Here is a 144,179-nt window from a genome sequence, read left to right on the forward strand (position 1 = left end):
GTCGTGTCCGACTCTTTGCGACCCCATGGACTACAGTCCGTGGAATTCTCCAGGCCAGAACACTGGAGTGGGTAGCCTTTCCCTTCTCCAGGGGATCCTCCCAACCGAGGGACTGAACCCAGGTCTCCCGCATTGCAGGCGGATTCTTTACCAGCTGAGCCACAAAGGAAGCAAATAAGGGGAAATGAAGCTAAACCTGGAACAGGAAAGGTTTAAAAATGCGAAGGATGTCCAGTTAGCAAACTTATAAATGCTTTGGCAACAGTTTAAATCATAACCTTATTTTGTTGCTGTTGCATTCATATTTATTCCCAATACCTGACACATTTAAGGCACTCGGTGATATGGGCCTTGATTTCTACTCTACTAAAAGAGTGCTCTAAATTTCACAAGACTTGTATTCTGCACCCCCAAACCAAACTTCCTCAGAGATTGCTGCAAATTTACTCCTTGATTCTCTTTCAGCTTACAATACAAATAACTCATTTTTTGCAACCTATGTCTTATAATAAAGCAGTGCTGAAAAATTGAAGAATGTTCAGTTGCCATACAGGCTATAAAAATGATTTGCTGGTGGTGATTTTTAAGCTTGATTCTAAATTTATGAAGAATGGCACTTGGAAGACGTTCAAATTTTGCTACTTAAGATGGACATGAGTCTGAGTGAACTCCGGGAGCTGGTGATGGACAGGGAGGCCTGGCGTGCTGCAGTTCATGCGGTTGCAAAGAGTCGTACATGACTGAGCAACTGAACTGAAGGTATCTTGAAATTGTAGGCTCACTCTCCCTAAAATTTCAAAAAGCATAGATCTTAGGCTCTTAAGGGTATAGCAATGATAGACACTTTCATAGTCATTTCTAAAAAGCAACACTTCATAGTTTTCTGTCTCCAGTGACTCTCTAGTATACATGTAGAAGGAAGGTTCCAAATAGGAAAAGGAATATGTCAAGGCTGTATATTGTCACCCTGCTTATTTAACCTATAGGCAGAGTATATCATGAGAAATGCTGGGCTGGAAGAAGCACAAGCTGGAATCAAGATTGCCAGGAGAAATATCAATAACTTCAGATATGCAGATGACACCACCCTTATGGCAGAAAGTGAAGAGGAACTAAAAAGCCTCCTGATGAAAGTGAAAGTGGAGATTGAAAAAGTTGGCCTAAAATGAAGATCATGGCATCTGGTCCCATCACGTCATGGCAAATAGATGGGAAAACAGTGGAAAGAAACAGTGTCAGACTTTTTGGGGGGCTCCAAAATCACTGCAGATGGTGATTGCAGCCATGAAATTAAAAGATGCTTACTCCTTGGAAGGAAAGTTATGACCAACCTAGATAGCATATTCAGAAGCAGAGACATTACTTTGCCAACAAAGGTTCATCTAGTCAAGGCTATGGTTTTTCCAGTGGTCATGTATGGATGTGAGAGTTGGACTGTGAAGAAAGCTGAGCGCTGAAGAATTGATGCTTTTGAACTGTGGTGTTGGAGAAGACTCTTGAGAGTCCCTTGGACTGCAAGGAGATCAGTGTTCTTTGGAAGGAATGATGCTAAAGCGGAAGCTCCAGTACTTTGGCCACCTCATGCAAAGAGTTGACTCACTGGAAAAGACTAATGCTGGGAGGGATTGGGGGCAGGAGGAAAAGGGGATGACAGAGGATGAAATGGCTGGATGGCATCACTGACTCGATGGACGTGAGTCTGAGTGAACTCTGGGAGTTGGTGATGGACAGGGAGGCCTGGCGTGCTGCAGTTCATGGGGTCGCAAAGAGTCGGACATGACTGAGCAACTGAAATGAACTGAGAAGACAGGCAACAGAAAACCAAGAATAAAAATAGCTGAGCTCTCCACAATTGGGCTTCCTGCTTACTTTCACTGTTCAAAGCAAAGAGGAGACACCATCTTGCACTAGAGGCTTCATAGACAACTGGGCCTCTCCAGTGACAGTTGGCATTTGATGCCCCGTATCTCTTAGTTCTTCTTGTTGCCAATGGTCGGCCTGGTGATGGTGGTGAAACGGGAACAATTAATCTGTAGATTAATCTGTAAAAACAGCTTACTGCTCTGTATTTTCTTGAACACTGCTAACTGCTTTCTGGATGTTTTTATACTTTTCCTCCCAATCACAGAATCTCTCCTCCCAAAGACTGATTAACTGGTAAAGTTCCTGTAAATATATTTTCTTTGCTTTCTTCACGTCTTCAGTTAAGTTTTCACACAGCTTCTGTGATTCAGCCAAGGAAGAAACTGTATTTTCTTTTAGTTCGTGTAGATTGTTACACAGTGTACTAAGAAAGCCATCCATTTCCTCCTCCTGATCTTCTATCAGCCACAATAGATGAAGTCTTGAAAATATTGTTCAGTTGACTACTGATTTCCAGGATAGATGCCTCAGTGGGGGATAAAGATTGTTCCCAGCGAACTGAGGAGGTCAGTAATCAATTCCTGAAGTACAGTTTTACTTTCTGCTGCTAACGGCTGTTCTTTCAATATCATATTAGACGTCTGAGAAACAAGTGTAGACATATCTTCTGGAATCGATGTGAGAGACCCAAGTGCTGCAGTAATGGTGTCTGATGCAGACACACTGGACATCAGCAGGGTACCACGCGAGGCCTCGTGAACTTCCAGCATGGCCTTTGTTTTGTGCTGCCATCCTTAATTCTTCCATATTATTAAACAGACTGTTCAAGTTTTTGCCAAAAACATCCTGAACTTCTGCATTATGCTGATCAACTGCCTTTCCTTCAACTGTGTTAAGCATCCTGCTGACAGCACCATGAAGTCTCTCCTCCATAGTTTCCGAAGCCGAGGTGATATATTCTTGAACAAGCTGTCATTTCGTTTCCTGTCTTTGAGTGTTTCAAGTTCCTGTGTCTTACTTTGCAGGTCAGATTTGCACTGGTTAAGTTCATTTTTACTGTCCTTAAACAATTCTGTAACCCTATTTAGCTTTTCCTCAACAGCAGCAATTTTTTCAACCAATTCTACCACTTCTTCCTCTTGAACAGTTAGCTCATAGCTCTAAAAGTTTCTTCAGAAACGTTCACTCCATTTTTTTCACGAGTCGCAGCAGGATCCCGTTTCAGATGCTCTGCCTCTTCTGTATATTCCTTCATCAAGGCTCTCTTGGTGAGTTTCTGGTTAACCTAAGGCTTATTGAGTATGTTCTCTGCTCTATGAGCATATTCCAATGTCCTCAGTTTCCTCCAGGTTGAGAGATGCAGGAGAAACTGTTGCAATGATAGATGTCCTTATACTTCCCCCAAGAATGTGCTGGAGGATTCTAGTCAGTTCACATTCTCGATAAGAAACATGAGGTGTTCTTTCTACAAGAATAGTAATAACCCTTCCCAGAGTCAACAGGGGCTGATTGATATTTCCAGCTTCCCAACTGCTCCAGAATGGCCAATGTTCTCACTGCCTGCAAGATCAACCTTAATCAGAGCTTTCTTGGTGAGTTTCTGGTTAACCTTAGGCTTATTGAGTATGTTCTTTGCTCTAGCCCAATTCTGCCACCACCTTTTCCCATCATGTTGCCAAGACTCAGTTCTTATAACTTGGGGATACTAATGACACATTTGGCCAATGGACTGCTGTGACATTCAAATGAGAGGTATTGGTAAAGTGAAATTCATTCACTTGAGTAATTATTGATGGGTTGTTCTAGATCCTTAGGAAGTTGGAACTCTGAACACCCCCCCACCCCCTTCCCCACCCCCCCCCACACACACCTGTAGACCAAATCCTGGCTTCCTTACCCACGAACTCTGGGAGGATTAATAATACTTGAAGAGTTATTGCCAAATTTGTGCTCCGTTGTGTCTGACTCTTTGCGACCCCATAGACTGTAGCCAGCCAGGCTCCTCTGTCCGGATTTTTCAGGCAAGAATACTAGAGTGGGTTGCCATTTCCTCATCCAGGGCATCTTCCCAACTCAGGGACCAAATCCATGACTCTCTTGTCTCCTGCATTAGTAGGCAGATTTTTACCAATGCTCCGTATTTACAAAGCATTTACCACATAGAAAAAGTTGCTATAAAAGCCTTTGAAAACAAAAGATTTCTTTGACATAAACTAGGTCGAGTCACTCTTTAAGGAGACAACTGAATATCTTAAATTATATCAGAAGAGGTAAAAGAGAGCAGTACACATCAGCATAACAAAATTCTTTAAATATAAAATGAAGCTTTAATTATTGATCATTAGCCATTGGGCACACAGATGTCCAGGATGCCTTATTTTACTTGGGTTACAAACTCAAGATTAATTCTGCCGTTAGAGCATCCTAGGTTTCTTTTTATTAACTAATTACCCAAGTGATATGTGAATATGTTCCTTTAATAAGTAATGAAAACATTTAGATGAGGCTAAAGTTCTCTGTGATATCTGATGTAATCCATGTGAGGAAAAAGAAACGATCTCAGTAGCTTGAAGCGACAGCATTTATTACCTACTCAGATTTATGTCCATGGCTGGGCAGTGGGCATCTGACTCCACAAGACCCTAACGTACAGACCTGAAATTGGCAGTTCCTCACCATCTAGAAAGTGTCACCGCAGCAGGAAAGCAAGATACATCATGGATCACAGTGACATCCTCTCCAGAGTGACACACACTTCCCGTCACATTCCACTGGCCCTTGTCAGGCACCTGGCCACTCCCAGTTCACAGGTGACAAGGGTCAATCCTATCATGCACTTGACCCCATCCCTGACCTTGGGAAAGTTGCTTAATTTCCCTGCGTCTCAGTTTCCTCATTTGTAAAATGAGAACAGATACAATACTAATTTCAGGGCGTTGATAAGTAAAATAAGTGTAAAGTGCTTACAGTGGCGTTCAAAGTCTAGCCATGATGCTGATGACGATGCTTTACGTCTGTACAGCACTGTGTAGTCTAAGTGTGTCTTGTGCTAGTCTGTAATTTATAAGCAGCTGCATTTTCAACCCACAGAATCTTCCACTGTGTTCCATCACTTTGGTGTGTGCACACATAGATGACTGTAACGCCTATAAAACATACCTATTTCTGTTTCCATGCAAACGTTGAGACCCAATTTTAACGCTTTCCGTCTGAGGCTACAGGATAATTTATAGAGTCAACCAGTGGGTGGATGCTGGATATTTCCTCATGTGAGCAAGAGAAGACGGGCTGCTTTCAACAGGCAGTTCTGGCCCGTGTGCCCATTGGCCTTTGGCAGTCTGATGTCAGAGGCGACGTGAATCAGGGCGCTCAGATGCTTGAACGGTGACACTGTTGGAAACCCAGAGTCTTTCTTGGCCCATTTAGAACAAGCACTGTTGGCTTCTCAAAAATTAGTTTATTTTGTTTCCTTCTGGGAAACTGAGTATTAATTCATCCTCATAAAGCACATGTCTCTGGAATAGCCAACCAGGCACTAATATTCACTTCCCTTTAGCTAATTTGTCTGTGTTATTAATACCATGCAGCTCCATGCTCTTCCACATCCCCATGACAGTCAATCATCTGGTCAATTTTATTTTTTTAAGCCTTAATTGAACCCCTAAAATGTGTTTACTCTGAATGCATTAAGGTTATACTTATCAAATCAGAACTATATTCCCTCCTTAAATTACCTTGAAAACAAAATCAATAGTTTATTTAACCAGAGTCAAGAAAAGAAAAGGGAAAAAAATACCCGGGGGAATTTTTGTAATAAGTTTTACTTGGAAAGAAACAATGTGGATAAACAGGGGGAAGGAATTTCAGTGTGAAGCAAAGAATATGGGGTAGCTTGGAGGAATAGACAGGTACCTAATTTAATATTGTTCCTTTCTGTGCAGTTTCTTACAAAATAGGTCACCAGCTTTTGTTGCTTTCTGAGCAAACCATAGGAATAAACAACCAGCTGACGTTTTTTAATATGACAACAGCTGGATTTAATGCAGAAATTTATAGCATTTCTTTAACCAAATATTTGAGATCATTAAAAAACTGGGCTGCCTATTAATGCCTCCAAATTGGACTCCAGGGGGGAAAATTTGATCCAATTCAGATGCCTCTACCTACGGTCCCAGTGTGTTTTACATTTGCAGGTTCTCAGTTTTTCTGCTCCAGGTCATAGCTCCTCTGTATTGAGAAATGATCTCCATGGAGTGACAGGTACAGCCCAATATTCTCTAAAACCGGGGTCCCGAACCTCTGGGATCTGATGCCTGATAATCTAAGGTGGAGCTGATGTAATAATAATGAAGTGCACAGTAAATGTAATGCACTTGAATCACGCCAAAACCAACCCCCCAACTGGGTCTGTGGGAAAATTGTCTTCCATGAAACCGATCCCTCGTGCCGAAACACTAGGGAACAGCTGCACTTAGATCCGAGTCTTCTCATCGACTAATCTTCTCCTGGCACTTTGAGGATATCCGACAGTAAGCAGAAGGCAGCTTCTTCCAGAAAAGCTGATGAATGTCTCCTGGGGGATGAATGGTTGGATTGAAGTCTAAACATAAGAGGAAACAAGAGGGTTGGTTATTTTGTTCAGCTTCCAAATCTTTCCAAGTTGCTTCCCTTTTGGATCTACACGTCCTGGTCCTGCAAGTCTTAGAATTCTCATCGAGTCAGATGAGAATTGGGAATCCTGGAGCTCAGCTCATCATCTTCATTAGCTCTTCTGTGTCCCTTTTCATCAAATATTTCCTGAGCATTTCCCCTGGAAGCTGGCCTTAATCCAGGCTCTGTGTTGACGGTGGAGACCATGGAACAGAATAGCTGTGATCTCTGCCCAATCTGAGAGAACAGAAAATAAAGGATCTACAGACAAACAAGATAGTTTCAGGTACTGAGAAGTACCATGAAGCAAGGGTAGGACCAAATATGTCACGGTCTCTAATATCTAGAATTCCGAAGCTTCCATGTTCTACTCTTTTCAAAAACTTGATTCACAAATTTGTTTCACCTGGTGACCTTCCCATAGCTTTCCAACATAGCTTCTTTTTTTTTTTTTTTTTGGCTTAAGTTAACTAGAGCCAGTCTCTCCTGTTTGTGACCAAAGAGCCCAGTGGATACAGAAATAGTGAAAAATAATCAAGTATTCTTTCTAACAAGATTGTCCTCAGAACTTCAAATACAATTGGAAGAGAAGGGTAAGACCTGCCCTGTTCGGAGGAGACACTTGGCAGGGTTTTGGCTGCCCTGCATGTCAACTGGGGGAAAAAAAAGCACAACTTGAGAGTTGAGTTGTTTTCTGGGGGCAAAATGAGGACTAGACCCCAGAAGACAGCGTCTCAGAAAGCTCTGATGAACTGCCCTGAGGGAGGTCAGTGATCTGAATGAGGGGGGTGCTTGCAGTCAAGCTCGTATTTTGGCAGAGGCTTGTTGCCAGTCACAAGGAGCAGGTGTTTATGTTAGTGATTTTAGAGCTTTGCTAGATACGGAGAGATGCAAGAATCTGGGCTCATAAGATCTTCTCCTGAAAATATCTAACATGTGACGTGTTCTGCCAGTTTTGCCCAGAGCCCAGAGTGCCTCCCTCCTGATCTCTGGCCTGAGCTCCTTTCAGGATGTGTTGAAGGTCAGTGACTGCAGTGGCTTGTGACTTAATCCTTGTAGGGGCAGATGGCGCTTGACACTCGTATCTAAACACTGCCAGTGTCTGCGGGGGACTTCCTGTCTTAGCTGCCATTCCATCCCCTGCTTCCACGACCTCTCCTGTAGGTAGAGCTCTCACCTGACCAGGGCTTGGCCAGTTGGCACATGGAGGCTTCCCTGAAAGCTGGTGATGCAGAGAAGCAGAGTTAGTGATGACTCTGCGCTCGTGATGGGGGCATCGTGCCTTGTCTCTAGAGACAGCTGGGACCAAACAGCTGGAATCCAGTGTTCAGGTTAACACTGCAGAGCTCCACGGTGTAACTGAGACAGGAGTCCCGGCTGCAGAAACTCCCAGAAACCTGATTTGATGTCCCTCCCAGAGAGCTGGGGAGCTTCCTGTTGCTGTTTATTAAATTCCTTTTCTGCTTGAGCCGAGTGGACACAGGCGACCGAGCCCCCTGACAGAGGCGTGGTCAGGACCTTCTGCTCCGTGTGCCTATCCTTTCTGAGTCTGAGCAGCTGGTGATCCTCAGAGTCACCGAACTGTCTGATTGGGGAGTGGGGGAACCTTTCCTTGTCGCCTGCCTGCAGCAGCTGACAGACTAACAGAGCAGAAAACGTTTTTTTGCTTCACAATATGAAAATTGGATGGTAAATCAATGGTGGGCCATCTGTGAACACGTTCCCACAAATACCAAGTGTTCTGAGTTGGTGGACAACAAGTCCCTGGAGAGTTCTTCTCAGCATCGATATTCATAACAATGAAGATGGATTCTCCTGAGGGGTGGGGTAGGGAAGAGGGCTGGTCACAAAGTGGGAGAGAAGCCGCCCTGGCCCCTGAACCCCGTGAGGAGTGAGACACAGAGGGTTGGAGGTTGAGGGGAAGGAGAAGAGTCAGGATCAAGTGAAAAGAATACGTTGGCTGCTGGGTCTGACCTTCCTGGCGGTCCCCCAGTATCCATGATCTCTTCTGGAGTCGTGGAATCCCAGAGCCTTATCTGATCACTCGGAGCCTGTTAGGAACTCGTGCAGGGGCTCATGGCCAGTTCAATCAGTGGGAACGTGAGTGTAAGCTCCGTGTTCAAATTCTGGGAAGTATCACAAGGACCGCAAGCTGCTTTCCAGTTTCCTGCGGCTGGAATGCAGACGCAGGCTGCCCATCCAGGGCAGGCACCTTAAGGCAAGAGTGAGAAGCCTTATATGAGCCCGGCCGAGCAGCAATGTGGAGGGGGCCTGGGCTGTCAGTGTCTCGAGAGCCACAGAGCGAGCGCTGCAGTACCCACCTTTAATGGACACAGATACACTTATCTTTAAGGCACTATCAGTCTTGGAAATTCACAGCAGGCTGCAATCTCACTAACACACAGTCCGTGTTGCTCAGCACTGGGCTAGGACCTGGGCTGAGGAGGAGGTCGTTGAGAAGAAATTGTGTAGTTCCAGTAAAATGTCTGGTAGAAAGAGAACACAAAACTCCATGGGGGTGGAGGCTGGGTGGTGAGAAGCAGCAGGTAAGAGTTATGGAAATGAGTGCAGCAGACACTTGGGGCTTGGTCAGGGTAGGTGGGTGGGGAACCGGGCCCCGAGGCTGGAGGATGAGGGGAGAATGGCAGAGAATATGGCTTACCTTCCAAGGCTCAGAAGGTGAGTTTGTCCCTCCTTACCAAGTCATCAGGAGGTGATTAAACCTCACTGGAGTGGGTTTCTAGAGGGTCTTTTAACCCACAGTTAAGATGCACAGGGCCTAGCACCAGCCAGGGCTCAATTATTTGCCTCATGAAATAAAGATGAGATATCTGTATAGTAATCCACCAACCAAATGAAAGAGGCGGTAATGCGGTTTGGTGGTTAAAGGAAGGATGCCAGAACCTGAAGACTGGGGTTTAAATGCTTAAAAGTCTAGTTTTACCATTTAGCAGGTGATGAGTAATCTGGGCAAGGTAATTAACAAGCTCATTCTCCTGTAAATGGGTGATGATGATGATGATAAAGCCTCTCCTTATAGGGACCAGCTTTCCTGGGTGGTGCTCTGGTAAAGAATCCGCCCGCCAGTGCCAGAGACAGAAGAGACTCCGTTTCGATTCCTAAATAGGGAAGATCCTCTGGAGTAGGAAATGGCAACCCACGCCAATATTCTTGGCTGGCAAATCCCATGGTCAGAGGATGGCAGGCTACTGTCCTTGGGGTCACAGAGTCAGATATGACTGTGCACACAAGCCTATAGGGATTGTTGAGTGGGGTATATACATAAAGATGGAGGAGTAAATATTTAGCTCAGTGTCTAGAAAATATATGTGCTGGATATATAACTGTAGCATTATCATTTTGTAGTTGTTGATTGCTAAAAGAGGACCCCTAGGTTATGACCAACCTAGATAGTATATTCAAAAGCAGAGACATTACTTTGCCGACTAAGGTCCATCTAGTCAAGGCTATGGTTTTTCCTGTGGTCATGTATGGATGTGAGAGTTGGACTGTGAAGAAGGCTGAGCGCCGAAGAATTGATGCTTTTGAACTGTGGTGTTGGAGAAGACTCTCGAGAGTCCCTTGGATTGCAAGGAGGTCCAACCAGTCCATTCTGAAGGAGACCAGCCCTGGGATTTCTTTGGAAGGAATGATGCTGAAGCTTCAGTACTTTGGCCACCTCATGCGAAGAGTTGACTCCGTTGGAAACGACTCTGATGTTGGGAGGGACTGGGGGCAGGAGGAGAAGGGGACGACAGAGGATGAGATGGCTGGATGGCCCCACCGACTCGATGGACGTGAGTTTGGGTGAACTCCAGGAGATGGTGATGGACAGGGAGGCCTGGCGTGCTGCGATTCATGGGGTCGAAAAGAGTCGGACACGACTGAGCAACTGAACTGAGGGTCTTTAAGCCAATTTCCTCTTTCTAAAATGTCCTGGCAGCGTTTCCCCTGATGTGTTCAAACCCCCACCCTGGTCTTGAGCCCTGGGTAAGCCTTGGGTCCTCTCTATGAAATCTATTCTGACCCCAGAGATCTTCTGACATCATATTATTTCTTATTGGGGTCTAGATGAGGTCTGTCCTGGTCATCTTCTAGATTCTTATTTTATTTCATCCCCTGATCTCCAGTCACATGAAGCACCCACATCACCCTTGGACCCCTGCTGAATTCTCCAAATTCATCCCTTCTATTTCCTTCTGCATTTAAAAATCCATGTAACCACCCCACACACACTTTTAACACCTAATTTTTAAAACATACATGTAAATCACTGCACCAGAAATATTTAACATTCATATTCTAAAAGAAAACTTTTAGATCACTTTTCAAGTATGTCTGGTGGAAGCTCAGGACCACAGAAATTTGATATACATCATCAATGATTTGGAAAATGTATGAGAAACTCAGCTCTAATTGATGGAAGTTTCTCATTATTCCATTTTCTTTCAAACTTGTCCTTTTCTGGCAGAATTTGATGGGGACGTGCTCTATTTTTATGCTTGGAAATCTTTCGTTGATCTTCAATGCCACAAAAACATGGGTGAGTTAACATAGAAAATTTACAAATGTCTGTGACCACACACTCCCAATGTTTAATATATGATTCTAATTGTGAGTAGTGCATGAATGATCAAAACAATATAAATATTGTGAGCAGGGCTGTTTGTTCACATAGTCACAAATGAATATTGTTGATATAAAGAGACAAGATTCAGCTATTCCCTCCTCTAAAAAATAACTTTAGTTTGATTTGATATAAGCATGGTGAATCTTGGGCTTCACAAGTGACTCAGTTGGCAAAGAACCCGCCTGCCAGTGCAGGAGACGCAAGAAACAGAGGCTCGATCCCTGGCTTGGGAAGTTCCCTTAGAGAAGGAAATGGCAACCCGATCTAGTATTCTTGCCTGAGAGATCCTATGGACAGAGGAGCCTGGTGGGCTACAGTCCATGGGGGTTGCAAAGCGTTGGACACGACTGAGCGCGAGGCACAGGAAGGATAGTGGACCTTGATCCATGTAAATAGATGGGAATTGAAGAGCTTCAGTTATGTCACTCGATGCTTTGTGTGCTTTCCACAGAAATGGGCTGCCTTGCTTTCTGGCTTTTGAATGAGTTTGCCGATGTGTGGGGAGAATGGGTGGGAGACGAAGTATGAGGGCGGGTCTTCATTCTACTGGATCGCACAGGGAGTGGCCTCAGCTGCGTGCATCCCCTCCAGGTCACAGCTCCTGTCTGCCTTTAAGTCCCAGAAACCTTCCCCAACTTCACCCAACCCAGGGTCCCGCTGGTACAGCCAGGGCCCCGCAATACCCTTTGTAATTCCCCTCCACTCTGCTCACAAGTTTTAAATAGTACCTATGTGAAGCTCTCCTCCAATTAGCCAATATGAGTGCCATCTGCTTTCTGCTGGAATCCCAACCGATCAATCTTCCTTTTATAAAGGGGGAGAAGGGCGTTTGTAAAAGAGAATGTGCAAAAGAACCCACAGAGAGCATACGGCAGTTGCGAGAGGTCTAAATATTGATTCTCTTAAAACGGTCTGTGCCTGTGAACCCTTACAAAGTCACCGAGTGCCCCCAGGGGTCTGAGTACTCCAATTTGATGATCGCTGATCTAATATCCGACCATCTGCCCCTCTTTCCTCGGCCCTGTAATTGCAAGAACCATGTTGGGAACCAAAAAGTCGTTAAAGCTGGTGAGTGTGTTAGCATCCAGACTAAAGGATGCCAAGGGATGCCAGGTAGCCACGGTGTATGTGCTTCCATCAGTCTCATAGCAGGGAAGCCACTTCCCTCCTTGAGATGTTGGGGAGTGGCTGATCTCAGGAGGCAAGGACCCCAGGGTCACCTGCTTGAGTCGAGCACTTATCACCCTTGGCAGGGAGCCTGCCTGGTTTATCCACCAGCCTCTCTGCAGCACTGACTTAGAAATTCTAGACAACCCAGTGAGAGTTCTTTATTGCAGCGGTGGGCAACTGATCTACAATAACATGTAAAAAGATAGGGGTCCCCAGGCAACCACAGCAGCTGCTGATTAAGCTGAAATTGGAGTTAAAACGTGCGCTGGATCCTCCTGCTAGGAGGAGTTGGAGGGCAGTGGGGAAAGGGGTTGGGGTGGTGATTCCATGCTCCCCATCCCAGAAGCTGCCTAGAAACTCCAGGGTCATTGCTGAATAATCTATAGGTGTCTTCATCCCCAGGTGAAGTGGTTAAGAGCCCACCTGCCAATGCAGGAGAGACGCGAGAGACACGGGTTCAATCCCTGGGTCAGGAAGATCCCCTGGAGAAGGGCATGGCAACCCAGTCCAGTATTCATGCCTGGAAAATTCCATGGACAGAGGAACCTAGCGGGCTAGTGAGTCCATGGGGTCACAAAGAGTGTTGGACGTGACTGAAGTGACTTAGCCCTTCATCCCCAGAAGGCAATGGCTGTGGACGTGCTTGCATAGCGGCACTAGTGGGTCTTATTTCCCAGGCTCATTCAGGTAAACCAACCTTCCTTCCTTCCTGTCCTCGGTTTTAGTGCCCACTTCGTTACTTACACAAAGGGAGAGGCTCAGCTCTCCCTCCATCTGGTTGTTACCTGGTCTTTTTAAGGGAAGTGAGGAAATGGATGTACACATTCCCATAGCACTTGGCTGGGAAGGCAGGCAATAATTCCAGCCTGTTTCCCATCCCGTTTCTCCTTATCTTTGGGGCCAGGCTGGGGTGGAGTGAGTCGAAAGGAATCCTGAGCCTGTCCAGGCAGGAGCTGATGATCCTCCTGAATTAAATCAGGGGCTGTGGGTAGAAAGGGAGAGAGGGAGAGAGGGATGCCTGCCATCTCCCTTGAAGGGAACAGGTATTCTCCTCTCTTGTGGGTTATTTGGCTCACTCACCTTGGGGTTGGCCTTGTTTCTGTATTCAGAAAAAGAAACTGAGGCTCAGAGGAGGTGGTAACTCATCCAAATTTACACAGCTGGCAACAAGGCAAGAGCAGAGTTTGTACACAGGGACCCTCTTCAGATCCATTCAATGATGGTTGCACTTTTCTAAGGGACAGTCATTGGAGAAACAGCAATGAATATTATAAAATTGGCAACTATTATTATAAAATAAGCTGTGTTAAGGAAGATGGAGGAGGACTTCCCTGGTGGCACAGTGGATGAGGATCCACCTGTCAATGCAGGGGACATGGGTTCGATCCCTGGTCCAGGAAGATCCCATGGGACAGCAAAGCACTGTGCGCCACAACTACTGAGCCCTTGCTCTAGAGCCTGTGAGCTACAATGATGAGCTAGTGCGCTGCCAGCTATTTGAGCCCCTGCTCTGGAGCCCGTGCTCCACAACAAGAGACCCCCACCACAGTGAGAAGCCCTCGCATTACAACAAAGAGCAGCCTCTGCTGCCCACAACTCGAGAAAAGCCCACCCCAACAATAAAGAGCCAGAACTCACACTCACGTGCATCGAGTCGGTGATGCCGTCCAACCTTCTCACCCTCTGTCGTCCCTTCTCCTCCCACCTCCAGTCTTTCCCAGCATCGGGCTCTTTCCAAATGAGTCAATTCCTTGCATCAGGGGGCCAAGGTATGGGAGTTTCAGCTTCAACATTTAAGTACATTAAAAAATGCTCACCATCGTTAAGTCTAGGAACCCTCTGTCACCACGCAGCCTTGCAGTCTTACTGACTATATTCCTTATTTGGTATATGGCATCCCCGTGGCTTATTTATGCTATGATTGGAAGTTTGTACCTCTTAATCCCCTTCATCCAGTTCACTCATCCCCCCACTCCCCACCCTTCGGGCAATCACCAGTTTGCTCTCCGGGTCTATGAGGCTGTTTGTTTTGCTTGTTCATTTGTTTTGGTTTTTAGCTTTCACATATAAGTGAAGTCATAAGATATTTGTCTTTCTGACTTAATTCATGTAGCATAATTCCCTCAAGGGAATTATGTCATAGCAATGGCACTGATATGGTAGCAATGCCAAGATTTTATACTCTTATGGTTCAGTAATATTCCATTGTGTGTATATAATATTGTGTATATATATATATAAAATGTGTGTATATATATGTATACTCACAACCTGGAATCAAGATTGCTGGAAGAAATACCAACAACTTTGGATATGCAGATGATACTACTCTAACGGCAGTAAGGGAAAAGGAACTAATGAGCCTCTTGATGAGGGTGAAAGAGGAGAGTGAAAAAGCTGGCTTAAAATTCAACATTCTAAAAATGAAGATCGTAGCATCCGGTCCCAACACTTCATGGCAAATACACAGGGAAAATGTGGAAACGGTGACAGATTTTATTTTCTTGGGCTTCAAAATCATTGTAGACAGTGTGTAAAGTTATGACATTAAAAGTCTCTTGCTCCTTGGAAGGAAAGCTAGGACAAAGCTAGACAGCATATTAAAAAGCAGAGATACCACTTTGCCGACAAAGGTCCACGTAATCAAGCTATGGTTTTTTCAGTAGTCATGTATGGATGTGAGAGTTGGACCATAAAGAAAGCTGAGCGCCAAAATATTGATGCTTTCGAATTGTGTTGGAGAAAACTCTTGAGTCCCTTGGACTGCAAGGAGATCCAACTAGTCCACCCTAAAGGTAATCAACCTTGAATATTCATTGGAAGGACTGATGCTGAAGCTGAAACTTCAATACTTTGGCCACCTGATGCAAGGAGTTGACTCATTGGAAAAGCCCCTGATGCTCAGAAAGATTCTGAGGGCAAGAGGAGAAGGGGGCGGCAGAGGTTGAAATGGTTGGATGCACCACCAACTCAATGGACATGAATCTGAGCAAACTCTGGAAGACACTGAAGGACAGGGAAGCCTGGCATTCTGCAGTTCATGGGGTCACAAAGGGTGGGGTACAACTTTGTGACTGAACAACAGTATAATCTTAGAGCCTGTAGAGTAGTCTCAGGAGGAATCATATTTACTCCAACGATGGAGTCATTGCCAAGATGATCATGGTTTCCTCCAGGATCCTCAGGGGGTGAGAACCATGGGGAAATCTGTCCCTTTATGCCAGTCACGTGCTACCTGCGCACCTCCTGAGCTGGAGCATATTTGCATATCCTTTTCACTAACCTTGAACCTGACCCCAGACATTTATAAATGCCGAGCTCATCCTCCAGGGCCAGCTGGATGGGCATACTATCTGCACAGCTGCACGGAGTCCCACACGCAGAGGGGCCCTTCAGTTCAGTTCAGTCACTCAGTCGTGTCCGACTCTTTGCGACCCTGTGAATTGCAGCACGCCAGGCCTCCCTGTCCATCACCATCTCCTGGAGTTCACCCAAACTCGTGTTCATCAAGTTGGTGGGGCCATCCAGCCATCTCATCCTCTGTCGTCCCCTTCTCCTCCTGCCCCCAATCCCTCCCAGGATCAGGGTCTTTTCCAATGAGTCAACTCTTTGCATAAGGTGGCCAAAGTATTGGAGTTTCAGCTTTAGCATCAGTCCTTCCAATGAACACCCAGGACTGATCTCCTTTAGGATGGACTGGTTGAACCTCCTTGCAGTCCAAGGGACTCTCAAGAGTCTTCTCTAACACCACAGTTCAAAAGCATCAATTCTTTGGCCCTTACTTAGTTTAATACTCTACTATTACTATCTTGAAAGTCTTAGAATGTTTGGACACAGGACTCTGCATTTTTATCTGGCATTGGGCCCCAAACATAGCTGAACCTGCCACCTTCCAAGGAACAAGGTCTGCCCCATCTCAGGTTTTAAGAAACACAAGCTCCCCAAGTGTTTGATCACTGGGTGTGCCACTCAGTGGAATCCACAAGCCACCATTGTCTTGGCTAAACCACACAAGTCTTACCAGTGCTCAGGTTATGTCCTGGGAACCAAGTCATGATTTCAGGATCTGAGCCTGACTAAAGATGGAACATCATTAGAGTCTGGCCTAGATACTCCTCATTCATTTCTTCCTCTCTTATCCATTTCTTCTGCTTCAGGATGGGTTTGATCAGGGTCTCACTGGGCCCTGGCTGCTCTGTTGATAAGTTTGGGACTGAAGCAGTTTCTGTTCAGTGCCCCCAATTTTGTCTATACTTGAGTAAAATAATGCCTCCCTCCTGTGGGGATGGACCTCCAAGGTTGGCTTACCCTACAGTCTCATTCTGCTGAGGCCTCACTCATGACCCCAGGGCCATCATCCTCAACCATCCAGGAGCTGCCGTGAGAACCCAAAACCCTTCCATACCATAGTCCCAGGAATGTCCCCCAGGTCACCCTTCCCCTCTGAAAGTTTTTTGAGAGAAGGGTTTGAGCAACTGCAATAAAAATGAGAAAGACTGTTTCCCAGCACAAAATGAAATGGGGACCCTTGTTCAATGAATGTTAGGAATTTTAAAACCGAATTAAGCCAAACAGGGACCCTTCCAAATGCGGGTTGCATGCCCTTGATGCCAGTGCTGTTTCCAAGGTCTAGCAACTTAATCACAAGGCAAACCCAGGCTGCGTGTCTTTTGAAAGTAATTACAAGCCTCATTTTTCATTCATCTCTATTGCGTGAGTCCCAGGCAGTCAGACCCTGCGCAGCTAAACAAAGTCAGAGCCCCAAGGCTGCCTGGTGCGGTCTCGGAGTGCATGGAAGGAGGAGGCAGAGACTCGTCCGTGAACTTCAGGGCTGTGTGTGCTCCCTAGGATGCTGGCAAAGCACAAAATTACCCCCCAAGCCCTCAATTTCGGAGCAGTATTTTTCACACATCCTATGCTGAAGACATCCTTTCTGTGTTACTATTAATATTATTTCAAATTCCAGCAAAATGGTTCTACATCTGCTAGGTGTCCTTTTTTCTTCCCTTTCTCTCTTTCGATTATGGATAAATCGAGTTTTTATCCATCATTGTGTATGTCTGCATCAGTGTGGCAAGGGCTGTGGAGAACCGAGGGGGGGACTGATCAGGAGGTATTTGCAAAGGCATGTGGATTAATTCTTTTTTTTTTTTTTTTACTCCAGCTGCCTTTAGTTGGAGGATTATGAGGCATCTTGGAGGAGAGATGAAGTTTTCCAAAACCACTGCTTCTGTTAGCTAGAAGAGAATCCAAAAATCTTTAATATCATCAGAAAATTCTGCTTGTCTTTTTTTTTTCAATCATTTAAAGCTATCCAGACGCTGGCAGCTTCTCATGACCTCCAGTGCCACCATCCTGCTCCAAGTCACTATGATCCGTGACCGTAGCCTTCTCACTTCATCCTTGTTTTGTGGCACACAGAAGCCCGTCATCTTAAAAAAAAAAAAAAAAAAAAAATCATTAGATATGTTTACACCCCTGCTCAAAATGTTCCAGTGAGTTTCACTGGCACATGAAATACAACCCAAACACATTTCTACTGTCCGCAAAGCTCTCTTTGATCTGGAACTCACTGTCTCTCTGACCTCCTCATCCGCCCCTCTTCTCCAAGTTCACCTGCCTGGCTATGATAGTCCCTTAAAGCTCCTGAACAAATTAAGTTCGTTAGTGTTTCACAGCCTTTGCCTCTACTGTTCCCTGTCTGAAATGCACTTTCTACAGGCATTTGTTGTTTAGTTGCTGTCTCCGGCTCTTTGGCGATCCCATGGACTGAAGCCTGCCAGACTTATCTGTCCATGGGATTTCCCAGGCAAGAATATTGGACTGGGTTGCCATTTCTTTCTCCAGAAGATCTTCCCAACTCAGGGATCGAACCCACGTCTCCTGCATTGGCGGGCAGATTCTTTACCACTGAGCCACCTGGGAAACCCTTCCATATGCATCCACGTGTGGAAATAAGCAAAATAATTGCCCCCCCAAGGACGCTCATGCTGTAACCCCTGGAACCTGGGAATATAATGAGATTTGCCCGGGCTATTCAGGTGGAACCAATATAGTCACGTGAGCCTTTGAAAGGCGAAGAGGAAGACAGAGACTCCGAGTTCCAGAAGGATTCAAGGAAACTGAGGCCTGGGGATGGGATGGTGGTTTGCAGAGTCAGGTTAATTAGAATTTCAGCCCTGGGGCTGCTCTGCTCTGCTTTTATTAAATCAGCAATCACATTAATCAGCTCATTCAGTGAATTTTCTGGAAAGTGATTGTGAAACAAGACATGCCGTCACAGAGGGAGACCCAAATCGAATTGCACTTATCGTCCAATGGAACCTGCTTTTCAAACCCTTCAGAAACCTATTATCCACCAGGCCCCCAAGCTGTACTTTGCCCATAGAGATCTGTAGCTGAGAAGCCCAGGGTATGACTCATTATGGTGGTGGTGGTTTAGTCGCTAACTTGTGTCTGACTCTTGCAACCGCATGGACTGCAGCCCGCCAGGCTTTTCTATCCATGGGATTCTCCAGGCAAGAATACTGGAGTAGGTTGCCATTTCCTTCTCCAGGGGATCTTCCAGACCCGGGTCGAACCCGGGTCTCCTGCACTGCAGGCAGATTCTTTACCAGCTGAGCTACAGGAAGCCCGAAATGACTTGTTATAATACACAATACTTTGCCACTGTTGTTGTTTAGTCACTAAGTTGTGTCTGGCTATTTTGAGACCCTATGGACTGTAGCCTGCCAGGCTTCTCTGCCCACTGAATTTTCCAGGCAAGAATACTGGAATGGGTTGCAATTTCCCTTTCCAGAAGATCTTCCCAACCCAGGGATCAAACCCAGGTCTCCTGCATTGGCAGGCGGCTTCTTTACCCCAGAGCCACCAGCGAAGTCCAATAACACAATTACCTGTGCACTGATGCTTGTGGGTCTGCTTCATCACACAGCAAAGTCCACATGTTTAATCTTCCTCATCTGCTTATCCAAAAGAGAATTATTGGTAGATAAAGGTGGCTGTTTGCTTGCTTTATTATCTATGATCTCAGAGTAGTGTCTTAACTCGTGATGGTGAGAATTTAGAGTAATCACCGTCACTCTCTGAGGTCATACATAAAATAGTACATGGATGACTAGCGGAGCCAGTTTATAATTCTTCCATCTCCCAATCTAATCCTCCCTTCATGAAGATGCACTGTTAGGCATTGGGTATTAGTATAAATCAGACTATTCAGTTAGGTGTAATTAAGGGGGAAAATGGGTACCTCTTTGCAAAGAGGAGCCCTATTTTGCCAAAATAATTCCATCTCTATGTCAACGCACAGCTCAGGGAGGCAGCATGAAATACAATTATCTTTCTTCTGACTTAATGGGGGGTTATGCTGTTATTTTTCATTATCATAATTTCTCAAGACATAAACAGATTTTTTTCCCTAATGTAATTACAGTCCTACATACGAGACAGTTTATGTCTAAATGAAAACTCGGGCAGAATTAACATGAGTTTGTTGTAGATGATACTGGCATTTCTATTTTAAAACACGTGCCCAGTCCCCACTCCCGGAACTGAGGAGTTTGAATCCAGCTCTGAAGGTGACTCCTGTAGCATCTTTTCTTCTTGAAAAGCAACTGTTACAGCCCCCTTGTGCCAGCTCTATGCCTGCCCTCCCCTGAGCTACCGTGCCAGGCTGCAACCATTTTTCCTACTTTTAACCTTTCTGTTGCATATGCCAATTTGTTTGACTTGATGAAAGACTGACTTTTACAACCTTCATAAAATCCCTTCGCTGCAACCTAAACTCAACAGAAAAGTGCTCAAGCTAAAATGGCCCAGGGATCTTTCAGCTCTTGATAGAAATAAAAAAAAAAATTTTTTTTATTGTTGCATAGGAATCCAGGAAATAGAAGAACATTAAGGGTCAGCCAGATAGATACAGATGGGCATTTTGCACAAAGGGAATTGGTCTGAGGAGGAAAACAGGTTTGCGGGTGTCGAGAGAAAGGTCCCCTCGAGGTTAAACCAATGAGGGAGTGGGGAGTGGTGTGAGGAGTCTGAAAAGCCTGATTATCCAGCCAGGACCAGGAGGATCACAGAGATGACGTCAGGGTGAGGAGGGACACAGAGGACAAAGGCTGTCCTGGATGGTGGGGTTAGAGGTGGGAGAGGCTACAGAATCTGGAGGTGGGAGTTTCTGAGAATTATCCTGAGTCCCAGCCCAGCAGTGGCTGAGCAACTCCCCAGGCTAGGGGGCATCTGAACCCCTGAGCCCCCTCATGTTTCCCAGGAGGAACCTGCGCTCCCGAATGGGGCCAGGAATCCCCACCTGCCTGCAGGGAACCTGGGAAACTTAGGCCGAGGCCTTGGACCGAGAGAACTGGGAAGTGAGCTGCGGGGAAGAACGTGACCAGAGGGCACTCTGCAGACTCTCTGATCCTGCGAGTGTCTGAGCTGGTGAGCTAAGTCCTGACCTGAGGCCTGATCCACAGCATCTGCCTGCAGCAGACACACACGTGTGCTTTCACGTGCACATGTGCATGCTTGCTCGTGCACACTCACTGCCATTCACTCTGCAAATGTTTATAGAGCGCGCTCTCTTGCCAAGTACTGCGTTACGTTTCAGGAACATTCAGAGAAACAACTCAATTCCTGGGGGCCCAAAACTCCTAGTATACTTGGAGGGCAACTGGGAAAAAAGATGTTATCTAAAAGTAAGCAGATAGCCACAAATCCTAGTTTTGCCCAATGACCTCTGTCTGCAATTTCCTATTTACCAGGAGGCTGAAGACCACACCCCCTGCATACAGTAAGCGTGTGTTAAGTTGCTTCAGTCGTGTTCGACTCTTTGCGACTCCATGGACTGCAGCCCACCAGGCTCCTCTGTCCATGGGATTCTCCAGGCAAGAATACTGGAGTGGGTTGCCACGCCCTCCTGGGATCCTCCCAGCTCAGGGACTGGACCTTTGTCTTTTGCATCTCCTGCACTGGCAAGCATTCTTTACCACCAGCGCCACCTGGGAAGCACACAGTAGGACAAGCCCATTTTGACAATCCCCTTTCTCCTCCTCCACCTTCCTGAGAGTTCTGAATATTCCCTGCCCCTCTCCTCTCTCGGCAGCCTTTCCTGCAACTTGTTTTAATCACTTTTTGAGTTAAAAGTCAATATTTAATTAAGCAAGTCATTATATTTAGCTTCCGCTTGAATCTGGGTATTTGCACGTCTGTGCGTGTCCGGGCGCCTGCCCGTGCGCCTCTCCATCTATCTGCTGCCTCTTTCCCGCTGGGTCGCTCTCGCTTCCTTTGGGGCAGAGAAGGAAGGATGCTCTCAAGCGGGTTCTCTGGGCGCCAGCGAAGCAGGGAGGATGGGCTTCCCCTGGAGGACTCCCCGCGCCTCTCCCTGGAGCAGGAGTTGCCTCTCCCTGGAGCAGGAGTTGCTCTCTTCTTGTAGTTAGTAGCGATGGGGATTTCTCGCTGCATTCCCCCTCCCCATTACAGAGCCTGTGTGTGTGCGCGCTTAGTCACTCAGTCGTGTCCGACTCTTCGCAACTCCATGGACTGTAGCCTGCCAGGCTCCTCTGTCCATGGGGATTCTCCAGGCAAGAAGACTGGGGTGGGTTGCCATGCCCTCCTTCAGGGGATCTTCCCAACCCAGGAATCGAACCCCGGTCTCCCACATTGCAGGTGGATTCTTTACCACCTGAGCCACCAGGGAAGCCCACAAATACTGCAGTGGGTAACCTGTCCCTTCTCCAGGGGATCTTCCCAGCCCAGGAAATCCAAATGGGATCTCCTGCATTTCTGGAGGATTCTTTACGCTGAGCTAACAGGGAAGACAGAAAGCCACTGGAGGGTTTTAATTAAATTGAAACCATTCATTCTACATAGAAATGGGGTGGGGAGGAGACTGAAGACCACTCATCTGGTGAGAGAGAGAGTTTCTCCCAGCTTTGCTTGTCCCACATGTGGAGGATAGAGCTCATTGCAACAGTCTGTCCAGGTGTATAATTTAGCATCCTCATTAGCAGCGCAAGGTGAGATGGAAGGAGAAAGGCTTGGCTGGAGGCATGTTGGAAATTTGCACGTGAAGGAGTTTTTAATGATGTTCTTTGTGAGAAAGTTACCCCCTTTTCCTGGGTTCTGGGTACTTTTATCATGAAACAGATGCTTTTTCTTCAACTAAAATGATTTTGGGGGGATGATATTTTTTTTCTTGACCGTTGAACCAGTCTTGCATATCTGAGGAAAAAAAATCCCATTTGCTCATATTATAAAATTCTCTTTACACACTGTTGTATTTAATTTGCTAATATATTTGAGAAGTCTGTTTAAATTCATGAAAGATATTGGCCTGTAGTTTTCTATTTCTGTATTGTTTCTGTCTGACTTGGGCATCAAGGTAATAAAATGAGCTGATAAGTGTTCTTCCATTTTCTGGAAGAGATTACGTAAAGTTGGTGTTACATTTTTTTTTTAATGTTAGATAAAATTCTTTAGTGAAACAATCTGGAGATTTCTTTTTCAGTAGCTTTTTAATTACAAAAGCAATTTCATAAATAGTTTTAGGACTATTCAATTTACCTATTGCATCTTGAGTCTGGTCGTTTGCGGTTTTTGATTAATTGGTCCATTTCTCTAAGTATAAAATTCATGAGCATTAAGTTGTTTATTGCTTCCCCTTATTTTATCCCATTGATGGCTCGATGATCTGTAGTGATACTGTTTTATTCCTGGTGTTAGCTGTTTCTTCTCTCTTTTGTCAGTCTTGCTAGTTTATCAATTTTATTGATATTTTCAAAGACGCTGTTCTTTTTTCATTGCCTTTTTCCCCCTATTGTCTTTATCTTCCACTTCATTGAATCCTGCTCTTTACTGTTTTCTTCCTTCTGCTTACTTTGGGTTTACTTTGTTCATCTTTATCAGTTTCTTGAAGTAATAACTTAGATTACTAATTTGAGCTCTTTCCTTAATGTAAGCATTTAGTACTCTAAATTCCTCTCAGTATGATTTTAGCCACCTCTCACAAATTTTGGTATGTTGTATTTTCATCTTCATTCAATTCTATGTGTTTTTAAAATTTTCTTTTGAGACCTCCACTTTGACTCATGGCTATATAGAAGTGCACTGTCTAATATTCATATGTTTGAAGATTTTCCTGTTGTCTTTGTTATTGATTTCCATTTCTAGTTTGACTGCATTATGATGAGAAAATATACTATTAGTGATTTGAATTCTTTTAAATGTGTTAAGATTTGCTTTATGAATCAGGATATGGCCTCCCTTGGTAAATGTTCCATGTGGGCTTGGGAAGATGTATATTCTGTTGTTGGATAAAGTAGTCTATAAATGTCAATTAGGTCCAGCTGATTGATGGTGCTGTTCAGTTTAACTATATCTTCACTGATTTTCTGTCTGCTGGATATGGAAATTACTGATAGAGGGTGTCAAATACTGATGTGTTAGACGTTGAGGTCTCCAGCTATGCTTATGTATTTATCCGTTTCTCTCGGTATCATCGGTTTTGGCTTCCTGTAATTTGAAGCTCTGTTGTTTGGTACACACACATTTAGGATTACTACGTCTTCTAGGTGGCTTGATCTTATTATACAATGCCCCTTGTCATCTCTAGTAATTTTCTTTGCCTGATGTCTACTTAATCGATTACCAATATAACCACTCCTGCTTTTATTAGAGTAATGTTTACATCACACTGTATTCATTCTTTTACTTGTAGCCTACCTATATTAGTTTCAAAGTGAGTTTCTTGCACACTGCATGCAATTTGAGTAGTATTTTTTAATCCACTCTAGTCCTCTTTTGATATATTTAGGCCATTGGCACTTTAATTATTGATGGGTTAGGACTAAAGTCTGCCATTTAAATTTTTATTTTCAATTTGTTCCCTCTGTTTCTCTTTTCTTAGCTTCCCGAGGCTTTTTAAAATGTTTTTTAAATTTCATTTTGATGTATTTATAATACTTTAGGGTATTTTGTTGTATATTTTTCTCAGTGATGGCTTAGGTATTATAGTATGCATGTACACAACTTAACATGCTGCTATCAACGTTTTAACACTGCAAGTTAAGTAAGAAGCCTTCCCTTTATCTTTCACACTTTAAAAGTACAATTGCTGGGACTTCCCTGGCGGTCCAGAGGTTAAGACTATGCACTCCCACGGCTGGGGCCTCAGGCTTGATCCCTGGTCAGGGAGCTAAGATCCCACATCCGCACTGTGTGGCCAAGAAATAAATACAAATAAACCTGTGTTCACATACTACTTCAATAAAAAGACTGTATTGTCTGAAGTGTTTTTTATGAGCAGTACATCACATGATGTGATTATTTTTGTTTCAGCCATCACATATGATTTAAGAAACTCATGAAGTGAAGAATAATAGTCTAATAACACCCATTTTTAACCTGAGCAGGCAAGTGACAGGGCTGGACTAAGGTGAGCTTGAGTGCCTTATACCTGTCCTCCTGGAGTGGGTTGCCCCTTCAAACCTGTGCCCTGGGTGTGTCTCTGGTCTCAGCTCGTCCAGGCCCTACTCAATTATATGCTTGGATTTGAGTTTTAGAAAGAGCCTGCAGGCTGCCCTGGGGAGGATGGAGGGTTGGGGCAGGGGTTGGGTTTGGGGAGGAAGAGGGAAACCCTTAGGTGGCTGTTGCTGTCCCTGGAATTTAAAACTAGCAAGAATTTTTGTTATGGGACCTGTTGACAGGAGGCCTTCATACACATCCCCATTGGCTTCAGTTCTTATAAGAGCCATGTCTCCCTGTTTTATACTTGTAGAAACTGAGGTCCCTCACTGGCTTGTTAATGGGGGACAGAACTGGTGAACGACAGAGCAAGGACTAAGAGTCATCCAGTCTAAAGCCGATGCTTTTCCTGGCTGCGCTCTCCCAGAATCCTCCCGCCCTGAATTACCTGCTACCTGAAAGCTGGGGCTGCATCTGATCACTTCTGCATCCTCCATGGTACCTGTGAAAGGAGATGACGAGAAAAGTCTGCTCCTGCAGATCGGGTGTCCTCCTTTTTTCTCTGGGAAATGATTTATCTGTTGCATTGATTGGATGGTTTGGAGACAGCCTGATGATCTGACTTGGGTCTTGGGCTACCACCAATATTGCCAGCAGGGCCCGGGAGGAGAAATTCTGTCTACAGAAGTGGCCTCCAAAGACTTTTCTGTCAGTCTATCGACCAAGAAAATTGCAAATATTTTTCTTTTGATTTTAGCAGAGTAAAATCTTTGCTCCACTATAGCTTCAACTGTTCAAAGAAACTGTCATTGTTCATGCCACAAGGTTTTAATATAAATCATTATCTGAGGGCTGGCATTGGGCTGCCTTTGTGTAAATATCCACCTGTTTTTTTTTTTTTTTTTAAGATCTGTAACTATGGTGGCAAGGGGAAACAGTTCAAACAACAAAACACAGTATCCTGAGAAGCAAGAGATCGCGACCCCCTCTATCTCCTATCTGTCTGCTCTCCACAGTTGAAGATACTGGATTAGGAGTTCAGTGATTCTTGCAGGTACTGTCTTTGCATGTGCAAAGGGCCTGAGGCAGAACTAAGAACGCAGGTGTGGCTAGAGCGTAATGAATCTAGGAAGGGAGTTGAACGTAAGATTGGAGACGATAGCTCCTGGAGGCTCTTGTGTGTGGTAAGAAGTTCCAGCCACTGATCAGGTGAGGGTGAGGCTGGGGCCTCTGTCCACTGTCAAAGGATAACTGAGTTTGGAATATTGTTGCTGGCAGAAAATATAAAGATTTTCTAGGTAAGACTTGGCAATGAATTCTTAAATTGTGGTGGTGATACAACTGCAAATCTGTGGCCTTTTAAGATTCAGTATTAAAACCATGAGTCAGCCTTCCAGCTGCCAAGAGTGGGTGATTTGTATGAAACCAAGGTGCTCCTCATATAACAATATGTATTAATGATCATGCATATAGATGTTTCCCAGGCAGTTTTCAAAAAGAATTTGCAGCTAGGAAGCAGTCAAATTCCAGGGCTTACGTCAACAACTTGGCATTTAACAATGTGGTGCATTTAGTATGGGCCACATGGGGTCATGGATGGGGGCTGTTTCCCTAAACAGTGTGGTGGGAGCTTTGTTTCCAGGCTGAACTTTGCGGAGTGCACACGAGAGAAACGGCAGCAGGGCCGTGGTACTTGGGGTTCCGTGTGCTGCGGTGAGGTTCGCATTTCACTCTAGGCAAAGAGGGGTGGGTTAGAGGGGTTTAAACAGAGGACGGACATGCCTGTCTTAGGTTCCAGTAAGACCCCTCTGTCCTCACACGGGGGAAAAACAGTCAGCGGTGAGGACTGAAGCAGGGAAACTACAGAGGAAGACAGGTTCTCAGAGAGGTGACGATGGGCTGCAGAGCCCAGATGATGAGAGGGAGCCAGGCTGGCTGTGGGTTTGGGGGATCAAGGTGCAGAGAAAGAGAGCATCTCCTAGAATTTTTACCTGAAGCACAAGGATGGCGATTGAACACAAGAATTTCTCTCTTGGGATCCATAAATGCTTGTTGGAGAATCTGTGGTCAAAATAGGCTAAATCATAGGTCTGGGTTATCATTTTGCATCGGGGACTCTTAATGGAAACCAACAAAATATGCTAGTCTAAGAACAAGAGCTATGGGTATGATATGGACACAGCAGAATAAGAGAAATTGTGGATGGCTGGAAAAATCTGTGTGTGTATGTCTGTGTATTTGTACATAAGTATGAAAGTGAAAGTGTTAGTCACTCAGTCATGTGTGACTCTTTGAGACATGGACTGCAGCTCGCCAGGCAACTCTGTCCTTGGAATTCTCCAGGCAAGAATATTGGAGTGGATAGCCATTCCCTTCTCCCTTGCTCTCTTCTCGACCCAGGGTTCAAACCCAGGTCTCCCACATTGCAGGCAGATTCTTTGCTGTCTGAGCCACCAGAGATAGTCCAATATAGGTATATGAATGTACATAAATATTTACTGGAGTGGCAGAGCCAAGATTTGAACCCAGAGCCCATGTTCCTAATCACTGTACTGTTTCAATAGTCTCCTGGTTTCATTGATACTGAGCTGTTTCCGTATGAAAGGCAGGTAAGGCTGGCATGTGGAGGTGGAGGTCTGGAGAAAATGTCATTACTGCTTTCTGCTCATCCAAGCTGCAGTTCTGGTGGCCCTCTGAGCTGAAGACTTCTAGACCAAGGTCACCCCAGGCTTCCTTCCAATCCCAGGGATGGTGTACAGCCATCCCCCAGCCTTCTAACTTGGGGCTGGTTGGGGCACAGCAGGAAAAAGTTCTCCTCCTGCTTCCTAACTGTGAGGGAGGTATGGATGGGAGGGAGGAATGGATGAAGTCATCTTATCCTGATGAGAGAGAAACTTGGGGAGGATCCAGACCTTCCATCCTATGGCAGGGAAGCTGTGACAACAGTGGGCTCTTCCAGGGACACCTGTGGAACAGGCATTACTGGCTTAATCCAATCCAGCCAAATCTTTGGGGGCCAGACTCTAGGACACAGAATTATTCATAGCTCTTGCCTTGAGGAACAACCAGTGTGGCTCCGGGTTCCCCACCATCAGCCAGGCACACACAATTACACTCAGTTCAGTTCAGTTGCTCAGTCGGGTCTGACTCTTTGTGACCCCATGGACTGCAGCACGCCAGGCCTCCCTGTCCATCACCAACTCCTGGAGCTTGCTCAAACTTACATCCATAGAGTTGGATATACCATCCAACCATCTCATCCTCTGTTGTCCCCTTCTCCTCCTGCCTTCAATCTTTCCCAGCACCAGGGTGCCTTCCAGTGAGTCAGTTCTTCGCATCAGGCAGCAAAAGTATAGGAGCTTCACAATTGCACTGGTTTTGGAATAACCAGGTGTCACCTCTATTATTCAGACTTTTCTGGACTTGTATTTTTATGCTCAAGGAATTTTGTTTTAAAATGAATTTCATATCCAGACTGTGAAGAGGAAGCCAATATTCACCGAAATAAGGAGAAGTTTGTTATAAAACCAAGTACAATGAAAACAGTTATTAATCTTCAGCAAGTTCCTGCCTCCCATGATAGCTGATAGGGCTTTATTTATGAGAGTGAGAAAAAGAGAGGCATCACTGGAGATGAAGGTGCTCCTCACTGACACCTTCTCCTTGACCTAATCAGCAGGATGGAGATGGGGCAAAAAAGAAATTTCTCAAGTGTGAGTCACAGGCTATTAACGTCGAGGCCACGCTTATGGGCACCATACGGTGGTGGCTCTGGTGTCCGAGGTTAAGGAGACAGTCAGACCCCAAGCCCTAGTATATTCTGCATTGTTTCATCATGATTCACTTTCCCAAGTGTTCACACGAGGTAGAGATGTTTCCGTTTAGAGATCCACTTAGATTGCCAACTTCAAGTGCCCCCCTCCAAAAACAGATTAAAAACCTGCACCCCTCCAAACTGTTTGCTTTTGAGAATGTCCTTAAATGACAGCACTCCATTATACGGGGAAAAAGCATGTACTAACTGTGACTCAGGCCTGGCCAATCCCTCTTCCCCACATTCACACCCCTGGAGGCAGGGGAGTGAGGGCTGAGACGAGGGCAGGCCCATTGGCAAAGGAGGCTTCGGGCAAGGCCTGCTGGGCCATGCAAGAGGGTTCAGATTCCATCCCAAGAGTGTTTAAAAGCCACTGACATTTTCTCAGCAGGTGAATAATATCTCCTTTGTGTTTTCGAAGGCTCACTCTGGCTGCAGTTGGAGAGGGACCCAGAGACAAGATTGGAATGAGATAGAACAGCTGCCCCGGTGGGGGGTGATGGGGGTGCTGCAGGGGGAGTTGGGGGGATGGAGCAGGTTCTGTTCTGACGGCTGGACCAGAAGGGCTTGCTGACGGACTGCAAGGGGGAGGGGCAGGAAGGAGAGTCAAGGATGACTGAGGTTTTTGGCTCTTGGGCAGATGGTGGTGCCATTTACAGAGATGGGAGACCGGGGGAGGAGGGATAAGGATGGGCAGTAAGAGGCTTTGTTTGCATGGTCCACCAGGCCGGTGACTGGTCAACTTTCCCCGGACTTGGAAACACTTCTTATAGGCTATGTTTGATTGAACAGAAATCCTGCTGCTGAGGATAGAGCCTCACTGAGTCACAAGTGAGGGAGTCAGAGGACAAGTTCTGGGCAGAGTCTCTCTCAGAGAGGAAATGAAAATGACCGGTGATCGCTGAGCACCATTGTGATACCCGTGACCTACTCGCCCTCCCCCAGGGCACCTCTCCTCCATGGAGAATGACTGGAGCAGAATGTTCTGGAAGCTTCTGCAGCCAGAGCCAGCAGAAGGCAGAGGAAAAGAAGAAATTTCTGCGTGATTTTTCTGGTTTTTCAGTCCAGCGTTCATTTAATGAAATCCCAGTACTGCCTCTTCAACATCTGCTTAACTGGTTCCAAAACCCGAAGTTAATTCTGAGTCTTGGCTTTTTGTAGCTAAAACTAGCAGTAATTTTAAACTTTATTTTGTAATCTCCCAGGGTCAGGAATTGTTCCTCCTCTGCTACCACCATGAGGAAACCTCATCTAAGAAGCGGGTCCCAGGAATCCAGTGGATCTTTCTGGACTGAGTTGCAGGCGCGGCAGTTGTTGCCAACTGACAGCAGTGAGAACACTCCAACAGGAGGAGGGGGATCAAATGTAACTGCTCGGGAGACAATGGGGTCCCTGGGCCGGAGGTGGCCTCTGATTGCTGCTGTTAGTTTCCCAGGCCTTCTCCTCGCCCTGCTGCTGGGGACAGAGCACTTCTGGGGCCCAGTCTGATGTGGCTGTTCAGCAGGTGTTGCCACGAGCTGGCAGCTCACAATCTGAGCCAGTGACATTGTGGGGATTCCAGGGACACTCAAGGGCTAGCTGAGGGCCAGTCGAGGGCTGTTGCTTAAATTCCAGCCTGGCAGGTGGCCACCAGCAACTGGAGGCTGGTACAGGACATACGTGCTTCCCCACCTGTGGCCTGAGTTCATGACCCCCCCCCACCCTGCCCCCGACCCAGAGCCTTTCCAGGGCAAGGTCTGGCCTTAGTTTGTATCTGAAACTGCCCCAGCCCCAGCCCCAGCCCTGCAGCCTCTCTGCCTCCTGTGAACACACACAGGATTAATTATCTCTTCAGCTAGAGCCAGAGGTTGCAAACTCAGTGTCTTTAACAGGCTGGGGGTAGAAGTAACGTGAATTAGAGAACTGGAAACAGGCCTGGGTGGGCTGCTGAGGACGTGTCCAATCTCAAGCAGTCCTGCTACACCTCCCCCAGCTGTCCCCCTGGGGAGAGGGGGACGCAGAGATAGGCCTCCAACTTTTCAGGCAGAGCTGGAAGTTGCTGCAAAATCATGCAGTTAAAAAAAATATTGACAGCTAATCTATAAATGTGCATGTGCTTGATAAAGACATATGTTAGCTCCTCTATTGGAAGAAACGTAGCAACCCGAATCATGATAACGGTCACTAGCCTCAGAATTGAGGAGGCAGTAACAGAGACGGGGACTATGGAGAACGGAAGAGTCCACATCCCAAGAAAGAGCCGGACTGTTCCTCACCGGACTGTGACCACACATCCCTGCAAGAGAAGGTAGAGAGCCAGACCTTTATGCAACATCTCCTAACTTTTAAAATATGGGCAATTAATTCCACTTTGAAAGCATCATAAAAGCCTAACAAAATACTTCTGGAATCTCTGGGCTGTCCCATCTTGTTCAGTGTTCGCAGTTGCCTGTGGGCCCAGCACTGAGAGTGGGCCCCTCCCGGCACATCCCAGGCTCCATCCGGAGCACACTGACCCTCAGCTCTGAGACAGGTCTACAGAGTCCTCATCATCTTAGTTCTTACCCAGGTTTACTTGATTCCAGGCAGTTTTGTTTTTTTTTTTTCCTCACCGACCCCTCTCTCCATATTCTTAGTTACGAGAATAACACAATCATACTTAAAGTATTTATATAACACGAAACCCTTCACTTGCCTCCCACTCTTCACTCCTCAGCCCAGAGGCCAGGACCACTTTGATGTGTGTTCTCTGAGAACAGTCCCCTCATTTACTTGCAGACAGTAGAGGTACACGTACTATAGATGCGTTGAGAAGAGAAGCAAAGTAGACTGTCATTAGAGACACGGGCTCTCCTGAGTTGGGGGGGTGTCAGGGGGGGCCTCTGCAAGGAGGGGACATCTACAGAGATGGAGGTGAGAGAACTGAGTCATGCAGATAAAGGGGAGGAGCCGTCCAGGTAGTGGGACCAGCAAGTGCAAAGGCCCTGAGACAACTTCGATGATTTTAAGCAGCAGCAAGGAGGCCTGTGTGGTTGGAGCAGAGTGAAGGAGCAGGAGAGAGATAGGAACTGGGGTTGCAGAGAGGATGTGGTCGGGGGTGGCCCGATCACATAGGGCCTTACGGGTCACTGTGAAGACCTTGGCTTTTATTCTGTTCGAGAGGTTAGGTCACTAGAGGATTTTGAGTGATGAAATATGACGACCTGACTCCATGTATCTAAAGAGCCCTGGCTGCCAAGTGGGATGCACAGGGTGAGGGAGCAGGATAGATGCCCAAAGCCCAGTTAGGAGACGGGCAGTGGTCCAGATGAGAGAAGGCGTGGCTCAGACACAGATTTAAGTCAGACCCTGGTTTACAGACTCCAGCTTTGTTTTCACAGTTCCAACCTCCTTTCCTCTACTTTTCCAAAGAACTCCTACCTTCACAAAATCTAGTTATCTACCTAGTGGCTCCGTGGTAAAGAATTTGCCTGCAATGCAGGAGACACAGGAGACGTGGGTTCCATCCCTGGGTTGGCAAGATCCCCTGGAGGAGAAAATGGCAACCCACTCCAATATTCTTGCCTGGAAAACCCCATGCACACAGCCCTGAACCTGACAGGCTACAGTCCATGGGGTCACAAAGAGTCGGACACAACTGAGTGACTGAGCCCACAAAAACAAAGCAAAACATGCGGGAAGAAATCACCTCCTTAGCTCTCCATTGTAAGCCGTACTCCTGTGTTTTCTTAGAAGAGGCGCTGCATGCATTTGGTCTGAAGGGGGCGCTGTGTGCAATGGCTCCCAGACCGCCTCCATCTCTGAATCTTCAAAGTACCAGACACCCTCTAAGTCCCAGTCAACACTGTCTACTCTGAACTTTGGAGAAAGGCATGCATTTTTTTTACTCTCCAAGTATACTGCAGAGAACACACCGGTAGAACCTGGCATGCCAGCAACCATCATTTATTCAGCCTTTTCTTCTTTAAAGTTTGAAAGAAAAATGTGTACAACTAGCACATCAAATCCGAGCTTCCATGAACAATGTTGCTTGGTTGGAGGCTCAAATTGTAGAGTAAGCCCATTTAAAGAATACTAAATAACAGTCCAATCAGTGCCTTAAAATGGCCCCAGAACAACCAACACAAAGTGTATATAAACGGGTGACACTTGGGAAATGCTGAGTTTCTGGTGGGCAGGGTGGTTCGGGCACTGGCATTTAAGTCCCATCATTGTGGCGGGAGGGGCTTTCTCTTGTGAACTCTAATGAGCTGAGGAAAGGTGTCAGAGTGACCTCACTCCCAGCCCAATGTGGTGGGAAGGTTTGGTCATGGAAAGAAATTGGTTTCTGTTTTTTTTCCCACACGTATTAAAGTCAATGCTGGGGAAAACAAGTTTTGGTTGGCTGGCCTGGTTTCATTAAAAATATTTAAAACTGGCTTCTTTCACCCTCATAGTGATGTCTTCCAGGTGCTCTGCCTCTCATCTGAGCTGTCTGTCTGCAGCAGGGCGGGGTGGTGGAAGAAGATTAGATCATATTTTTTGAGTTAAAGATGTTGACATATAAGGCTTGGGAGTTACAGCATTTTCAATAAATCAGGTTACTATCCCAAGGGGAGGCTTACCACGTGCTATTTATGCACAAATGCCTCTATCATTTAAGAGGCTGGTTAAAAATTGTAGTTTAAGAGCGGATTAACAAAGCTCTCCGCAGCCCGTGGATCTGGGAAGGAATGAGCACTCTGAACAAGCAGACATTCAGGGAGCTGGCGGCAAGAACACCCAACAGCTAATTGCCTCCAAAATGAGTAGGATGGAAAAGCAACAGCTTCAAGACCCTGGTTTTGAGCAGATTAAAAATAAGAAACAGTTTTGCAGGCTGTTTGCCTTTTGCCAAGGCAGCTTTTGGGGCTGCTGACTGCAGGTGAATTACTCACCAGGTGGTGGCCTCCTGCTTCCCAGAAGTCTGAAAGCTTGAGTGGGTGGCCAACTTTGTCCTTTTTCTCTCATTGAGGTGCAGAAGAAGGGATTCAGCCCCATGGTGACCTAGCAAAGCCTTTAGCAAGCAGTGATTGGTTCTGGTGTCTAAGGACCCCACAGCTGGCTCATCAGGGGTCAGCAAAGCTTTCCCTTTGATCATCAGTCCGAGGGACCCAGTCTAAGCCCTACAACTTGCCTTTTTTCCTTTCTGACTCACCTTGTCTGAACGATGCCCTCCAAGCCCCAAACACTTCTTACAGACAACAAAAACCCAAACTCGAAACTAGGACCCTTTCAGATCACGAGAAGTGGCATGGAGAAATGGGTTGCAGGCTGGTAGGGACAGAAAGGGAAAGAGGGGAGGCGGTTTACCTCAGATCAGATGCTCAAGGAAGGCTTCTTGGAAGAGGGGACATTTGAGAAACAACCTGTATGAACTTAGGGAATCACTTACTTACATAATATCTGGGGAAGGCTGCTCCAGGCAAAGGGAACAGCAAAGGACAAGGGCCCTAACACTTGATAAGTTTGGAAATGAGAAAATCCCTGTGCGGCTGAGGTGAAGTGGGAGGGGTCTGGATCCTGCAGGACCTCATAGACCAGTGTGAGGAAACTGAACTGGACTTGAAGGCCATGAGGAGGTGCTTTTGGTGAGGAGGTGACATGGCCTGTCGTCCTTATTAGAAATTCTCCCCCTCCTGTTACCTAGGAGACGAGGGAGTGACAGGGCAGGTGGGGAGGTGGACAGGAATGCAAGGAGTGACCGGATGGGGGAGGATGAGGTGCCGGGGGGTGACAGGAAAGAAGGGGGCGGGGTCTGACCAGATGTAGTAAGGGGCACTTCCTCCTCAGGCCAGTTAATCGTTAGCTCTCTTTACTGAGCCCTAATTATAGGTGAGGTATTCTTCCAAGTCCCCATCACAAATCACCTTGTTTGATCCTTAAATAGCCCTCTGAGGCAGGTAGTGTTATCATCTCCAATTTCTATTAGAGGGAGGCTTCCCAGGTGGTGCTAGTGGTAAAGAACCTCCCTGCCAATGCAAGAGATGCGGACCTGGGTGGGGAAGATCCCCTGGACCGAGGGCATGGCAACTCCCTCCAGTGTTCTTGCCTGGAGAATCCCTCCAGTGTTCTTGCCTGGAGAATCCCATGGACAGAAGAGCCTGGCAGGCTACAGTCTATAGGGTCGCACTGAGTTGGACACACTGAACAACTTAGCATGCACACATACAAGAGGGGACAGACATGGAGTAATTTTCCCAGGATCTTTTAGTAAGTGTCACTCTCAGGATTTGAACCAAGGTCATCTTGCTGTCCTCTCCTCCAAGCAGCCACTGCTGCCTGAAATCCAAGGCTGAGGGTCCCTATAATTCAATATTCAGGACCCTGGGTGGCTAACCACGAGCTGGTTGCTAAGCAACCTACTTTTCACAGTAGATCATGGGGATAGAGGCAGAGCCAAGTCATTGGTGGTCCCAGTTATCACATGATTGGGATCTGACCAATCAGAGTATTTCATTCGGGGCAGTGGGGAAGTAATAGTTAACTTGGGAGGTACAGACTGTGGGCATCCAGGGAGAGGCCTGGGAGCAGGCAGGCCTCCTGAAGGAGGACTTGGGAAGGATGGGAGAGAGTGGGCAGGATTTGCTGGTCAGAGACAAGCCCAGCCCTCTCTCTAAGGACCAGTGTTACACACCGAGTCCTGGCTCCTTTTGCCCCACTGTACTGGGGAGAAAGGTCTTTTCTCCCGGCAGAGAAGAGGCAAGATGGGCTCTGAGGGAGCATTGGTGTGGGAGACAGGAGGCCTGTCCTCTCATCCCCAGCATGTTCTAACTTTCTGAGCCTCGGTTTTGTCATTTGCAAAATGAGAGAAGTCAACCCCTCTCTGGACCTCAGGCTTCCCTTCTGTCAAACGGGATGTTGGAGAACTTGGCTGGTCCTTGAAGTCTCTTGGGGCATCCAGACCAGTCTGACAGGGAGACCCTTCTAGAACCCGTGTCAGCAACTCTTGAGTCTGTGGAAGGCTCCAGAATCTTCTTACCTCCCTGTTGGAAGATGGTAATTAGCTGTGTTAACAGTCTGATGATGGGGACTGCATTTGGGTGCCTGCCACCCCAGAGGAGGAGGGGAGATTCCCAGCAGGAAAACTGCTAATGTGATAACGTGGCGGTTTTATTATCGTATCTCACAAACAAGCTGTGCACTTAGCGGGGCGGATAGTGGAAGAGTAAATATCAGCAGTGGGCGGGGGAGGGAAGGAAAGCACTCCTGTGGGGCTCCAGGGAATCTTCCAGAGACAGGGAGGATTAAACAGTCACAAGCCCCTGCCCCTCCCATGACTTGACTGCCTGGGACACAATGAGTTAAGGAGGCATTGGTTCTTGTACCTTATAAAGCTGCCAGTTCTCTCTCTCTCTCTCTCTGGATCTCCAGATGCGAAGTCTCCATCCGCTCTAATGGCTGCACCCCGCTTGGCAGTCTATGGGTATCTCGGAAGGAGCGCGTCTCAGACCGAGCCCTGACAGTCCCCACCATGACCCTTCTCCTCCCACAGGTGTCTCCACTGCAGTGGATGGCCCAAGCGGATGGAGGGGAGGGCCTGAGCCAAAATGCTAAGGCCAAGTTGAGCGATAAGACGGTGCCCAGTGGAAAACATGATCCATGATAACTAAAACCACCTGTCTATGGCAGAGAGCGGGATGAACAGGTAGAGCACAAAGGATTTTTAGGGCACTGAAAGTGCTCTGTGTAAGACTATGTCAATACATGTCACTGTGCATCATCCTGACCCTTAAATGTACCACACCAAGAGTGAGACCTGATGTAAACTGCGGACTTTGGGTGGCAGTGATGTGTCAATGTAGGTTCATGGATTGTAACAAGTGTCCCACTCTGATGGGGGATGTTGATAATGGGAGAGGCTGTGCACACATAGGGGCAGAAGGTAGATGGGAATTCTCTACCTTCTGCTTAATTTTCCTGTGAACCTAAAATGCTCTTTAAAAAAAAGCTTACTAATTTTTTAAAAGTTACTGATTTAGAAGGGTACACTCTAAATTCATAATTGTCTCCAAGGTGAGGAAATCGGACATTCTGGGAAATAAAAGGGATCTTTTATCTTTATTTGCATTTATTTATCGAATTTGTATTGCCTTTATTAAAAAAGAACTAGAGGCACAAGTAGGATAAAATGGTAGTAATTGTCCATTCTGAGTATGTTGGTCCACGTGCACTTGTACTTTTACATCTGTTGAGCCACTTTTCCTATAAAAATATGACAAAATAGCCAGTCACGGCAGGGGGCCCAGAGAACCCAGAAGATGGGTGGGAGGGATGAGCCAGGGTGAGCGTCTGGCAGCAGGACAGAGCTGGGGGTGGATCCAGACAATGCTTTTTGTCCAGAAGGTTGGGGATGAGGTGTGAGCCGGCCTTGCAGTACACGCCGGTGGTCGTGGAGGGACATGGAGCTGCTCGCTGAAAGCCTGTCATTTGGTTCATCTTCCTGAGGAGGCAGTCTCTGTGCAGGTGGCAGGCTCGGCTTGTAGTAAAAACCATGGGGAGGGGGGACTCATGGGTTCCTAACCGCATGACTTACTGTGGGTCCATCCCGGTGAGGGATGGTGACTTCAGCTGCCTGAAGACCTGGCCCCCAGCCCCAAGACAATACTCAATGCTCCCCAGGAAAAAAGAGGGAGGGAAGTGTAGTTTCAGGTTCCCTGGGAGCCTTACGGGTCACAAATCTGCTGGGCTAGAGGCCCCCGCAGGAGGTGATGCACCGAGGTTTATGCTTTATTTTGCTTCCCATCACCACCTCCCCCCGACCAGCTGCTGATGCCCTGAGTTGGAGCTCTTCCTCTCTCCCTCCATCCCTGTCTCTGCCTTGGTGGGTGGCCCTAGGATATCCATTCCTGAGTCTCTTCACTTCTATTCTTTTGTCTGCAAAAATGGGTTGCAGTTTGCAAAGCAGGTTGGGAAAATCCCTAAGATGCTGTGTGATATGCCTCTCTGCCCCCAAATGCTTCATAGTTTGGGGTAAGAAGTAAATACTCCAATCTCCTCTGGGATAATGAATAGATCCCACTCAATCATTCATGATAATAGCAACAACCACAGTAAAAAAAAAAATGGTGATTTTTTTAAAATTGCCAGTACCTGGCAGGAATATTAATGTCTCATCTCTTCTGGGATTATATTCTGGGGTCACTGTGATGTTTTGCTAGATTTAGTTTGGTTATTCCACAGTCTGAACCACATCGACTTGCCTACAGCCTCTGCTCTCTTCCACCTTATCAATCTCTATCCTCCTTCCTTCCTGGGTTTTCTTGGCTGTTCTTGGGCACATACTCCTGCCCTGGAATTGGAAGATGATTTTACCCTGGAGTGGGTCGTCCTAAGTTCAAATCCTGCCTCTACCACTCACAACCTGGATCACTCACTGCCCAAATTGAACCTCAGTTTCCTCATCTGTAAATGATGGGTGGGGAAAATACTACTGAATTGGACTTCTCGGGGTGGGGCTTGAGTGAGATCTCGAGTATTTGGAATAGTGCCTGGCGTAGGGTAATTGACAATCAATGGTAGCTGTTTTATCTTTATTACAAAAATTAATGTGAGACAGGAGAACCCCAGTCCTGTTTGATTCAGACAGACTTCTTTGGAGCTAATGAACATCATCTCTTAAGACTGTCCATTCTTGGGTAAGAAGGTGGTTGAGAAGGAGATGGAGGCAGGGAGGGAACACAGGAGACACTAGGCCTTACTTGGCGGTATTTCATTGGTGGCATTTCACCAGACTTGGAGGTTGTGCAGGTCTGGAAAAGTAAATGCCACAAGGAATGGTGTGTAGGGAGCAAATAAAAACTCTTACCTTCAGACGCCTCATATAATCGCCATGCATACACTGTGATCCTGCAGGATCTAGCCTCCACCTCCAAGTACACAAAAGGCAATGCAGCCCAGTCCACCGGGCCCATGCAGTCCTGCTTGTGCACACACTTGCACGCCCAGTACACATGTCGTTCAGCTGCTCAGTCCTGTCTGACTCTGCAACCCCATGGACTACAGCGCCCCAGGCTTCCCTGTCCATCACCAGCTCCCACAGTTTGCTCAAACTCGTGTCCGTTGAGTCGATGATGCCATCTAACCATCTCATTCTCTGTCGTCCCCTTCTTCTCTCGCCTTCAATCTTTCCCAGCATCAGGGTCTTTTCCAATGAGTTCTTCACATCAGGTGGCCAACGTATTGGAGTTTCAGCTTCAGCATCAGTCCTTCCAATGAATACTCAGGATTGATTTTCTTTAGGATTGACTGGTTTGATCTCCTTGCAGTCCAAGGGACTTTCAAGAGTCTTCTGTAATACCACAGTTCAAAAGCATCACTTCTTCAGCACTCAGCCTTCTTTATGGTTTAACTCTCACATCCATACATGACTACTGGAAAAACCATAGCTTTTACTAGATGGACCTTTGTTGGCAAAGTAATGTCTCTGCTTTTTAAGATACTATCTAGGTTTAGTCATAGTTTTTCTTCCAAGGAGCAAGGGTCTTTTAATTTCATGGTTGCAGTCACCGTCTGCAGTGATTTTGGAACCCAAGAAAATAAAGTCTGTCACTGTTTCCATTGTTTCCCCATCTGTTTGCCATGAACTGATGGGACTGGATGCCATGATCTTCGTTTTTTGAATGTTGAGTTATAGGCCAGCTTTTTCACTCTCCTTTTTCACTTTCATCAAGAGGCTCTTTAGTTCCTCTTCACTTTCTGCCATAAGGGTAGAGTCATCTGCATTTCTGAGGTTATTGATATTTCTCCCAGCAATCTTGATTCCAGCCTGTGCTTCATCCAGTCCAGCATTTCATGTGATGTACTCTGCGTATAAATTAAATAAGCAGCCTTGATGTACTCCTTTCCCAGTTTGGAACCAATCTGTTGTTCCACGTCCTGCTCCAACTGTTGCATACAGATTTCTCAGGAGGCAGGTCAGGTGGTCTGCTATTCCCATCTCTTTAAGAATTTTCCAGTTTGTGGTGATCCACACAACCAAAGGCTTTAGTGTAGTCAATGAAGCAGATGTTCTTCTGGAATTCTCTTGCTTTTTCTATGATCCAAATATGCTAAAAAGTGAAAGTGAAAGTGCTGTGAAAGTGCTGCACTCAGTATGCCAGAAAATTTGGAAAACTCAGTAGTGGCCACAGGACTGGAAAAGGTCTATTTTCATCCCAATCCCAAGGAAAGACAATGCCAAAGAATGCTCAAACTACTGCACAATTGCACTCATCTCACACGCTAGCAAAGTAATGCTCAACATTCTCCAAGCCAGGCTTCAACAATACGTGAACCGAGAACTTCCAGATGTTCAGGCTGGATTTAGAAAAGGTGAAGGAATCGGGGCACACGTATTCTGCCAAAATGCCCCGAGCCCTGGGCTGGCAGTGGGTCTCAGCGGCATGGCCCCCCTCCCTGGGGAAGCCCTGGGCAGAGGTGTTTGTTCTCCTTCAGGCTCCTGGGTCTGGTTTTGAGCCTCCTTGGTGCTTCACCCCTGGACCTCCTGGAATGGCCATCTTGCCAGCATAAAGCCTGGCCCTGGGGATGCCCCGGGCCTCTCACCCCATAGCCTGCCCTGCCTCGGGCACCCAAGCATAATTGGAGACGAGGTGTGGATTTGCACTGAGGCTGGTGGAGGCATCTCGGGGCCCTGGAGGCACTTTGAGGGAAGCTGACAGCCTCCCTTCCCCCTCCCCTCTCCCTCCTCCCCACGTTCCTCACCCCAAGGCTTCTCCTCCTCCTCCCGCTGTGTCCCTGCAGGTCCTCTCAGCTGCGGAGGAGGAAGGCAGCCTGACGGCTGAGTCTGCATTAGAGGCTGCTGCTTTGTGTTCCCCAGGCTGCGGGTGGAGCACCAGCAGGGAGCCAGCAGCCCCTGGGGAGGAGGGAAGGCTCCCTGGGAACCTTTTCCTGAGCAGTCGTGTGGTTCACCCCCTCCCTCTGCCCAGACATCAGCCTGTCCATGAAGCCATCACTGCCTGGCCACGGCTGCCCATCTGATGCCATACACCGTCCCCGTCCTGCTTCTGTTTCTCCACAGCTCTGCGGTCATGAGTACCCGTAAGTAATAAATCCATGGATTTCGGTTTTGTCTCTTCCCCCAAACTAGGCTGGATGTCCCATGAGGGCAGGGATCTCCGTCCACGGTCTTCACTGAGCAGCCCTGGCACATAGTGGGTACTTTATAGAAATACACTAACTGAAGGAATGAACTCTCCCTTCTGGCCACAGCACCCTGAGTGCCCTTTGGGGAACCTCTGTCCTGCATTCTTGGCTCATGAGCTATGAGTGAGGCAAGCCCCATGCCCTCTGCATTTAGGATCCATGACCCTGGCCTAGCAGTCCGGACATCCCGGACCACTGGCTACACCAGGGCAGGTGGAACCCGCAAAAGGGGCTGAAATCCCTGCCCACCCGCCCTCCCTCAAGCCCAAGTCCTGGCGCAAGGCTGCTTCTCCCAATAAAAAGGAGCACCGTTTCTAAACTGACACCGTAGTACCTCAGAGGGTAACCCTGGCCGTGAACAAATCCCCATGACCCCAGAGTTTGGGTCAGATATGGGCATGTGACCAAGTTGGTCCAACTCGATGAATCCTAAGAAATCAGCAGATTCCACCAGGAAGAGAAGGTTTTCCCTCTGAGGTTACTGCGTTGGCAAGATAGCATCTCCCCACAGTGAGGGCAGAGGAAAGGAATAGTACTGTAAGGCTGGGAGAAACTGGCTACAGTCCCTGGACCCAGCCCTACCTGAGATCCACCCCATCCTCAGGACTTTTTAGTTTATGAACCCATACATTTTCTTTCTGCTTACATCTCCTGGAGTTGCGTTTTCTGTCCTTGCAACTTTAGGACCCTGTCGGTGTAGTGGTACCCACAGGGCAGTTATGAACATTGGATGAGAACTGCCTTTGAAAAGCACTTTGTCATTTTTAAACACTTTATGCATATGAAGGGCTGCTGGAGGTGCTGGCTCACCTCCCTTTCCCTAGGGCTACTCCCAACCCAGACCCCTTCCTGAGAGAGCCTTTGTCCCCTCCCCAAGGGGGGTTTCAGTTATTCACAGCACCTCTCTATCAAATGAGTGATTTTTCTCCTTTCTCATTTTTCATCTTGAAAAATGACAAATTGAAGCACTTAATTTTCCTCCTCCAAGCCAATTAATGTGGACGTGCTCAGCACCGATGCTGGGCTGTGAAAGACAAGTCATTTATATCAATTAGCAAAACACACATGAGCTTTATGGCTGTGTGCACACTCCAGGGGAGGCTGTCCTTTGACAAGGGAAGCTGGGGGTGACGACCCCATCAGGAGCACGTGGGGGTGCGTAAGATTTGGGGGGCATTAGGGTTGTGCTGTGACAGCATTTTGGACGGGCACTGGTCCAGGCACTTCCCCTTCCCACAAAGTCCCCACGGGAATACATCCAGGGAACAAGAGCATTTCCAGATACAGCCACACCTCCCTGTTAGCAGAGGTTTTATTCCCAGACCTCAGCGTGGACTCCACACGGGCAGGCTGGAATGCCAAGCCTATCTCCAAAGGATGCCTGAACTTCCACGTGCCTCCCGAGGCCAAGTACTCCGATTAATTACAACAGCCTCCTCCCTGGAATAGGGAGCTGCTGAAGGTGTCAGAATGTAGTGGCACAATTTGATTGATGTTTTTAAAAGTTTGTTTTGACTGCAAGGAGTGGGCGTGGATTGAGGGAGGTCAGAAAGTGGGAGATTAGGGTGGGTTTTGAAGAGGAGGAGACATATAAGCAAACCCCTGGGGCAGCTGATGGAAGGAGCTTGGAGGACCCTGGGGAAGAACTTTCCAGGCAGAGGGAAGAGCAAGGACAAACTTGTCCAGGGCACGGGAGGAAGTGTAGCTGGAACAGAGTGATCGAGGAGAGCATGCTAGGAGCTGGGATCAGAGAGGCAAAGGCAGGACGTGGGGTGCTGAGGGCTCCTGTGGGGACTTGGCTTTTGTTGTGAGTGAGGTGGGAGCTGGGGTGGTCTCTGAGCAGGGGAGTCACAGCCTGACTTGTATTTTTGGTGGATTCCTGTGGGTGTGAGTACAGAATACACTGCGGGGCCTGAAACTGATTGGTGTCATTTCAAGGGAGCTCGGAAGACCTCTGCCTTCACAGCCCTTTATGTCTCAGGGCAGAGAAGAATTCAGCGAGAGCATAGTGGTAGATAAGAAAGGATTTATTAGAATAGGACACTTGGGATGGCGATGGACAGGGAGGCCTGGCATGCTACAGTCCATGGCGTCACAGAGTCTGACACGACTGAGCGACTGAACTGAACTGAGCCTTACAAGCAGGCAAGCCAGAAATGCCATGACCTGGAAACTTAGTGGGTTAGTTTTATAATCCAAGGAAAAGTGGGGATGGGGGGATGTCGTCCTCAGTCTTTCTCCAGTAGACATTCACGTTTTCATCATCAGTTTCTCCCCAAGAGAGGGCAGGGAATTTGACTTGTCCTTCCCTATGTGGTCAGGCCAGGACTATTGTAACACTTTGGAAAAATATTTTCAGGTCTCAGTACAAGGAGGGTCTTTCATTTTGAAATGTCACCTTCCCATAGGTGATTGTTTTTCTGTGGGCACAGAGTCTATTTGGGGGGTCATTAACTTATTGAGCTCACTGGGCGGGATGTGGGTCTCATGACACCACTGTTTCATTGTTTGGGCATGTCCTGTGCTTCTGTTGCACGACTTCGTTGCTAAGCAAGCCTGCTTGGTTTTGTGGTTAAGCAAACCTGCTTTCTTGAGTAATTATTAACTTACAGGAGTTTCTCATATTTTTCTTCTTATAATCGTCTGGGGTTAACTATTTAGTCACCTATTTTGTCCCTTCATTCTGTACCCATCAGTGGGGGTGAGGAGGTAAGGACAGAATCAGGCAGAGTGCTTGGAAGGGTGATCACAGTAGTCCAGGCAAAATGTTTTAGGAAGCAGGTTTGGGGTGGGTTGCAGATGAGGTGTCTTGCCCTTGATTCTGAATAAATCTTAGAAAGTAGGGAAGGGGCTTTCCTGGTGGCTCAGTGGTAAAGATATCTGACATGGGTTCAGCCCCTGGGCTGGAAAGATCCCCTAGAGAAGGAAATGACAACCCACTCCATTATTCTTGCCTGGGAAATCCCACAGACAGAAGAGCCTGGCGGGCTACAGTCCATGGGGTTGCAAAAGAGTTGGACACAACTTAGCAACTAAAGAGCAACAAAAAGGGGCATAAGAGAGAAGTCTGGACTCTCTATGGGTTTCAAAAAGCCCTTGCACCTCTCTGCTCACAGGGACGTTGTAGCAGTGTGTGTCTATTTCTGCACCCACTCTTTCCCTCAAGATGGAATTCATTCATCCATTCATTCCAGACCTATGAGAGGCTTAAATCCAGATGGCCTGTGTTCAATCCCTGCCTCCACCGCTTCTTAGGTGGCTGTCTCTAACTTCCCCCGGCCTTAGTTTCCACATCTGTAAAATGGGGGAACACCTGTACCTATTGGGTTGTTGGGAACTCTGGAGTGAGACAGTGTGTCTGTCAATGCATTTATCCTGGTACAGAGCAAACCTTCAGCACACAGGGGCTTGTTTTTTCTCCCTCCCTCCCAAACATCCATCCTTTCTTCCTCTTTCTTGTCTTTATCTCACTCTATTAGACTCTAAATTCCCAGAGCACAGTGATTTTTATTTGTTGTGTTGTTGTTCGACATTTTACCCAGTGCCTAGAACCTCACTTGCCACAGAGCTGGTGCTCCATAAACATCTGATGGAGGGATGGATTCCCTTCGGTCCTGAACAGATGGAAAGCTAGGGCCGTGTTGGGTTGCTGGGGAGGAGTAGGGCAGTGAATTCCAAATTCCAGAAAAGCAAGAGTAGGGGGAGTGGCAGGTGAGTCAACAGGGACCTTGTTCAAAAGTCTCAGAAGCCCCACAACCGAGAGTTAATGAAATGTTTAATGTCTTCAACTTCATGTGCAAGTTATAGGTCAAATTTATGGGCCAGAGAGAGTTGTAGTTTTAATCTACTCTATGTAATTTTTATCACATTAGAGCCAATTATGTAATCAATATACTCTCTAGGAGCATATTTTTATTGTTTCTGCTATTTATGAAGATCTGCCAGAGCCTCTCCGCCTGGGGGTGCAGGTGGGCCAGGGGGCTGGGCAGGGGGCACTCCCTGGGGCAGGACCTCAGAGCCAGGCTAACAGGAAGGGGCATCCTGCGTCAGCCACCCACGTGTGGGATTTCACGAAACCCTTCAGACAACCCCAGGGGGAGGGTCCGGCTACTATTTCTTTTCCAATTTCAGATACTTTTTAAAATTATCATTAAAATAAAAAAAACAACTGGGACTGCCTTGGTGGTATGGTGGTTAAGAATCTGCCTGGCAATGCAGGGCATAGGAGTTTGATCGCTGTTCGGGGAACTGAGATCCCACATGCCCTCCAGGCAGCCACTACTTCCACAAGCCACAACTCCTGAGCCTGGGTGCCACAGCTAGAGGGTCCAATGTGCCAGAACGACGATCTCACGTGTCACTACTAACACCCGACACAGCCAAATAAAGAAAATGAAATAAAACAACTGCTACTATTTCCATTTCACAGGGGCGGAAGCTGAAGAGAAGAGGCTCTGATGATTTTGCCAAGGTCACACACAGCCCTTAAGATCAAACCTGGACTTGACCCCAGATATACTCCAAAGCCCAGGCTTTGAGTCAGTTTTGTTGCCCTCTTGGGCCAGATAACTTATTCCAAAACAGCCTCCTACACTCTAGAAAGACAAGCATTTATTCAAGGGATAGAAGGTTTAGGATCTGTCCTGGTCTGTATGTTAACTATGCGTCATATTTATGGTCCTAGAGAGTTCTCTTTCTCATGTAAGCGTGTATATTTTTATCATACCAGGGGCCCTGATACAATAAATGTTTTACAAGACTTGAGGGATAATTTCATTCCTTTTCACTATTTACAGAGGCTCAAAGCTGTAGTTTTCCTTTAAGGCAAATTGTGACATAGCGTGGCCCAGTCTCTGCCTTGATTAATGCTGTCCTCAGTTAGGAAACAACCCTCAAGAAGAACCTTGGGCCTTTGAGGGATGTGAGTAGTGTTCTGTTGACTCTGGAGGGAGGCAGTGTCCCAGGGCAGGGCCTGAGGTGGAGGGGAGGACATTTATGTGGAAATAAACCTCAGTGAGTGGGCCAGCAGGGATGTGTCGGGGCTCAGAGAAGACCCCCATTCCTGTGAGCCAGGAGCCACAGAACAAGCCTTGGAGAAGAGGCAGGACTGGGCTGGACTGCGAGGGGCCAGCGGGTCTCAGGAGGTAGAGGAGCTGGGGGTGGATCTTCCCAAGGGAACCACGTGACATTATCCACGTGATAGGTGCCATCATGGAAAGGTTTCCTTCCCTCCCAAGATGCTGTGGTTGACATTCCCAAGCTCTAAGAAACTCAGGTTTCACTGTTATTTCTTTCATAAATCTTCCCCAGACATCCTTGGATTACAGACTGAAAGGACAGAGCGTAAATTCATGGAGGGACAGACAATGCTCTTTGCCCAGAGGACGGAGGGTCTAAGTGAAGTCCTTGTTCTAACTGAGCAGGTGTCAGCAGGGGACCAAGGGTAGACCCCGGCTCCTGGTCAGCTCTGGCTGAAGCTCCTCCCTGGGAAACATGCCCTGTAATTGGACAAGATTCCTGCTGTCAGGCAAGGGGGCTAGAGGGTATGCACGTATGTACAGATGTTGGTGCAGGTATGAAGGTGTGTGTGTTCATGCAGGCTATATATTCATCAAGTCTTTGATTATTTTTTAGGTAGTATTTACCAAATACCTACTGTGTACCTCGGATTGCATTAGATCCTAGGACTCAGTGATTAAAAGGGCAGACAAGAGACAGACAAGACCAAGTAGGATTGACTAGTAACCAGTAAAGTTAATTTTATGATGCCATACGGGCAATGAGGGAAATTAACCAGGCAGTGTTTTAAAAATTAATAGGGTAGCAAGGGCACCCACCCACAGACAGGAGGGTTGTGGAAGCTGGTGGTTACACTGAAGGATGAAAATCTGTCCAAACGTTTGCCCCCAGCTCAGACCTTTCTCATGGCTCCAGGTGCTGAGATCAGATGCTAACCCAACATCTCCCCAGGTTCTGTTCTGACCCTAAGTCAATGTGGCTGAGGGGAAGCTCCTGTTTCTCTTGCTCAGACCTGCCTTCCTCCTCCCCCCCGACCCCCACCTAGTCTTTCCCAGCTCGGTCTGTGGCCTCAATATCTACTAAACGATGGGAGCAGCTATTGTGGGAAGAGCCAGGGAAGAAGCATCTCAGACAGAGGGAGGAGTAGGTGCCAAGGCCCTGGGGCTGGCATGGTCTTCCTGGAAGGTCAGGCACAGCCAGGCCAGGGTGACCACCTGCCTTAGTTGAGGAAGTAGGAAATCCATCTTGTCCCAGCCCCTGACCCAACCTCAACTCACCCTGGGGCTCTTACTCAGGGCTTATCCAGTTGTGGGTGTTGTCAAGCAATAAAGGTAAAGTGAGCAGGTATATTTCTGGCTCACCACATGAGCACCAGCCTCCCCGTCCTGCTGAACTCCTGCCGGGGCTCCCCAGAGCAAGAGCCCCAAGTGTGGGCCACCTCAGTCAGCCATGCAGGCCCCAGGGCAGTGGAAGGCAGGGAGAGTGGACATGGAGGACAAAGGGAACATGGGCATTACGGGCCTGCAGCCAAGGCCAGGGCTCTGGCGCTTATTCTGTGTTAGGTGGAGAGCCAGGGGGTGCGGTGAGCAAAGAGGTGACAAGATCCATTCGCGAGTTTGAAGTATCATCTCACTGCTATGGGGGCAGTGGACTGTAGAGGCCCCGTGGTGGAGGCAGAAGCCAGTGGGAAGTCGCCTGCAGGGTCTAGGGAGAAGGGAATGGTGGCTCTGGGCAGGGGAGGTGGGCCTGTCCTGGACCCAAAGCAGGAAAGCCACACTGCAGGCTTTCCACAGCACAAGGACCAGGGAAGGGCTCAGGCGCAGCTTGAACTGCAGTGACAGCTCAGTTGTGTAGAGAAATGGCCTGGATGCCTGAGCAGATGGTTGTAGGTGGGGTGGAGGGGGAGGGGGACAGGGAGGGGGAGGAGGGGTTGCTGGTGGGCTGTGAGAAGCCAGAAATTTACCTGCTCACTTTACCTTTGTTGCTTGACAACACCCAGAACTGTATAAGCCCAGAGTAAGAGACCCAGGGTGATTCAAGGCTGGGGCAGGGGCTAGGCCAGGATGGATTTCCTACTTCCTCAACTAAGGCTGAGCACTGAAGAACTGATGCTTTCGAAGCGTGGTGCTCGAGGGGACTCTCGAGAGTCTAAAGGAGAGCAACACTAAATGGTCATTTGAAGGCCTGATCCTGAAGCGGAAACTCCGATACTTAGCCTACCTGATGCAAAGAGCTGACTCCCTGGGAAAGACCCTGATGCTGGGAAAGATTGAAGGCAGGAGGAGAAGCGGACGACAGAGGATGAGATGGTTGGAGGGCATCAGCGACTCGATGGACAGGAGTTTGAGCAGACTCCAGGAGATGGTGAAGGACAGGGAAGCCTGGCGTGCTGCAGTCCATGGGGTCTCAAAGAGTCTGACATGACTTAGGGACTCAACAACACCAACTCTATGGACCTGTGTTCAACCCAGAGTATGACGTCTGCTCATACCGGTGGAGCAGGAATGTCACCAGGGAGGAGACAGGGTTCCCTTCTTCCCTGCATCCCCAGCACCCAGCACAACCCTAGACCAGGGGTGCACACACACTGCCTCCACATGGCATGTCCCAGTGAAGGGTCTGTGGGCCACCTCTCCCCCAACCTCCTCCACAGCCTGGGGCCCAGCAGCTTCCAGGCAGTTCCTCAGCCCCCGGCGTATGTCTGCCCGGACTCCTCAGTCCCTGACCTCTGGGGGCTCAAGTGTCAGCTGTGCCTGATCAGAGAGGGAGGTGGGGCAGAGGCGGGGTGAGAAAGAGAAGACAAGCAGACAGAAGGTCCTCGGAGGCCCCAGAAAAGCCCCCTTTCAGCAGCTGCTGGGGCTCACGGTGCACTCAACAGGCCTCACCAGCAGGTCCAGTCCTCACCGCGAGCCTGACGGAGGTCATGCCTGGGCACCCCAGGGCAGACCCAGCCCACGGGTGAGCAGGGGTGGAGGGTGTTCCGTACTCAAACATGGGGAAGTCAGGAGGGACAGCAGGCCTGAAGGAGCCGCACTGCCCAGTGGGTGCCCAGCATGTAAGGCCCTGCTCTGCCCCGTGCCCTGTGGTCCTGCCCTCGTTTTTCTGCAGATCCTGGCACCCTCCAGGTGGGACTGGCGAGGCCCCTGTCAGAGCCACTTTCAGAGACCTGTGTCCACCCGCCTGCCAGGCGTCCAGGAAGCCAGGTCCCCAGCATGCCTCCTGTCACAGCCCTGGCCCTAAGTGCCCAGTTCTGGGAAGTGGTCCCCTGCCGGGAAGCTTCAGCTGACAGAGTATTGATCAGAGCACTGGTCGATGGGAGCCTTGAACTGCCCGGCTTCCTAAAGGACCTGGTGACCCTCTGCTCCAGGAGCCCGTCTTCCTGGGGCCAGAGGAGCATCCCAGAGGCTTTGGCAGGAGGCAGGTGGGCACAGGAAGAAGAGGACCCAGGGGACTCCAGACCCGAGGTTCTGCTCTGCCACCATCTCGGCCCTGAAAGTGGGCATTCTTACTTTTTGAGCTTTATTATAAGTAAGTAATAGGAGCAGCAATTGACTCTCTGTGAGTTACAGATGGCCAGGGTCCAGGGACAGTAACTTGCAGGACCGGGGTCTCATGCTGCTGAGGCTGCAGCCCAAGTGGGGTCACCTCTGTCTGCAGGCAACCCTGCCTCACCACCCGGCCAACATCGGGGTTCTGTCTGGAGCCACCTGTGGGGGATCACCAGGGGCTCAACCAGTCACAGGACTCACCCCTTGCCTGTGACTGGTCAGTGGCCACACCTGACCCATGGATGTAAAGGGTGTCCTTGGGTTCTGGGACACATTTGTCTTACAAGGAGAAAAGGGAAACCAAACAAAATACGACCAGATTCCACGAGCACTTTTTTTCTTTTTTTTGCTCCACCCCCTTTGCTCCTGTTGCCCATGTCCCACCTCCCAGGCCTCTGCCCTGGCCCAGCCCCATCATCCCCTGACCCCTGTGGTGACCCCATCCTGGGCACACCACGCCCCCACCTCTCCACGGGGAGCCCAGGAGAGACTTGAACCCCAACCCAGGTCCCTCTCGTGCTGGGATATCCTGGCTCCTATCTTGACCAGAGTGAAAACGAAGCCCCTCAAGATGTCCCAGGGGACAACTTCGCCTCTCCCACTCACCTCGGCCCACATGACCCGCCAACGGGCCGTGCAGCTCCTTGGTTCTCCAGGTGGTACCACCTGGACCTTCATCCACACTCTGATCTCTGCCTGGAGTCCCCACCCGGTCCAACTCCCCCAGATCTCTGCTCCCAGGTCACCTTCCCCAGGCCCTCTCCAACCTCCATTGCTGACACAGCACCCACCTTACCCACCGTTCCTTGCAGCTGACATTTATTTTTCCTAAGACTTATTGCAATCTGACATTTTATTTTATTTCTTTTAAAAATATTTATCTGTTTATTTGGCTGTGCCAGGTCTTAGTTGTAGCATGTGGGATCTGGTTCCCTGACCAGGGATTGAACCTAAGCCCCCTGCATTGGGAGCGTGGAGTCTTAGCCCTTGGACCACCAGAGAAGTCCCCTGACATTTTATATTTAATTGTTTATTTGTTCAATGTCTGTCTCCTGTCATTGTAATGACTCCAAAAGGGCAGGAATTTAAGGCTTTTTTTTCTCACTGCTATATTTACACAGTGCCTAGAATCAGCAGCTGGCACTTAGTAGGAAGTCAGCAGACAATTGTGAAATAAATGAAGAGAATAAAATGAATGGGGAGGGAGCAGGCTGCTGGTAGGCAGCACTGGCATTGTTGAAAGATAAACCTAGGCACATAAAAATTTCAAGTTTATTTGAGCAAACATGGATTGTTAAACCAAGCAGTTCCAAACCCAAGCGAAGTTAGGAGTGTGCATTCTGTAAATAGGAGCCGGGAGGTGTTTTCATAGGAAAGACCCAGAAGCAAAGCAGGGGGAAGTCACTTGATTGGCTATGGCTTAAACAGTTGCATCATTGGAAAGGCTTGTTGTCTCTTGTGATTATTCGCAACTTAATTGGTCTCAGGCTCCATTTTCTCTAATTTCAAGTGCATGGACTGGCTGAGGTTTTGGTGTGGTTACATGGGTGACATCAAAGTCACTTCAGGCTAAAGCCCTCCTTGATTAATTACTTTAAGATCACTGTAACACTTGTATGGAGCCTATTACGTGTAGGGACTTCTCTGAGGGCTCTATAGCTTATTCGCTCATTTATTTACTCATTCATCCATTTATTCATTCACTATCCGTTCATTCATTGATTAGTTCACTCAAGCAGTCTTTACTGAGCACCTACTCAGTTCAGTTCAGTTTAGTTGCTCAGTCACCTCTGACTCTTTGCCACCCCATGGACTGCAGCATGCCAGGCCTCCCTGTCCATCACCAGCTCCTGAAGTCTCCTCAAACTCATGTCCATTGAGTTAGTGATGCCATCCAACCATCTCATCCTCTGTCGTCCCCTTCTCCTCCTGCCTTCAATCTTTCCCAGCATCAGGGTCTTTTCCAATGAGTAAGTTCTTCGCATTAGGTGGCCAAAGCATTGGAGTTTCAGCTCCAACATCAGTCCTTCCAATGAATATTCAGGACTGATTTCCTTTAGGATGGACTGGTTGGATCTCCTTGCAGTCCAAGGGACTCTCAAGAGTCTTCTCCAATATCACAGTTCAAAAGCATCAATTCTTCAGTGCTCAGCTTTCTTTATAGTCCAACTGTCACATCCATACATGACTACTGAAAAAACCATAGCTTACTACATGCCAACAATCGTTATGGGTCCTAGAGACAAAGCAATGAGCAAAACAGGAAAAAAATCCCTTTTCTCAGGGACTTCACATTTTCATGGTGGAATCCAGACAATCAGCGAGAGAGAGAAGTACCACACACAGCGTGTCCGACAGTGCTGAGGGCCATGGGGAGAATTGAGGTGGGGGCAGGGAGAAGTATCAGGGGTCAGAGTTGGGACTTTAAAATGCAGTGGCCAGGGACAATCTTACACAGACATGACCTGAATTAAGGCCTCAGGGAGGCTATTGGATGCCTTGAGAGAGAAACCATCATCTTTATTTTATGCGCTAGTAGTGAGGCTCAGAGGGGCTCAGTTACTAGCCCACAGCCACACAGCACCGAGGGGCAGAGCAGACTGCCCCACAGACTGGCTGGAACTCAGCTCCTCCCCTGTCTCCCCCAGACCCTCGGGGCGCTCTGGGTCTGGGGGCGTCCTGGGCTGTGTCTCCCCTTCCCCAGCTCTGGGGCGGCTGTGGCAGCTGCCAAGGAAGGAGCAGAGGACCCGTCAGGCTTCCTCCCCTTGACCATCCGCCCCCACCCCCCACCAATTATCTAACAAGCAAGGAGGAAAGACGTTGAGAACACAGCTAGAATTCATTTCCATATTAATTCTGGAACCTCATTTTCAGCAGATAATTAAATTACTTTTTAATTACAAACAGAAAATGTGTGCACTGCCGCTGAGTGGGCGTGGACCGGCGTGGAGGAGAGAGGAATGAACACAGTTCTGCAGGAAGGGCCGGGTGGGCGTCTCCCGTCCACGTCCCCACACATCAGAACCCACGCGGGCCGCCCTGCAGGGCCCAGGGAGAGGACCCTTCCTCGGTCTCGTCTGCAGGTCATGTGCGGGTCCAGGTGCCCCCCTGCCCCTCTACTAACCATCACCAGGCAGACCCCTCAGCCGCCTCCTCCCAGAGCCAGAGGCTCAAGAAGTTCCAGCTGAAACAGGGAAAATCACGCTCTGTATCCATGCTGTCAGACCCGCTCAGGCTCGGGGGGCATCCTGACCCAGAGGCGTCCGACCCAGAGGCATCCAAAGCCAGCGCGGAGCCCACCCGGGTGCCCCAGAGTCCTTGCAAGGAGGGGCCGCAGACCTCCCATCCTGGACGCGGGCGGCCATGTGCCGGCAGAGGCTGGCCATCCCCTCCTGCCCGCTCCTGGGGAGACCCGGGCTGCCCTGGCTGGAGCGTCCAGGTGTCCAGGCCAGGTCAGTGCTGGAGGGAGTCCCCCAGGAGGACAGCCTCCTGGTCACCCATTCCTGGGGACTGTCCCCAGCGCTGGCCACCCCGTGACTGAGGCAAGATGGCCTGGTGGGCAGACCCTGGCTCCACGGCTGCCCCTGGGGGTGTGCTGGGTGCCCCCGCGTCAGCGCAGCCTGGCCTGGGGTGGGGAGGGGGGCCCCTGAGGGGGCCGAGCCCAGGCTGTCCGGGAGGGCCAGGCACAGATGGTGCCGGAGCAGCCCTGCCCCGCAGAGCCACCCTCACCCTGAAGGCACCTTCTGTCAGCTTCCCCGCCATCCTTCACCCTCCACCCCTGCAGTGGGACCCGGGTCTCGGCACAATGAGCTCCCCGAGCAGATGGCGGTCCCCAGTCCCCGGTCACGTCCCGCCTGCCTTTCACATGAAAATGGGGGGAGACAGCCAGATAGATGTCCACCAAGCCGGCCTGGCTGGGCAGTGGGGAGCCGAGGCCACATCCTCACCAGGTGCCTGGAGCAGCCTCTGGACAAACAACCTCTGCTGGGCGCTTCTCCCGCCTGCAGCCTCGTTCCCCCAACCCTGTCCATCCTCAGCCCAGAAAAATGACACCTGTTTCCCAGTTCTCCACACCAGCCCCTCCTCTGAGGCCACAGGATGGGACTCCCCAGCGGGCTAGACTGTCCAGGGCCTGGTGAGTGTGCACAGGGCCCCCCATTTTAAAGGGACACCCAGTCCCTGCGACATAGTGAAGAGCACAGTGGGCACGTTTGCTGGGCCAGAAACAGCCCTGAGGGAGGGACTCGCGCCCGCGCCCATGACAAGCCCCTCTGCACCCGTACTAGACCCAGGGCAGTGCAGAGGGGGGTCACCCCGCCGTCCATTTGCTCATTAGTGCATTCCATCGTTCACCCATTCATTCATTCATTCATTCATTCATTCATTCATTCATTCTTCATTCAGCAAGTGTGATGAAGGCGAGGTGAAGACTGTCCCTCCGAGAGGCAGTTGCGGGGTTAACTCGAAGGGGCTGGGAGAGCTCCCTGCGGGGCCTGGCTTACTAGTGTGTCCTCTTGTGCCAGGGCGCTTCCTGGGTGCTGTGGGAGCCATGGGAGGTTCTGAGCAGCGGAGATGGGACCAGATTGTTTCCAAAGGGATCCCAAGGCTACACGGAGAGAGAGCAGAACTTGGGCAGAGAGGGCAGGAGCAGGAGCCCGGGAGGCCCCTGAGGAGGAGAGAGCAGCCACCAGAAGCCCCCGGCCCGCTTCGTCCGTCAGAGCTGGGATGACAGAGGAGACCAGCCTGCTCTGCCTCCACTGCAGCCAGGGCCCTGCCCACCATCCTGAACCTGCTCCCGGAGCCTGCACCAGCTCCCTGGGCCTGAAGAGGAGGCCTGGCCAGTGTTCCCGGAGGGCCCTGAAGTCACTCACCCCCAGAGCACCTGTCGTGCAAGGGGTCCCTTTCTGGGGGACTTTCCCTTTCTGGGGAGGTTCTCCTCACGTCGAGTGCAGCGGCTCCTTAGTTGCGGCCAGCACAGGACCAGGTCTGGTCACAGCCATCCCGGGGGAGTGGAGTGGAGTGGAATGGAAGCCCCTCAGTTGGGACTGACTCTTTACAGACCCCATGGATTGTAGCCTGCCAGGCTCCTCTGTCTATGGAGTTAAGAGATGGCCCCAAAGCTTCACGCTGGCTGTAAGAGAAGAAGAGAGTTAATTCTACTCCCACAAATGCCCAGGCTCTGTGTAGAGAGGTGAAAAAGCAGGAGATGGGATCCCTGCCCTGAAGGAGCCTTAGTCTATTCATCTGCTAAGTGGGCTTAGGAAGAAGACAAGGGTCACTCAAGAACAAGGAGAGAATTCTGCTGGGCTTTGTACACCCGGAGGTCAGTGGGGAAGGGGCTTCCTGCCTGCCTCGGGGAAGGTACCCCCACCCCCCGTCATTAGTCACTGTCTCCTCACCCTGTGAGGAAGCCCTTATGCCCACCCCAACCATCTCCTCTATCTTATGTCTCCTGATTACTCTCTGAAATTACCTTTTTTATTTACTTGTTCTCTATTTTGCCACCAGAACAGGAGCCCCTGAGAGCAGGGAGCTTGCTTGTTGTGTCTACTGATAGATTTTGAAAGTCCAGGACAGCACGTGTCTGGCACATAGTAGGGCTTCAGGAATATTTGTTGAGTGAATAAATGAATTGGGAGGTGAATAAATGAATGAGTAAGTAGTCTCTCGATGACCTTGACCCTGCCTCCTGTCTGGACTGACTGCCCAGCACTTTTCCTCTAAGTCACTCTGGCCACACCAGACTTTGCAGCTCCTCAAATGCCAAGGAACACTCCTGCCTCTGGGCCTTGACTCTTGCTCGTCCATCTGCCTGGAAAGTTCTTCCCCAGATATTTCTCATGGCTCCTAACCTCACCACCTTCATATCTCTGTACATAAATGTCACCAGTACTGACCACCTGCCTGAATCGGCCATTGGCCCCGGACAGTTCCTCCTCTCGACAGTTCCTCCCCTCCACTCAATCTTTATGCTTTGTTTTCCTCATAGCACTTACTGTCTTTGGATGTGTTAATTTCTCTACTTTGCTCATTGCCTCTTACTCCCCAAGGGCAGGAGCAAGTGCCTGGCGCATACCAGGTGCTCAGTAAATATTTATTTACTTCATGAATGAGGACATTGGTGGCCAGACAAAGGAGTATTCCCTGCAGGTGGGGTAAGCAAAGAGGGCTTCCTGGAGGAGGGGACTTGAGATAGGGCCACTGAGAGGCAGACTCTTCATGGGAGAGAAGTCGGATAGAACCCAGTACTAAGAGCCAAAATGCAGTTTTTGGGGCCGTGACTAGCGGGTATCACAATCCCAGTTTTGGGTTGTTTCATGCTTCAAAGGTGCTCAGATCTCATGCAGGCTGGCGACAGTTCTTTGGCAATTAATTCAATGTTTTATTCATCCTTGAATTCTTTAAAGCTGCGAATCAAACAGTCAGTGGGTGCTTTGCTAACCACGTTCTGGGCTCCTGTGTTGCAAATAACTGTGCTTTTTTGCATACCAAGCAGACTTCTCTCTGTCCCTGGAAAATGAATTTCTCCCGGTGTTCATCGCTCTAATTGCATCCATTGCGAGCCAGACCAAATATGTCTCCATCCCGATTTGCAATATGCAAAACCTTAATCTCCCCAAGTTTCCTAAGTCACCAAGAATGATTCACAACCTCCCATAGCCTGGAAATGCACTGTTTGATCTGCCAATCCATATAAATTAGATTTATTGGAGGGAAATAAAGGAGCTTTGATACTATAAACTATCAGGAAATAATCACCGGTGTGCATGTGTACCCCATAAATTTGCTACTTAGGAGGAAAATGGGGCAGCTGACCAAGCACATGTTGCTGAATTTATGTTCTCAGTGCAATTACCAAAGTGAGGAGGACGATAGACTTCTGTTTTTGCAGAATTATGTGCAATTGAGTTGGGGGGATGGCAGCCAACTCCCACATTCCCTGAACTAGGGGCAACAGTTCTAAGTAAGGCAGCAGGGATTAGAAAGACAGCAGGGATGCTATATCAGATATAAAGGACTGGGTGAATGGTGAGCCTTCATTCATTCATTCACTCAGTGAATACTTATTAAGCGTAGCCTCTGGGCTACATGGAGCTTCCCAGGTAGTGCAGTGGTAAAGATTCTGCCTGCCAATGCAGGAGATGAGGGTTTGATCCCTGGGTTGGGAAGATCCCTTGAGAAGGAAATGGCAACCCCCTCCAGTATTCTTGCCTGGAGAATTCCATGGACAGGAGGACCCTGGCAGGTTACCCTCCATAGGGTGGCAAAGAGTCGGACAAGACTGAGCGATTGAATAACAATAGTTAAGACGGAAGCTCTGTCTGGAGCAAACACATCTCTTTGGGAACTGAAGTGGAGACAAGCACGATTCCTGCAGAATCAAACAAATCCTGTTTCTACCTCCTCACTAGTTAGTTCTGCAGTATCAAAGGGATTATCCAGGAGGGAAGATCTGAAGGAGAATTAGCTACAGGCCATGCTATTCTCCACCGAGGCGCCTATTGTTAAACCTGAGTCATGAATGGGGAGAAGGAAGTGGCCCCCCTCCCTTCACCTGGCGCCCCGATGGAGCAGGATAGTCTACCGCAGGTCATGCTCTTGGAGACGGTTACCAAGTTCTGGTTCCCAAGGAATCTCTGGAAGTCAACGGCACCGTCCCCAGGCACACACAGGGCTGCACTTCTGGTCCCCTGTGGCGGTGGCCACGTGACTCCTCCTGGCCAATGAGCGGTGAGCACAGTGATCAGGTCACCCACAGGCTGGAGAAATTAACAGCCAGGGCAAGACCCCTCCCCAAGCTCTTCTTCTTTCTGCCAGGTCTGTGGTGACATCAGAGAGGGCAGACCCCTTCACCCAGGGTCACGAGGAGGAGACTGAGCCCAGCTCCCAGCTCCCAGCTCCCAGCTGCCCTCTGGGGACCTGCAGTCTGAGCAAGAAATCAGCCTTGATGGTTCAGGCCTCTTAGCTCAGGAGACTGCTTGTTAGGCAGCATAACCCAGCCCACCTGACTGTGTATCAAGTGTTCAGACAGATCCAGAACCCAAGGGGAGAACCGTCCCCATTTGCTGAGCTCCTCCATGGCCCAGGCACAAATATCTGTGTGATAATTATTCTTCTCCACTTTACAAAGGAGGAAATAACAGTAAGAGCCACATCCCCTGAGCAGGGACGATGTGGCAGGGACTTGTTACAAATGCACTTGAACAGAACTTCTTCAGGCCTCATACTAGCCCTGGGAGGGAAATGCTTTTATTTATTCCCATTTTACAGATGAGAAAACTGAGGCTCAGAGTGGTCATGCATATACCCAGGACCACAGAGCCAGTAAGTGGCAGAGGTGGAATCTGAACCAAGGCCCCTCTGACTCATTTCCGGTTCCTGCTGACGTCACCCTGGGTCTCTGGAGGGGACCTGAGGGCTGGGGCAGGCTGTGGGGTGCAGATACCCAGGGGCGGAGTGTTTTACACTCTCTGCCACTGGAGGAGGGTGTCCACCAGAAGTGCTAGTGTCTGAGCAGCACAAGCTTGCGTCCTCAGTTCCTGGAGGCTGGAGGAAGATGATGCCCATGGGTAGAGGCTGTGTGGCCACACAACCCTTCGCCCACTTTGCATTCAGCCAAGCAGTCTTCCTCCTCTAATCTCCATGCCTCTTGGTCTGGAATGGACCCCTCCTTTGAATAAACCTCATTGATTCCGCCTAATTAGCTCCTCAAATGAAATCACGGGTTATTTTGGGAGCAGCATCCTCACAAATGTTTCCCTGGAGCATTCAGGTGGAAAATGCAGATAAACTCACCTCTTTGTAAAATAAATGAACACATTTCGTCCCCAGTCCCCAGGGCCCCAGCCTATCCCAGGCCTGGGCTTCACCTCCACAAAAGGCCTGAATCTTAGACTCTTGGACTTGCCTCAAATAAGGCTGTGTCTTGAGTCAAAGAAACTGTGGGCTATGCTTCCAAATAGCCATCGCAGCTTCCTGGGCAGTTCTGTGACCCGGTGCTGATCACAGGCTTTACCTGTGCTCGTGAGCCAAGACCCATACCAGCCCTGGGAGGAGCACGTGGCCGTGAGTCCCTGCTACGGATGAGGAGACTGAGGCACAGAAACTGTCACTTGCCCGGAGTTTGAACCCAGGAAGTCAGGCCACTAAGTTCAAGCGCTGAATCACCTACGTATTCACTTGTCCGTCTGTCCTGGTCCTCATGTCTCAGCGCGCCTGGAATCAGTGTGGTTGTTTTTAATCAATGCAGCTCTCATTTTGTGAATAGTACATGAGGGCTGTTCATTTGTTCATGTCAACATTTCAGCCAGCCCATGGTTTTCAAAACCCTGTTTTGCCATTTCTTCATTTTTTATATAGCAGGAGCCCCCCAGGAGGGAATCACCCTGAGGCTCCCCTCTCTGACAGATCCCACTCTCAGGGGCGGCGTCTCTCATTCCGCCAGCTGCAGGCAGGCCTGAGGGTGAGGATGCTGTGTGCCCAAACCCCACCTCTGGTGTGCCTGAGCCCCACGACCCTGAGAGAACCCTTCAGCACCACCCCCATCTCCACGGCAGGAGGACGGCAATCACAGCGCCCCTCACGGGTCTGCTGGGAGGAGTCAAGGAGGTGGCATGCACGTGGGAACCGAGCCCAGCACCTGTTAGGTGTTCAGTTAACTCGGAACATCACGTCGACTGTTCCATCTCAGACAGGCACACGGATCCCACTCCTCTGTTAACTGGGAGGAGAGAGGTTACATTTCCTTCGTGCCCACCAGGCAGGGTCAGACACTCTGGATGCTGCCCTTGAGTCAGACCCGTGGAACAGAGGAGGGGTTCATAGGGGAAGGAGGCAGGGTGGTCCCACCCCTTTGCACAGCTGAGGTTCTGCACACAGGACCTGTGTGGCTTGGCCATGGACAGGACACAGACTTGGCAGCCCCTCCCACGGGCCCCCCAGGCAACAGCACCAGGACCCCCACCAGCTCCCTCCCAGCGGGTCCGGGAAAGATGGAGGGGCAGCCCTGCCACCCGCACCCGAGCCCCCCACCCCCACCTCTGGACCGGCTGGCGCCCTGCAGCTCCATCGTCCTCTAGAGCGGAAACAAGTCCCACCTGCCAGGGTCGCCCCGCGCTCTTTTCCTCAGAGCTGCTTGGGCCAAAAGCCAGGAAGGAGAGCAGCCAGCCTGTGCGGCCCCTGCAAGGCTGGCCGTCCTCCCCATGGTATGTCTGCGGGGTCCCAGCGCAGGATAGCCCACCCCCTCTCCATCATGTGTCACCCCCACAGTCCCAGGGGGCTCTGGGGAAGCACAGAGTTGACTGGGGGCAGCTCCCCGTTACCCAGGGACCCTCAGCAGGGACAGAGGGCGGGGAGGCTTTGACGGAGAGAGGGGACACAGCTAAAGGATCTGGAAAGATCTGGAGGCTGAAGCCAAGGCAGCAGGGATGGACCCCAGGAGGGACGCCGGAGTGGCTCTGCACTGGGAACCTGGGCCTGGAAAGTGCTGGAAGGAAACAGCAGGGAGGACAGGGCAGTGCCCTCCTGCATGCTGGGCAGAGGCTAGCTGAAGCCTGCCCAGGAGGGGATAGGCTTGTGGGCCCAGACCCTTCGCCAGAGCCCCTTGGAACTTCTGGGTGGGAAGGGGGAAGGGAGAAGGCCCGAAGGCTGGGACAGGGACTCAGGGAGAGGAGCCTCCAACCTCCCCTCCCCATTACAGCCCATTACTGCTCCTGGACCACACCCCAGCTGTGACGCTGCTCTCAAACCACTGCCACCATCCTGATGAGAGGATTCCAGTTGCAATAACAGGAGATGAAACTGGGGAAGATGCCGACCCCTGGCAGGAGGACCGCAGCTGGCAGGGACTCCACTGGGTCATCAGGGTTCCCCACCCAGGCTCCCAATTCAGCTCTGCCTGACTCTGAATGGAGACTCAAAGGCGCAGGGGGTTCCCGGGGGGAGAGCATTCCTAGTGCAGGGAACAGCTCGTGCAAAGCCACTGAGTCAGCCGCCGGGGGGACTGGAGGAACACTGAGTCCAGAGTGGCTGGAGCACGGTGAAGAGGGGGAGAGACGCAGGACAGGAGGTCAGGGAGCGGGTGACGGGGATTAAGTGGGGCTTGTAGGGGATGTGGGCCTTGTGCTTTCACTCAGAGTGAGATGGGAAGTCCCTGGAGGGTCTGAGTGAGGAGGGCCATGGCCTGACTTGGATTTAATAGGATTCCTCTGGCTGAAGTGGGGCCAAAGGTGAACAGGGGAGCAGGGAGACTAGTGAGGAGACTAGAATATTCTAGGCAAAAATGATGGTTCAGATCAGGGTGGTAGCAGCAGATGTGAACAGAAGTAGCCAAGTGTCCAATGTCGAAAGCAGGTGGACACAGGCCTGGGGAGAAAAGAAACGTTCCTTATGAGCCCCTTCTTTTCAGGCAGAAAGATTGCCCCAGTATCCCGCAAGCATGACCTTTATGCCTCATTGTTCCAAAGTGGGGCAACAATTACAGGCAAAGAAGCAGGATCCCATGGTAGGCTTGGGACTCTCTCTGGGGTGAGGTCCAGAAAAACTTGAGTGTTTCCAGCAGAGGAAGAGCTGTGGGGAGGCGACCACTCACGTTAGCAACAAGCACACACCTGAGTGATGCTCCTGTATGTAAATTTCTGAGCCTGTCTTTGTCCATAACATTGAGGTTAATGTCTCAAAGAACTGATGAAAAGTTTAAACGAGAGGATGCACGTAGAGAGCTTAGAACAGCATCTGTCACGTCAATAGCTTAGGCACTCAGTCGATGCCAGCTGCTGTTATTTTTCTGTCTTCTAAAGACCCAGATCCATCTCTTTTCCAATCTCACTTAATCGCAATGCCAGTATTGCAGAATGTCTCCTCCCTGTCCCCTGTCACAGTGTCTGAAATTCCTCTATTCATCACACATCCTCCAGAAGGGACCACAGACGCCCTACTTTGGAGTTCATTCCAGAGACAGCCAGGGAGAATAGAGGAGCGAAATGTCTATGTCCTCATAACTCTACAAAACTCATAAAATTCTGCAATAAAGTGCTTGCCATGCCTTCACAAACGGTAGAGAAGACTTCCTGTCCCGTCCCTGTGATTGTTGCATCGGCCACGGCACCTGCAGTGGACCCCTGGTGCCCCTCCCACATCTACTCCACCCTTATGATCAGGGCCTGAGCGCTGTCCCAGAGACGCTGCTCCCTTTGCCTTAGAGGGTCCCCGCTTCTCCCGTGGTCCTTGACATGATATCTAGGATTAACCAATTGAGAACTGTGTCATTCCCTCAGCCATTGGGATTGGTTCATAGTTGGGTATATAAGTCAAGGGTATCCAAGCCTTTCCCTGTAGGGATTAGAAAAAAGACTCTCTCCCACTTGCTGAGTTTAAAACTGGAATGAGTGACGAGTCTGAAGCTAGTGGCACCCAATTTGCCACCCCATGGTGCCTGACACTGCAGCCAACACAGAAGCAAGCAGAAATGAACACGGAAAAGAGAACTTATACCTAGGTAGTCCTAATACCATTGTTTAGGGTTCTAGATGCAGCCGCACCTGAAGTACGACAACATCCGACTTTTCCTTTTAGCTGAAGCCAGTTGGGGATGGCTTCTTGCCACGGGCAACCAAACAAGTCTTAACCTACATGCTGTAACCTGCATGCCCTGCCTTTGTCTCTACCTCTCTTCTCTTTGAGCGAGTCAGCTGCACTGCAAGGGACAGCCTGCAGGGGTGATCAGAAGCCAGAGAGTCTGGCTAGGTAAGCTTGGAAAAGACATTCACCCGCTCTGGGCCTCAGTTTCCCCATCTAGACAAATAGTATTAACTCTGGGTTTTTGCGATGAAGTGAATTAACATAGTTAAAGCACTTGGCACAATGCCAGGCAAGCCTCAGTCTTGTTACAAGTGGAAGGCGTCCTGGGAGGCAATGGTAAGCGTAGTGGTGCTTGCAGGCCCTGCAGGAGAAACCCTGCCTGGGGCGCCTCCGGCACCAGGCAGAGCTTATGAGAGTAAACTTCTGGGGAGATTTAACACCAAGTGTAAAAGAGCTGGCGGGCTTCTTCCTGCTGCTGCTGCTGCTGCTAAGTCACTTCAGTCATGTTCGACTCTGTGCGGACCCCATAGATGGCAGCCCACCAGGCTCCCCCGTCCCTGGGATTCTCCAGGCAAAAACACTGGAAGTGGGTTGCCATTTCCTTCTCCACCGACTTCTTCCACCAGCATTCAGAGCACAAATGCTGGAATCATGTGGGAAACTGATATAAAAATCACAGAACAGAATCATATCATTGAAGGGTTCAGTGAGATAAAATGTGTGAAATCCTTGGAGCAGTACCTGGCATAGACTGGATGCACTCTGGGTATTGGTTATTACAATTACTGCTCCCTTGTTGAAATATTATTGTCTGGGGTGAGCCTATTCTTAGTAAATTGATTCTTAGTGAATGAGTCAGTCCCCTCCCCCGCAAATGGTCATCGAGCACGTGCTGTGTGCCAGCCCTGCTTGGAGATGCAAGGGAGACTGCAGTGAGTTAGACTGAAGGGTCCTTGTCTCCCAGATCTGACTTTCAGACTCCACAAAGAACCAAGCAGATAAGACATGTTAAGCAGTGGGCAGTGTTCTGAAGCTGATGGCATCTGATGCTGTGATCATGTGACCACAGGGCTGTGCTCAATAGGGTGCTTGGGGAAGGCCTCCCAGGAAGATATTGCTAAGGGCTGAAAATACAAAAGTCCCTCAAAATGCATATGTTGAAACTGATTCCCCCTAATGTGCTGGTAATTAGGAGTTGAGACCTTTGGGAGACTCCAGAGAGCTCCCTCTCCCCTTCTGCTGCCTAAAGACACAAGGAAAAGAGGGCCATCTATGAACCAGAAAGTAGGCTGGCACCTTGATCTTGGGCCCCTCAGCCTCCAGCCACCCAGTCTATGATATGTAGTTACAGTAGCCCAAATGGAGTAAAACAAGTACTATTTCAGCTGAACCCTGAAAGAGCTTCCCTAGTGGCTCAGATGGTAAAGAAATCTGCCTGCACTGTGGGAGACCCGCGTTCAATCCCTGGGTCGGGCAGATCCCCTGGAGGAGGGAGCGGCTACCCACTCCAGTATTCTTACCTGGAGCATCCCAAGGACGGAGGAGCCTGGTGGGCTACAGTCAACGGGGTCGCACAGAGTCGGACACGACTGAGCGACTCAGTACCTGAAGGAGCGGGAAGAGTCAGCCGCGGGCAGAGGAACCAGCGGGGGCAGAGGAACCAGTGGGGACAAAGGCCCCACGTGGGAATTGGTGGGGTCGTGACCCCAGGGTGCAGTCAGGGGCTGTGGTCACGGTTGGGATCAGGGGTTTAGACCGAGGTGGCTTGGGAACCTGGGTCTTGGGGACGTGGGGCGGCAGATGTGGGCAGGACTCCCAAGTCCCTGTGACCTTTGCTTCTTCCGCTAGCACTGTCCTTGGGCTGAATTCCAGGCAGTTTTATGAGAACTCGGAGGACTTGGGCTGAGTGGCCTTCTGGGAGCCAGGAGGCAGAAGGAGAGAGGGATGAGCACGGGGTGGGGCGGGAGGGCTGGCTGGTGGCAGCGAACCCATGTCCACAAGGCTGGACAGGGGGGCCTGGGAGCCACAGATCCCTCTAGGTTGGAGGGAAGAGGCACAGCTGGGGAGGATGCTGGTTCCTGGCTGGGACCAGATGGTGAGGGGCTGGAGGGGCCCGGTGCGGGCAGGGTGGGCAGCTATCTGGAGACTCTTTCTAGCCTGGGGCCACCTGACTAGAGTCAATCTTCCACCTCCAGAGAGGCCCCGAGAGCTCTGGAAGAAGCCTATTTTCAGAGGAATTTGAGCGAATCTGATGTGTGACACCCCAGGGCCTTGGATTTGGAGATCCTTGCTTCAGACCCACTTTGCCTGGGATGTAGAGCAGGAGCTTGTCACCCTGAGTGAGCCAGGCAGACTGTGGGATGCTGCATCCCTGCACCCTGCTGGAAAGACAACCTCCTTTGTGTCTCTGGGCCTCACTTTTCCATCTGGAAAATGGGAGTAATGATACTACGTAACTCCTAGGTGTTCACACAATTAGTTCATTCCAGAAACATGCCAGTCCCTGTTTGAAGCACTAGTAATGAGAGTTAATATTCCCTGGGAGCTGCCTGCATGCCAAGTCCTGGGCTAAGAGTTTTCCATCTTTTGCTCTCAGAATCCTCCTCACAGCCCTGGGTAGTAAGCACTGAGCTTCCCAAGGAGGCTCAGAGTGGTGCAGTGCCTGCCCAAGAGGCTGAGCAGGGGTTTGAACCTGGGCAGCCGGCCCCAGAGAGCACAGCACCCATCCTCAGACTTGGCTGTACTCTCACATCTAGTCCAAGTGCAGGGTGGGCAGCTGTAATGCCTGCATGCATGCTAAGTCGCTTCAGTCGTGTCCCACTCTTTGCGACCCTGTGGACTGCAGCCTGCCAGGCTCCTCTGTCTATGGGATTCTCCAAGCAAGAATACTGGCGTGGGTTGGGGTTGCCATGCCCTCCGTCCAGGGGAACTTCCTGACCCAGGAATTGAAGCTGCGGCTCCTGCGGCTCCTGCATTGCAGGTGGATTCTTTACCGCCGAGCCACCAGGGGAGCCTGGGCAGCTGTTGCTAACCCCATTTAATATATGGGGAAACTGAGGCCTGAAGGTCAGTGACTTGATCGATGCTGAGCAGTGACCAATCCCTGGGCTCTTTCATTCTTTGTAAATGGTGTAACTCCAAGGGACAAGTTACTAGGGCAGGATTTTCCCTGGGCTCACCTGCTCCTGTGCCCCCAGGGAAGCCCCACTGGCAACCAGGCTGTGCTCACCTGATTCTCCTGCCCGGCTCTGGTGCTGAATGTCTGTGTAGTGCCTTCCAGCTCTGCTCACAAAACTGATTCTCAAAGAGAGTCTGGTAAACTCATTCACATAACCAACTACAGCGTATCATGAAGCCACCTGTCCCTCCATCCATCTGCCCCTTCATCCGTCCACATGCACACACCTACCTCCTCCTGTCCGTCCATCCATTGATTCATCCATCCGCCCGTCCATCTGTCCATTTGCCTGCTGGTCTCTGGTCCTGGGAACAGCAAGGCAGCCAGGGAGCATCAGGGAGTCAGTGATGAGAGATGAAGCTGGAGACTGGCCCGCAAGTAGATCAATGGCCCCAGGGAAAACTCTTCACCAAGTAAGGTCTAAGTCTAAGTCTAAACTCCTAAGCATCAAACCAAGACTATTGCAGAATCTCTCAACAGACCCAGCCCCTGGTGTGCTCCTGGGGCTCCAGCAGGAGCGGGTGGGTGGGCTGGCAGCTGACTGAGGGTGGAGGTGGCTTGGGAGAGGAGCCAGTGTCCCGAGCAAACGGGGTCGCCCACTCCCAGGCCCATGTGTCAGCCCCGTGCACCCCTGCCTCCCTCGCCATCCATGTGACCACTGTTTCTGCCATGGGAGGTCAGAGCAGGGCAGCACAGGGAGGGTGCTCCAACGTGAGCATCTTCTCCTTCCTCCCAGCATTAAATGTCCCACTGGGGAGGAGCTGCCCTCAGTTTCCCCTGACTCAGCAAGGGGAAGGGAGAGGGTAGGCTCACCAGCTAGGGGATTGGTGTCTCCTGTTGCTGCCCCCACCCACTGCTTACTATTTATCAAGTTGATTTGAAACCAGTTGGTGTCATTTCAGGGGTCTCTGAAGACCTCTGGTACCATAGTCTTTTGTGTCAGCACAGAGAATTCAGCGAGAGCAAAGTGGTAGATAAAAAGTGATTTTTTTTTTTTTAGAATAGGATGCCTGTGAGTCTTACAAGTGGGCAGGCCAGACATGCCACACCCTGGGAACTTACTGGGCTACAGCTTTATAATCAAAGGGAAAGTGGGGAGGGGGGAAGTCCTCCTTGCTCTTTCTCCAGTGGACGTTTGCGTCTCCATCATCAGTTCCTCCCCCAGAGAGGGCAGGGAAGCTGACTTGTCCCTCCCTACATGCTCAGGCCAGGACTGTCATAGCACTTTGGAAAAATATTTTCAGGTCTCAGTACAAGGAGGGTCTTTCATTTTGAAATGTCACCTTCCCATAAGTGATTGTTTTTTGTATGTGCAGAGCCTGTTTGGGGGGTCATTAACTTTTGAGCTCACTGGGTGGGATGTGGGTCTCATGACACCATTCTTTCATTGTTTGGGGGCATGTCCTGTGTTTCTGTTACATAGTTTTGTAGCTAAGCAAGCCTGCTTAGTTTTTTAGTTAAGCAAACCTGCTTTCTTGAGTAATCATTAACTTACAGGAGTTTCCCATATGTTTCTACTTATAATCCTCTGGAGTTAACCATTTAACCACGTATTTTATCCCTTAGTCCTGTCCGTATCAGATTAACCCTTCATCACTTAATGCCTTATGACTTAGTGTCATCATCCCTAAAACGGATGTAATAATACCTAATAATAATGTAATGGGGAGATTACACACATGAAGTACTTAAATACGTACCTGGCACATACATAGGAGGGCTTCCCTGGTGGTTCAGATGGTTGGAAAAAAAAAAAAAGTCCGCATGCAATGAGGGAGACTGAGTTTCGATCCCTGGGTGGGGAAGACCCCCTGGAGGAGGGCATGCCAACCCACTCCAGTAATCTGGCCTGGAGAATCCAATGGACAGAAGAGCCTGGCGAGCTACAGTCCATTAGGAAGCAAAGAGCAGGACAGGACTGAGTAACTAGCGCACACACGTACATAGGAAGCCCTTCACAGCCTATTGACCCGTCTGTTAGAAAGAATTCCTGGATGGCAAGGCAGGTACCTCCAAACATTGCTCTTCCACATCAAAAGCAATGAGAGCACTAATCTCAAAACTCCCCAAATCAACTTTTTCAGAACTATGGAGAGTAACTAAATGCTTACAACTAAAGGAGTGTTTATTCAAGAAAAATGTCTGAATCTCAGAAAGAACAGGAAGCTTTGTGCAATTTTAACTTGCTCCAGCCCTCCCTCTTTCTTCCCAGCTCTTTGACAGCCTTGAAAACCCACAGCCTCACAGGGTCAGTAGCTGTGAGACCTAGCAGCCCAGCAGCCACTGGAGGGAGCCACACAAACTGCCCACAAACTCAGGAAAGGATACTCAACACCATCTGTTGCTAGGGAAACGCGAATCAAAACCACAAGGAGATATTACTTCACATCCACTAGGAGGGTCAAAGCAAATAGACAGATATCAACAAGTGTTGGTGAGGATGTGGAGAAACTGGACACCTCATGCCTTGCTACTGGAAATGTTAAATGATACAGCCCCTTTGCAAAACAGTCCTGTGGTCCCTCAAAATTTTCAACACAGTTACCATACAGTCCAGCAATTCTGTTCCCAGGTGTATCCCCAAGAGAATTACAATCATATATCCACACACAAACTTACACGTGAATGTTCACAGCAGCATTACTCATTATAGCCGAAAGTGGAAGTAACGTAAATGTGCATCAGCTGAGGAACGGATCAACAACGATACGTAATATACACACACCATGGAATATTGTGTGTGCGCTCAGTCAGTTGTGTCCCACTCTTTACAACCCTATGGACCGTAGCCCATCAGGCTTCTCTCCAGGGGATTTTTCAGGCAAGAATACTGGAGTGGGTTGCCATTTCCTACTCCAGGGGATCTTCCTGACCCAAGGATCAAACCTGCATCTCCTGAGTCTCCTGCACTGTAGGCAGATTCTTTACCTGCTGAGCCACCTGGGAAGCCCATGGTGGACTATTATTCCACCATAAAAAAGGAATGAAGTACAGATATGTGACAACATGTAACTGAAAACATCCTGCTCAGTAAAAGAAGCCAGTCACAAAAGACCTCACCTCTGGTGGTTCAGTGGTTAAGAATCCGCCTTCCAATGCAGGGAACATGGGTTCGATCCCTGGCCCAGGAACTAAGCTTCACGTGCAGTGAAGCAACTAAGCCCCACAGTCACTACTGAGATGGACTCTGGAGCCTGCCTGCTACAACTAAGACTTGACACAGCTGAAAGTAAATGAATGAATGTTCTCTAAAAGGCCACAGGTGTGGGATTCCATTCACATGAAATGTTTAGAATAGGCAAATCCTTAGAGCCAGAAAATATTATAGATTGTTGATTGCCTAAGGATCGAGGGTGGGGTAGGGAATGACTGCTATGGGGTATGGGGTTTCTTTGGGGGTGATGAAAATGTTCTGGAATTAGATAATGGTGATGGTCACACAACACTGAAAGTCTACTAAAAACACTGAACCGGATGCCTTATAAGAGTGAGCTTTACGGTATGCAAATTAAATCTCAATAAAGCTGTTATTCAAAAACATTCTACTAACGTCTGGTCCAAGCACCATCATTTTGCCCCTGGGCCATCGCAGGGCCCTTCTCAGGGCCTTTCTGCTGCCACTCTGCCTCCTTCGGGCCATACTCCCCTCAGCGGAGAGGGCGGTTTTTTTGAAGTCAGAACTGTGAGCTTGCCTTTCCCCTGTTCAAACCCCTTGCCTCTCTCACTTCCTCACGCTGACGCGTCTCTCCTGATTCCAGGTCTTAACACATGCTGTTCCATGTTGGATGAGCTTTTCCCTACTGTCTCCCTGGCTGAGTCCTGTCCACTCTTCAGGACACAGCCAAATATCACCTCCTCCTAAAAGTCATCTAGAAACACCCGCCCGGATCGACTGGCCCATGGCTCGTACATCAAGCGCTCATGTGATGTTCTTTGTACTTGTTCAGCACCCATTTCTCCCTGTGGTCAGAGGGGAGGTCTGGTGTGCCCACAGCTGTAACCTCAGCATCTCCATCAGTGTCTGGCACATCACACGTGCTCCATCAACACCTCTGAGTCAACCGCGTCCCAGGCAGCAGCCCAGGCTTCAGCACAACACAGGGTGAACCTGGGAGCCTGCCCCTCCTGCAGGGCCGCCGCTCTGTGACCTTGGGCAAGACGCCACTCGCTCACCTGGGAGCACCCGCTGGAGGGTTTCCTGGCAGCGCTCGTGCGAAAGTGCAAGTTAATTGGCTTTGGGAACCCCTGCACGAAAATACGTGGTTCAGCAAGAGTTTCTCTTTATGCAAGCTTTAGGGAAAAACAATCCCACCTCTCCTGCAGAGAGAGCTTGAGATGATTAGCACCACTCTGCTGATGGAGAAAGTGAGGCCTCGTAAGGTGACCTGTCTTGCCTGAAAGCACACACAGCCCGAGAGAGGTAGAAACTTTGCTTGATTTTTTTCATATACACATTCAATCAATAAATACATATTTACTATTCAGGGTATCCTGGGCATGGGGGGATACAGTGGAGAAAGGTCGAGAGCAGGCCTAACTCCATGAAGCTGACACTCTACAAGGGAAGATAGGTAACGATTTCAGATGATGGCATTTGCTGAGAAAGAAATATTATACTATAGGGACTGAATTGGGTGGGAGAGAAAGGAATGGCTATTTCATTTGTGCTGGTCCGTGAAGGAGGTGACATTAGCCTGAGACCTTGGGAAGAACACTGCAGGCCAAGGAAACAGCCAGTGAAAGGGCACAGAGGCTGTTCCCTGTTCTGAAATCTCATATGAGACTTCTGCTTTGACACTGGCCTTCATCACATGACATCAGCTAGTGCCAGCAATTTGGGCAAAATCATCCTCCTTGTAGGGAGCCATGTGCCCAGCTAAACTTGGAGCTGTTTCCAAGGAAAAAGAGACTCAATATGTAGTGTGCAAAAAGCAGCTACTGTTAGAGCCCAGATTGTGTCTCTTCTAGGATCTTTGGCCACCTGATACAAAGAGCTGACCTCCTGGAAAAGACCCTGATGCTGGGAAAGATTGAAGGCAAAAGGAGAAGGGGGTGGCAGAGGATGAGATGTTTAGATGGCATCACTGACTCAAGGGACATGAATTTGAGCAAACTCCGGGAGATAGTGAAGGACAGGGAAGCCTGGTGTACTGCAGTCCATGGGGTTGCAGAGTCGGACGCAACTTAGTAACAGAACAACAAGATCCTTAAGGGAAGTTAGTGTGAACACTCAGTGATATCCAGAAACAGCCTTCCTTTGGCTAATTCACCATGAACTTCTATGCGGCAATTCATCGAGGGTCATTTTTGGACCTAATAAAATGTCCAGCTCCCACAAGTCCCTTGAGGACCGTGAGTTCTTTAGATTTAGTCTCCTGTTTATGAGGAGATGATGGGCTTTCTAACTGTCCTCACACAACCTCTTTCACAGCCCCCCAGCGCAGAGCATCCCAGCCATAGGTTTAGCCGAGTTCTCTTGTCTTCCTCCTCCCCTTCCACAATATCCGTGCTTTTTCAGGAACATCTTGAGGGCCCCTTTCCTTGACTATCTCTGACACTGAGGAGATCGGGAAAGAACTTTTTCCCCTTTGGTGAGAGTGGGAGGGTGGAGGGGTCTGGGGAGAGAAGGGCTGGAGGTAGGAAGGGTGAGTGAGTAGGCAGCGACTAGGTCTAGAAACATTTTCTCCTAGGATCCCTGATGTTGGCGAGGGAGATGCCAGGTGGGATAGATGGGAATGAACTCTTCACAGGCCAGGTTCACGCCCTGAACAGTAGCGTGGTTTTGGCACATAATTCATGAAATAAAGTAAGGCCCCAGATGAAGAGATATCATTACAATTGCTGCATCCCTCTGCGAGTGCAAGCAGAAACTTGATACTATCTTGGAGCAGGACTCACTCTCTTCTGGGAACTGGTGTTTCCCAGCCTGGGACCTCATTGTCCCGTTGGCTGGAATGGTCGATGTCAGAGGCTAAAGTTTTGAAATTTCTCCTCTGTTTCCCACACAAGGAAGACACATTTTACCTTGGACACTTGTCACTAAATAGCTCAGTGTTGATCTTTTTTCATCATGGACATTTTCTTAGACTTCAGATTATTTGATGAAAGAGATCTCTTGCTTTAAATATATATATATTTGGAAACAATTGGTCTAGCTCTAGGATGGTGCTTTCAACTGTAAGTCTCCAGGGTTCATCTTAATTATGCTTTTTCTTTTTTTATTGTTTGCTATGATGTAGTTTTCAGACTAGGTTTTCTCCTGCTGCAAATCCAGTTCTGTTTCTTCTTGTAATTAATCCTCTTTTCCTTCACTCACCACCCCTCCCCTCCCCTCTGTCCCTGTAGTTTGGCCAAGTCCAGGGCTATGCATGCCACCTGGGCCTGGCCAATCAGAAACATATATTGCAATATACACATTCCATATTGCATCTTAGTGATCGATCAAGATGTGCTCATGTGACCCAATTAGCGTTAGTAAAAGCCACTTAGCTCTCAGCTACAGTAACTGCAACAGTGCTCTCTTTATCCTGCTGTTTCCGAGACTTTACAGTGTGGACCTGGAGTAGCTGGGGGCCTCCATACTGCAGCTGGATGACCTCTGCCCAGGTGCAGAAGTGAATGAAAGATGAAGAGCGAGTCACACGGTGACATCCTCTGAATTCCTGGATCCAATCACACCTATAGCCAAAATCCCCACCTTGCTTCAACTCTGTGACCCAATAAAATACTTGGTTTCCTGACTCCAACTTGAGTTGGAGTTTCTGGCATTTGCAACCAAAGTTTCCTGACCTGAGAGAAGTCTCTCTTTCTCATGGGCCTTCTCTTGAAACTATCTGATTTACTCTATGATCTCGGGAGTGTAAGTACAAAACATCAGACTAGGACAGGACCCATCTCTTAGGTCTTTGGAGGGCAGACTTGTTCTTGTCTTCCTAGAATCCAAGCAAATAGACCAGTGACTGCCTTATGCTAGTGTCTTGACACCAGGCACTTTCTCTTCTTTATTACTTTAAAATTGTCCAATGTAAAAGCCTCTGTGTTGATCCATAAGACATACGATGTGTGAGTGCTCAGGGGTGCCCCAAGGTCTGAGGCCCATTCCCTGCTCAGCGCTGCCCTTTTGCAAAACACTGGTCATTTTGTCTCTGAAGATGTGATTCCATTGCTCACACATCTGGCTGTTTCCTCCAAAACCAATATTTTCCTTTTGGCTTAAGAGCCCATCTCAACATAAACATCTGAGCTCCTGAATGTTGCTCTAACAGCTTGACAACTCTGTAGGTGTAGAGCTGGCTGCCAGCCAATCCAAATTTTTCTGCTTCTTTCTTTTAATATAAACAGGGCCTTTGAAGAACTGTGGATTCACTGAATGAACAAATGAACTTGTTTACATAAAACCTGCAGGGGGAAATTTCCACTGTGCTTCAGCACATAATCTGAGTCTGTTTTCTGATGGGCCAGCATATTATGGAGGTTGTTTTCTTAAACAAGGATGTCATCCTCCATATGTTGGCCTAATTATTCATCCCGGCCAGTAAGTTCAAGATTTGAGGAGGGGGTGGGGATGCATAGAGAGGAGCAATATTAAGTTCTGCTGTGTTGTTTTCAGAGTGGACTTTTGAGTCTGGAAGACCCCTGCCCAGTTATAAGAAAGTAAGAAATAGGAGGGGATTGAAATCACAGTGTATTATTGAAAGGTAGATTTTCTGGGCAACCCTTCTGATCTCTACCCCAAGTATGCACCCCAAATCTAGTGATCTACATTAATATGCAGAAGGTAAAAACCAACAAGAGTCACTCAGGACAGGGCTTGGGTGGGCTGATTAATGAAAGTCATATGTTATTTGGGGGAAATAAAGGTTGCTTTATACAGACTCTAGCATGGAGCCCTATGAATCATCTCTTGGTTAATGAAGACAACCCCCCCATCACTCTACTTGCTGATGACAAGTCACCCTAGGGGGAGGGGGAGGGTTTTCAGAAAATGGTTTGTGTGATATGTGAATTCAGAGATAGAACATGCTGGTGGGGAAGGAGCAGAGGGTGGTGTGAGTATGAAATGGCAGTGGGGGTTGGGGTGATGTGGGGCTGTTGGGGGAAGGAGGTGGTCATAGACGTAAGCCCTCAGAGAGGCACTGGGGCATCCATGGGAGCAACATGGTCTCACACATGACCATCACTGAGCTCAATGCTGGAAAGCCCCTACTTTATGAATGATTAATTTTGCTCATGGGTTGACGGAGAGCTCATTTAATCAATATTGGGAACCAGTAAAGTCTACTTCTAAACCCAATAAATAAGTCCTCCTACAAGAGGTTACATTTTATCATGATTTCTTTTGAATGGCCCATAAATCTATACCTCTGGAATATTACATGTCTGGGACACCAAAATGAAATCTGACCAATTCATTAAATAATGTTAGCATTTCAGCTAAGAGCCTAGTAGGTTTCTCCAGCAAGCCAGATAAGAACAACAATGATAATAATTCTAATAGAGGCCAACATTTAATGAATCCAATTTTGCAATTAGGAAACTGAGGCACAAGCAAATTTAGCGCCTGGCTCAAGCTAAGGCATCAGATAAATGATGGAGCCAGGATTTCAACACTAGTAGTCTTCCCAGGGAGCTCAGGGGTAAAGAACCTGCCTACAGTGCTGCGGACACAGGTTTGATCCCTGGATCAAGAAGAGCCCCTGGAGAAGGAAATGGTAATCCACTCCAGTATTCTTGTCTGGGAAATCCTGTGGACGGAGGAGACTGGTGGGCGAAAGTCCAAGGGGTCGCAAAGAGTCGGACACAACTTAGAAACTAAACAACAACAAACGGCAGATACTAAAAGCCCTGGATGAGGGTGAGGGGATAAAAGAGGGAACTAAGGGTCCAAGTCTTTGCTGAATGAAGTGGGGTGTGAGGCTGGAAAGCAGTGAGCAGGGGATGATGGGTGGTGTGCACACAGGGCAAAAGACTCAAGCAAGACAGACTTTAGAAACCAGAAAAAAGCAAGTGGTACCTTAAGGGCCAAAGAAGCAAAGAGGACACTGACCCCACCTCTTTACCTGAATCATGGGAAAAACAAAGAAGAGAATCCTCTAACTTGAGAGAGATGCCCTGTCCTCGGAGAAAGTCAGATTTCAGGTAAGTCTGGTCAGTGGTAGGGCTGGTGGAGAATTGTCTGAAGATGCTGGGGAGGGAGGGAGATTGTTGATCAAATCATTGATTCAAAGATTTTAGGAAGCAGAGAAGAGGATGAGTGAGGGAAAGGATCACAAGAGGTAAAAATTAGGTGAGAAAAAAAAATTGTTGATAGGGAGAAAAGAACCAACATATGGATAAAAGGAATCCCTGAAGGAAAAACTCTAGTAAGGGAACAAAACAAATATCAAAAACCATAATTCAAGAGAGTTTTCCTAAAACTAAAATAAAAAGGATTTGAAACTATTTATTGAAAGAGCATACTGCATCCTGAGAAGTGTGACCTGAAATGACCGAGGCCAAGTTTAAGTCACTGCACTGTGGAGAAAATGGAAAAAAAAAAAGATCTTTTGGATACATGATTGAAATGTCCAGGGAAACATGAAATTCAGGCCTGGTTGTATCCGTTGGCTTAAATTATTTCATCAGGACTGACCTTTCTGACTGGTTTTCTCTCATCTTTATTTCCATCATGTGGATCCAAGTGCCAGCAAATTTTCTCCATATGGCGTTTCAAAGAATTTCTCAGTTTACAGTATTACAGGATAAAATCCAGCATATAAAGAATGTCTCTTTATTTAACAATCACAATAACAGTTCAGGAATTGCATTTCAGGGGATAACAACTTGGAATTAATCCAGGCGGCAAATAAATCTGATGCTCTGATTGGTCAGGCAAGGGTCACCTGCTCACACCTGCAGTCAGCCAGGAGATCCCAGTGGATTGAGAGTGGGAGAGGAGTGTATTCCCTAGAAAAATACAAATGTTGTCCTTAAAAGGAGAAGAAAGGTACAAAGCACATGTAAAACAACTTCTGTCCACCAAAATTCTTAACCTTGTTCTTTCATGCCTGTACTTTTTGGTCTATAGCCTGGGAGGAGGCTACCTGGGTGGTAGCAGATGAAAGGATGGTTGATGTGTGGCTGGAAACAGGATTCCACGCATCACCCGGGTCTCAATAATAAAGAATTTGTCTGCTGTTTGCCCTGAGTTCCTGGGAGGGAACTTCCTGGTAGGTGAACACATCTCTGTGCCAAGAGGTAATGTGCTCTGATTCCATGAGAAGAGGACACAGAGACTCTGGGTTTGAGACCCTCACAGACCTCACCCCACGTGTCTCTTCATTTGGCCGATCCTGGTTTGTAGTTTTTATACTAAGACTGTAACCAGAAACATGACGAGTACCGTGAGTCACTATAGTGAATTATTAAATCTGACTGGGTTATAGGAACCCCTGGATTAGCAGCCAGTTGGCTAGACTGTGGGCTCCCTGGGAACCCCCAAACTTACAGCTGGTGTGTGAAGTGAAGGCAGCTTGTTGGGGGCAGTGCCCTGCATGGGTGGGTTCTCATGAACTCTGGGTGGTTAGCATTACAATCGCGTTGCAATATTGTACCGTCCCTTCCTGAGGGCACTTCGGGCTAGAACTTGGAAATCCCCAGTCTCAGAAGATCACACAATTCAATCCTTAATCCTGCTCCCATGGAAAGGCTCAGGTGCGGAAGGACCACGCAGGCAGCAGACACGGCCAGGTCAAGGCCAGGGTCTGTCCACTCCCTTCTTGGTGCTCGGATCATGCCAGAGCTCACCTTGGCCATCCCCTTGGTCAGCTGCTTCACCTCCCACCTGGCAAATGGGCAGGGAATGGACAGGTGGGAGCCGCACCCCCACTCGCCTGTCTGTTTCCCTGGCTGGAAATCCGGGGTAGACAGTGGCTGGAGAGGGAAGGAGGAGCCCGTGCGAGCCGCAGTCTTGCTTGGCTTCTCCCTGTTAAGCATCTGGGGTACCTGGAAATGGGTGACAGATTCCTTCCGAAACCACCCTCTGGCTCCACCTCTCGGGGTTTAGGCTGACTTTGACACGTTCTTCTTACCTCTGCACCTCTCCTCTCTCCCTTCTTGTTTTTGTTTGTTTGTTTTCCCTCCTGGGCTCTGCCCCTGGTATAAAGAGGAGGCAGTAAATGTGCATCTGGTTTATTGGGGCAATAAAAGGCATTGGGTTTCATGACCGTAAGATTCCTCTGGAATAAGCATTGCGCATCTAACCTCACCTCCCTTGCACTGTCTTTCTGGAATCTAAGGATGCTGAGTAGGACACATGAGGACACAGATTTCCTAAACAGCCTGGAATTGATCTTGGTTGGGGATAAGAGATGACCGTACTTCATTTACTGGTACCCTGACCAGTACACAGCTCATTGTAACTAATCCATGACATGCCTATGAACCCAAATACTGGATACTCTGTTCTGGAAATTCCTCTGACTGGGACTTCTCCCAATAACTCAGACCCTTTTCCACTGAGCTGCTCAAAGGCAGGTGTGTGTATGTGTGGGGGATAGTGGGGGAGGGTGTTCATGTTGGCTTCCTTGGGATGGAAACCTGCTTGGCTCTGTCTTTGGTAAATCTGCTTCAAAATACTTGCTCCTAAATGGGTTAACTGTTCTCTCCTGACCACACTGAGGCTGGCAGCCAGGGATGGACAATTAATCTTAAGACTCATTTTCTGAGGGAAGAAAGTAATCCATCGTTTTAGCCAGAAGTGTTGGGGGTGCCATGATGGGACCTGGTGAGAAGTGGGCCAGCCTGGGGTTGGTTTAAGAGCCACAGAGAGGTCACAGCATCGGCCCTTCATGGAAGACAGGGTGAGAAATACCTGGCCTCTCCCTTCCTCCAGCCTCCAGTCCCCAGACAGTGCTTTTGATTGGCCAAACCCTGCCCAAAGCCTGAGGACAAGGGAGCCTGTGGGAATCAGGGGACAGGCTCCTTATGATACTGACCAGAGTGGGCAAGGGCAGGCAGTGACCCGCACAGAGAAAGCAGGAGGCCTTGAGACAATGGGCCTTCCTAGAAGCTGGGCCCCCAGGGCAGGCCTCTCAGTTTGCATTTCTGAATCCTTCTAGTCTGATCCAATTCCCCCAGGAGCCCTTCAGGGTCACTCTTTAGAAGAGGATTTTTTTTTTTCCCTGGCTCTTGGCAGTGTTGTTACAACAAATATACAGTCTGTTCCCCGGGCGTGGGCACTTCGCTGTCACTCTCTGTGTGTCTCTCTCCAGCTCTCAATGCATCTTTGGGCTGCACAATAAATATTTCTGAAGCACCTTCCATTGGCTGGGGGCCAGGGGTAGGGGTGGGCAGCGCCAGTCTCAAGGGAATACAAATGTGAAAATAGCAGTGTCTCCACCATCCAGCGAGGAAAATGGATAGTTCTGATGCAGCTTGGGGGTATCACAGGGACGAGATGCTTGAAGAGTCTCCAGAGAGGGATTGCTTCTCTCCACCCCATACAGTCAGGGAACAGTGCCCAGAGACGAAGAGACAGACGTGAGCTATGGGATGCAGGTCCACCAGGTGGTCCCCTTTCCACCTCTTTCTGTAAGAACATTGGGACTTTATGGTTAGAGGCATGGACTCGGGAGATGGCCTCTCTTTAATTCCTGGCCCCCCAACTAGCTGTGTGACCTCTGGAAAATGACTCCAGGGAAATGCCAACCTCTTCCCAGCCTCGTCTCCATCTACCCAATGGGAATGACAATAGTACTCAGTGCAGGAGAGCCGGGTTTGATCCCTAGGTTGGGAAGATCTCCTGGAGAAGGGAATGACACCCACTCCAGTATTCTTGCCTGGAGAATCCCATAGACAGAGGAGGCTGGTGGGCTATATAGTCCATGGGGTCGCAAAGAGTCGGACACAACTGAGCGACGAACACACACAACACACACCCCTAACTTATAAGGCTGCTGTGATAACCAGAGCAGAGGATCAGGGTAACTAACTGCTGTATCATACAACGCCCGGAGTCTAGGGCTGCCTAGAAGTTTGAGGGGTTCCCTGGATACAGGACTTTCAGTGTTAAAAACCAGCATGATTCCAGGCAAGCTGGAACAGATGGTTGTCTTATTAAATCTCGTTCATTAACATAATAGGAGTTTTTTTTCCCCAGATCACACGGGGTTGGGTAGCTGCCCTCCCCGTGATGATTCAGGGGCCCACGTCCTGACTTTCAGCTCCACCAAGACACGCTGGATGCTGTTGCAGGGCTCTCTGGCCCAGTCACATGTGATTGGTCAAATCTAAGTCACATGGTCACACCTAACCACAAGGAGCCAGGGAAATACAGTTCTTGTTTGGGAGAAGAATCTGCTTTAAGGGGGACATGCTGGTCTCTGCCGCAAGAGTAAATGAGGCGAGGGAAGCAAAGCTTCCAGGGCAACAGTGGCCGCCAAGTGTAATGCAATATCTGCTGTGGTGGTATTCCTCCTCCTCCACCTCCTCCTGCTATTCGCCTACTGAGAGAGGCCTTCCCTGACCACCCCAGCAAGGCGACCGCTCTGCTTCTCCAGCACTCTCTGCTTGACAGCATGAATTTCTTGTTTCCTTACTGTTTTCCTGTTTATGCCCATCACCCTACCCAAGTAGATGTCCCACTAGAGCAAGGGCCCGAGATATCTGCTATGCCCAGCACCCAGCACCCAGCTCCCAGCTCAGCAAATACCTCCTGAAGGAAAACAGGGTGAAGAGCGGGCTGAGCCTTCCATGCAGAAGGCCCCCTTTCATCACTCAGTCTGTCGTTTCCCCGAGTCCCCGGTCTCCTAGGGGCCCCCTTGGCACCCCCCCTCCTCCTCTCACCTCCAGCCCCTGTTTCCCCGCAGCACCCATTCTGCCCCCTGGTCCAGCCCCCGGCTGCTGTTTCTCCAGAAACGATCTCCCAAGCACTTTATTCCCACTCATATCCCACACCTCTTTTTTGAAGAGCAAGGTTTGTTTTGGTGCAAATGTAATTAACACACATTCAGTAAACACCTTATGTCACAAATTGTATCAAAGTCCTCATTATTAGACTCTGCAGATGGCTTCTGGGTACAAAATATTTATATGTCTTGTTTCAGTGGCATATGGCCTGAGAGGGGAGAATGACAGGGATGGGGCTGGTGACACTTCTCCCAGCATGACCTCCTCTCTGCTGCCTCTGGGGTTGTCAGCACACGCACATACACACACACACACTCCCTGTTTAGAAGTCTGGGATGAGGCCCATAGGTGGCCCTCCCCAGAGATCCCGCCACAGGCCTCTGTTCAGTTACAGCTAGGATGTGAGAGATTGTGTGATGCGTCTGGAGGTACTGGGTTGTGCAGAGGGTGGGGTAGCTTTGCTGGGCTCTGGCTGTCCGGGAAGTTATCCTGGTGCAATTAATAGATTCTGAGAAGAGGAGGGGTCCCAGGTTCCCCGCCAGCCCCTCCTTTTGTTTGACAGATGAGAAACAGCTGGTAGGCTGAACAGACAATCTGAGTTCAAATCCCAAGAACTTTTTAGTTTGCCTTATTTTTTTCCGCTGAGAAATGGGGATAATAACAGAACTCACCTCACAGAGTTGGTAGAATAATAAAAATGCTTGATATGTTTAAAATTCCGGGCAAACCTCCTGGCATGTAGAAAGTGCACAGTGTTACATTTTTGTTGTTAAAGTCAGTATCATATCCCCTGAAAGAAAAGGACATGCAAACGTGTGCAGCTGTTTTTCTGTGTTTTAGATCATGAACCTCCTGCTCACTTCTTTATATATGACTCTAGACTTTAAAAATACAAAGATATCCTTCACCGGCCCCTGAATGCAAACAGTTGTGTGTGCAGCTTCCCAGTAGCTCAGCAGTAAAGATTTGCCTGCGATGAAGAAGCAGCAGGAAAAGCGGGTTCGATCCCTGGGTTGGGAAGGTCCCCTGGAAGAGGGCAGGGCAACCCACTCCAGTATTCTGGCCTGGAGAATCCCATGGACACAGGAGCCTGGTGGGCTGCAGCCCATGGGGTCGCAGAGAGTCAGACATGCCTGGAGCAACTGAGCACAACAGGCCCGAGCTTGCTGTAACTGATGGGTGATCGAGGAGTGTTCAGCTTCTCAGGTGGCACAATGGTAAAGAACCTGGCTGCCAGTGCAGTAGACACAGGAGACATGGGCTTCATCCCTGGGTCAGGAACATCCCCTGGAGGAGGAAATGGCAACCCACTCCAGTACTCTTGCCTGGAAAGTTCCGTGGACAGAGGAGTCTGGTGGGCTACAGTCCATGGGGTCACAAAGAGTTGGACTTGACTGAGCAGGCACACATGCATGCATTAGGCATGTTCAGGGTGTTTTTACCCCTGGCTTCTGCCCTTTTGTTCAGTTGCTCAGTCATGTCCAGTTCTTTGCGACCCCATGAACTGCAGCATGCCAGGCTTCCCTGTCCTTCACCATCTTTCAGAGCTTGTGCAAACTCAGGTCCATTGAGTTGGTGAGGCCATCCAACCATCTCATCCTCTGTCTTCCCTTTCTTCTCCTGCCTTCAATCTTTCCCAGCATCAGTGTCTTTACCAATAATTTGGCTCTTTGCATCAGATGGACAAAGCATTGGAGCTTCAGCTTCAGTATCAGTCCTTCTAATGAATATTCAGGGTTTATTTCCTTTAGGATGGACTGGTTTGACCTTCTTGCAGTCCAATGGACTCTCGAGAGTCCTCTTTGCCCTATATTTGGTCTATACATGGGCCCCTCCCCAACACCCCCTCCTTGAGAGTCTGCTCCTACTGAGAGAGCCTGTAGGCTCCCAGGCCCAGTGCTGAAGTCTTAGGAACCGAGAAAGAGGAGCAGAAGTGGCAGGGGACAGGAAATAGGAAACGATTTGGGTGCTCGATGGAGAAATGCATGCACTGGCGCCAGCCTTTCTTGAGGCAGTTTGGCACTGTTGAACAGCAATAAAGATGCAAGACCTGAATGTCAACCGTTGTGTTCTTGGTACATCCCCAGCTGAAATGCATTTTGTATGCACAGCAGGAGATTGTGTCCAAAGACATCCACCCCTGCAGAGCACTGGGAAGAGCCCCGGTGTCAGAACGACCCAGGTGTCCATCCTCAGTAGAGTGACTAAACTCATCGTGATGCCCTCACCCAGTGGCATACGTACCATCCAGAGTGAAAACAGAGATGCAACTACGTGCATCCCAACACTGAGCAAAAGAAGCCAGGGACCAAACGCTCTCTCATGAATAATCCCCCTCATATGACATCCACAATTGTGCGGTAGTTTGAGCATTCTTTGGCATTGCCTTTCTTTGGGATTGGAATGAAAACTGACCTTTTCCAGTCCTGTGGCCACTGCTGAGTTTTCCACATTTGCTGGCGTATTGAGTGCAGCACTTTCACAGCATCATCTTTCAGAATTTGAAACAGCTTAACTGGAATTCCATCACCTCCACTAGCTTTATTTGTGCGATACTTTCCAAGGTCCACTTGACTTCACATTCCAGGATGTCTGACTCTACGTGAGTAATCACACCATCGTGATTATCTGGGTCATGAAGATCTTTTTTGAACAGTTCTTCTGTGTATTCTTGCCACCTCTTCTTAATATCTTCTGCTTCTGTTAGGGCCAGACCATTTCTGTCCTTTATCAAGCCCATCTTTGCATGAAATGTTCCCTTGGTATCTCTAATTTTCTTGAGATCTCTAGTCTTTCCCATTCTGTTGTTTTCCTCTATTTCTTTGCATTGATCACTGAAGAAGGCTTTCTTATCTCTTCTTGCTATTCTTTGGAACTCTGCATTCAGATGCTTATATCTTTCCTTTTCTCCTTTGCTTTTCGCCTCTCTTTTCACAGCTATTTGTAAGGCCTCCCCAGACAGCCATTTTGCTTTTATGCATTTCTTTTCCATGGGGATGGTCTTGATCCCTGTCTCCTGTACAATGTCATGAACCTCATTCCATAGTTTATCAGGCACTCTATCTATCAGATCTAGGCCCTTAAATCTATTTCTCACTTCCACTGTATAATCATAAGGGATTTGATTTAGGTCATACCTGAATGGTCTAGTGCTTTTCCCTACTTTCTTCAATTTGAGTCTGAATTTGGCAATAAGGAGTTCATGATCTGAGCCACAGTCAGCTCCTGGTCTTGTTTTTGTTGACAGTATAGAGCTTCTCCATCTTTGGCTGCAAAGAATATAATCAATCTGATTTCGATGTTGACCATCTGGTGATGTCCATGTGTAGAGTCTTCTCTTGTGTTGTTGGAAGAGGGTGTTTGCTATGACCATTGAATTTTCTTGGCAAAACTCTATTAGTCTTTGCCCTGCTTCATTCCGCATTCCAAGGCCAAATTTGCCTGTTCCTCCAGGTGTTTCTTGACTTCCTACTTTTGCAAAACTCAGCAGTGGCCACAGGACTGGAAAAGGTCAGTTTTCATTCCAATCCCTAAGGAAGGCAATGCAAAAGAATGCTCAAACTACCGCACAATTGCACTCATCTCACATGCTAGTAAAGTAATGCTCAAAATTCTCCAAGCCAGGCTTCAGCAATACGTGAACCGTGAACTTCCTGATGTTCAAGCTGGTTTTAGAAAAGGCAGAGGAGCCAGAGATCAAATTGCCAACATCTGCTGGATCATGGACAAAGCAAGAGAGTTCCAGAAAAACATCTATTTCTGCTTTATTGACTATGCCAAAGCCTTTGACTGTGTGGATCACAATAAACTGGAAAATTCTGAAAGAGATAGGAATACCAGACTAGCTGACCTGCCTCTTGAGAAATCTGTATGCAGGTCAGGAAGCAACAGTTAGAACTGGACATGGAACAACAGACTGGTTCCAAATAGGAAAAGGAGTACGTCAAGGCTGTATATTGTCACCCTGCTTATTTAATGTATATGCAGAGTACATCATGAGAAACGCTGGGCTGGAAGAAACACAAGCTGGAATCAAGATTGCCAGGTGAAATATCAATCACCTCAGATATGCAGATGACACCACCCTTATGGCAGAAAGTGAAGAGAAACTAAAAAGCCTCTTGATGAAAGTGAAAGTGGAGAGTGAAAAGTTGGCCTAAAGCTCAACATTCAGAAAACTAAGATCATGGCATCTGGTCCCATCACTTCATGGGAAATAGATGGGATAACAGTGGAAATAGTGTCAGACTTTATTTTCTGGGCTCCAAAATCACTGCAGATGGTGACTGCAGCCATGAGATTAAAAGATGCTTACTTCTTGGAAGAAAAGTTATGACCAACCTAGGTAGCATATTCAAAAGCAGAGACATTACTTTGCCGACTAAGGTCCATCTAGTCAAGGCTATGGTTTTTCCTGTGGTCATGTATGGATGTTAGAGTTGGACTGTGATGAAAGCTGAGCGCCGAAGAGTTGATGCTTTTGAACTGTGGTGTTGGAGAAGACTCTTGAGAGTCCCTTGGACTGCAAGGAGATCCAACCAATCCATTCTGAAGGAGATCAGCCCTGGGATTTCTTTGGAAGGAATGATGCCAAAGCTGAAACTCCAGTACTTTGGCCACCTCATGCGAAGAGTTGACTCATTGGAAAAGACTCTGATGCTGGGAGGAATTGGGGGCAGGAGGAGAAGGGGACGACAGAGGATGAGATGGCTGGATGGCATCACGGACTCGATGGACGCGACTCTGAGTGAACTCCGGGAGATGGTGATAGACAGGGAGGCCTGGCGTGCTGCGATTCATGGGGTCGCAAAGAGTCGGACACGACTGAGCGACTGCACTAAACTGAGCTGAAGCCATCCACAAGCAGGGAACACTAAGCTCTAGCGTTTGTCTAGCCAAGCAGGGAACGGTAGCGTGAAAATGGAGAAAAAGAAGGAAGCTGTTACCCGAAGTCAGAACAACGATGACGTTTAGGAACTGAGGAGGCTGTGATTGAGCCAGGAGACACAGAAAGCTTCTGTGTCAGCTGTGTCTTGCTGTAGCGGGAGGAGAGGCACCTGAGTACTCACTTGATAAAAATCTATTCATAATAATAAGTTGGAGCTTCCCGGGTGGCTCAGCAGTAAAGAATCTGCCTGCATTGCAGCAAACGCAGATGATGTGGGTTTGGAAAGGTCCCCTGGAGGAGGGAACGGCAACTCATTCCAGTCGTCTTGCCTGGAGAGTCCCATGGACAGCGAGCCTGGCGGGCTGTGGTCCATGGGGTTACAGTGGTCAGACATGACTGAAGCAGTTGAGCACGCACACACACGTAATAAGTGTTATGTAATTTTCTAGATTTCTGGAAAGTAATGGTTCCACCAACTCGGGGTGGACACTTACTCTTTCTCCTTGATCTTATGAGGTTGTACGAAGTTGTTTCCATGTAACCTCATGCTCCAGTGACAGATAAAATCAAGTGGCTTTGTGCCACTTTGTTGACAACTGTAGGTCTGCCCCACCTTGTATTCTGAAGCGCCGTGGCTGGCAAAGAGAAGGGCATTCCGGTCTGTGCCAAGCAAGCCTGGCAGAACGGCTGGTGTAGGTTGGGGCACAAAAGGAGCCTGGTCTTGTTTTCTCAGGGGTCTCCATCCCCCAGAGCCAGCTCTCCAGCCTCAGTTCTGAAACATGATGTTTTCTGCTTTGTAAACAAACAAAAACCAAGGCAATGAAAACTTGTTTGGAACCCTAGGGGATGCCGCATTCCTGCTGTTCCCAGCCAAAACTGCTCTCAAGACGTTCTCTATCCACCTTCAGGATGAGAAAACAAAATCGTTTTCTTTTCGGCGACCGATGAGGAGCCAGGAGGAAGGCTCTGTTTGTTTGGACTTGCAGCACTTTGGGGCTTCGTTTCGTTTGTTTGCTTACTTATTTACACTTCTCTCTGGTCTGAAGTTGAGAGCAGGTTTGGGTCCTGACGGCTTGTGTGTGACCTGGTGGCTGTCCTGGTGGAGAAGAACTTGGCACCATGGCCCGGCGGAGGGAACCACAGTGCGGCCGGGGCTGTTTTGCCCGGAGAATTTCTGTCTCTGGTTGGCAGCCCTGTTCTTTTCGGTTCACTTTCACCTGCTTCTCCTGAGGCTCTTGCTGGGATAGAATTAGAAGCCTAAAGCAAATAAATAAAAACAACAGCTGACTTTGCTCAACGTCCACTATGTGCTGAGCACCACTCCATTGCGTGCGTGAGTGCTCAGTTGCGTCTGACTCTGTGATCCGCTGGACTGTAGCCCACCAGGGCTCCCATGTGCATGGAATTTTCCAGGCGAGAATACTGAAGCAGGTTCCCATTTCCTACTCCAGGGTATCTTCCTGACCCAGGAATCAAACCCACACCTCTTGCATCTCCACCGAACCACCTGGGAATCCTTTCTACCTTAACTCATTTAAACCCCACGCTTCCCTCTGTGAGAGGTACGTTGACTATTGTGCCCACTTTATAAAGGAGGCTACTGAGGCCTAGAGAGGTTAAGCCACTTGCCCAAGGCCACGTTGCTACTCCCTGGCAGAGCTGGTGTTTGAATCCTGAGGGTCTGTAATCACAGCTTCCTTTCACTCCTCTGGAGAGAGCGTCTTCCCATCCCCATGGCAGGGCAGAGTGAGCAGGGGAAGGCCCAGTCCTGGGAGAGATGCTCTGGGAGTGTATCTACAGAGGCCTTGGCTGCCCAGGAGACTGTACCCTTCACAGGGAACCTGTCCCTGCAGAGAGCCAGCCCCTCCTAAAAGGCCCCACCCACTGGACATGCAGGACTCACGTTTCACGGCTGGAGAGTCAGGCTAAGTGCCATCACCGGCTGCTGGTTACAGAGCAGGTACACAGTTGGGCTCTCGAGGCAGCTGTGGACAGGACCAGGTACATGATGTGCCGTGGAAGAGCCACTCTTTCAGGGACAGAAACTCCAAAAGGGGACTTACTCCCCCAAGATGTGGCACTCCTTCATTTAAAATCATCAGAGCCAACAAGAGCATCTATACCATTTTGGATTGCAAAGCAGAAATAGAAACAAAGACACAGAGAACAAATGTATGGGCATCAAGGTGGGGAAAGGCAGGGTGGGATGAATTCAGAGATTGGCATTGACACACATACGCTATTGATCACTCTTTGCGACCCCATAGCCCACCAGGCTCCTCTGTCCTCGGGGATTCTCCAGTCAAGAATACTAGAGTGGCTTGCCATGCCCTCCTCCAGGGGATCTTCCCAACCCAGGGATCGAACCCAGGTCTCCCACTTTGCAGGCAGATTCTTTACAGTGTGAGCCACTAGGGAAGCACATACACCACTGATACGGTATATGAAATAGATAACCGATGCCAACTTACCATATAGGTCAAGGAACTCCACTGTGGTGACCCAAATCACCTACAGGAAGTCCAAAACACAGAGGAGGTATATGCATACATGCAATGGTTCACTTTGCTGTGCAATAGAAACTAACACATTGTAAAGCAACTGTACTCCAATAAAAATATTTTAAAATAATAAAATAAAAAAACATCAAAGCAAATCCAACCCTGTGCTTATCTGCTCTGGCAAGAAACTGACTCTCCCTCATTCTGGGGGCCTCTTGCCCACCGTGGTTTAGACTAGACTCCAGGGCTGACCTGACCCAAGGAAACTTCGAAAGGGCCTCTGGTGTTAAGGCAGGAAGGGCTGATCTGTGTTTCTGAGCCTATCACCTAAGTCTCAGTTCTGCCACTTAGCAGCTATGTGACTTTGGGGAGGTTATTCCTTCACTCTGTACCTCAGTTTCTTTTTTAAAAAGTTTTATTGTGTGCCTCAGTTTCTTCATCTATAAAAGGAAATAACAATAGTCCCTAAGAAGCTCCAATACTTAGGCCACCTGATATGAACAGGTGACTCATTGGAAAAAGCTCTGATGCTGGGAAAGAGAGAGGGCAGAAGAAGGAGAGGGCACCAGAGAATGAGATGGTTGGATAACATCGCTGATTCAATGGACATGAAGTTGGTGAGACACAGGGAAGCCTGGCATGCTGCAGTCCACGAGGTCGCAAAGAGTCGGACATGACTTGGCAGCTGACCAATAACAGCAACCAAATGCATGGAGTCGTCGTGATGATGAAATCTCTTAATACATAGGAAGCACTGCAGACGTTGGGTGGCAGACAATAAGTACTCAGTCCATGGTAGCTGGGATGATAGTGATCACAGTGGTTATCATGAGGACCACTCCTGCTCTCGTGGCCTCTGCCAAGGTCATGCTCCGAAGCTCTGCTGGGTGGCAGAGACACCCGTCCGCTGAGCATCAGTTTCTGCACCGTTTTCAGACGTGCCTTTGGAGGGTTCCAGGGCTTCGAGTCGGTCCCCCTGGGTGGTCCCATCCACACAGTGGGACAGGGCTGTCATCCCCGGCATGCTCCTAGCAGCTTCATGGCAGCTGAGCAGGGCTTTGCGTCCTAACTGGTCACCGCTGTTGTAAAGCCACAGACCTGGTTTAGTGCCTGCAGACCCCTGGCAGAATTGGTCACTGCCACAGCTAATGGCAGCCTCTGCAGACCATCATCTGTGCTTTCCTTCTGCTGACTCAGGACCCTGCCTGCCACCGGTTGATGGGACTCCGCGGGCTCCTGTCCCAGGGCTCAGCACCCGGCTGGGAGCAGGAGATCCGGGGCGGCTCTGGTGGACTTTTGAGGATGAAGGCAGGACTCAGGAAAGGGGGTGCACAGTGGGCACCCCTGGAGGGGCTGGCTCAGGCCTGGGAAGGGCGAGTCTTTTTTCCTTCATTTCCCAGAGGAACAAAAAAGCCTGTACTAAAAGGACCTCACTGTTGGGCTTTAAGAGAGATGGAAGTGTCCAGAAAGCATTCCAGGCACAGGCTGGGGACAAGGGAGTGGTTAGGGAGAGCTGCCTGCCTTGGGGCAGGCATGGAACCCATCACGAGGCCCTTCAGGACCAGGCCAGACACTGTGGTTTTCACTTTTCCCCTTAACTGAGGAATCAACACTGCACATCCAGTTTCTACCAAGGCCAGGTGGCAGCCCTAGGCAGGGGGTGCCCAGCCCTGGAGGGACCACGCACATGGCCCGAAAGAGGCTGCTGTGCGTTTTCACAACCACTACCCAGGGATGCCAGCCAGGTGCTATCACGTTTTGTCTTTGAGAGGGAAGTTGGAGGGCTGGATTTTTATGAGAACACGAAGCTGGAGCCGACTGGCACTCACATGGGGGTGGGGGGGCTTCTGTCCAGGCAGCTGGGCAGTGGAAGATTTTGTCAGCAAGGAGTGGAAGTGGGGTGGGAGTTTGTGGCACACTCATGCTTGGCCTATGTCGAATCCCTCAGCTGAAGCCTGCCAGGACTCGGGGGTGCTGCTGGGGGCAGCCGGCCCCTGTCTTCCTGGAGGCATCCGCTTTCCAGCAGCCTCTCCGCATGGGGCCGCGGAGGCACCTGGACCCACTTAAGGAGCCCCCATTCCCACGTCTCTGAGAGCTCAGGAGTCAGACGATTTGACCTTCGCTGTGACCTGGGTGGACCAGGAGAGAGGGGCTGAGTCCACCAAAACACAGGGCCTCCGCTCTGCCCTTCGCCTCTCTGACAACTCCACCCAGGCAAGGGCTGCTCTAGCTATGGCCCAGCCACCCGCCTCTGGGGCCCTCCCCGCCCCCGGGGTGCATACATTAGCATATATTATTTAATCAAGAACAAATCCACTCAGCCTGTCGGGGGGCAGGGCATAGAGCAGAGACTTCCGCTGGAGGAACTTTAATGATTTAGAAATGTCAGAGATTTGGAGCCCTGGGCTTAGGAGTAGATGGAAGGACAGACTGCCACGGAGTGGCTGGGGGTGGGTGTGGAATGACCCTCTGCAGGGACTGAGAGGTCCCCAGAGTGACCTGAGTCTGAGCAAGCTCTGGGAGATAGTAAAGGACAGGGAAGCCTGGCATGCTGCAGTTCACGGAGTCGCAGAGTCGGACGTGATTGAACAACAGAGTGAAACTCACCGTCTAAGCCCAGCTTCCCCCCGCACTCCTATTTTCTCTCCAAATGGGACTGGAGATTCTCTCTGGGAGAGTGAAGGGGCAGGAACACGGGGACACTTGAGAACTGGCCAGACCACTCCAGAGGCGGTAACGGGGCTTGTAGACAACAACCCTCTGGGCCTTGGCTCCCAGTGGATGGAGTGGACGTGTCAAGGAGGAAGAGTCCTAGGGCCAAAGGCAGGTGGGGTCTGCCCAGTGTGGACAGCAGAGGAGATGGCCCCAGGGGCTCTCTAGACCCGGGGATGGTGGCTCAAGTCAGGCACCAGCAGGACCAAGAAAAGTACCAGGAGGACTGGGAAGAGAAAAGGACGAAACCAGAGATGGCCCAGCAGCAGCCTGGAGGAAGGTGGGCATGAGGCTGGCCAAGGAGGCCTGGTCACAGTGTGGACGCAGGTGGAGGGAGCAGCCAGCACCATGGGGAATCAAGAGTGCTCAGGGCTCTGGTTCAGTGCTTGATGGAAACCAGTGCCTTCATTTTCTCTCAAATCCTCCAAGCTAGGTGGCTCATCACGCCCGCGATGCAGAGGAGGTCCCTGAGAAAGCAGTTTATCCAATGACTCAGAGCCCCAAGTGATGGAGCCAAGAAGCCTCGTATGGATCAGTGCAACCTGGCTTGGCCTTTTCAAAGGTGAGTGGCCCACGGTGTGAGCAGGCCCTTCCCAGAGAAGGGGGTTGAGAGGGAACACGTTCCTGGGTGGCCTCACGCATGTCCTCAGCTTAGATGGGACCCAGAAGGCAGGATACAAGCTCCCAGGGTGGGTTTCAGGGGAATCTCTCTGCCTTTACTGGAGACAGCATCGTTCCAACACACAAGCTACGACTCACTGCACATAAACATCCACCCACATGCGTGGCTTCATCCATCAGCAAGTGCACAAATGCACCCACTTATCACCCACCCAATGCATTCTAACACACGCACATCCCCAGTTATACCGAATAAACATATCACATGCTTGCTCATCTGTTTTCATTCACTGAATGTATCCTGAGCTCTGGGTGCTTCTTTGCAAGGCAGCCTGTCGGAGGCCCTTGGGGGCCAAGGAGGGGCATCCAGCTGTGTGCAGGGTAGGGCAGAGAAGGTTGCCAGGGAGAGCAGAGTTATGCCCAGTCTTGATGGATGAGAAGGAATTTGCCTGGGAAGTGGGGAGTGGGGGGAAGACCAGTGATTCATTCATTCATTTTGGCTTTGTTAAACCTTTGTTTGTGTACAAATTATCTGTGTCCTCTGTAGAACAGAAGCTCCAGGAATTTTGTTTCGCTCATTGCTTTGTCTTAAGCAGGATCTGACATACAGGGACCTGTTAATAATTACTATTGAAAGAATGAACTCATCCTCCCTGAGGGATTCTCACGGAGGTGACTTGGCTCCTATTGCGTGTGATGAGTTGTTTCAAAATGTTCACAAAGAATAAGGATCCTTCTGCCCCTTCACGGGGAAGAGAACGGAATCAGTGGTTTTTTCAGCTGAAGAGAGTGGCTTGAAGTGAAGTTAGGCAGAGCCAAGGTTTGAAAACCTGGGTGTTTCAGAGTTACAGAGCAGGGGGCGCATGGGAGATGGAAGAAAAAAAGAAAGGAGGGTTGGAGAAGTGGAGGGAGGGAGAGAAGCAGAGGGAAAGAATCAAAAAGCCCCAAGACTTGGGTCTCTGAGAACTAAGTGGCTTTGACCTACTTTGGAAACACCAGTTGGAAATGAACCAGCCTAGAGGACAGAAGGGAACGCGCGGGCTCACTGACCACGCGGTTTTGAACAAACCTCTGGTGTCAGAGTTGCAGGAATTCAGGGGCTGGACTAGAGAGATGTTTTCCCGTGTGAGTGAATTTCAGGTGGTACCCAGATGCACACTTTTCATTTAAATAATGATCAGAAATGAAAGAATGTCATAATGATGACTCAAGGATGAGGTTATCTCCTTCAAGCCAACGTAAAGCTGGTTTGGGGAGATGTTGGTGGGCAGGGGAGGTGCAGGTCCGTGGCACAGGTGCTGGTGGGTGTGAATGCTGATGTTTAGGAAACACAGGCCTAGGTGAGAGCAAAGGAGGCCTCTGGTTGTGTGGTTTCGGGGTATGGCAGGACCTGGGTGACTTGAGAAGGGGCCCCCGTGGAGCTCCCTCTGCCCCTCCCCACCCTGATCTCCTTAAGAGGAAGGAAGTCTACTAAGGTCTTACTGGGACGAGAGGCTGCTGCTTACATTATCACGGAGTCAGGAGGCATCCTGAATGGATGAGAACAATTCCGATTAGTGAGCCCTTGGTGCTATGTGTGCTAAATTGCTTTAGTCATGTCCCACTCTGAGCCCGCCAGGCTCCTCTGTCCATGGGATTCTCCAGGCAAGAATACTGGAGTGGGGTGCCATTTCCTTCTCCAGGGGATCTTCCCAACCCAGGGATCGAACCTGCATCTCTACATCTCCTGCATTAGCAGGCGGGTTCTTTACCACTAGCACCTCCTGGGAAGCCAGTGAACACTTGAGACTCCAAACAAAGCAGACTCTGAGGCTCTGCACGGGCTACTCTGCCTCCTGGACCCCTTCCCCGTGCCCCTCATCCAGCTGCTCCTTCCCAACCGGGTCCACCTTCCTGGAACAGCTTTCCCAGCCACTCTGTGACACACGCCTGCCCACCTTCATCACTCTCTCACCCATGGTTTCGTCTTGTCCTCTTGGCTGGAATCATTTATTTGTCAATGTGTCAAGGGTCCATTTCCCCACCTATGTGTCATCTCCATGAGCAGGGGCTGTATCTGGGGTGTTCACTGCTGGCACCCCGTAGGGGCCCTGATATTTGCTAAATGATTCAACAAACGGCCAGGCAGTATCCTGATTGTGAACGTGCATTTTATTACATGTTCAAGATACGCCAGCGTTGTTCTTTTTTTTCTCTTTCTTCCAGGGCAGACCTCGAGGGCCTTTGTGCTATAACTAGAGCTGGCATCAGCATGTTTTAATAATAGAAAGTGGAGGGACGGGCGGTGTAGCTGAACATCATTTAAACAGAACCTGCGCTTCTGGCCTCAGAGAGTTCATCAAAGGCCCCTGCACATCTGTCACAGCTTTGGGGTGTCTTGGTCAGCCAGCCCCCCAGAGCCCGGGAGGGAAGCCGCAGTCCCTGAGGAGGCCTGGCCGATTTGCGCTCAGTGTTTGCACTCAAGGAAAGGCTTTGCAAAGACAAAAGCTTTGAGGCGCAGGCCCAGCTGCCCAGCGAGGTTGCCAGGTTGGCAGATCTCCAGGGAGACCACAGAAGCACAGCTGTTCCTTCTCACTTCCCAGGCATTGCTCTGAGTCTGCAATGCTGGGGCCTGGAGCCTGCGTGAGCACTGCCCGCGCCCCAGGCAGAGGCCCAGGCTGGGTCCCCTGCCCCACAGGAGGACGAGAAGGAGGGCTGCCTCTGTCCTCCCCAGGGGAAGGCATCTTGGAAGACAAGGCTAGGTGCAGAGTGTCCCTGAGGGGCTCTGGTGCCAGCCAGGGCAGTTCCTGGGGCCCCTGGGAGTCTGGGGGTGGAGGACCATCACAAACAGCTCTGTGCCAGTTCAGGCCTGTCCCAGGAGGAAGAAGCAGCAGCTTCTGGTGGGATCAGTCTTGGGATCCGGGGTTTTCCAGCCCTGAAGCCAAGGCCTCCCTGTGGCCCTCGGATGCTTTCAGCATCTGCTTCTCTCTCTCTTTTCCTATTTTGAAGTATAGCTGATTTGCAATATTAGTTTCATGTAGACAGCGGAGTGATTCAGTATGTTTGCAGATTATATTCCGCTGTCAGTTATTACAAGATAATGGCTCTGATCCCCTGTGTATGTCCTTGCTGCTTATCTATTTTATACTTAATAGATTGTATCTTAATCCCATACACTCTCTCTCCCCACGGATAACCCTAAGTTTGTTTTCCTATATCTACAAGTCTGTTTCTGTCCTGTCATCTGGATTATTTTTGAGATTCTGCACATGACTGTGGGCTGTAGCTCTCAACCCAGCAGCAAAATCTTGGACCCAAACCCTTTACGTCTCATCAGTGAGAACTGGAGCAATACCCAGTGATATGGTCACACAGCGAACTATTGTTCACCGTTGAAAGAATGTGGCAGCTCTATACACACAAAGAAACTCCAAACGGAAGTGAAAAACGCAAGCCCCAGGTCTGCGCGCTTGAATGAATGTGGGCTGTGTTCACTCCTCGCGTAGGTATTGGTCGTGAACCAGGGGCCGGGTGCTGATCAGGACACTGAAGACTCTGCCGGGAAAGAGACAGGTCCCCGTCCTCATGGAGGTGTGACGGATTTGTTTCTTTCCTTCCCCTCCTCCCTCCCTTTCTGTTTCTCTCTCCTTCTCGCTCGCTCTCTTTTGTGAAAGTGTTAGTTGTGTCTGACTCTTTCGAGACCCCATGGACTGTAGCCCACCAGGTTCCTCTGTTTACAGAGTTCTCCAGCCAAGCACTCTGGAGTGGGATGCCATTTCCTTCTCCAGGAGATCTTCCCGATCCAGGGATCGAACCTGGGTCTCCTGCCTTGCAGGCAGATTCTTTACCCTCTGAGCCACCGGGGAAGCTCTCTTCCGTAGATGCTGTATCTAAGGTGACAATCTTCAGAAGTTCCCCTGAGCCCCTGCCCCCTGGCACTTCTGTGCTCGTCCCTGGGGATAGGAGCCAGGAAGCCTGGGACACAGGAGCAGGAGGGCGACGCTGCTCTTGGCACACCCGTGAGTGTCGTCGTTTTACCCTGGTGCACCTCACCAACGAACCTGTGTTTCAGCAGAGGACTCCAGAACATCAGCTCTAGAGCCCTCAGAAGACCCCAGGACGGTGTCTGCCTTCTGGCCCCCATGGTCTCACCTGCTCCCAGAACAGCCGAGAGCAGCCTCTGCCCTCGTTCCCTGGGTTACACTGGTGGCTGTCGTCCTCACTCTGTGTGTCCGGAGCTGACTGTGAACACGCTGAATCCTCACGGCGACTCTGTGCAGGAAGTCCTGGGGCTGTTCCCGTAACACAGAGGAGCAAAGTCGTGCAGCACGGTTCATAAATTTTCCAGTTTTGTGCCGTGTTTGGGTGATGTACACCTCCATATTTAGTGGCAGAAAAACAACAAGAACACTGATCCCACTCCTGCATCTGTGCTTCGGGCAGGCCTTGGTGGGGTCACCTTGTCCCTGCTCCAGTTGGCATCGCTATGTGGCTTGGGTATCATCTGAAAGCTCCCACACTCCAGGATGCTGAGGCCAGGAGTGAGGACTCCCCGGTGAACTCCCTCACCCCCTTCTCTACCTCTTCTCATCATGCTGTCTCCTGGAAAACCTCAGGGGAGCAGAACTCTGACATAGCGCCTCGGGGCTCCCAAAGCACAAATCCAAAGAGAGAGAGAGAGACAGATGTTTCAGGCAGAATCTGTACCCCTTTCTGCACCAAGCCTAAGAAAATCTGAAATGCCACCTCCACAAGCTTATATCATGGAGGATGAAGGGAAAACAAACTCTGCTTCCAGTGGAAGGAACACTACTTCCAGTAAAGGATTGGTACACACACTTAGAAGCCACCACACAAAGTAAGATAGTGGTTGTTGGATTCGAACCCAGACAGTCAAGCCTCAGAACATACGCTCTTGGCCACCTGCTCTACCTCTTCATTGTCTTCTCTTTGGGGAAGAAAGCATTGCCTTGCTTCTCTCAGGCCCAGGCACTGAGCAGCTGGTCCATACATGTTTATATTGTGAAGACTCTAAAACTCCGCAGGCTGGAGGACCCAAGTCACCCTCACTCTCATCTACAGAGCTCAGTGAAAGAGCCGGTGGGCCAGAGAGGGGAAACTTCCAGGGAGCAGGAAACTTCCAGGGGCTCCTTGTTAGAATCTCTAATGAGATGACTGAGATGCATCTGTGGTTCTGATGAGGCAAGAGCTGGCTTTCGCTGGGTTGTGTTCCCATAGTAACCAGCAGAGACCCAGGCTTCAGCAAGGTCTGCATTACCAGCTGAGAGCTACTGGTCACCAGGCACCCTCTTTCTGCAGGCAGCTTCCTGGGAACAAAACTCCCAGCTCATAGGACTGGGGGGAAGGTTGTCACCCTGGCAGCCATGGCAGCGTCTGTTACTCTGGCAGAAGCAAGGTGGTGAGGTAGGTATATAAGGACAGAAATTCTTGCTGCGATGGCAGGGGATTGGGAAAAAGCAGAGCATGCCCTTGGAGATCATTCAGGCCCAAATTAGCAAAATAAGTGGCACTCACTCGTTGATTCACTCGACAAACTTCCACGGAGTATCATCTCTGGGCCAGAGGTCTTCTGGGAGCTGAGCCATGAATAAAGGGTCAGTTCACAGGTAACTGACAACAGAATACATCAGAAGGGAGTAACTGCACCAGTTGGTGGCAAGCACTTCGGGGCACAGAAATTGGAGTTGGGGCATGGGAGAGTGGACAAGCCTGGTGGCCTGGGCAGGCCTCATTGAGAAGGAGGCAAACGAACGCAGGCCGAGGGGAGGGGAGGGGAAGAAAGGGGTGGGAGTGGAAGTAGGGGGAGGGAAGAGGCCTTCAGTTCACTTGCCACCTTATTCTTAGCTCAGGAGAAAACTGGACGGCTGTTGGTTCTGGTATATCCCACTCTGCGGAAGGGTTGTGACCCCCACCCCGTGGAACTCGGCCTTGGCCGTGGGGGACTTGCTTTGGCCACCAGAGTGGGGATGGCATGTGCTGCTTTGAAGAGGGCTTGATTACCTGTCTCTGGAAACGCTCCTCTTGGGGCAGGGGCTCCTAATGGAGGATGATGTTGCCTAAGGATGATATTATGGATTTGGAACCCGCCCCATCTGCAGCAGGATGAGATGCTGGGATCGATTAGCTGTGTCTGCCATGAAGCAGGAAAGGAAAGTAACCCCAAAGTCCTCGTACCCACTGCTGCTGACCGATCCCATCCCACACTGAAAGGTGCTTGGTCCAAAATCACACAACTGACAATGAGTGCTCAGCATGGGGCTTGGCACTTGAAACATTTGCTGGGTGAATGAATGGCCAGTGAGTTTAGAAATCGGACCTCCAGTTATCTTTGGAGTGGACTGGGTCACATCCCCAGGACTGTCATGCTCCCAAAATATTGCAACTGCTAGCACTGAGAATGCCACAAACCCTGGTTTTCTCTTATCAACAGTTGCTCATGGAAAAATATATTCTCACTCCCTCCTCTAAGAGCCTTGAATATAAGGTTTAACATGTCATTTTCTCAGGGGTAATTTTTCTCCATCTGCAAGTCCAACATAGTGGCATTTCAGGAGGCAAAGATAATCCAGGGAAGGTTCTGGAGGAAGAAGGGGACACGCTCTTGGTGCTGCTGGAATCACTATGGGTGGTGGAAGGCTGCTTACAGTGCCTGGCCCAGAATATACATTAGTCACTCAAGGAAGACAGTTTATCTGCACATAGTCAGGAGAGATTAATTCGGGAAGGACTCATGCATTGCATGTTTGGAACAGAGACTAAGAGGAAAAAAAGTTAACAGCTTGAGGAGCCCAGCTTGAAGTGTCTGACCCAGCAGAGGGAGGGGAATTCCGTCACCTTTGACGGAAGCTCTGGGCTCGACCAGTGCTCTGCCAGAAATGATATCTTACAAGGAGTTCTTTTGTCAGGATTCTTTTGGCTGCAAATGACGGAAATAAAATAGAAATGAAAGAGGTAAGTAAATGAAAGCTTGAGGTGTTTGTGGCCTCAGGTATGGCTGGATCCGGGGCTTAAGAGGTATGGTTTCGGGAAACACAGATCTGTTTCCCCCGGTCACTCAGTCTTGGTTTCCTCCAGGTTGGTTTGATTCTTGGCTCACAGCAATGGAAGAGAATGAGCAGCAACCTCAGGACTTTATCCTGCCCTCACAGCAACTGTTATAGCAAGAGAGGTCTCTTCCCCAGTTTAGCCAGCAAAGATCCCAGGGTAGGCTCTGATTGGACCAACTCAGATCATGTGACTGCACCCTGCCAGTAACCAAGGCCACACAGTAGATGAGCCAGGCCTGCGCCACAACCCATCCCTGGATCCAGTGGTGGAGACATGCGTGCTAAGTTGTTTCGGTTGTGTCCAACTCTTTGTGACCCGAGGGACTAAGTCCTCTGTCCTTCTGATTCTCCAGGCAAGAATACTGGACTGGGCTGTCATTCCCTTCTCCCTCGGTGGAGACAGCCCCACTCAAAGCACATGGGCTGAGGAGTGACCCCAAAAGAGAAGCCGGAACAAACCCTGACAGTCAGGAAAACCCAGCGTCCATGACATAGACCGAGAACCTGACTGCAAAAATTCCTACTGGCACAAGTGCCCCTGGAGACAACCCTTTCCTGACCAAGGTAAATGCGATTTAAATTCTCTTCTCTCACCAAATACATCAAGACACTGCGTGGCTCGTTAAGAAGGATGAGCAGGCGCACGTTGCTGGATTTTAATGCTTTAAAAATGACTTCTGCGTCTGTTTAAGGATTACTATTTCCTCCAAGAATTCAGCTCCACGAGATAAGTGTTAATACCTTATTTCTTGGGGGACTCTGCAGTCCAGAGTTGGAATTGATTGTGAACAGAATACAATAATTTACTTTTTATCAGCATCTTCCACAGAAACCTGTTTCCTTGGAGGAAAATGCATTTAGCCTCACCTCTCTAATCCCTCTGTAAAAGTCCTAAGTCACCACCCGTCACTCAGCGCCACTCAGCCAGAAATGACCAGCACTCCGTCATAATAAAAGCAGAATTACAGTCGCTGTCACATCCTGCTGATGGCTCCTTTAGGGCCGCATAGGAGTGAGGCATCTGAGTGTCATGGAGAGAAACAAGACCCATGGGCTCTGCCAGGAGAGAGTGGGGGGTGTCCCATGGGTCAGAACTGGTGTTGGTCTCTGCGTTTCTGTTTCCCAAAGTCAGATTTAATGGCCCTTTCCTGTATCTTGGGGGGTGGCAGGCAGACTGCTGATTTATAGGCTCCTGATGGGTTTAATTTGGTTTTTTTGAAAATAAATAAGCCACCAAGTCTAATAATTCAGAACTTCCACATCAAGATCACAGTCTTGTGGTCTTCTTGAAAATTAGGGAGGGACTTCCTTGGGAGGTCCAGTGGTTAGGAATCTGCCTTCCAATGCAGGGGATGCAAGTGTGATCCCTGGTTGGAGAACTAAGAACCCACGTGCTGCAGGGCAACTAATCCTCACGCTGCAACTAGAGAAAGCCTGTGTGCTACAACAAAGACCTAGGGAAGCCAAAAGGAAAAGAAAATTCGGGAATGCTGAGAGCTCTGCCCTTGTCTGGGGCCCAGGAGTGACCCCTCTCCAGCCCACCACACCCTGGTGAACTCTTCACTGTGCCACCTGCAGGGCCGACACCCCCGGGTCAGAGAGCCTGGCTCTCAGAGTAGCAGGCAGATCAGAGCTCAGACTCCAGACAGACAGGCTGCCAACCTCTACTGCAGGGTTTGACGTGCACTGGCTGGGTGACTTGTTTTCATGTGTGCCTCAGTTTCCTCATCTGAAAAATAAGTCTAATAACAACACCAGCTACCGAGCAGAGTAAAAGCATTCACAGACATGCAGGTCATTTAGAATCACACGTGCACACAGGGAGCATGGAGCAGATGGGCTGTTGCAGCATCGCTTCTGCATTCGTGCAGCCTTCATGCCATGCTCACCCTCTCAGCTGGTACAGCGGCCTCCAAGACATGTCCAAATCTGAATCCCTGGTTCCTGCAAATGTGACCCTAGGTCGAAAGAAAGGTCTTTGCAGAAAAAGTTAAGTGAAAGATCTCAAGACGATGTCATCTGGGTTAACCAGTTGGGGTCTCAGTTCAGTTCAGTCGCTCAGTCGTGTCCGACTCTTTGCGACCCCATGAACCGCAGCACGCCAGGCCTCCCTGTCCATCACCAACTCCCGGAGTCCACCCAAACCCATGTCCATTGTGTCGATGCTGCCATCCAACCATCTCATCCTCTGTCGTCCCCTTCTCCTCCTGCCCTCAATCCCTCCCAGCATCAGAGTCTTTTCAAATGAGTCAGCTCTCTGCATCAGGTGGCCAAAGTATTGGAGTTTCAGCATCAGTCCCTCCAATGAACACCTAGGACTGATCCCCTTTAGGATGGACTGGTTGGATCTCCTTGTAGTCCAAAGGACTCCCAAGAGTCTTCTCCAACACCACAGTTCAAAAGCATCAATTCTTTGGCCCTCAGCTTTCTTTATAGTCCAACTCTCACATCCATACATGACTACTGGAAAAACCGTAGCCTTGGGGTCTAGATCCAATGATAAGTCTCCTCATAAGAAGAAGGAAAGTAACGTGGAGAAGATGTATGAAGACAGAGGCAGAGACTGGGGTGATGTAGACACAAGCCAAGGGAAGCTGGGAGAGGCCAGGAAGGCCTTCTCCCCTGGAGTCTTTGGAGGGAGCCTGGCCCTGCCAGCACCTGGGTTTCAGACTTGTGGCCTCCAGAACTTTAAGAGAAAACTTTTCTGTTGTTTTACACCACAAACAAATGTGGTCATTTGTGGCTGCAAATACAGGAAACTAATACAGGGATGGATGGCAGATCCTACAGCTGGTAAAATTTCTCTCCATCCCTAACTTAGCCCACTGCCTGGTACATTAATGCTAGACATCCTGAGTTGACTCTGGAAGACTTCACAGTTGAAAAAACTGTAATTATACCCCACAGGATGTCCGTCAGGGAGAGAGGGGTCTTTTGTAAGGTAAACTGTGCTCATGTATTTGGAAGGGATGAAAAAGTCTTCCTGGTTCAGCCTAGTTCCTCCACCAGCACTGGCCTGGTGTGAAATGGAAATGTGGAGCCCCTGGAGGAAGTGGAAGAACAGAGAGGCTAAGCAGCCTCCTGAAGTTTGTATGGCTGGCTTGTGATGGAACTGGAGTATGGCTCCATTCTGTGGCTTGCTTACCTGCTGCCCCTCAAGCAAGCAATGACCACAGAGCTGATACATTGCACTTCACGTATATTAACACCTTTTACCCTCCCATGGGCCCAAGTGGTCAAAGTTATTATCCTCATGTTACAGATGAGGACTTGGACTCATGTTGGACTGCAAGGAGATCCAATCAGTCCATCCTAAAGGAAATCAGTCCTGAATGTCCATTGGAAGGACTGATGTTGTAGCTGAAACTCCAATACTTAGGCCACCTGATGTGAAGAGCTGACTCATTTGAAAAGACCCTGATGCTGGGAAAGACTGAAGGCGAGAGGAGAAGGGGACGATAGAGGAAGAGATGGTTGGATGGCATCAATGGACATGTGTTTGAGTAAACTCCGGGAGTTGGTGATGGACAGGGAGGCCTGGCGTGCTGCAGTTCATGGGGTTGCAAACAGACACGACTGAGCGACTGAACTGAACAGATGAGTAAACTGAGGCACAAAACCCTTAAGCAACTTGCCCAACATCACACGGCCTGTAAGCGGCAGAGCTGGCATTTAAACCAGGGAGAAAATATGGGTATCCCACATATAAGACCCCAGTTCTCTACAACTCCCATGAAGGCAGTACCTTCTTAGATAAAATAACCTAAAACCATCAAAGAACAAATCCTCATGCAAACAATTATACTACCTCAAAGAATTATGTTGTAGAGAGACAAAGTTGCTCTGGGGCAAGATCAGTCCAGGAAGGCTCCCCAAAGGAGGGGGTTCTCAGCTCTTCTTGAGATTTGAGGGGGTGGGATTAGAGGAGAGTTGGGTCAACAACATTCAGGAAAAAGAAAAGATTGTGAAAAATCCAGCGAGTGGTAATAGACAAATCTTGCACTAATGTCATGATCAAGGGATGGACCCGTCTCCTGGGAAAAGGCCATCAGCACCTGAACAACACCCTCTGGGGTCCCTGGGCAAGAGACAAACCAGAAATCACATGTGTACACAGTGGAGGACATATTATGATCATGTCGGGGCCAGGCATCTGCCTGAGTGTTACAAATGTTTATGAATATTAATAGCCATTTGTTCCCAAAGGACCACAAATCAGTTAATTAGGGCCCTGTCAACCTGTTTATATTATCTATAAATGAAAACCCATCAGCAGCCAAACATGAAATTAAGCAGGCCATGTGTGGGCCGCCACCGTTTCTGGATGAATTACCCAGCCAGCTCCCGCCTGAGCCCCCGTCCTGGCACGGAGATGGGTATATCTCTTTCCTGCCCTCATTTTAATCAAGCCAGTGGCTATAGGAGGCCCATGATAGATGGTGCCTTGCGTTGCTTTCCTGCATGGTGGAGGGTGGGGGAGGATGGTGATTTAAGACTGGTGGTAAATTAGCTGCAATCCAGAGTCTTGCAGGAGAGGGAGAATGACCTATAAATCAATGTTCCATGGACAGGTAATCAGGCCTCCAATCCAGGCACTGATCACCAAAGCCCTGGGTCCATCCGTCTTTTTCCTGGGGTGATGGGACTAGGGTGGGGCCCCGAGTCACAGCCACCAGCTGGTTCATGTTCCATCTGGACAGCTTGGCACTGGGGTCTCCAGCATGTTCCATGGAACAAGCCTCGAGATGCCAGAGGCAGGGAGGGATGAGGCAGAGATTCGTTCAACAACCAGCACGTGCTGGGCACTGTGCTTGGAGCTAGAAATAAACACATCAGTGAACAGAACTGACAGGAGTGGAGGGGGTCCTGGCTGGAGACTGTGCTGGTCTAATGCAGGTGAGGAACCCACACTGCCGCCGCATTGCACATGTTCTTCTTCCTAAAAATCTCCTCAGCCCCAAGAAACTTTATGTGGAGCGAATTCTTGAACTATTTTTCCGTTTGGGCAAAAAACACTGTGGTTTCCTGACCACATTTATGCTAAAAACAACACTGAATTCCATGAAGTTTCTCCAAATGGGCACAATTATTTGAAGTTAGGACTAGTTGTCAAAAGACAACCTAACAAGTTAGGGCTAGTTATTGAATACTTGCATTTTAAATAATCAAGGTGTATTAGCATGATATTTACTATTACGTGTGTTGTAAAACTAATCTTCCCATGTTTTGCTATCAAGCTTACCCAGTTGCCTTAAGTTGGCCAAAATGTTCTTTCGGGTGTGTTGGGCGAATCCAAACAAAGTTTTTGGCCTATCCAAAATTTATGTTGGCTGTAACTCCGCTGTGATCCTAACAATAGAACTATCTGTTCTATGGATTTTAGACACTGGGGAACGCTGATGGATTTTAAAGAGCACCGGATGGGATTGAGACGACCCAGACGCCAGATCTCTTTCTGACTGTGTGACTTTGGAGAAGTCATCTAATGTTTCTGAGACACAGAGCCTCTTTTTTTTTCCCCTAGTGTCTTGACTGGGGTCGATTTTGCCCATGGGGGCCGTTGGGCAATGTCTGGAGACATTCTTGAATCTGTCACTACTTGGAGAGGAGGGTGCCATGGGCATCTAATGGGTAGAGGCCAGGGATGCTGCTAACCATCTTCCAGTGCAGAGGACACATCCCTAGAGCACGGTTATCCAGTCCCAGCTGGCAACAGCGCTGAGGATGAGATACATGGGCGGAGTCCACATCTCTTCCTGGCAGACGTCTGGAGAGCACAGAAGTCCCCCGCCCCCGCACGTGTGTCCCTCCTTCCCTGCAGAGGTGGCCGCTGTCCTAAACTGTGTGGTGGTCATGCTCCTGTGTGTCCTTACCTATGTGGACACTCTCTCCCTAACACGGGAATGATAACAGTAGATTGGTCTCATTAAAAGGGCTGTTACAAGGCATTTGTGATGGAAAGCCCAAGAAAATGTCTTAAATACTCCACAACATAATTTAGAATTTGGAATCATTACTCTGACCTTGCTTGCTTTTCCTATTTCCCCTTTGAGCATTCACAGTGGGAATCATTCTGCCTCCTTTGACAGATGGACAGGAAGCCCAGAGTGGTTGACTTTTCCTTGGCTGCACAGCAAGTTAGAACCCAAGTTGGGGTCAAGCTCCAGTCCTCTGAGTCGACTTTTGGTTTCAAGAGGGGAGCTTGAAGACACTTTCAAAGAATTTGAACCATGGGAGTTAATAGGAGCTGATTCTGGGCCTCTCAACCCCATTAGCAGCACTCTCGGGCATGTGTCAAAAGCATTTCAGGCCGATTTATTTGCCTCTCCCTAAGTTGCCATTTCATTTCATGAAACAGCATCGAAGCGGCTGCCTCTCCAGATGGGTTGAAAATTGAAGTCTGATCCAAAGGCACTTGCCCTTTCAGGCCAGCCCCCTCCTGCGAGCGGGAGCCAGCAGGGCCAGCAATTTGGCTGCCTCTCATGCTCATTTTTGTTCCTTGTGAAAAAAACTGTTAAAAAGAAACCAATTTTTGAGAAAATGACCCAGGTGATTAGGTGAAATCACTTCTCTTACTTTATGCTCCAGCTGAGAAGCGGCAACCAGATTGGAGGAGCAGGAGGAGGGTGTTAGGTGGGGCAGGGGCCTGGGTCCTAGTTCCTGCCCACCCGCCCCCAGCAGCTAAGGTCAAGTTTGGGACACAGGCTCATTTCATAGATGACCCCTATCTTATTTTTCTGTTTATTTAATCAAAGGTACCTGCATACAGATTAAATGACCAAATAATTCTGTAAGCTGTGTTACAGAAAAGGCATTTTCTCACTCTCTTTGCCCAGTTTTCTTATACTTCTGGGAGACTGCTTTCAACTCTTTTAGCTAAATATGTTTGTATTTAAATCTAAATGGCATGTTGGAAAAAGTCTCCCGGTCTTGGATGGCTAAGCAGGTGACCAAGGAGATAAAATTAAATGTTACTAATCCAACCAGTCCATTCTAAAGGAGATCAGTCCTGGGTGTTCTTTGGAAGGACTGATGCTAAAGCTGAAACTCCAATACTTTGGCCACCTCATGTGAAGAGTTGACTCATTGGAAAAGACTCTGATGCTGGGAGGGATTGGGGGCAGGAGGAGAAGGGGACGACAGAGGATGAGATGGCTGGATGGACATGAGTTTGGGTGAACTGTGGGAGTTGGTGATGGACAGGGAGGCCTGGCGTGCTGCAGTTCGTGGGGTCACAAAGAATCGGGCATGACTGAGCGACTGAAGGGAACTGAAATGAAGGACACAGACTCAGTTGCGTGCACATCAGCAGTCACGTTATGCTCATGAGGCATACACAGCTCATGATGAATGGAAAGAGAGAAGGCACCCGTGTCCTTGCTGGCAATGTGGAACCTACTCACCAGAAGACCCAGGTCTTCTGTAACTCCTAGTGGGCTGATCGTTACAGTAGAGCTGATGACAAGGGTCAAGGGTCCAACCCAGGGGTCAAACCCAGGTCTCCTGCATTATAGGCAGATTCTTTACCAGCTGAGCCACAAGGGAAGCCCACAAATACTGGAGTGGGTAGCCTATCCCTTCTCCAGGGATCTTCCCAATCCAGGAATTGAACTGGGATTTTCTGCATTGCAAGTGGATTCCTTACCAACTGAGCTATCAGGGAAACCCCATTTCCATAGGGTTAGCAAAACTGTCTGGTAACAATGATAGCAGTAATAGAATGGCAGACAGATACTCTCAGTTGTCTTCCCAACAGCCATTCACCGCCCCCCCCCCCCCCCCAGTTCCTACCGATTCCTGATTTTGTGTTGAGATAGGAATTAGTGACCTCAAGATCTCAGGGAAACTAGCCCATATTCAATCCAAGAAGTGGTCTATAACCACTGTGGCACATCCTTTTCCCCTATGTCAGTGATTGGTTCAGGAGTTGGCCTGTGAATCTGTTCTGGTTAATACGATATAAGGAGAAGTGTGTTGGTGGTAGCCCACACTTAAAACAAAGAGACAAAGCCTCATGACAAAACCTTTTGCTTTTGCCTCTTTCTCTCTTCCAAGGATGGGAGAGCAGAATGTGGGCAGCCGTCTTGTGAAGATGAGGATGAAGAGCCAGCACTCTGAGAAAGGCGGAGCAGACATGTGGAAAGATGCTGCATCCATGGTGACATCGCTCTGCTGCCACACCTGCCCTGAGCTCTCGGGGTTCCAGACTGCTCATTCGATACGAGATAAGATGTCTTTAAAGACTAAGATAGTCAGGGGCTCTGCAGGCTAAGTCCAGACAGTTGCATAGAGTCAGACACGACTGGGCAATTGAGCATGGGCTCTGGCAAGAGGAGGAGTCTGTATTGCAGCCAAGTGCGTTCCCACTGCTGTAAGTATCTTCCCTTTAGAGTGGGCTCTGATTGAGTGTCTCATTTCCTGGGAGGAAATCAACAAACATTGTAGCCAGCCACAGTGACAGGCCAGGAATTTTCTAGGGTCTCAGAATATACTGATGGAATGAACCCTGTCTCTGATTTCACAAAAACGGAAAACATAAGAGAGAAAACATGCAAAACGGTCATATTTTTAATAGCTGATTACTCGTATGTGTTGGGCTTCCTTGGCGGCGCATCGGCAAAGAATCTTCCTGAAATGCAGGAGTTGCAGGTTTGATCCCTGGATCTGGGAGATTCCCTGGAGAAGGAAATGGCAACCCACGCCAGTACGGTTGCCTGGGAAATCCCACAGACAGAGAAGCCTGGCAAGCTACACCCCAAGGGGTCACAAGAGTCAGACATGACTTTTAGCAACTAAACCACCACCACCACCACTCTCCCCATATATGTTAGGAACTGCCCTGAGCTCTGGACATAAGACACATTCGACCCTGGGGGATCAAAGCTGGTTGAAACAGCACCAGCTTTGTTGGACAGTAGTGGTTGGAGAAGGCAATGGCACCCCACTCCAGTACTCTTGCCTGGAAAATCCCATGGACGGAGGAGCCTGGAAGACTGAAGTCCATGGGGTCGCTAGGAGTAGGACGCGACTGAGCGACTTCACTTTCACTTTTCACTTTCAAGCATTGGAGAAGGAAATGGCAACCCACTCCAGTGTGTTCTTGCCTGGAGAATCCCAGGGACGGGGGAGCCTGGTGGGCTGCCATCTCTGGGGTCGCACAGAGTCGGACACGACTGAAGCGACTCAGCAGCAGCAGCAGCAGCGGTCCCACTACCTGTTCATAACCAACCCCAATGTGAGTCTAGAGGCTGAACTTCCAAGGTGTGATGACTCTGAGGGTTATTGGTGGGCTGGAGCCTGAATCCCTGACTCTCTCACCTTTACAGAAATGGAGTGTGCAAGCCTCAGCTGCCATGAGGGGGGAAATTCCAGAGCATTCCAGAAACTCCAGCTTAGGAAGACTGGAACGCATCAAGCCACAGTGGACTCTCGAGTTCCAGCTCCTCTGCCCTTCGGGGCAGGAATATGTCTGTTGGCCTCCACAATGTGCACGTGGCAGGGAAGGTTATAAATAAACTGTCCTCCCCGCCTCCCTGCTGCCCTCCACCCTCAATGCTCAGCTTGTGGTTTCCTCTCCCTTTGAAAGTCTTCCCCAGCCTGATACGAATCCTAATTAAAATCATGCACAGCGTGACTTTTAATTAGCCTGAGCAACCCTGTGAAAGGCATCAATATTGGAGCAGGGTAATTGTGCCCAGGGCCTCTCCCCCACGGATGGGCAGAATGCCCCAGCCGGGGGAGGCCCTCATGCCCACGCTGGGAAGGGCCACCGAGGGGTCAAGCTGGGCTCAGCCAAGCACAGTTTCACTTGGGGTGGCCTCTTTGCAGGCAAGAGGCGATGACTTTGATCGGGAAGTTTGCAGATGGATTTTATGTAAACTAGATGGAATTTCAAACAGGTCCCAAGGGTTTGGGGGTAGAGGTGGGGACTCTGAATCTAGATTTAGAGGAAGGAATAAATGGGAAATGAGGTTCCTTTTTCCTAACAAATAAAATAATTGGGGCACAGTGATTTCTTAGAGCAGAAATGATTTCACTCTTCTTGATTCCCTCAAAGCCATAGATTTTTTCTTCCGTGCCTTTGCTCATGAATCAACTAGAAATGTGACTTGAGGGAAGGGGCGCAGCAGCGTTTTTTTTGTTCAGAATTCATTAGGAATTCTGGAATGCTGACATAACTCACTCTTAGGGCAGCTGCCTGCAGACTTCCCAGAACCCGAGGTGGGGGAACCCATTTAAAGCTGCAGGCAGCCTTCTTGCCAAGAAAACAGTTCAAAATGGATGCCTGGTTATAAGCTGGACATCGGATGCCTTCCTAGGGCCTAGATTCTAATAGCTCCCCCAGTCCCTGGAAATGTTGGCTTACAGATGGTTTACATTTCAGGGAGCAGGCCTGAGAAACCCTATAGCTAGTGAGGAGCAGAAGGTAAGTTCCACAGGTCAGAAGTCAGAGGAAAAATAGCATTTAAATTGCCAAAAAGCAGATTTTCATAAGACACATACCTGCACGTTACTATTTCTCAAATCTAGGTGTGAAGTGTACTAAAATCAATGTAAAAGAGTTGCCTGTTGACAGTCTTTTTCTCTTAAATTATTTAAGTGTCTGGCTCCCTTGTTTTATGACCTTGACATTTTTAAGGAGACAAGATAGATTATTCAAGTCAACAAATGGATAATGAGCTCCCATAAAAGGGACATCTTGTTTAACTTGAATTTCAGAAATGAGAGAGAGAGGTTTGTGTTGTGGGTGGGAAGGGGAGGGTGGCTCTTCACGCAGCAGTTGCCAGGACAATGCAGATCTGACATGTTAGGATGACAACCTCTGCTCCTTTCAAATTCCCCAAGGTCACGAAATGCCCCTGGGCTAGGCTGCTTCCAGCAACTGTCCACATCTGGTGATCACGTCCCACCAGGAACCTCAGTGACAGGCATGAGAGCCTTCCAGAGTAAAGGCCACCATCATCATTTCTTCCCTCCTTGATTGGCGTCATGCTCCCTCAGGTGGGGGGGGGTGTGTGTGTGTGCGTGCGCTTAGTCACTCAGTTGTGTCCAACTCTGTGCAACCCCATGGACTGTAGCCCGCCAGGCTCCTCTGTCCAGGGGGATTCTCCAGGCTAGAATACTGGAGTGGTTTGCCATGCCCTCCTCCAGGGATCTTCTCAACTCAGGGATCAAACCCAGGTCTCCCACATTGCAGGCAGATTCTTTACCATCTGAGCCACGAGGGAAGTAACTGCTTCTTTAATACTTTTGTGAAATCTCCATCCCATGCATACAGATGCCTTTGGCTACCACATTCCCCAGGATATGCAAGCACGGAAGAAGGAGAGGCACCAGCGTCACTTTGCTTCTTCTCGTTCCCTCATGCTCAGTCCAGCGTGGCAGTGAGTCCTGTTGGTCCTTCCTTGGAAAATATCCAGCATCCAGCCACAGCTCCCGGTCTTCATTCCAGCCCTCTCTCTCCTCATGTGCTGTAATAGCTCCCTAAGTGGGCTTCTTGTTTCCTTGTCTGTAGAAACTGACCAGTTCAAGGTTACACTTTTTAACCTTTTTCAGTTAAAAATCAAACACAGGTACCTGAAACTCAACAAAAATATATAGCTTAGTGAAATATATCAACGGACATCCTTATAATGAGGACCAGGTCAAGAGGTAGTACTTTGCAGGAAGACCCTCCCTGGCCCCGTGGCTGTATCCCAATCACAGCCCATCCCTCACTCCAAAAGTAAGCAACCTTCTGACTCTTACTGTGAACACCTCCCTACAATCTTTATGGCATCATCACCCCAGTGTGTCTACTTAGATCCTCTACTGGATGTTACCCATTTGGTAAATCTTGTTATGTCTTTTTAGTGTAAGGGTTTCCTGACCACACTTCTTTTCCTTAGAATCTCTCTGTTGCAGTGCCTGGGGGTGTGAACTATTGAGTTTCTCACAGACTTTGGTAATTCTATATTTATGGTGCAGTCAACACCTCCTCGGAGAAGGCAATGGCACCCCACTCCAGTACTCTTGCCTGGAAAATCCCATGGATTGAGGAGCCTGGTAGGCTGCAGTCCATGGGGTCACGAAGAGTCGGACATGACTGAGTGACTTCACTTTCACTTTTCACTTTCATGCATTGGAGAAGGAAACAGCAACCCACTCCAGTGTTCTTGCCTGGAGAATCCCAGGGACAGGGGAGCCTGGTGGGCTGCCGTCTATGGGGTCGCACAGGGTCGGACATGACTGAAGCGACTTAGCAGCAGCATCTCCTTCTCTCAGTCCCCCCCTGTTTCATGGAGAATGGCAGCTGGATCCAGAGACTTGGGCAAAATTATGAATCTGAAGTATGATCAGAATTATACTGAAAAGGTTCTCAATTAGAAAGGAGCTGTTGGGGGAACTGAAAGGGATGAAGTTAGAAGGTTGGATCATGATATGAAAGCTTACCAAGCAGAGACCACCAGGAACTCCCTGCAGCCACAGTTACATTTAGTTACATTTAGCTACAGCACAGTTACATTTAGGACAACAAAGGAGATCACACCCATGGTGACTCAGGACACTTTTGGTAAGAGGTACACAGAAGAGACTTTCCTGGTGGTCCAGGGGTTAAGAATTCATCTTGTAATGCAGGGGACTCAGGTTCAATCCCTGGTAAGGAAACAGATCCCACATGCCCTGGAGCAATCGAGCCTCCATGTGCCAAAACTACTAAGCCCTCCGGCCACTAGAGAGACTATGAAATGAAAGATCCCGCATGATGCAACAACGAAGACCCAGTGCAAACAAATAAATAAAATAAATATGTGGGGAAGAGCTCCCTATAGGATCTGGGCTACTACTGACTGATTCTAAGGGACTGAAGATGCAGGGTCAAGAAGAGGGAGCAGTTTGGTGGTCAGGTAGCTTTTTCTTGAGATACAATTGACATATGACATTATGATGTGATGGGGTGTCTTAAAGATTTTTATCTTGCAGGTAGAGAGATGAACACAGGGCTAGGGTTGTCATTGGTAAAGAGATAGCCACCACTCTCATTAGCAGAAAGGGGGCACATTTGATCCTCTCTGTAGCTATAGTATGGTCTTGTCTCTGCCTAGTTTCAAAGAGGGTCATGATGGAATCTCTTCTGAACCTGTTTATATTCCACAAGCTTTGTTCCCGTTCATTGGAAACATCATGACCTACCCACCCACTGCCAGGTGAGTTGTCTGACTCAGTTCCCCTACTGGTCTGGCTGCAAACAAGACTGATTCTACTATATCAGGGGTCATATTGTGGAAGGACTTAGCTTTCCATGTGAGGAGGTTTGCTTTTCATTTGATACACACGAGGGAGCAACTGCAGGTAGCTAGGATCCAGAGTTGAGTGAGTCAGCGTTTGTACTTGAGGAACTGGGTGTCAGTCTCTTGGGAGAGAGAAAGACGGGAGGTGGTATGTCTAGCTAAGGGGCAAGTATCAGGATCAAAGCGAGAGGCAGTTCCGTTTGAATAAAGGTGTTGGCAATGGGAATGAAACAAAGAGGATGGAGCCATGGGGGGAGGAAATAGCAAGACTGCATCCTGGATGGGGCGTGGGAAGACGACAGTATGGCAGGATGGCAGGCACTGGTGTTTGCGGATCCGGCAGCCATCCCCGTCCTTCCTGCCAAAAACCTTCTTGGCTTTTCCTGAGCAAATGGCAAAGAATCACAATGGGTCAAAACCACCAACCTTGATTCTCCCGGGCACCATACCAGAGGTTCGCCCTGCCTACCCCCTCCACCTGCAGCGAAGGCTGCCCTGTGACCTCACTCTGGACAAGGGGGTTGAAGAGGCTGTGTGATGGGGCTGCTGGGAAAGGTTTTTATTCCTTATGAAAAGGACTGGTGCGGAACTCCCTGGCAGTTAAGTGATTAGGCCTTGGCGCTCGGCGCTTTCACTGCCAGGGCCCGGGTTCAGTCCCCGGTTGGGGAAGCAAGATCCTGCAAGCCAAGTAGTACAGCCCCACCTCGAAAAGAGGAACACGGGTAAGAGCAGTGCTCCCTCGAATTGTCCCTTTTCCCTTGTTTTTGGCAAAAGGAGAATATGTGATGCCTTCAGCTGCCTTCTCCCATCTTTTGCTAAAAACACTTGTTTTTTCATGAACTGCTGTTTTTTGGAGTTGCCGTGACTTGTGGCCTAAAGCACCCGAACCAATGTCCAGGAGCAGCCAAAGAAGACTGGAATGTCTCTGAACCTGAGTGACTGACTGATGAGGGGTCTGCATAGAAGCATGGATGTCTGGAGAAGAAGTGTATTGGGATGGGTGAGGAAGATGATTTTGTTGAATCTTCTGGACATAAAGTTGAGAGCAAATACCAAGGTCTGGGTCTTGGCACAGAGGCTAGAATTTGAGAAGGAGGCGTTGGGAGCCACTGATTGGCTGGAGGTTGAAAAATGAGGCCACAGGTGAGGAATTCAACAAGTGATGTTGAAATCTGCTTCATGTCTGTTTGGGAGGGAGGGGAGTGGATACTGCATAAATATATACTTGAACTCTTTCCCATAGTTGGATATGACTTTAAGATCTTGTGAGGTCACCGCTTGGCTCAGTGTCTGCATTTTTGAAGCCTGGCTGGAAAATGAACTTGGATCCTCCGTCAGTATAATCACCAACCAATTCCCACTGGAGAATTTCCTTCCACTCCCCTGGTACAGCTGTTTCCTTTTTGAAGAAAAAAATTGCTTTTCATTTTTCAAAGTTCAAATGCTGCTGTGGCCACAGTTTTGGGGAATCTATACATCAGCGGAGCAGTCAACAAGGAACTACGGAGCCAGGAAGAGGAAGGATGAGCATCAAGGGCAACAGACCCCTGGGCCAGGGCCTCAGGAGAGGGAATCAGGAGCGGGGCTGAGGTGGGGAGTCAGGGAGGGAATTCAGGAGAGTCTGGGGACCCGTGGACCGGTGCATGGGTGGTTCAGTGGTAGAATTCTCGCCTGCCATGCGGGAGGCCCGGGTTCAATTCCTGGGTTGGGAAGATCTCCTGGAGAAGGGAAAGGCTGCCCACTCCACTATTCTGGCCTAAGAATTCCATGGACCGTATACTCCTTGAGGTTGCAAAGAGTCGGACATGACTGAGCGACTTTCACAGTCACAGCCACAGGATGGCTAATCCCTTTGCCTCTTGAAACACCTACATCTCACCATTTAAAACAGAAGAAAGTTGCCTATTTTTCTAGAGACAGGGATAAAGCTGGCTCCAGAGCCACTTCTCCTAAGTCTTGGTCCATTGTTTTCTGCCCTGCTTTTCATTCTGAATGAGATGAGACATCCAGACATCCATGGAGGGCTTTGAGCAGAGGAGTCATCAGGGTCTGATCTGTGTGTTAATGTATCACCCAGACCACTCCGAGGAGGAGAGGAGGGGTGGACAGAGGGGGCAGCAAGTGATTAATGGCCAGACACTTGGCCAGTCTGTGCGAGGTAGAGGAATTTGAACAAAGTATCAGAGGGTCATCCACTTGGAGAACCCAAGAGAATCGACCAGAACTTTCAGAGTTTATAATTGTGCCAGAAATGCCAAGAGCTACAAAATCAGCTGATATTTAGGGAGCTAAGCAAGTCAATTATGACATTTCCATAAGGAGAGAAACAAGTAAAGAAAACCTAAAAGTCTGCGAAAAGGAAGGAAGTTTAAGAGGAACTTGCTTTACCAAATGTGGTGTTGATACAGGAATAAAGGGAAAAAGCAAAACAGATGCAAATTAATGTGTCCTATGTATCAAGAATAAGCAAGTTAAACCCCAAAGAGAAACAAATCCAATTTTCAACAACAATGATATATAAGACTTAGATATTGTTATTATAACAAGTCTGTGGGAGCCATGTGAATAAAACTCTGAAAAGAAAGACTCAAATAATATGCTATATTGTGTGTTCCTGGTGGTGCTAAGTTGCTTCAGTCATGTCTGACTCTTTGTGACGCTATGGACTGTAGGCTCCTCTGTCCATGGATTCTCCAGGCAAGAACGCTGGAGTCTGTTGCCATGCCCTCCTCCAGGGAAGAGTAGGTTGCTGTATTCCCAACCCAGGGATTCAACCCACATCTCTTACATCTCCTGCATTGGCAGGTGGGTCCTTTACCACTAGAACCACGTGGGAAGCCCCTTTGTATTCCTACATAAGAGTTAATATTGACTATGATATCTATTTCCCTTCTTTGCAAGCTCTAAGATGTAAAGTTCCATGCAGTTACCATGAGGAAAATGGTCCATACTGAATTTGGAAAAGAAAGTCATAAAAAAAATTTTTTTTAAGAAAAAGAAATTATGGAGTTAGTTTATATCAGATATTCTCACACAGAATCATAATAACTGAAGTGTGCACTGATTGAGAACAGAACTCAATAGAAAGTTCAAGAAAAGATATAAGATTTCACAATGTGATAAAACTTGCATTTCCATTATTTGGCAGAAGATAGATTGTTCAATAAATGACATTCAGACCATTTAGAAATGACCTAACGATCTAGATAAAAAAATTAAATCCAATCCATATCTCATTACATCCATTGAAATAAATTCTAGATGCACTGGTAATTAAAATAGAAAATGACAGAGTCCTGGTAGGAAATAAATGAATGTTTAGATAGCATCAGGGAATGTGTAAATATGACAATAAATGCAGACAGCACAAAGGAAAAGTTTGCTGAATCTGAAAAGCAAATGAGAAACTTACTTTCATATCCCTTAAATTCATTCCTCAATTTTGAAAACTTATGCCAAGATGTCATTTCTTCCCTGAATTCATTCATTCATCACTGAGTGCTCACTATATGACAGATGCTGTTGGTGGTACCAGGGATATAGTAGTTTAAAAAGAAAAAGGCAAATATCCTGACCCTCTGGGACTCTAATTCTATTGGGGCAGAGAGAGTATAAACAGGATAAATAAGTAACATATAAGTCAGAATGTCTGGATTTTTGAAGATCATATAGGAAGGGAAGGAGATACGTATTTTGCGGGGAAGTCATTTGCAATTTTAAATAGAGTGGTCATGAAGGCATCTCTATGTTGACATTTGAGCAAAGAATTAGAGGAAAGGAGGTAACTAATGTGGATAAGAGCAAAGGCCGTGGGCAAGATGTGTGCCTGACCATATTTGGGCATCCCCAGGGAAGTGAGGGAAAAGAGTAGCAAAAGATGAGGACAAGAAAAGTCAGTTCTGGGCTGAGAGCTGACCTTGTAGGCTCTTACCTCCCAGGGTCACAGAATAAAATGGTCCTAACGCCAAGACTCAAGTGCAAGTTACCCAATTCTGGGGCTTCCTTACGTGTTCCTTGAACCCAGCTGGTCCAGCTCCGCTCACCCATCTCCTGAGACTTCAGTCCCCACTGGGAGGAAGGGTCCGTGGAGTGATGACATGACTCATCCCCCAAACCAGATGCCAGCTGATCACAAGTGGAGGCCCTGTTAACAGCTGTTCCAGGACATGGTGGTCCCAAGTGAACCGGAACTTGCAGTCTCCCTCACTGGTGACTGTTCCCCTGAAATTGAGGAAAAGCGCATTGTCTGCACAGAGAACGGGGACAGGCCGATGATCCACAAGGGTGGGAACCCAGGCTCCGTCAGCCCCAGCCCCGCAACCCCAGGAAAGTGAGGTGCTTTCTCTGGGCTTCGGTTTCCTCATTTGTCAAACGGCAGGGGCAGTAATCATCCCCACCTTTCAGGGTTTCTCTAAAGAGGCAACGAGGCGACACGTGGAGCCCCTCAGACTGCGCCCAGCACGTGGTGTGCATGCTGCAAGGACTGACTTTCACCGTCACGGGTCTCAAAAGCCTGGAACTAACATCTCAGCGAGGCTAGTCTAAGGCAGAATCTGCTTCTGGCCACTCCCATCTTCTGTGCCACGCACATTCCTTGCCTCACGGCCTCTTCCTTCCATCTTCAAAGGCAGCCATGTCAGGGTGAGTCCTCATATTGCCATCTCTCTGCTTCTCCCTCTTCTGCCTCCCTTGTCCACTTACAAGGACCCTGGCGATAACTGTTTCCCCCCCCAACCCCAGATAACCCAGGATCATTTTCCTAGTTTCAGGTCAGCAAATTAAGCAACTTACTCCATCTGCAACCTAATTCCCCCTTGCCATGTAATAAGCATATTTAGTTTCCAAGAACTAGACATCTTAGGGGATGGTGATTCTGCTCCTGCTCACCACCAGAGTGACTGAAATCTAGTCTCCCGCCACCCAGGGGGGAGCACTGAGGGCCCTGAAGAGGAAGGAAGCCACCCAAGTGACCCAAGTAGTGACTCCTCCCCACCTACAAACCCTCGCCTCCAGACCAGGGCTCTCCCAGGTAGAGAAAGTTCTACATAATCTATTTTATAGCTGGGGTATTCAGAAAGAGATTTACTACATTACGGCCATGGGAATCACTTGGTTCATTTCCTAAGCTGCTCAGCCTGGGGTCTTGCTTCTCGTAAGAGGTGAGAGTAAGCCCAGCGACAGGCAGGGACGTTTTCTGCTGCTGGAAGTCACGCCAAGTTCAAGAATAATCATTGTCGAAGCACCCTCCTCCAATCGCAGATTCATTACCAAACAGGTTTCAAAATAAATGGCCGTTTTCCACCCCTGAAATGGAAAATCAATACTGCAGTCAAGCTCAGGGCAGATGACGGATCCAGAAGCTGATTTAGTCATATTCCTGCATCTCAAAGGTCACTCAGGGATCTTCATCTTGAGCACAGCCCCTCCCACAGCCGGGCTCAGGAGGGATGAGAAGATCGGTAATTTATACACGTAATTATCCTCCTGGAGTGAGCAGATGGGAGTCTTTCTCCAGGGGACATGGTGTACAACGTCCCATTTCTCACTGGGGCGGCAGGGACAGTTCCAATTAACCGACTTCCCGTGAACTGGCCCCCAGCAGAACTCAGGGGAGGGAGAGGAAGGAGAAAAATGTTCCGAGTTTGCGTTCGCATCTGTCCAAGCACGGGGCCCACTGGAAAGCTTAATGTTCTCCCCATGGTTAGAAGCGATGTGCTCTGGTTTCTAGAGTCAGAGGCTGGCAATCACGCTCCGGCACAGGTTCCGGCACCTGATGGTCCCCTATCCTCACCCAGGAGGCTGGTGTTGGGCCTCCTCCCCTTGTGGGAGGACACAGGAGCCCCAAGGACCTTAAGGAACGTGCAGCATAACAGGGAGGAGTGAAGTGGTGGGAGAACTGCTGTGAGCAGACAGGGGCCACCCACTCAGGCTAACTAGAGTTCGTGAGAACTGGTGGGTGGGAGAGAGAGTGCGCTTAACGAGGCTCCACGTTCCTGCTAAGCCCAGTGCTAGCTATGACCTTGGGCAAACCATTACTACTTTCTGAGCCTCCGTTTCCCCGACCATCAGAGATCTGCCTTCAACACCACCTGAAAGTGTTTGGAGGAATGACCCAGATGACACACATAAGGTATTTCTTTAGATTTCCCCTCTTTCTCACCTTTCTCAGAAGGGAAGCGGAGCCCATTCACTTGAAGCCAGTAGGAGAGGACTTATATGAGAGTGCGATATGAGCTGAGCTGTAAAGAAGGATGTGGCAGACAGTTAGTTGCTCCCTAAGTATCTACTTCTTGCTTTTCAGCATCAGGACCGTGGCTTTGATCAAGGTGCCTTTGTGCCCAGCTAAGATGCCCACTTTCCCGGACTCTCTTGCTAATGTGGCTACAGGACCTCACTGCAGCAAATGGAACATACATAGATGCCTGGACAGCATTTCTGAGAATGCACTGTTACTTTTGCGACACAGGAATCACCCCTCCTTCCTTCTTTCTTCTTCCCGCCTGGAGAAGAAGCTGCCACTTTAGAACCAGAAGGTGGTAGATGAGCCTGTGGATGAAGACCAGTCTGCTGAGGATGCTAAGTGGAGAGCCAGAGAGAGCCTGGTCCCTGGAACATCAAAGATGGATACAGCCCTGGTTCCCCACTGCCTGTCTCTGAGCTTCTTCCTGTGATGTGAGAAAAACAAACCCATCTTCATTCAAGTCATTCTTAGTTGGGTTGCCTGTCACTTGCAACTGACCTGATTCATAAATGATGCAAATGGTTTATCAGGATGACTCTGAGGAATGGGACAGGCATTCCTGCAGGAGGGATGGCAGAATCAAGTCAAGGGAAGTAGAGAAGGTCTGTGCAAGGATGAGGGCTGCTGTTTGCCACCATCTACTCAAGTCCAGAGGACCAGGCAGGGAAACCACACCCCCTTGCAGGGATTGGTCCAGGAAGGAGCATGTGACCCACTACTGGCCAATCAGACCTGATGAGAAGTCTTCCGTAAGATTCTAGAGAATGTTTTCAGACTCCTAAGAAAATACCCAAGAAGGAATGATCACTGCCCTCTCTTTCAGACATTTTTCACATGCAGAACTACCTGGAAGTGTTGGCAGCCACCTTGCTGTCTTAATGACATCCCTGAGTCACTGGATTAACCAAACTGCAGCAACAACCTAAACTCCGATGTGAATCATAATAGCTACTGACATTATCATTGTTGAAAACACTTGGAGTAGGGTTAACTGTTGGGCTCCCCAGGAGGCACTGGTGGTAAAGAACCTGCCTGCCAGTGCAGGAGACAAAAGAGACATGGGTTCAGTCCCTGGGTTGGGAGTATCCCCGGGATGAGGGCATAGCAACCCACTCCAGTATTCTTGCCTGGAGAATCCCGTGGACAGAGGAGCCTGGCGGGCTACAGTCCAAAGGGTCACAAAGAGTCGGACTCGACTGAAAGTGACTCAGCACACGTAGCACAGGGTTAACTGTCACTTTCAGTCCAAATTATCCAAACTAACGCCTTGTATTTTGAGGGGAAAAGATCAGTTTTCATCAGTTCGTTAAGCTGAGAGTGTGTGGTAGCTTTGAGTTGTTGCATACATGGCTTTCTAGTCTTCTTCCTGAGCGGGTCATAAATGCTTGCTGCAAGGCAAGACTGTCTTTAAAGAAGTCTCAGTCCTATTGTCAGGCGGCACAGCTCAGTGGTGAAAACATGGACTGTGGACCAGACTGGCTAAGTTTGAATCCTGGCTCAGCCACCTTCCAGCTTTACAAACTTGAATGAGTTGTTTGAACTCTGCTTACTTTGCTAATTAAAAAAAAAATAGAGATAATAATAGCACCTCCCTCATGGGGTGGTGGTAAGGATTAAGTGAGAGAATACAAGTAAAGAACAGTTTCTGGTGCAAGGGGAGGGCTGCGTGAGCGTTAGCTGTTGTCATGGCGATACACAGGCAAACAGCATTGTTCATCCAGAATGTTTTTCTGCTTTTACAGCAAAAGTATTCCCACTTTATAGATAAGAATATTGAGGCACAGAAAGTTAAGTTCTTTATCTAAGGTTCACACAACTGATGAAAGAAGAAGCTGCAATCTGAGCCCAGGCAGTGGGGCTCCAGGGCCTGATCTCTTAATCAGCTCTCTATGCCAGATCCTTTTCACGGTGGTCAGATGGAATGAACCAGACAGCTAACCAGGGTGGTCATTAAGCCAGCTGGAATCCAACCTGCTTCACTGGTGCGTGAATACAGTCAAGTACCAGCACCAAGGGTGTGCTCCTTCATTGCCAGGCTCCACGTGACTTCCAGCTCCAGTCATTTCAAAGCACCATTATCATTTTTCCTTTGCATTTTGGAGCCTCTGAATGGGTCAGCGGGCTAACAGATCTGGAAGGAGCCCAGCCAAATCCCCGCCATCTGGCATCGCCCGAGAGACAGCATATGCTGTGGCCCTCTGTGGGACACTTCCCCCATGATGCCTCCAGATGAGACCCTACAAGCCCCCCTGATGAGGGCAGGTGGTCCCCAAGGGCCCTACCAGGGAGTGCCAGTCCCCACAGCTTACAGGCTCTCCATGCCCTGGGTCTTCTTGGGCTTCCTGGGCCAGCAGCCCCCCAAGGGCACCAAGCTTGGTTGAAGGCTCTTTTTTTTTTTTTTTTCAGGCTGGAACAGTGCCCTTTGGGCAAAGAGAATGAATAAAATCACTGATATGAGACCAGACTGCAAGCATGGGGCACTAATGTAGCACCAACCAGGTCCAGGCACCATACGAGGCGCCAAGAACACAAAGACAGACAAACAGGCCATAAGCACCGACATTACGGAGCACTCCCCGTGAGCCAGACACTGTTTTTAGTAGTAACACGTGTGCTTTCCATCCCTACTCCATGAAGTAGGTCCCTTTACAAGCACCGTTTCTCCCAGGAAACTGAGACACACAGAGAGGTTAAATCACGTGTGCAGTGTTAAGGTATGAACCCGAGCCTTCTGGTGCCAGGGTCCAGCTTCTTAACCATGCCCTCAGCTGTCTATGAACTGAACAAGGAAGCAAAGACTCCGCCCCACCGGAGAGGGGGCCACCCAAAGGAAAGAGGAATCAAGAGAGGTGGGCAGACGGGACATGGCCAGATGACCACGACAATGATCGTAGCTAACAGCGACTGTGCGCTCACTAAGCGACTCAACCTGAGTTCACTCAGTTACTCCACACGACATGCTTAAGATTTATTACCTGATTTTACACGCTTGTTACCCAGTTTTACAGATGGGACAACTGAGGCACAGAAAGTTTGAATGACTTGCCTAATCTCACCAGTCTGGGAGAGCCAAGACTCAAAGCCAGATGTCTGACTTCAGGGCCTGTAACCACACCACCAGGCCAGAGGACAGAAGAAGATCCAGGGCGAGGAAGCTGCTTGGGCGAAGGTGGGGTTTTGGGTGGTGCCTGCGCCTGGGTAGAGAATAAGCCACAGTGCACGGAGTGGTCGGTGGGTGGGCAGCAGGTGAAGGGGCATAGTGGGAAGAGGGATAAAAGAAGGCCTTGAATTCCACCTACAAAGAGGCAGGATCTCAGACCCAATGTGGAAATCTGAGTTCTGGCTCTGGGGTATATATGGGACTACGTTGCTGAGACTGTTTTCTCTTCTGCAAAGTGGGCATGTCCCAGTTTATAGTAGGATAAAGTTTCCCTGCAAAGAATAGCATGAAGGAGAGAGAAGCAAGGACTTCCAAACTTGGTACTTAGACCAGAAAATGTGAGATGGAGGTGCCGTGTATGAGGCTGGAGGGGCAAGCAAGGCTGGGTGGTCAGGGAAACCAGTGAAAACTATTTAGGCAAAGGAGTGACGTGGTTTCTATCCATCATGTTTCTTAACTGCAAACAGCAAACTCTACTGTGACTGGTTTAAGCAAAACTCAAATTCATTAAAGGAGGTCAGGTAGCTGGAGAATCTTCAAAAGAGCCAGAAAGCCAAAATCAGGAGACATACAGCCAGGAACTGCACTCCACCACAGGACACTGGACACCAGAAAGTGCACCCCACTCCCCCAGAAGGACCAGAGGCCTCCATGGCCTTGCTTCAGTTCAGTCGCTCAGTTGTGTCCGACTCTGCGACCCCATGAATCGCAGCACACCAGGCCTCCCTGTCCATCACCAACTCCCAGAATTTACTCAAACTCACGTCCATTGAGGCAGTGATGCCATCCACTCATCTCATCCTCTGTCATCCCCTTCTCCTCCTGCCCCCAATCCCTCCCAGCATCAGAGTCTTTTCCAAAGAGTCAACTCTTTGCATCAGGTGGCCAAAGTACTGGAGTTTCAGCTTTAGCATCATTCCTTCCAAAGCACATCCAGGACTGATCTCCTTCAGAATGGACTGATTGGATCTCCTTGCAGTCCAAGGGACTCTCAAGAGTCTTCTCTAAACCACAGTACAAAAGTATCAATTCTTCGGTGCTCAGCTTTCTTCACACAATCCAGCAATTTCACTCCTGATTCCAGAATCAGGACTGTCGGGAGAGATATCAATAACCTCAGATATGCAGATGACACCACTCTTATGGCAGAAAGTGAAGAGGAACTAAAAAGCCTCTTGGTGAAAGTGAAAGAGGAGCGTGAAAAAGTTGCCTTAAAGCTCAACATTCAGAAAACTAAGATCATGGTATCTGGTCCCATCACTTCATGGGAAATAGATGGGGAAACAGTGGAAACAGTGTCAGACTTTATTTTTGGGGGCTCCAAAATTACTGCAGATGGTGATTGCAGCCATGAAACTAAAAGACGCTTACTCCATGAAGGAAAGTTATGACTAACCTAGATAGCATATTGAAAAGCAGAGACATTACTTTGCCAACAAATGTGCATCTAGTCAAGGCTATGGTTTTTCCAGTGGTCATGTATGATGTGAGAGTTAGACTATAATGAAAGCTGAGCGCCGAAGAACTGATGCTTTTGAACTGTGGTGTTGGAGAAGACTCTGGAGAGTCCCTTGGACTGCAAGGAGATCCAACTACTCTATCCTAAAGAAGATCAGTCCTGGGTGTTCATTGGAAGGACTGATGCTGAAGCTGAAACTCCAATAACTTTGGCCACCTGATGCAAAGAGTTGACTCATTGGAAAAGACTCTGATGCTGGGAGGGATTGGGGGCAGAAGGAGAACGGGACGGCAGAGGATGAGATGGCTGGATGGCAATACCAACTCGAGGGACATGAGTTTGGGTAAACTCCGGGAGTTGGTGATGGACAGGGAGGCCTGGCATGCTGTGATTCATGGGGTCACAAAGAGTCGGACGTGACTGAGTGACTGAACTGAACTGAACTGATGGCCTTGCTTAACAAACTTCAATTCTGTTTGTCCTGCATATTCCCTTCAAAACCATAGTCTCAACTGAGAGGATCTGTTTGGAGAAACCAATGTCACCTTCCTAGCAGCAGGGGAGGCTGGAGAATGCCACGACTGCCATCTGTGGACCTGGGAACTGTACTATGGGAAACTCCCCAGCACAGGGCGAGCATTCAGAGGGTGTTAGGCAGCCTCCAACCTTCCCCTCAATCTCTTTGTTGGTCCAATGTCCATTGTAGTTGTATTTCTTCAGCAGGAGCCTAGAGTTAGGATTTTGGGACAAGGCTGGAGACAGGGAGACCAGGAGGAGGTGTTCCTGAAGGGAATTAGTCAAATCTATTTCACCTACCCTCACTAATCAAAGTGTGTTTGTCACTTAGTCGTGTCCGACTCTTTGTGACCCCATGGACTATAACCTGCCAGGCTCCTCTGCCCATGGGATTCTCCAGGCAGGAGTACTGGAGTGGGCTGCCATTTCCTTCTCCAGGGGATCTTCCGGTTCGATCTTCCGGATCAAACCCGGGTTTCCCGCATTGCAAGCAGACTCTTTATCTTCTGAGCCACCATGGAAGCCCTCTAATCAAGGTCATCTGCAAAAGACTTGTGGGGCCTCCCAACAGCCTCGATAAGATGTTTTCCAGGAACTTGGAGTCAGCTGTGTCTAGTCTGAGCTGAGCTGTGAAGTCTGGAAGGGACCACTGACGCTGGGCACGGGTCAGTGTCCACTCGGGGACCTTTTGAACATGAAGAGGCCAATAGCTTGGTTACACCTGCTCAGAAAGTCAACGACCACACCTTTTCTCAATCACGTTTCCCCAGGCAACCACACTCCCCACACCCCAGACCATCCTGCTGCTTTTGTTTGTTATCCCATAAATACCCCAGCCCCTTGCCTTCAAGGGAGGTGAATTTGAGACTAGTTTTCCCATCTCAGTGGGGTCTCTCTGCTGCAAACCTCAGCGTTTCGGCTTGCTGCACCTTGGGCAAAATGAACCAGGTGCAGTAACAGACAATGGCAAGAAATGACAGGGACCTGAGCACGGGCAGTGGCAGCCAAGATGCAAAATGGGGGCTGGACCTGAAAAAGATTTAGGAGGTAGAATGAACAGGACTTGAAAAGGAGAATGGCTTTACAACAGGTTTTTTTACAACACAAACAGAACCAAAGAGATGGCCGAAGTTTGAGAGCATTACAACCCTACTCAGGCAAAAGCAATACTGTCTGAAAGGAAGCAATGATGAGAGTGGCCGATTTCTGAGAGGGAAGTCGGGCTGAAAGGGATGTGGAGTTGGGCGGAACTTGAAGGGTTGTACTCCTGGTGCATCAGTTTTCTTTGAACCCTTTACAACGAGAATGTTCTCCTGAGCCAGATTTCCTCTATTCTCTGCTCAGATATTGCTTTTCAAGGAAATAATTGCCACAGAAGCTTGGTCCGGATGGGCACCAAGATCGTTAAGGGGGCTGAGATATGTGGTCTGCTCACCATTTAATCCCAGGTCTTGACACAAAGGCTGACTCACCTTTGGCACTGCTTCATGGACTGACCATGTCTGCTAGTCTGGAACTTCAAGAAGGTTGCTTCCACAAGAGAAATAAAAAGGGGAAAAGTCATTTTGGGTGGTTGTCCACCCCCCTACCATTGTTGAAGCAAAGGTGTTCTTAGAGAATAAGCAGCACCCCCTATATCCCCTCGAGGATGTTTAGGAATGAGACCAAGCCAGAGGCAGCAGATCCTGTCCTCATGACCGTACTTCCAACCAACAGCAAGATTTAATGTTTGGCAGTAAAATGGTTGGAGAAGGGGAGGCAAAGAGAAAAGAGTTCAAAGTCTGGCTACACTGTTTGCCAGCAGTAGAGACCCTAGGCAAGTTTCTTTAGCACACTATGGATTTCCCCAGTGGCTCAGCAGGTAAGGAATCATCCTGCAATGCAGGAGACATAGGGGATGAGGGTTTGATCCCTGGGTGGGGAAGATCCCCTGGAGGAGGAAAATAGCAACCCTCTCTAGTTTTCTTGCCTGAAAAACCTCACAGAGGAGCCTGGTGGGCTATGGGCTACAGTCCAAAGGGTTGCAGAGTCAGACACAACTGAGCAACTAAGCATAGTCTCAGCCAGAGGCTTTAAGACAGGTTCTGCTCTCGCCATCCTTGTCTCTGGGGTGACACATACATACACATGCGCACCTAGAGGGGAGCCTCACGCAGTAAACACCCTACGTCAACCCTGATGGTCGGGAGCTTTTCCTTACCAAGTCAGCCAGGCTCGCCCATGCCTCTGGGATCTTGCCCCTGCTGTTCCTTCACCTTGAAAGACTTTCTTTTTGACCTTTCATTAGTGGTGGCCTCCCCAGCCCAAACTTGAGATGTGAGGGCTGGTCCCTTCCTTCCCTGTGCCGGGCCTCGAACTAAGCTCCACTGAGGCAGAGACTGCTTTGTTGCACCTCTGAGCACAGCCACGCCTATTCCACCAGGCTGGCCCGCTCCTGGCACCCAGGGGCAGGCAGGAGCTCTACTCCAGGGGCACCCGCTCCAAGGCCAACTTGATGGTCATGGGCTGGCTGATCCCACAGCACTGACAGCCTCAGGCAGTGATCCCAGTTAATGGGCTCGTCAACTGTCTTTATGTGGCCACCGTAGTCTCCACTGCCTGCATGCCTCACTCCACAGAGGATGACATTGCTAGAGTGGCCAGGTTCTTCTTCAGATGCCACCGATTGCTGGAGTTGCAACTTCCTTCCCCAGAGTGCAATGGCAGTGAGGCAGGCAGGAGTTCTACCAGCCCCCCTTAGCCCCTGGTCGGTGCCACAGTGGGCCCCTCCCCTCCGCCTCTTATATATAAAAGGAGCGCAAATTCAGACTGAGGGAAGATGTTTTTTTGAGACACTAGTCTGCCATCTTCTTGGTCTGCTACCTTCCTGATTAAAGTTGCTATTCCTTGTTCCAAGAAACTCATCTCCTGATTTATTGGCCCATTGTGTGGCAAGCAGAGCTAGCCTGGGCTCAGTAACATTTCCATGCAGCTCCTTTCCAACACATAGGTTTCAGCTCTAATGTTACCTCCTCCAGACACTCAACCTAAAAGCCCCTCCCTCCAGACTGCCTGTTTAATTTCTTTGGAGAACTTATTGCAGAGCGCCCGAGGTCACAGAGGGATCAGCCTGTAGAGGTTGACATGTAAGATGTAGTCTGGAACTTCTGGTGGTCATTTCTGCCATCGTGAGGGAAAAGCCAGCCTACTGAGGAACCAAAGAGATGGAAGAAAAGCAGAGATAAAATGCGAAAGACAGACTCCTGGCTTCAGCTGTGCCTGAAGCCCACTCTGGGCTGCCCAGGTGGCGCTAGTGGTAAAGAACCCGCCTGTCAATGCAGGAGACTTAAGAGACGTGGGTTTGATCCCTGGGTCGTGAAGATCCCCTGGAGGAGGGCATGGCAAGCCCACTCCAGTATTCTTACCTGGAGAATTTCATGGACAGAGGAGCCTGACAGGCTACAGCCCATAGGGTCACACAGAGTCGGACGTGACTGAAGTGGCTGAGCGCACACGCACGCACAAAGCCCACTTCACCCCTTGGCGCTTTCCTCCCGTGAACCAGTGGATTCCTTCCTGGCTTGCACCAGTTAGGCCCCTGTCACCTGAAGCTGAAAGATGTCTGCGTATGGCTCTGCTTCCAGATTCATAGACAAGCCCACAGAGGACAAGGGCTTGAGGAAAGGCAAGTTCCCATCACTGTGGGCATCCCCTCCTGGTCCTGGGTTCCACCTCGCTGGGTCTGCCATTTTAACAGCCCATCACCCCCCAGTGGTGGCCCAGCCTCGGCCCCTGGTCGGCTTCCTCTGGCTTTGGTTCTCTCTCTCCTTCCCTTTGTCTATCTGAGGCTGAGCCAATTCCACAGCTGCCAAAGACTAGTATTGTGATGTGCAGCAGGGCATTGCCTTTCTTAAAGTCTTCATTCTTTCTTTCTAAAGCTAACACACTTAAAATTTTAATTGTTAAATTATGGTGAAATACATATAATGAAATTTACTATTTTAAACATGTGTACAGTTCAGCAGCATTAAGTACATTCACATTGTATGTGTAATCAGCATGATCACCATATTTCCATCTTACAAAATGGAAACTCTGCTCCCTGTAGCAATAACTGCATTCTCCCTCCTCAGAGTTGCTGGCCACCACCTTTATACTTTCTGTCTCTATGAGTCTGATCGCTCTATGTACCTCATGTAAGAGGAATCATACAGCATTTGACTTTTTGTGTCTGGCTTATTGCACTTAGCATAATATCTTCAAGGTTCATCATGTTGGAGTATGTGTCAGAATTTCTTGTCTTTTTAAGGCTCAATCATATTCCATTGTGTGTACAAACCGCATTTTGTTTATTCGGTCAACTTTGGTGCTTCCATCTTTTGGTGACTGTGAATCCTGCTCTGATCAGGAGTCACAATCAGGACTTGTACACCCTGCTATGAGCATGAGTGTACAAGTATTTGTTCATGTCTCTGCTTTCAAATAATTTGGGACATATACCCACATGTGGAATTGTTGTATCATATGGTAATTCTACCTTTAATTTGAGAACATGCCATATTGTTTTCCATAGCAGCTGGGCCGTTTTATTTTCTCACCAGCAGTGCACAAGTATTCAAATTTCTCTATATCCTTGCCAACACTTTTTTCCTTTTTTAAAAAATTTTATTTTATAGCCTCCATCCTAATGGGTGTGAAGTGGTATTTCGCTGTGATTTTTATTTGCACTTCCCTAATGACAGTGACGTGGAACATGTTTTCCTGTGCTTACTGACCATTTGCACATCTCCTTTGGAGATGTGTCTTTTCAGGCTTCAGAGCCTTCTTTGTTCGTTGTTTCAATCTTTGGGCATCCATTCAGTACATATTTCTTAAGCATCTACTACATTGCAGGTATTGTCCTATGCACTATAGGTCAACAGTGACCAAGACAAAGCCAACAAACTGAAAAACATAAAACATAAGCTCTTTTCTCCATGGAACTGCCAGGCTTAATCTATGTATAACAGAATTCGTGTTTCTGAGGGCTTACTGTGAGAATGAAATAAAATAATATCTCACCTCATGTGTTCAACATTAAACACATGAACGTTATAGGGGTTCCAGAAAGAGAAGACAGAGCAAAAGGATCTGAGAACATATTTGAAGAGACAATAGCTAAAAACTTCCCTAACATGGGAAAGGAAATAGTCAACCAAGTCCAGGAAGCACAGAGTCCCACATAGGATGAACCCCAGGAGGAACACACTGAGACACATAGTGATCAAACGGACAAAAATTTAAGACAGAGATAAAATATTAAATATAACAAGGGAAGAAGGGACAAGTAACATACAAGGGAATTCCCATCAGGCTATTAGCTGATTTCTCAACAGAAACTCTACAAGCCAGAAGGGAATGGCATGACTTAAGTGATGAAAGGGAAGATACTACAACCAAAATACTCTACCCACCAAGACTCTCCTTCAGATTTGATGGAGAAATCAAAAGCTTTCCAGACAAGCAAAAGTTAAGAGACTCAGCACCACCAAAGCAGCTTTACAACAAATGCTAAAGGGAATTCTCTAGGCAGAAAGCAAGAGGAGGAAAAGCCCTACCTACAGAAAATAAAGCCCAAACAATTAAGAAAATGGTAATAGGATCACTTTTACCTTGAAAAGTGAAAGTGAAGGTCATGACCCCATGGACTCGTGAAGTTCCCCAGGCCAGAATACTGGAGTGGATAGCCTTTCCCTTCTCCAGGGGATATTCCCAACGCAGGGATTGAACCCAGGTCTCCTGAATTGCAGGCAGATTCTTTACCAGCTGAGCCACCAGGGAAGCCCAAGAATATTGAAGTGGGTAGCCTTTCCATTCTCCAGGGGTCTTCCCATCCCAGATATCGAACCCAGGTCTCCCACATTGCATTTTGCACCAACCAAAACACATAGACTGAGCAGATGAAAAGGTGTGCACATATGCACTTCCACTTACCACACCACTCTCCTTGACCCCCCAAATTGTATGTCATTATTTTTTATTGTTAGGTTAATCGTGTTCCCGTTATGGCTTGCATTTATAATGATCTTATTTTTTGTCTGGCTATTGATTGTGAAAACTGATAAACATCTTTTACTATTGTGATTATGTAATTATTACTTAATATCATTGTATCATGATTGGTTTACAGAAAAATTATAGAATTCTGTATCGATGCTTGGGGCTGGTGCACAGGGATGACCCAGAGAGATGTTATTGGGGGGGTGGGGGGTTCATGTTTGGGAACGCATGTACACCCATGGTGGACTCATGTCAAGGTATGGCAAAACCAATACAGTATTGTAAAGTAAAATAAAGTAAAAATTAAAAAGAATTCTGTATCACCAAAACTACCATTTAATAAAAAAGCCTAATAATCACTTTTAAAAATCCAGATGCATATCAGAATTATCTTGGAATTATTTGACAAATACAAATCGCTTTTTTTGGGGCGGGGGGCAGAGTTCCAGATGTGTTTCTAATGAGCAAGCATGTTTAAGAACAACTGGACTATGTGAGGGTCTTTAACCTTCTTCCAGTTTGTTTCACTTTTTCTATGTCATATTCAGTGCTCCCATCTCATTTATTTTGTTTTCCAATTTCTCCTTTCTTTTTTTTTTATGTTTTCTCAAGCCTTTATCAAGTACAGTAGAAATGCTTTTGTATACATATATATAAATAGCATGTATAATATATATATTTTAGAAAACTCATGGATATTTGCCTAACTAATAAGTTTGACATTTTGATTCCATTTGTTCAACTTAGTACAAATAGAATGCTAGATTTCTAATTAAAAAAAATAGATATGCAACAAGCAACAGTGGTTTACTGTATAGCACAGGGGATTATAATCAATATCTTAAAATAACCTATAATGGAAACTAATTTCAAAAATAACATATGTGTATATGTATAATTGAATCACAAACAAAAAAGAATTCTACTTTTTGAAATTTAATAATGTTTATCTTTCTGCCAATTTTTCTAAATGTCCTATGGACATCTGATAATATATTTTAAATATATTTATATATGATATGATTAATATAAATTAAATATGAATCTATTATATTTAAATTATTAATATCATTCAAGATGCTCCTATTCTATTTTCTGCACTTAATAAAACATTCTCAGAGAAATGTTAACTTTTCTCACTGATCATATATTTTTTCTTTTCCCTGATATTCTTCTGACTTTTGCTTTATGTATCTTTGTTTCTGTGTTGTTAAGGTGTCTAATGGTTGATGATGTCTATCTTCTTTGTGAACTGTACCTTTTATCATTAAAAATATTCATCTTTGTTTCATTTAAAAAATAAAAATAAAATCCTATAATTAAAAAAAATCAACTATAGCCTAAATAAAAAAAAAATCTTCAATTAAAAAAAGATCAAATTATATTGTAAGGAACTATGCAGTTTAAGATAATATGCTATATGTTTTGGTTTTACTAAATAAACTGGAAATTCATGTTTTAAAAATATATATAAAATAAGGTCAAATCATGAAAAAATAAAAATCACGTCTGCGACGTGTAAGGCCTCAGCCAGCCTTTCCCTCACCCTCTCCCCTCACTGCTTGTACTTCCGCCTCTCCCCTTCCTGTGCTTCCCGTATCTCCTCTGCCATCTTCTCCCCATCACAGTACTCTGCTTGTTCCCTTCTTTGTGTGCATTTCAAAATCTGGTGAATTTCAGGAGCTTTATGTACCTTTCAGTAGTTGGTGAGTCTCAGAGCTGGAGCCATCATGCCTGCCTGTGGGATTTCTATCCCTCCTTCAGCTTTGCTTCAAAATATGAGACAACATTTTGAAAACACTCAGCAAATATTACTCATTAACCCAGCCATGGAGCAATTGTTCTCAGCCTACATGGAGCCTCGGGGAAGGAAGCTACCATTTCACTATAAAGTTCTTTTTTTTTTTTTTTTTCTGATACGTTTCTTGAGACTCTCCTATGACCCCAGGAGACATGGCGAGGCTGGGAGAGACAACACAGATATTCATGAGGAAGATGGATGTGAAAGCCGACAGTACTGTTTCCAACACCAAGGCTGAGGAAGAGGTGGCTTGTCAGCAGGAGGTGTCAGACTAACGAGCTGGGGGTGATCTGAGCTTGGAGTAATGGGTAGAAGTTAGACTGTGGATGAGTAGACAGGAAATAAAAAGTGGAGAATGGGGTTTATCGATTAGCCTTCCCTTCTGGTAACAAATGACTGTTTAATCCCTATCATGTCAGGTGTTTTCAAAGAGCTTTATTTAGATTGACTTGCTTAATCCTCACAGCCACTCTGGAAGGTGCAATTAAACAGATTTTCCAGAGCGTGAAACTAACATAGGAGAAGTGAAGCCGAAGTCATAATGCCATTGAGCAACAGATACGGGATTCAAAACCAGGCTGTCTCTGTCCTGTGGACTGAACCACTGCTCCCTTCCCCCTACTCTCCAGGGCAGACACTGCTCCTTGTACTCTTAATCTAGGCCTGACTTTTGCAGGAGGTACTCATTAAGTATAAATTGAATGTTAATGAATATCTGAGAGGACATCCCAGTTTATAAAATATTTCACCTCTACTAGCTCCGACATCTTCCTAGGAACCCTGAGAAGGAAATATCACTATACCATAGATTTGTAGATTAGGAAAATAAGTCATGAGCACAAGCCAGCTAAGTAGCAGAGTTGTGATCGAGCCTATATTTTCTAAACTCTAGTCCTGGGTTACCTCCACCAGGCTAGACCATTAGGAGGCATCAAACCCAGAGCTGGAAGAGCCCTGGGGCAAGAACAGGATAAGGTGGCAGCTGGAGAGGAACTTTGATGTTGGGACAGAAGTTTATGAGGTTCTAGCATCCAATGAAGAATTGTAGAGAGGGAACTTAGGAAAATGACAATGAGGTGGGTCATCTAACCATCTGGTAAAAGATCAATCCAGACAGAAAGAATTACATGTGCAAGGGTCCTGAGGTAGGAGTGAGCTTGGTGTTCAGGAACAGAAGGCATTCCAGTCCAACTAGAGTGTTGCAAGTGTGTTAAGGAGGGGCCAGGGACAGAGACTTGAAGCCAGGGAAGGAAGCAACAACAACCCCCTGGAAAATATTAACAGGTGAGGGACTCAGTTGGATATATTATTTTAAATGATCTTTCTGGCCATTCTGTGGAGGATGGAATGGATGGTGCAAAAAGAAGAGATAAGCTTGAGGGATGCTGGATGGTCCAGGTTAAAGATGGTGATGGCTTGGATCACAGTGGACTGGATGGAGGTGGAGAGAAGTGAACAGTGCAGGGTCTGTGATAGCGGTGCAGCCGTGGGTTTGCTGACGCCTTTGAAAGGTGGAAGAAGGAGGGAGTGTGAGCAAGTGGGCAGTGATCCTCAGCCATGGACAGCTAGCTAAGGCAAAGCCTCTGCGAGTTTCTCCCAGTGGAGCAGGCAGGTCTCTCGGCAGTGGCTAAACAAGTTGTCCAGTGTCCTTATGAAGAGGTGAACAGGATCCTGATAAACGCCCACCTTCTTCTCCAGGCTTCTCCTCAGGGCTTATTTCCATGTGTCCAGCGAGGGGTCAGACCTCAGAGGTTGCCAGCTTTCCCAGTTCTCTGGAGGGGTACATTCCACGCTGTCTGCCCCTCCTGGATGGAGAAATGCGAGACAGGAGGGAAAACATGCGAGGCTGCCAGCCCATCAGCCTGCTGCTCAGGCCTGTGTCCTGGCGCCAAGCAGTCCATACAGATGGGCTCTGTTAGCTCCGGGCACACAGGCCCCAGGTATTGGAACCATCACCAGCGTGTGATGGATAGTGATCAGAACCGAGACTTTGTCAGCCGCAGAAGACTTGGAGGTGTTCTCTTGGCAGCTGGGGCAGGCACGTGTCCTGGTAGTGCACCCTTCTACTGGAACAGAGCATCTGGAAGAGTCTAGACATCCCTCTGCAATTCCCTCTGCCAAAGTGCGGGGAGGGGCTGTGACTGTGGCTTCAGGATGTCCCCATCACTCTCCCCTGATAGCAACTTAACAGCCGTATCCTCCCTGCCCTCTCCAAGTTCCTAGCGGCCCAGCCTTTGACTCTTTACCTGGGTTTCCCATTCCAGGTATGGGAGTTTCCTGCATTCCTCAGCATCAGAGCTTCTGCATTTAATTTTATTTCACCAGTGAAGACACTGTTCTTAGAGCTTAACTAATTTGATAAATAAAAGGGTTCAAAGATGCACTGGCGACACAGTAATTTGGTTTCCTACCTCAACAGCATGCTCAACTAGGTTGGGAGATTAGAAAGCCCAGGAGAGGTGATACGGCATTCTGAGTACCCACCTGAGACTTGCTCCTTGGCTTAACCAGAAGGGTGGAAAGAGGAAATGACAGTACCTTTGTCTCTGTGTAGTCCACAAGCATTTGAGTTCTTTCCTTGGATGCTCTGTGAGAGCGGATGTGAATGTGAAAGCCTTCTGTCAACTGCGGAGAGCGGGGAGGACGGAGGTATGAGCCTCATCAGACTTTTGCAAGAAATTGCACAGGACGATATGTCATATAAAAGTGAGTGTTTTTCATGATCCTTACTGCTTGTTGCTTGATGGAGCTGATGCAGCTTCACAAACTGCAGAAGCCACGTGCTCTGCTTTTTCTGTGGAACAATTCTGCCTCACCCTTGATTCTGGGGCTGGCAGAGTTCGGGCAGCTCTGCAAATTCAAGTGCAAGTCCAGACCCCAAGGGCTTCCCAAGAGAGGCTAGTGGTGAAGAACCCACCTGCCAATGCAGGAGACATAAGAGGCTTGGGTTCAATCGCTGGATCGGGACGATCCCCTAGAGGAGACGTGGCAACCCACTCCAGTATTCTTGCCTGGAGAATCCCATGGGCAGAGGAGCCTGGAGGGCTATAGTCCATGGGGTCACAAAGAGTCGGACATGACTGAAGTGACTTAGCACACAATCCAGACCCCATCATGATAATCACAACTTTCATTTATCGAATAACTGCCATGGGTCATCTTCTAATCCAGGTATTTTAACATGTATGTCCTTATTTAGTCCTCATTACAGCCCTGTTGAAATTGGGTTTTGTCATCTCATTTTTCCAGAAGGGAAGTTGAGGTTTGAGCGCTTACCTGAGGCCACACTGTGGACAGAGGCTTGGGGGAGTGTGAGCGCCCCACAGCTCACACGGCATCTGAGGTCTGTGTAGGATCCACATTCTCCCCGCTCTGCAGTGAGAATGTATTCTAAATAAGCCCAGCTCAATTAGTGTGTTAAGTCCCCTAAATTTTGCAACATTTCCCTTTACCTTCCTTTTTGACTCCTACTTTGCTGGGTTTCTCTAAGGCTCACAGAGAATGTTACTGGATTAGAGGCTGGAATTGCTCCATCTCCCGGTGTATCATTTAACCACTCAGCACGTGCTGTCTTCTCTCCTCTTCTTCCGATTCTCTTCTCTCTGACTAGCCAAATGATACTCTGAAGACTCCTTTATTACAAGCAACAAAATCTCCAATTCAAGATGCTTTATGCACATAAAAAATTTTTTTAAGAAAAGGAACAATGGTTTATGCATAAACAGAATGCATTGGATTTTGTAACTGAAAACAGAGTCCTAGCTTTAGGTACAGGTTGATCGAGGTGTTCAAAGGATACCATCAGGATCTGGTTTCTCTATTTTTTGATTCTGTCCTCAAATAGATTTTCCCTTTGTGGCTGTAGTATATTTCACCTCTTAGACTCAAAGCTTCTGGAAAAGAGGGAGTATCTTTGTTCCAACATTAATTTATTCATTCAGCCAACATTCAGGGAGTATCACTTTGTTCCAGATTTTTTTCTAGGTGCTGAGGATTCCTGAGACAAAACAGACAAAAATTCCTGCCCTCCTGGAGCTTACAGTCTGGCTGGGTAACAGACAGTACCAGGAATAAGAAAATAAACATAAAAGATGTCAGGTGTGGCAAACGTGACGAAGATAAACAGCCAGAGGCAAGGAAATAAAGAGGGACTATTTTTTTAAAAATTGGGGAAGGCCTCTTAAGGAGGGGAACAGTGGCGAGAGGAGCACGTCAAGCAGAGGGAAAGTGTAGGGGCAGAGTGGAAGGACCAAGCACGGTGTGGTGTTGGTGGAAAAACAGGAGATGAGGGTGGCTGGGGATACAGGGTAATGGGAGAGAGAGGCTGGAGAGGTGGGCAGCCCTCTCCAGGCGGGCTGGAGAGGCTGGAGAGATGGGAGAGACGGACCTTCCCATCAGGTCATGGGAGGGACTTGAGTTTTATTCTGTGTGTGACTGAGGGGCCACATGCTCATTCCTGGATCTTTACTGAGACGGACGACATGCAATCTTGACTGGCTGAGGTCTGAACTGAGCAGGGGGCAGCAGTGGTTCTCCAGAGAAACACCCGGTGCTGCCAGCAGGAAGGGAAACGGACTCCAAATGGCTGAACCAGGGAGGCCCTTCCAGCAGCCCCCGAGCCTGCTCTCAAGGGTCACCTCCAGGAACCCGTGCAACGCTCACCCCCCGCCGCATACGGTCTCTACAGACACACAGGTGGGGCCGGCCCCGGTGACACAAGGCTGTCCCTGCCCTCTCTGCACACATCTGCGTCTGGCCTTCTGTGATCAGTTAGGGGCTTGCAAACAAGTGCCCTGGACCAAATCCAGCTGCAAAGGCTGTTTTTGTCCAGCCCCTGAACTAAAGAGGTTTTTACACTACACACACGCACACACGAATATGCGATAAAGACCACACTTGGCCTGCAAATCCTAAACTATTTCTGATCTGGTCCTTTTACAGAATGAATTTGCTGATCCTAAGGCATTAAGGGAGGGCCTTCTGTTCCATCTCTGTGTCTCTCATGGGACGGGTTCCAATGGCAACATCTGATTGCATCAGGCTAGAATCAGTCCTCTCTGATCACAGGGCACACGGAGAATCCCGTTCTGCCAGCCAGGTTTTCCTACAATAGTCACAGTAAACAGTGGGTTCTTACAGGTAAACAGGAAGTCAAATGTTTGTTTCTGCACAGCACCCACCTGCTTCTCTGCACCACAGCAGCCTTATCTCCATTTGTGATGCCTCCCCCCAACTCTTAGCACCTGAGTTTCCTGGGGCATCAGCCCAGGTTCCAGAAAGGAGTTCTAAACCCACTAAGCCAATGGGTTGAAATTCTGTGATTTCTGGCAAAAAAAAAACACAACTTGATGGAGGTGGGTTCTCTGGCAGGCATGGTGGCCTACCACCATCTCTATTGGCTTGGAAAGTGGGAGGTTCTCAGCACTGACCCCACCCAACAGAGGAGGGTAGAGCTGAGAAATGAGAAGAGGGAGCCTGGTGGCGGCAGCAGCCCCCAGTAAGTGGCTGTCTGCCATCCAGGCTTCTCCTCTGCCCAGCTGCACGACCGGTAGAATGACCGTAGAATTCACTGACCAAATCAGACCGCTTCTGAGAGTAAATGGGGTGCTCATGATATTTATTTGGGGACCATCCCAGGCAAAGCTGGATGGAGAGTCATCCTGGAAGAGAACTGGGCCAGTTGTTTAAGTCTCTGTATCTCAGACGCTTCATCTGAGGAATACTCATCTCCAAAGGGACGTAAATCAACTGATACATGTAAAGTACTTTGAAGACTGCCAGGCACATCTTAAACTACTGACATGTGTTAGCTATTGCTGCTGCTGATGTCGTTTTTGTTACTGTTTGTCCCAGAACATCCTTAAATTTCCTCCCATACTTAGAGAACATCCCATCTTATGGGCTCATGTTTCCCCAAAGGAGAAGTCACAAACATGCTTTCCTGCACCCTACAGGGTGCGAGAAGGTGGTCTGGTTCAGTGGTTAGATGTGCCATACTATCCAAGCTGGTCACCTGGAGAAGATGCCACCTTGTTGGCAAGAGGCCCCCAGGACACACAATTTCCTATTGGCATCAATGTGGGGGTTCCAGGGCTGGTGCCTGGGCTTAGCTGCAATGGCCCCAAGAGTGGGGACATTGGTTTGTGTTCTGGAGCAGCTCTGCAATTTGAATTTTGAATTTCACTCCTGATTTCAGATCCACCAAATCCTTTTTGTTTGTTTGTTTGTTTGTTTGCTCTTCCCAGATATCCTATAAGCCACATAAACCTTTTACATTTATATTAGATTGATTTCTCCTGGCCCAGTTCTATTTGTAACTAATGAATAACTGATTAAAAAAAAAAACAAAAACACAAAACCCAAATCCTCCTCAAAACTTTTCACTTAAATGAGCCATCTCCCCCTGTCTTCTAGTTTAGTTTAATTGTGGATCTCTACCATTTGCAGCCAATGCCTGCTACGAACACACATAACTGCTATCAAAATTTGGGGGGAAACAGAGAAAATTAAAAACCATAGTACTTGCATAAAACCTTAAAATGTTCCCTACCCTCTATCTTATATGTCCATTTTCACTCAGCCATTTAAACAGAGTCCCTGGCTACTCACCTTTGAAGCCAAAGATAGACAACAAGCGTCTCCTATTTTTCTGCTGCTATTTCCCAATTTCTGTCTTAGGAAATGCAAACTACACTGGGTTGCGGCCAGCAGGTCTTCCGAATAAGTGGAATCCCTGTGTGTGCTTAGAAAGGCAATTGTCTCCAGAGAAAACTGTCTTCTTTCCCACCTTGAACTTGTGGTTCCCTGATATCAGAGAGCTTTGTGAACACACAAAAAGAGAAAGAAAACACAGCATATTCAGATTGCCATACACCCTCCCACCCTTCTACCCACCCACCCCCAACTCCCTATAAGAAGATCAGCCCTGAGAAGGGCTGGTTTTCTGAATACAGAGCTTTGTGAAAAGCCTCTAAGACATATCTTCTTATCAACACCCCCAGATAATTTATTTAGGTATGAATGAAGTTTTCAGCCCATAAGAAGAAAAAAAAAAGGTAAACATCTCTGGAAATAAAATTCCCATTCACACTCAGAGTTTACACTCCCAACATTATTTCCACGTGCCTGTCAGAACTGGGAGGAGGAGGAACAAGCCTGAGCCTTCAGCCCACAATCTTAGCTGTCCTACATTTCTGTGGGTGGCCACCTTTGAGGGAAGGTGTTCCAGCACCATCCTCCTGCAGGGATCTGCGATTTGATTCTGGAAAGTCAGGCCATATCTAGATGAGCGTGGGGCCTGTGGGAGAATCTTCCTCTTTTCTAAGGGAAATTCAAGTCATGCCTTCAGAGACATCAGTTTGTCTGTGTGACTTTAAATGTCATTTTTAAAACATTATACGGTGAAATTGACCTTCTGTAGTGTACATGTCTGTGAATTTTAATGTATGCATATGTGTTGTGTAATCCTCATGAAAATCAGGATAGAGAACAGTGCTATCATCTCCTCCCACCAAAAAAATTCCAGCCTCCTGCCAGTCCCTTCTAGTCAAAACTTCTCCCTCACTTATAACTCCTGGCAGCCCTGTACTGTTCTCTATCTTGGGTTTTTTTCCCCTTTCCAGGAAGTCATATAAATGGAAATACACAATAATTTTTGAGACTGTTTTTTTCCCATTCAACATAATGCCTTCCAGATTCAAAGAAGTTGCTCTGTATATCAATAGTTCATTCCTTTTATTCCTGAGTAGCGTTCCGTCATGTGGATGTACAGGCTATTTAACCATTAGCTTGCTGAAGGGCATTTGGGTGGTTTCCATATTTTTGCAATTATGAAGAGACCTGCTGTAAACATTGGGGTAGAGGTTTTTGTGTGAACATAAGTTTCCTTTTCTCTAGGGTAAATACTCAGGAATGGCATCGCTGGGTCATCTGGTAAGTGTGTGTTTAATTTTATAAGAATCTAAAAAACTGCTTTCCAGAATGACTGTACCATTTTGCTTTTCTAAATGGAGCACATGAGTTCCAGTTGCTCCACAAGTTTTTATATATATACATACAAACACTGTGTGTGTGTGTATATATATATATATAAAGCTTATATATTAACATACTGTATTGTCAAGTTTTCACAACGGCCCACTCTAACAGATATATTGTAGTATTTCACTGTGTCTTTAATTAGTACTTCCCTAATGGCTAATGACATAGAGAAGTTTAGTAAGTATAGCAAATGTTAGAGAAACCAGCTCAAACTAGTTTCATAGTTAATAAACAATTTTGTTGTTGTTGGCTGGGTTGGGTTGGGTTTGATGTCCATAAGAGAGAGGTCCAGAGGTAGCATGCCTCATGACAGGTCAAACCCAGGATCTTAAACGATTTGGTTTCTCTCATTCACCTCTGCTTTCTGTAATGTTGCCTTTATCCCTGGACTCTTATCTTCTGGCCATTCTGGGTTCTCAACAGGAGGTAGTAGAATTGCTCCTGGGAGTCTAGAACACAGATCTTCACACAAACTAGTGGAATAAAGGGGATCTCATAGTATCTAATACACAAGTGTTAAATTTTTTTATCCTTTTGCTAGCCCAAATTGAGTTATGAGTCTATTCCTAATCCAATCATCAAAAACAAAATGGCAGAGTGTGCCATTTGGCATAAGCTTGCACAAGCAACCCCTATGGATATGATTCTGGTATCAGTCCAAACATGTGTCTTGGAATATAGGAGAGATAATTTTTCCAAAGGAAAATCAGAGTATAAACAATGGGAGAAAGGATAGGTGAACAGATGCTCTGGAGCTAAATCATTTAAATTAATTTTGAATGCAAACCTTAAAAGTACTAACTCACCCTTACGTAATTATTCAAATTATATGTTCTTCACATAAGCAATACATTCAGAGGTTCAGACATCGGGAGTAGCTTAAGATTCTTCTCCATTTAATCATTTGTTTTTCATGGTGGTACCTTTCTCCTCCTCCTCAGTATGGCTTCCCAAAATGGCCCAGCATTTCTGAGATTCAAACCACCAGTTCTTCCATATATGACCAGAGGGTGACATATCCGAGGAAAATCTGAACTCTGCCCTGATTGAGCCACCCTGAGCCTACTACATGCTGATTGGCTTAGGTATGGTTTTGGTGAACCAATGATTGGCTTAGGTATGGTTTTGGTGAACCAATCATGTGGGAAAGAGGATGGGATTATACTGCTTAGCTTGGAATGTTCAGTCCCACTGTCACTAGGCATGGGGTCATTTTCCCTGAGACACACGGATGACTTACAAGGAGGGTGAGCACGACCAACCCTGAGGTTACTGCACGGCAGGGGTATGGGTGCCCAGAGCCTGGGTGGGCATGGAAAATACCACAAAAACCACCACGGAACCCACATCTTTCCAAAGAATAGAATGAGTCTTTTCCATTTGTAATTTCCACAATATTCAGTTAGTGGCACTTGGCACTCAGTTTTTGACGACTGGATTAACAAGTTAAAACAACCTATAGGGAATAAAATTCTAATCACATTTAAAACTAGGATTCACAGTCCTAGGGCTAATTCCAGTTATAGGCACTATAACTGACAGACATATTTGCTATAGCTGTGTCTATGAGCTGTCAAAATATTTTGAAGTTAAGTAATAATTTAGCATCTATTAAGATCCTATCTTCAAAAATCTTCTTTTCAGTGAACGCAGAGCATGGAAGACAAGGCAAACCAATGTGCAAACATTCACTTTATACCATTTCATTTCAGCTTTCAGGCTAAGGGCTGTGATACACTGACACATGCCGCAAAAGCCACAACTCAGTTCTTTGGAAGGAAACAGATTATCATTTAAGACACAGAACCTGATGGATGATTCTGGACGTTAATGCTGTGGAGTCACAAGAAAGGTGAAAACCCTTCACAACTCATGATCAAGGGGAGACTTCAACAGAGTCCTATGGATGAGTAAGATGATCCTGAAAGTCAAGGATGGTGTTGGAATTGGGGTGCGGGGTCCACAGCCAAGCCTTCGAGTCAAGTAAACCGAAGGGATGTTGCACTAGGGGACCCCAAGATCATTGTAGGGCTTGCTGATTTGGGGTGAGGGCTGTGGTAGACACTCATACGGCTCCGAGTATAACCATACTCAGGGCTGTGATTTGTTATGAAAATCAATACAAAGGAAATCAACAAAGAGACACGGCACATGCGATGAAGTCCGAAGGAAACCGGGAGCAAGCTCCCAAGAGTCTTTCTCAGTGGAGTCACGCAAGTCTCCCTTAATTCCTCCAGCAACAAGATGTGACAACATGTGTGCATGTTGCCCACCAGGCAAGCTCATTAGAGGCTCAGTGCCCAGGATTTTTACTGCGGACCTGGCCTGGGGCAGCCTCTGCCTAGCATGCACCCCCCAGACTCCCAGAAGGAGAGCAGGTGTTCACCATAAAACATACTGTTTTGTATAAACAGTTTAGGCACAGGGAGCTCCTCTTATCAAACAGAGTGTTGAAAACCCTCCCCACACCCAAGTTCCCATACACTAGGCAAGGGCCAACCCTGTAAGCAGGGATTTCAAAGGAGAGCAGTCAGGCCTGCTATGGCAACTCTCTTCTGCACAGATGTTCAAGAGTTCAATCTTTAAGGTGGTCTTTCCACATCGCTAATCATGGAGACTTGGCATAATAATAATTAACACTTACTGCTCCTGCCCTCTGCCAATGATTGAGTGAGTTATTACCTCTCTCTGAGCCTTCATTTCTTTACCTGAAAACAAACAAGATTAAGCACAAAGTGGCTGAGCCAAGTAACCCAGGCAAGAGGTGAAAACACCTGTTCCCCGCAGGGGAGATGGAGAGCATTACCTTCCGCCCCTCTTCCTCCCCAAAGCCCCTGCTTTAATGCAGGGGGATCATCTAAGCCTGTCCAGGCAGGAGCAGGATTCCATTCCACTCACCGCACCCCAGCCTGGCCTCAGAAGGTCATGCAGTCGAGCAAAGCTGGAGAAAAGGGCTGGGAAACTGGCAGGATTTATAGTGTGCCTTCCCTGGTGGCTCAGATAGTAAAGTGACTGCCTGCAATGTGGGAGACCTGGGTTCAATCCCTGGGTCAGGAAGATCCCCTGGAGAAGGAAACAGCAAACCACTCCAGTACTCTTGCCTGGAAAATTCCATGGACTGAGGAGCCTGGTAGGCTACAGTTCATGGACTTGCAAAGAGTTGGACACGACTGAGTGACTTCACTTTCTTTCTTCTTTTCAAAGCACTTTACGGATGTGCACCTGCGTAACCTCATTTCTCTCCCGAAGATCGAGGAACAACCCAGACACATGGAGACACATGAATCTCTCTAGCGCAGTGCTTAATATCGAGAGTGATAAAAACACATTTGCAGAATAAACAAGTGCATTCATAAATAAATGCCAGAATGAATGAAGCCTGGTTTTGAGCAGAGACATGAACATTGCTTCCCTTGGGTTCAGCAGAGCAGAATCTTCAAACGCAGTCTTTTCTCAGGAGTTGCCAGCCAAGCTCAGCAGTTGATAGAAGCGCTCGTGTCCACATTCACAGGTCTGTGGGGCCGCCATGGCTCGGCTGATCTTGGCCAGGCTCTATGGGGCTTGCTCCACAAGCTGAGATGAAGCAGCCATCTGGGCATGTTCTTCTCATAGCTTATCCCAAGAGCAAGAGCAAAACAAGCTGCCGGAGCCTGTTGAATGTCTTTGGTCTGTCACTTTCACTGACATTCAGCTGGTCAAAGCAAAGCAGTGGGCCAAACCCATATCAAAGGGGGTGTGAAGGAAGCACTTCCCACTTACACGGTGATGGGAAGAGAATGAACATTTGCTAAACAAGAATTCAAATTATCAACTGAGCTGTGGCACCTAGATAGAAATATAGATGGTAGAATCTGAAATATCCTTATGAAGGAAAAAAAAAATCATAGTAGCAGTTAATGCAAACACACCTACAGCCATCTGTTTAATAGCAGCAGTCTCAAGTCTCAGTGGCAGCAAGCAACAGCCCCCAGGGGCTTCTAGACCATTCCAGGATGGAAAGTGCAAGGTCATTGCTCCACCCCCAGCAGGTGGATTCAGCACACATTTTAACTCCAATTTCAACTCAAACGGCAGCTGCTGTTGTTGCCTGGGGACCCCTATCTTTTTACATGTTATTGTACATCAGTTGCCCGCCGCTGCAATAAAGAACTCTCGATGAGTTGTCTGGAATTTTTAAATCAGTGCTACGGAGAGGCTGGCAGAAAAACCAGGCAAGCTCCCTGTCATGGGTGATTGATGCCAGACTCCAGCAGGCAATTATGAGGTCCCAGCTCTGTGAAACCAGACCCAGCCCCATACCACAGCTCAAAGGAGGACATTTGCTTCTCTTGCAAGTGAGGTCAGTGGTGGGTGTGGCTGAGCAGCAGGAGAGCTTGGAAGGCATTGGATGCACATCAAAAGCCTGATAGGATTCACCTGTATCCATTGATGTTCAAGAGAAAGCACCCCAGCTTTCTTTAATGCCTCTTTGGCACCCAACTGCGTCCTTACCCTTATGCAGCGGAAGGGACAGACAGGGATGCTCAGGTACCAGATGGGCCATCATCAAATTGAAGTGCCCAGGCCCCTGGGGATCATGAAGATTTTTCCAAGGGTTCATAGGCACAGACGGTCCTAAGAGGGCCAGTTTCCAGACCCTCCACTTAACTCGTGTCCTATTTGCCACTTCTTCCTTCACACATGTCCTTCTTCCACTATATAAAAAATAAGTTTATCCGTAGGGATGCCAACAGGAAACAGCGCAGTCAAAATATTATGGGTTATTTAAGGAGTGTTTGATGGAGGAAATATTAATAAAGGTGTAGGTGAAGTAAAGAAAGCTACAAGCCTTTGGGCTGGTGGAGTCCTGAGTAGGGTCAGGGGAGAGAGGTTTCTAGAACATGGAGACAGGCTGTATAAAGTGCGAAGGAGCTGTGTCCTTCTGGAGAAAATGCAGAGGTGCCCTGAGTCACTCCACAGATGAGCCGCATAAATGCCCAACCAACCTTCTCTCTTCTCCTCCTCGCTGCCACCAACGCTGGGCTCCCCATTGGACAAACGCAACCGGAAGCCATCGGGGAAGGAAGCCCATTGATTGGTCCATGCAGTTAGTGTCCAAGGCGGAAGGAGGGTAGAGAGCAGTGGGAGATGAGAGACCCCACTGAAAAGGCATCACCCATTCCAGGGCGCTAAGCAGAGGCACATTTTGAAATGCTCACCTTCAGCGCAGAACGTGAATGTCTGATAGCCAGGTAGCACGTCCATTCCACTCCAGTACTCTTGCCTGGAGAATCCCATGGGCGGAGGAGCCTGGAAGGCTGCAGTCCATGGGGTCGCTGAGGCTCGGACACGACTGAGCGACTTCACTTTCACTTTTCACTTTCATGCATTGGAGAAGGAAAAGGCAACCTACTCCAGTGTTCTTGCCTGGAGAATCCCAGGGACGGGGGAGCCTGGTGGGCTGCCGTCTCTGGGGTCGCACAGAGTCGGACACGACTGGAGCGACGCAGCAGCAGCAGCACGTCTATTGTATAACTGAGAACCACCTCCTTTTACCAAAGGACTGTTTTCAGTCCTTCATTGTCACAGAAATTGGAGAACCTAGTACCAACGTCAGTTCATAGATTATCAAAACTCACTATGTAATTTTGGGCGTATAACTTGAAGAGAGACCAAATGATTGCGCTGCAGGCAACAGAAGCCCTTCCGAGTCCATCTGTTGGTTTCCCTGAACAGCTCTCAGCGCTGATACCAAGAATAACAAATGGTGTGAATGGCATTGATGCTGAAGCCTGTCTTTTTAATTAATAATATTCATTCATGAATATATTCAATGAAAAAAGTCCCACCTCTCATATTAAGAGAAGTGTATCCCAGAGTATTTTACTTTTTTAAGGACTGATCAGTCTATCACAAACTGTGACATGTTTAAGTTGTTTTGATCAGTATATTCTACTGTCTGGGTAGCTCAGCTGGTATAGCATTAGGCTTTTAATCTGAAGGCCCAGGGTTCAAGTCCCTGTCCAGGCACCATAAATAAATAACAAATGTATCACCATAGTGATAATTGAATTTAAAATAACATTTTAAAATTTAAAGACTTGTAGTCAATGAAAAGCATTTTAATTTCAATTTTAAGCACATTTTGTTGCAGTGATAGGTGATAAATTGATTAATAAAAGGCTTCCAAGAATAAAAATATATATTAAGACTAAATTTCTGCCAGGGATGTACAAGTTGATGGAGAAAAAAGAACAGTGCAGAATTCCTAAGAAAGCAAAGCTTGTATGTGTATTTTTTTTAACCCATGATGGTGGATATTGAACCAGAATGGAATTGAGCTTCAATGGACTACTTTTGAAAGTTACATTATAATTTTCTTTTAAAATGCAAATATCTACATGTCAAAAATTATATCCATTTAAATTAATTTTGTTTACTTATATGTAAAATAAGTATTTGCTCTATTTTAAGACTTACTGATATATTAACACTATATATAATTTATTTGCCTGTGTGCGTGCTTAGTAGCTTCAGTCATGTCTGACTCTTCACGACCCTATGGACTGTAGCCCGCCAGGCTCCTCTGTCCATGGGATTCTCCAGGCAAGAATACTGGAGTGGGTTGCCATGCTCTTCTCCAGGGGATCTTCCCAACCCAGAGATCAAACCCTGAGTCTCTTATATTTCCTGCCCTGGCAGGCAGATTCTTTACGACTAGTGCCACCTGGGAAGTGCATATAGTTTATTTAATTATATTCAAATATGTATTTAAGCCTATGATACAAAATTTAGATGATAACTTTAAAAGAGTATGTGAGAAGTTCCATATCAGAAGCTCAGAATTCTTCACACCTTTTCTGACTGTCACATTAAGAATGCTACTAATTATGAATATTTTAAAAATATAGTTTCAAAGATATTAACAGTGTTCTTATGGTGAAAACAAAGGGGGAAGTGAATGTATAACAATAGAAGAATGATTAGT

At 48.3% G+C, this 144,179-nt stretch overlaps 1 non-coding gene and 1 pseudogene across 1 annotated transcript; one reads left to right on the plus strand and one right to left on the minus strand.

Annotated features, from left to right (window-relative positions):
* Positions 1-2,055: 2,055 nt before the first annotated feature.
* On the minus strand, positions 2,056-53,056 carry LOC120869422 (annotated as a pseudogene).
* Positions 53,057-143,148: 90,092 nt separating this feature from the next.
* On the plus strand, positions 143,149-143,221 carry TRNAK-UUU. Its single transcript has one exon. It is a non-coding gene; the product is annotated as a tRNA-Lys (tRNA).
* Positions 143,222-144,179: the final 958 nt, after the last annotated feature.

This window comes from Oryx dammah, unplaced genomic scaffold, assembly GCF_014754425.2.
Source record: "Oryx dammah isolate SB20612 unplaced genomic scaffold, SCBI_Odam_1.1 HiC_scaffold_10, whole genome shotgun sequence".
Lineage (NCBI taxonomy): Eukaryota > Metazoa > Chordata > Mammalia > Artiodactyla > Bovidae > Oryx > Oryx dammah.